Genomic DNA, 123,513 nt, shown 5'->3' with positions numbered 1-123,513 from the left:
ATAAAGGAAATGTACAATGAAAGAGTCTAGACTCACTCGCCCCCCGTTTTGAAATGATATTGAGTGCCTACCATACATTATAATGACCTATTCTAATCTTCATTGTTCATTTATTGCTGCCCACAATCTCTCCTCAGCCTTCCCAAGGGCAGTAAATGGTATTCTCTGCTTCCCACTAAGTATATGACTTATAGTCCAGGGGAGCTAATTATGAGTTACTGTAGCCTGCCCTCAGACTTTATTAGATCGGCAATACAGATCAGAAATGGTGGGCGAGCAACCATCATGGGAAATCTTGCACTTTCTAATCCGCTCCACTGTTAATGCCTGTGAATGTGTATGAGGTGCCACCTGTGTCGTTTGAACATTTCCTGTTTTCCGGCTCTATTTTATAATTACATAATTCTGAGCAGACATTGCTTGATGAAACGGGCGTGAAAGTGAGAGCAGAAGGAAATCTCCATTTTATTTTTTACACACAATCAATATGCTTTCGGCAATGAAATACACAGGTGATAAACAGACGAACACGAGAAAGAGAAAGAGATACATTTCCTCAGTTTTGATGTTATCTTTCTAGAGGTCTCCAGTCTCATATCCCCCCACTTCAATGCGTCTATTTTCAAACCTCCTGAGATGGAGCTCACAGCCGGGGCGTGACATACAGCCGTGATGTGTTTCCCTGAGACGGCTACCAACCTGATCCACATCGGTCATTTATTTTAATTAAATGTCTGAGGTTTGTATGTGCTTTATTAAACTCAAGGAGTCATCCATTGATTTGTTTTCATCCCCAGCACTCATCTCGACTGCTATCTGATCTTTCATCTGCTCCGGAGGTGCAGCAGGCTTAAATTAGACATTATAGATCTGAGGTTTTGTATGTGGAAAGTGTGTTTGTTGTTGCTTTTCTCAAGAGAGATTGAGGGTGAATTTGGTAACCACACAGGCAAGAAATAAATGTGTTGTGTACACGCTATTTTATCTGAATGATTATATTAGAGCTGAGATCAATAATTCATTGATTAGCCGATTGACAGGAAATTGTTTTGAGTAATTAGCAAAGCTAGGGCTAACATGCCCAGAATGAAAATGCTAACATGCTGATGTTTAGCAGTTATGTTTTTTCTTGTTCATCATCATTAACACTAAGCACAAATTACAAACAAGGGTTAAGAGGAATCAAACCATCTGAGAGGCCTACATTTTGACCTGATGATGAAAGTGTTAATGTATCGCCATCATCCTGAAGAGGAATATGACCATTTGTACAACATTTAAAGGCAATCAATTCAATAGCTGTTGAGAAAAACAACAAGTGGCAACGTCATTGTAGCGCTAGACGATAAAACATGATATAACCAAAGGAATAGGGATAAATGCTAACCATGAATTTCTGTCAAATAGTGAATGTCAATCCATTTAGTTGTTATTAAGATAATTAACTCTGGATCCAAGTGGTGGCCGATGGATTGTTCTAACATTTAAATATTGGTTTGACAAAACAAGGTCTTTATCCACTTAGATTCTGAGGAATGGTCGTGGGTATTGTTCACGATTTCCTGATATTAAATAGACCGTATTAGGTAATTCATACATTTTCAACAGATTAATCGATTATGAAATAACCTTAAATGGCAGTTCTGTGTGCATGTATGTGACAGGTTAAGTTAAAATCACCACCCAGTCTGATTTAATTTGCAGTAATTATGCCTCTGCAGGGAATGGCCGTCTCACTCTGATCTCGATTATACAGGAGTCTTATTTCTAATATCTGTGAAGGTCGTCCCTCTCGGAGCAGGTATTCTCCACAGAGGTGAGGAAACATTAAATGGCATAGAGGCACACTTAGACCTGCATAAGACTGGCGTAGAGATTGAAAATAAGTTCATCTGAATTCACAGCACGCTGATGCAAAATGTGGAAAAGTCTATCAGCGCAATATTAAATCTGATTAAAGGAAGTCCCCATTCAGTCGAAAAATACCAGCCAAGCTTTTGATTCATTTAAACATTTAGATGGCACACGTTGGTTTACAGGAAATGAATCTTCAGTATTGAATTCTAAACACAATTAGCTGCATAATAACACGAGGGGTTGCTGGCCAGTTCCTCCCTGTCCACAGGCTGTCATACATCATTAGACAGAGATCACCACAGGTGGAGCTCAATAAGGCTCGCTTACACACATGATGCACAACAGTAAATCTGCCAGGACAATATATGTACAGCACATAAACATAATTGCTGTTTTATATTGGTTTGAGCATCTGGTTACGCTTTGGATTACAGCCATCAAATAAAACATTCTGCAGATACGGAGCAGCATTGGGATACTTACTGGGTACAGTGGATACAGCAGAACAAGTACAGGGAATAAATGTGTCGATAAATCACAATGTGGTGGCGGTCCTGGAGAGAAATAAACCTTTGATTACATTTTAAATTACCCAGTATATAAGGGAATTACACGATACAGACAGCCAGCCAGCCAACAGATGTATTTGTTGAGGGAGGTGTGTGGTGCAGTGGGTTGTCCGTTGGTGTTCGGATCAGGGGCTCACAGGTTCAAACCTGTTGTGGAAATATTTTCCAAGGCCCATAACTTTGACCCAGTTTATCAGTTCAAACTGTCCTGACTGAGCACACGCACCTCGTAACCTTGGCTGCTGTGCTCTCAGTGTTCTGTCTCCCTGTTCCTGCCTGTTGGCGTCAGCTGATAGAGGTGTTATGATTCTATGTTCCTGCCTGTTGACGTCAGCTGATAGAGGTGTTATGATTCAATGTTCCTGCCTGTTGACGTCAGCTGATAGAGGTGTTATGATTCTATGTTCCTGCCTGTTGACGTCAGCTGATAGAGGTGTTATGATTCTATGTTCCTGCCTGTTGACGTCAGCTGATAGAGGTGTTATGATGTTATCTTGTTATGCAGCATGTTGATGATGCTCTCAGAACTAGCTAAATACAGGGGTCTGAGGTAGAGTTCTTTAGAATTGACGTGGCAATCCACCCGTGCAGTCAGACCGTGACTGCTGTGACATGTGATGTGAATCCTCCGGCCGTAACTCCAAATAAACCTCCAGTGTTTGACATCGAAGCTCCTGCTCTACCGTGTCTCCTTCCTGAGTCGGTGACTCCCACTGCATTGCTACACAGAAGTTTCATTTACAAAACCCTACTGCAGTCAGCATGTTGTTGTATCCCTGAGACACTTCACCTCAAATTGCTCCTGTGGGGATTGCCCACAGTATTCTGTATGTAAGTCGCTTTGGATAAAAGCGTCTAACAAGTGACATGTAATGTAATGTAATGTATTTCCTGTCATTGTACTAAAGTTGTGTCTTACTCTTAAAGTATGTGGCACATTCACTTAGGAGACAAATCTGTTTGAATACTTGATGTAAATATTATAGATTGGGTTCGTGGACCAGCTATTCTTGTTACTTTGTGCCCATAGAGTTGGTAAAGTAAAATGAATTGTTTTAGCACCTCAATTATTTATGGTCTAATGATTTGACAGTATAAAATTCCACTTCTATAATGTTGGTTTTGATTTAGGAAAAGATCCAACCTAGGATCCTAAAACTACATTACTGCTTACTTTTCACAGTATTTTATCATTATTTTATTAAATCATACACATACTGTAACTATTAGCTGATGTATCCTTTGCTTCTTTTTCTAAAATAATTATTTACTTTGGGAACTAAATTGCTTAAAAATAAATGAGACTTTTGAGACTGCAGTCTCATGCTTTATTCCTTACAAAATATAATGTACATAGGCTATACTGTATATATAATGTTAATCGTTTATTTTTAAGCAATTTAATTTCCCAAAGTAAATTCCTTTTTTTAAGTATATACTGTACATTTTACAGAAAATGTACCATAAACAGTTTAATTGCAATATTGTTACTGTTACTCTATTCTTTCTATCCCAGTAATAATGATACTGTTTATAAAAGAGGCACTCATTAAAGGGAATTTTTGCCCATTTTCAAACGGCTTTGTGTCGTTGCTCTGGCTTTTCTAACTAAAAAAAGAAAGAGTTACCCTCTCATCCCTTAGCTTCCCATCTTCTTTCTTCATAATGATTTGTATTCCTGCTATAGATACCAAGTAAGAGTTGTATTGGTTCCACAACTGTTGAATTGGCATCATCTGAAGCGTACCCAAACATCTTTTTACAGCACATTATACAACTAATAAGTGGATTATCCCTGTACGAAGAGCTGGAGAAGTACTGTGCTGCCAACAAGAGTGAGAGTTTAGTGCCTCGTGCCTCCAGGCGACTTAGAATCACATCGTAGAGAATCCTGTATTTGATAGACGGAGGCAATTTCTTCAGTCGATTTGGTCTCTTGACACCAATTTTCATTATAATTGACAATTTCTTAATGCACCATGATCGTTGGATGCTGCCTAAGTTCTTATGTCTCTGTGGGTAACAGACAGAAATAGGAGGTGTGTGTTTGAGTGTGAGAGATATTATGTCAGCATATTCAATTTGTTTGCCTTTCCGACTTCTTTATACATGCAGTAATTAGTCACAAAGGAGAAACCTGTCTCCCCCATTGGGGGTAACTGGCTTATTCAATTACACGTCTTGGTAGAAGATGTCACTTCCTCAGTGATTTGGCTCCTCAGCAGTCCCAGTCTCAATACATGGACGTTAACAGATGGGATACCTGTGATCACCAGGCAGCACATAGGGGACAATATTTCTCCTTCAATCAGGCCCCTACTGTAGGTAGCTGGACAAAAGCCACATTTCTCCAAACACCGCAGCTCCTGAAAGATGCTTTTAGTGCCAGACAAAAATGACGAAATACACACCACAGTCCAGGTGCACTTGGATAATGCATCTCACTTATTACTTTTCGTATGCTGAGAAGAACAAATGTTAAAAAATGTAATCCGAGCGAGCCAGCAGAAATAGAGGATAGTGACCGGATACGGAGAACACTCTTATCTCTTTCAAATACACCAATTACATGGAAGGAGGAGCAGAGACGGTCTGTTTCCGTCCGACTGGCGGCATATCACACGTTTTCCTGGCACTATATCCTGAGGCCTAACTCCTCTGTAGCCTCGGCCTCCTAGGTGTCTGCAGAACTTCAAGCACTTTCAGCTTCAACCTTTCATGTTTGTGGAAAATAAAACCCAGAATGTTCTCGAATAATAAAAAAGTAATAATTTAAACTAGTAGTGACGATATTATTTCAACTTTCTGCATGATTGAGCAATTAAATAGTGTAATGACAGCACACCTGAGTTTAGAACACAGTTTGAAGGCAGTGAGATGTCTAATTTGGATCCCAGGTTTCACATCTGATGATTGATGTCAGTTCCTCTGCCTGCTGTCTTGTTATGCCCTCTCATCTATTACACACGCATGAACTACAGTGACCTCTTTCTAATTTCTCTTGCACTAGTGTTACATCAACTTGGAACTTAATTCACACTGCAGAAAAGTATGTGATTCATCTTTTTTTCATCGTGTCCTTTTTTAGCCTCACTCTAACACCCTGCTCCTCCAGAGCCAAAGTGGAAACCTCACTTACTTTTATGCCGCAACACTTTCCTGGATCTTCAGCCATTCAAACCCAAAAAGCAACCTTCTGCTTCAAATATAACTGCATGGTTCTCAAGCTTTACTGTTTCAATTTATATATTCTGCATAAAATGTGGCTCTGTTTGGTAATGAGTATTTAACCTCAGCTAGAGACTGGATCTTTAATATTATGAAATAGGTATTATATTTCAACATTGAAAGCAAAATTATTTTCCTTTGTCTTTTTCAAAGAATAAAACCCATGTAAGCCCCCAGCATTACAACTGATTACATTCTCCAATCATATCAGAACACTGCAACAAATCACTACATGGGGTTTGGGTCTGCACAAACGCAACAACACTAACTGTGATTTAGGAGGCAAAAACTCAATGTTGATGTTTGCGGGAATTTGCCATCTGCTCTGATGTGAGCCCGTGTGTCGAGATGTTAACTACATATCATTAATGGAGACAGTGCCGTCGTTATCTCCATAGCAACTGTGGCCTCTCTTTGTCAGGAGCTTTCAGGTTGTGGAGGAAGCAGATAGACAAGACTGTTTGTGAGAGGAAGAGAGCAGCAGTAGAGAGAAGGAAGAGAATGAGAGGAAAACGGCTAATACAGAGGACTGACTTTTCCATTATCCCCTGTTAATCTGGTGCTAGTTATTCCTGGCTTGTTACCATGGGAACAGGAGGATGCTATCTAGGTTGCTCCTTTGCTAAGGGTTTGCATCATTACAACAATATAACAAAAAATGCACCTTTTCTATTCGACAGGGGAAAAAAGTGTGTGTAACCCACATGGGGCACACAGGGGGATATCATATCAAAGAGTACATTCACACTAAATGAAACGGGGCAGAAAACCGCTGCTGCACTGTATGGGTCCTAACTAACAAGTAAATGTACTGAGCATTAGTCACAGCACAAATTGATGTCCTGTTAGTAGTGATTTAATGCTTTGCTGGCTCCAAGTTAAGAAACTGAATCCGCGAGCACGGGTTAGTCTTAGCTTCTCCATCACATTCAGCTTTGATGTTAATGTCTCTATCCGAAATCCTCACTGACTTACACAATAATATGTTTACTGAAGAACCCATTTTCCTTCAGGCAAAACCAAATGGACGTTATGAGTTTTATTAAAAGATGTATTTCTGTATGTAGCGTGCTTTTGTGTACATTTTGGCTTGCACTCCTGTGTGCGGTCTGCATTGTAAATTCCCTGCAGAGTTGAATGGATGATAAAATGTGTGTCTCTTTAGCTGCTCTCTGAGGCCCTATGCAGATGTGGAAAACCAGGGCACACAGCGAAATTGCACAGGCTCTGGCAAAAGCTGATATTCCAGCACAGAGTTCACAAATACCAGAACCAACAGACAGAATAGATAAATAACACTGAATCTGTTTGCTATATATTGCATCTCCCCAGGCACAGATTACATGCAACCCTTTGTTGCAAACAACAACTGAAACTACATATTTTTACATTTTAAGTGTAGGTATTTTAATTGGATGATGAACACAATTATTTCCTTTGTCGATACAGCGGGCACCCTTCAGTTGTGGTTTATTAATACAAAGCCTTTTTATGGCCACATGTTTGTCTCTGAATATAATACAGATGAATGGTGATGTTAAAGGGCTTTCTGACTTCTCCCCCTCTGCTAGTCTTCAACTTGTATCCATTACCAGACATATATCCCTCACCTCACATAAAGAGTATTAAAGGACAGAGTGGAAGGAAGCATATACGGACAGGGGAAAGACCTGAGCTAAAAACACAAAAACAGGCGCCTGCTGTGGTACTTAAAGCGAGGATCTCTCATCCAAGCTGTTTCCAGCATGACTCATCTTGAATAATCATCCTGACTCATCTTGAATAATCATCCCTCTCTCACATGGATGAAGAAAGATCCAGACAAAATCCATATAGTTGTTTAGCACAGGTGGTAGAAGCTTAAAGATACAATAATGTATTTTCTCCTTGAAGAAAGAAATTGGATCCTACCCTCCTCCCTGTCAACTGGTCAAATCCAAATCCTCTGTCACTCAGCATAATGAGCCGAGCACTTTCAACCGCATCCTCTACTGAGAATCTGAGAATACTGAGAGTCAGGTTACGGCTTCCTGAAGAAGCAGCAGGCAGTAAATGCAGACAATTTGAAACAAACTGTGCAGCGTGGTTTACTGATGGCTTGAAATCACCAATGGTTGTGTCTGTGAGCTGATCGATAACAGCTGAAAGTGTCAGACTGAACTGCACATAAGCTTCAGGAAGACAACAAAAGATGTAGAGATAAAGAATCCAAAAACTGTTATTGTACGACCAATAGTACCCAAGTGATGAGTGGAATTGTTGTGATGTAGCAAACAACAGTGAAAAAACTGAGGAAACTTCTATCACCCAGCTTCCCATTGATGTCTCTTCACTGAGCTGTTTTAGCACTCAGCGTCAGCGCCTAAAGGTGCAATCAGTAATCAGTATTTGATGTGCTCTTCGCTCAAATTGACCATCATTTATCAGCAGCGGTTCCCAAGTGTTGCTCATCAGTGTCACTCATCTGTTAAGTGCCTTCTCTGATTTCCAGCTGCCGTAGCAAAAAGAGCTGTGCAGAGCTGTTGGTGTTACTGGGCGTCCTTTCTGTTGTATGCAGTGGCGTTTCTATATGTACAAAAGTGGTGGGGCACAAAAAACTTAGATGTATATATATAAGCTTCTGCAGTGAGGTTCATGGCTGGTGAGGCACTGGCACTGACTCTTCAGGTTTACAAATATTATATTTTGACCTAAATCAAAATATAATATTATTTTCAAAAGCCTCTTTAGTCTGATGCTTCAATTAATTTTAAACATACAGTTCAACAGAAGGATACCCAACATTTTTAATTTTATCATTTAAATATTTTATTGTTCTCTCTTAGTAAGATCCCATTTTCAATTAAATTGTGGTCTTACCTTGACTTGAAGATGAAGTCCATTTGCCTATCCTTCTGGACAAAAATCTCTATTACTTTTTTGTAAAAGTCCTCCTTATCTTCTTGTAGTTTCAAAAGTCTATCATAAATCTAAATGATGGATTTATGATTCGAAAATCATAAAAGTAGGGTAGACATGTGGATATTATCCGGCTGAACAAAACGTACATTTATCTAACAGCTACGTTTCCCACAGATCTTATTTTGAGCTATTTTCTAAAATCCTATGGAGAAATCTCATTGCTTTTTTGTGGAGGGAAGCCATGCGCAGCTTACTTCCTGGTTTTAGGACGCGTCTCTCTCCTCCTCTTCACCTGCTCTTCACACACCACACTTTTCGCGGCACACGTACTTACAGCCAAACAGCTCTGAATTATGTGAGATGACGTATGGTGGTGATGGCAGCACTTTGCCCCTATGGTCATTATTTTTTGCCACACACATTAAATAGGAAAATACTCTGAGCATGCGCAGTGTAGTTTTTACAGTCACCGTTCACTTAGACAGTGAGAGGGAGGGGCAGGATCGGGTTTTGTCCCACATGGCTCTAAACAAACAGCTCAATAGGCACACACTGTAGACACTAATTAGAAGAACACAGACTAAAACAGACGAATCAGATGATTAAACATGATCTTAAAATATATTTTATATATATTTTAATTTATTTTTTGCATTTTGTTGTAATCATTATTTTAATACTTTCTGCTGACACTAGGTGGGGCTGTGCCTCTTTTGTTTGTGCAGATTACATTCTTGCATAGATACATGTTATTGTTGAATTTAAAAGGGGCTTGTAGGTTTCCTTCTCATTATAGTCTTCACACCAGGCTAAGTTTACCGGCTGCATGCCGAGCTTTTGATTTATTCAACATTGGAAAACAACACTGCTATTTATTCCACAAATAAAATCTTCTAGTATTACATGTATAAACAAAAAAAGAACATTATATGTACTTGTATATTCTTACACATCACATATTTATATGAAAAACACAAAATACATTGTATATCTAATGACTAATTTAGAATGTCATACAAAATCAAGTTTAAACATTTTACAGACTGTGACGACCTCTGCCTTGCTATCGCCTGTTGTGTGTGTGGCCCTTTAAATATTCTCCCTTTTGCCTATCAGCATTGATTAAGGACACCTGGCTGCCGGTACCAGAGGTTTAAAAGGCCTGAGTCAGTCCCTGGAGCTCTCTCTCCCCCCAGAGGACCGGACCTCGGAGAGCAGCGTCGTTTATTCTTTTTTGCCTTGCCCTTTTGTTTGTTTTTGGCCACATTGAGTTTTGCCAAATAAATACTTTTTCTTATACATATTCTTGTCCTTCCCAGGCTTTTTGTTATGGCCAAGAGCCAGGCCATGACAGATGGGATCCCGGACGATCCCCCATCTGTCATGGCCTGGCTCTAAGTATTTATTTATCCGCATTCTGCTATATGCAGCAGATGTATTCAAACTTAGGGAGAAATGTAATGTAAAAACTGCATTCAATTGAAAGAACCAGACAAAGAGAGAGAGAGACACAGTTATCCATAAAAGAGAAGTACAGTCTGACCTTGCTGTACTTATTCAGCTTTTATCACTTTTTGTCTCTCTCTTTTCTTTCACTAACAGTTTATTTCACCTTTGCTGAAAGGCATGAAGGGACAGAAAATGGATCTGATGAATAGACGGATGCTTAAAAGTAGGTGATAAGGTACATGGAGAAGTAGTTGTGCCATAACACCACAGAGGGAATGTTGATGAAAAATGATGAATAGAAAGAGATGAATGGGAGAGTGGGGCAACATAAAGTACACAGCTGTTAGTACAAAGTTTGCCCAGCGGAGAGTGGTCAGACTCTTTGAACTGCAAATCCACAATCGGGGTTAGCAGTGCAGAGAGCTGCTCCAATAAGACCACGCTGAGAGACATAAAAACAAGATGGGAACCGAATATACAACTACACCTCTGCTTTAAAACACGCCCTTAGATGTTCCTGTTTTTATAAACAAGACAAGATTGAATTGATCAACTAAAGGTAGAGGAATGCAAAGGGTCTGTAAATCCCTTGAACAATTCCGGGTCAAGGGATGTTCGACTTAATGGGATATTGGGGAATTATGCAAAAAATGTTATAGAGGAAATTAGGAATAAAACGTGGAATTCACATGTGCAGCCAACACTATTGTCAACCCAGCTGCTCTGACAAAAATAGTTATATGCTTTGCTGTAATATATCGAAATATGTTTTGCAATATTTCAGGAAACCAGCAGATTTATAGTTGGTTTATACCTTAAACCCCAAGTTTGGTTATTTTCCACTCAACCAGCTGCGAACAGAATAGTTTGTAAGATATACTACTAAAATGTTACCAATATATTAGCATAGTAAACATCCAGTATTGTAAAGATAAGAATAGACAAATAAATGTATACATCTGTTTAATAACGAAAAATAACATCTCTTATTCGGTAAGGCTGCAACTAATACATATTTTCTCAATTTATCACATCCAAATATCTTGAACCAGACAATATTCTAATCGCTGCAGCGCTAATTGATAACAATAATAAATGTCAGAGTAATGTACTGCAAATGTAATGTATGTCTTTCATATTATTACAGTGTGCCATTAAACTGCTAAATGTACTTCTTTGTAAGTCAGTCAAAGCAGTCAGTAAGGCAGGGCAACGTCTCAAAGCCATAATTAACATCCATCACTCAACCTAAGGAACAGTACATTACTATAGAGGACATAACAGTGGCTGTAACAATGGCAAACATGGACATCTGCAGTACTACCACGGTGTAGAGTTCAGTGAGTTCAGGAGTGTGGTTCGCATTCAAAGCATTTCAGTCAAATATCATGCATCAGACCAGTGCTTATTGACTGAAGGACAATATGACTATCATTTTCACAGATCTCAACACAAGGACACAGAAGTGCACTTCCCCTGAGCTTGATACCAAAAGAAAAATATCAAATCCCAGTAAATGTCTGTTATTTATTCATAATATTAATGGAAAATAACTACTATACAGTCTTATTAGAGAAAAAGAAGACTTGGTAAGAATCAACAATACTAGTTGAACTTTACTTTAATGTTAAATGAATGTAATTTATATCGCATTGCTTTGCACAACATTAACCTAAGAACTGCCCGTCTTCAGGGATGTGAGATTTAGTCCCTTTTTATAATGGTTCTTTGATGTGAATATTTTCTCGTCTTCGGTTTTCATGGATCCAATCCTCTAGAAGGGAAGGCTATAGATTCAAAGATTACTCATAAAGTTTATAATGACTCATATTGGATTTTATATTCAGGAAGTCATCTTTTCAAACGACAGCTGTCTCATTTTGGAAGGCAAGTCTTACATTTAGAAAACCCATCCAAAGGTTCTGCTCATTTTCCCATCATTATAGCAGTAACGCCGTCATAGCCTCATGGTTAAGGAATTAAGTGGCACCGCACACATGCATGCATCAGGTGCATGATGAGCTTGTTTTTTCTGAATGTGTAATCATGTTTTCCTCACAGCAAGCTCTATCTCTGGCGATGTGTCCCACTGAGTGAGTGGCCTTTGCATTTTTTTCTTCTGGGCTGGCACGGCAATGCAGTGGAATCAGAAACACATCTAACAAATTCATGTCATCAGTAAAGGCGTGGAAAACACATCACGCTATTTGTATTTATTACTTTACTGAGAAGCGAACAATCACGCGTATGCGTATGCGTAATATTAGCTGATATGAAATTACTCCTTAATAATACAAAATATCCTTTTAATTTAATAACTTCTAAATCCATTATAGTGATACTTAAATCAATCCTAGCAAGAACACAAAGTCCACCGCAGCAGCAGCAGCAGCTCACTGAACCCATCACTGAGTTCTGCCTTTATCTAATAATCATATACTTTGATTGAGAAGATTGAGAGCTTCACGCTAAAGTAGAAAATTATAATAATCTTTACCGAGCGTATCATTTCCTTTGTCATGTCGATGTGTTATTTCTAGAATGGGAAGACTCGTTTGATTGACATGTTATTGAATTGTAATTCCTGTAAAGTTGAAATCACTCTGTTGCTTAGAAACAGAAAGCTGTGTGTGCCCTGAATGCCACATGAACTCCAGTGACTATGCACAATCGGAGAGATAATTCTACCAGTGTGAAAGGGAAAGGCTTTAAACTTAAATATGTTTAAAGAGTTGTGTCACAACTTATCACAAATTGAGTAAACCATGATGGGCAGAGTGTGACTTCCCTTAAATAATACAATTATTGCTAGTAAAATGAAAAAGATAAACACCTTTTTAAAGATAGCCTTCACCTGTGAGTAATTGCCACAGTCATTGACATAGTGTGGGTTTTCTTGTGGGTTCAAGGATTTGTTCATTACATCTCTACACAAACTCTGTCTCCTCAGGGCAGAAATACTGACAGACTGCCAGCATAATTAGACCAGAGACTGTCCACATTTGTGCTTTACAAAGAACGAAACTAAAACTGTCACTTAAAGCAAGCAAAACATCTTGCAATATACATACAGTATGCTGTTTCTCCCCTTCAGTTGAAAGACTGAGTTCATGCAATTAGTGGCTTATTGTTAAATAATGTGAATGTGGAGGAGAAAAGAGCAGGACAATCTAATTAGGTGTAAGCCTCAGGAAAGCGAGACCTGATTATTGTGTCCTCTTCACGGAGAAAGAAATCCAGCATGATTCTAAAGTGGTCACAGGTAATTTTGTACTGTGCATTACATTTCAGGGAAAGCTGTGAAAGGACTGAAATAGTCTGCAGATTTTCAGTGAAAGTTACACCCTATTAAAAGTTTGCTTCACCATGAGGCTTGTTTGATGTAAGGCAGCCATCTGTGAGAGTGTGTTCACAGTCATAGCGTTAGGATTCAAAGCGATTTTACACTGCACATTGCAAATACATCCCAAAACCAACCCGATATCACGGAAAGACGTGAACATGTTACGATTTACCATGCTGGGAGACGTGAAGATGTCACGATTTCATCCCTTCAAACGTGACAGTTACACGGTATTGTTAACCCATGTTAACCATTGGAGAAATAACCGGAAATGCCAAGCAAATGCTACCCCGACGGTCGGTTGTTATTGTCAATATTAATATAATAATGATTTATTTTTTAATAGTCACACTCGATTACGCCAATTTTCTTGTTACCCCAGCTGGTCGACACCTCTTTTAGCAGAAACAAAGGCTACATTAATGTAATAAATCGATGTTAATCCATGCGTGTAGATCTGGTGTGGATGTGGAATTAACGGACGTGACGTTGTGCGATTGAGTTGCCAGGCAACAGCTTCGGTTCATGTTAATTTACAAACTCTTCAACTACAACCGTAGTTATATTTAAAAACATGTTGGAAGGCCTCACGAAATACTTTAATGCAAATTAAAATGTAAATGTGAAGGAATGTGTGCACAATTCATGAGGAACATAATCCTAGGGGAGCAATGTGAAATAAACGTCTATATTCTTCACAGAAGTTCCTCCCGTTTTAGTACTTTTATGTTGTGAAAGTAGGCTGCAATAATAGCTTTTTTTTGTTTCACACAGTCTTAAAGCCTCTGGAGGGGCTCTTTGGGTTTATCCACTTGTATCTGTGCATTGGAAATGTGCACACATTTGCCAGTTTAAAATTGCTTTGGCTATACTTCTCCTCTTAAATGTGGAACACTAACCTCAGCTTATCCAATTTGTCATCATTAAGAGCAAGCCAGGGATGGATGACAATGCCAGAAGACTGTCCTGTCTTGGTTACCACAGTTTTACTTTCATTAGTATCAAAAACCCAGGAGAGAAATACTAACAACGATGGTAAACTTCCACTTATATTCCACTAGTTCAGCACTACTAAGAACGTTCTAGTGGGGTCTGCCCTCAGCTCTGCATGTCTGTGCTTTTGAAAATATCTCGCATTTCAGAGATTTCTAGTATCATGTGCCTCTCTTTTTCAGTTGGAAAGTATTAACTTAGTTGTATAAGTTGGAGAATACATGCAAATGACCATATAGCCTGTCAAAGCCAATGTTGTCAGTTCTCTGATCCATCAAAGTCTCATTTCTTATTTCAGCATGCCCCTATGTTAACACAATTTTTTAAAAAAGACCCCAGTACCAGCAGGGGATTTTCATTACTGTCAGGGGCCGAGGCTCTGGCCAAAGTCTTTGTCTGGAGCAACTGGCCCTCCTGATGCCCTCTGGGATAACTGTAAGGGCGATTGTCTGGGTGGTCACCTTGTGTCCATTGCTAGCTCTATCCCCAGCTGATTATTAGCGGCCATTTTGTTGGTGTCCTGCTGGGATCTGCAGATGGGAGGGATGGACACCTCCATCGGGCCCCCAGCCGTCCTTGACTGCAGCTCAGCATGTTGAACCGGCCCACCCTCCTATAAACGCTTCCCTAGCTCAACCTTCAAAGGCGTGGAGGTTTTATGTCAAAGATAGAAGGGCTAGTGTGAGGTGTCTCTCACCCTTTAATCTTCTGATGTTGATCAGTTACACGTCTTCAATTTATGCTGACAGCTTCATAGCAGGACGTGCAGTTATCAGGCTCGTCCTGCAAAGCCTTGCTATGGTAAAACCTGCGGATGTTTGCCTTCCATTAAATAGCTTTGCCTTTCATTTAAAATACACTAGTCAAACGCAGGAGGGACTTCTAGAGGTCATTCGTTCTACAAAGTGATCAATACTTTATAAAAAAAAATATTGAGTTAATAGTTGTATTGATGTTATTGTTGTAATAAGTACTTCGATTTGATTAGATTGTTGGGCTGCACTTAAGGCTTTTTAAGTCCAGACTGAAGTATGTTTACGACTATTGGATGGTTTGCCATAAAATGTGTTCAGTATTCATTCTAATAACTTTAGTGACTCCTTGATGTTTCCTCTGATGCCAAAAACAGTACAAATCCTGCCAGCAGCAAGCTCTTACAAAACTAAGGATAGTCCCATCAGCCTTTGCTGTACTTTGCATGCTTACACGCTAAACTAAGGTGGAGAGCATGGTCAATATTATAAGAAGAATCATAGCATTAGCATACATTTAGTATGAGCTGCTTTAGCCAAACTGTAGACTCTAGGCCTTGTTAGGGCCTGAGCACCGACAGAGTCGGAGCAGAGGACCTATTGTAATCACTAGAATCATTATTATTATTGGCGCTTTAAATATTTTGAAGGCCTTAACATTCAGCATTTTTTTGCATTTCTCAGGTGCCTTATTTCAACCAAATCCCCCTATAGCTGTAATCCGATCGAAATAAATCTGGTGCTATTTATTCCCCCTCTAGTTTAAGCAAACAAAAGCATTAACTCTGGGCTTATCAGGCAAAATATTCTAAACCTGGTGTTAAGGCTGCCCGATTGGGTACCGCCAAAATGACAATTCTGTTTGTTATTCCCTCGAGTAATAATAAGATTATATATGGATTATACAGTACGGTCTGTTTATATTGGCAGCCCCCAGATAAATATAGTATAATAAATGTATACAATTACATTAATGTATAATATCAACAATGACATTAATATATGAATCAACACGTTTAAGATCAGAAATGTTTTCACAATAGCACTCTTAACAATTCCATTGTGATTTGTATAGTGACTGAGGGGTTATTAATTTAAAGGGATTGACTCAGGATAACATCAAACTGTATTAAACATTTATAGACCATTAGATATTCCAGCAGTGCTTTAATGTTTTTCAAGAGGTACGAAGTTCCGCAATTCACAGCTCAAGCAGCTGCAGGTAAAATTAAAGCTTCTTCTCTAAATGAGTCTTGGGGTGCGGTCACACCGCACACGAAAGCTTTTTATAGTGCAGCTATCGACTGATGATGACATGCAATTTCCATAAAATCTTAATTGAAGTAATTGTAGAGACTTTGCTCATGTTGCAGTGTTTAATGAGTGTCGATAAGTGTGTTTATGGTGTTCTTGTTGTGGTATCTAATGATGTAAATAAATAACATACATCTTATTAATGCACAGTAATGAACTTGTTTTATGGTATTATATTTAGATTAGGTAACATTACCCATTACTACAGTAGACATTCTGGGCTCTGTGTCAAAGACTGACTTGATCCAACCAGTTTTAGCTTAGTCATTTTGCAATTTTCCATAATAGCACTCTTATCAATCTCATTGTGATTTATATAGTGTAATTTAGAAGAGTGTGTGCAGGTTAAAAAGTTATATAAATTAGTAGAGCCTTAAAGTTCTGAATTTATGAACAACTACTACTTTTCTAACTTATTATCTAAGGATCGTAATATGCACCTACTGAACAAAATCCTTTATTTTATATATCGGATAGTACAATACAGAATGTGAGACAGATGTAAAATCACTTTTATCTAGGAGTTTCAGAACAGCTCCTGATTCTTACAAATCTAACCTCACTTGAAGAATACTTAATACAACTAACAAGACTTTCTAAAAAAAAACGCTTCATCTCCCACGTGCATCCTTTTTATTCCAGAAATGTCGTCAGTATCGGCACATTTCCAATTGATGGACTTCACATAAATTATATCCATGTATTAGCAAAGGGCACACAGTGTATACCTCCTTATTCAAAGAGAGATAATTGGTCCCTCTGTGGCTGCACAGTCGTCCTATATATATACGCAGAGAGGAATCTGCAGTAGCCATGGTAACCAAGAGTTGCATTGAGACCCAATTGTATTTCACCAAACATCGATAAAACCATAAAGCTACTAGATCCCTCCGACTGTCTCGGTCTGCAACCCCCACTCCCCTGAACACTCGCCGACTCATCGTGTCCATATCTTTTCTCTTCGTCGTATGCTTTAAAAAACAAACAAACACGCGCTTTAGATGGTAGCATGTTTTGCAATTAGAAGATTTGAGATCACATCTGGATATGAATGATTTCACTTGATCTCTGCAGGTTGCACGGACTGTGAAGCTGAAGGTCACTGCTGAGAAGATTCCCTGAAGCCAAAGCAAGATGAAGCTCAGTGACAGCCCCGCTCACTGAGGGGATTAGAGAGACTGCACTTCATTTCAAAATGAAAAGGAAATGCGAAGTAAGAACACCAATTAATTGATGGTAATAATGATATGCAAATGGTGGCCACCGGTGAAATTAAAGGAGCAATCTTGCAGGGAATATTGTGATTAATGTTCGAGTTATTTTTCAATCTGCACAATGTTTGTAAAAGCAATCCAGTTCTTCCTGCTTGGTAATTCCACTGTTATTTATAACCACACAGCACGAGGCAACACTCTCAACTCAGGTGTTTATTCATGTGTGGGCCACCTGGAGGAACATCGAGCTGCTGTTTGATCCACTGTCACGGTGAGTAATGATAGTCTCATTTTAAACCAATTACAAGGAATATTAGTGGAAACCTGACACAGAGGAAGTTCTGACCTTTAACCTTGCTTACCCAGCATACATTACAGATTGTAGATTGAATATTATGCACATTATTCCTACAAAAGTGTAACGAATAAAAGAGGCAAGAAGGCTCTCTCCCACTCCCCAGCTTGTCTGTAGTGCTCAGAAACAAGCACATGTGTTTGTCCTAAAGATAAGGCTCCCGATAAATCTACTTCAAATAACTTCTTGAATAAAAGAAAAACTCAAATGAAGCTACGTCATTTCCTAAAACAGTCATTTTTACAAAAACAAAAATAATTTTCAGCTGCAGATTAATACATAAAGGGTTCACTTATGAGTACTATTAGCATCAGGGAGTTTATGTGCATATTAGTATAACATATTATAATATCTATAATGCATCATAAAAGTACTCATAGTGCTGAATAGTCATAAGCATTAAATATCATTAAATATTAAAATATCATAACGTTATATACAAAATATCATAACTTAGAATGTCATTGTACAGTATAATGAATATCATATTACTTCATTATTGCCGGTCACATACTGACTTTCTATGTACACATATTTGTTTACTTTACAAGTCACAGTGGATATTTATGATGACTTCAATGGGTTGTATCGGTCTACATCTCAAGAATATCATAAAACAGAGACACCCAATTAATACTTGAAGTTACTTATAATCATATTTGAATTCATTATAAAAGTAATACAACTGCATTTATAAAATGATGTGAATTCAAGTTATTGTAAAGCATCAAGATAGCGGACCTTATGTCATTAACACACACCTTATGACGTGTCAGTTAATTGTTATAGCAGGATGAATGTTGCATGCTTTTATATAAAAAACATAGCTATAAGCACATTGTAACTTAATGTATGTATGTTTATAATGCATTTTGACATGGGCGTCATAGAAGTGTTATAAAGTGTTATAAAAATAATAAACTCAACAATAGTATTTGAGACATGTCAATCATTTGTTTCTTGAAACAAATGCAAGAACATTCTGTGAAGGTCTTCTTAATTAGATTGTGAAAAGACAAAAGGTTACACCTCTTCTTTGTTTGAATCATAACCTTGTGCATGTACTGTAACTCTGAAGGACATTGTGAGAATTTAAGACGAACATTTATTCGATTTACGTGAAGATTCTTTTCAAGCATAAATCCTCTCCCTTTGTAAATTCAAGTGACAGTAAAGGACTCGCTGTCAAACCAGATCAGTACATATATGTGAGAAACGTGTGTTTTGTAAAGAACATGTATTGAGCAAGAATAAAACAGTGAGGAGCAGTGCAGTTGTACATCAGTACAACTTAACTTAAGCTTAACTAGTACGGATCCATTTAGGGCAAATAATGATTATAGAACTAAGTCCCTGGTTATTGTAATTGAATCGTTAATTAGCTATCAATAACCTGTAACATTTCCTTTCCCCTGGTGTGTAATTCAGTCTTTGTTGCTATGCCAGAAGAAATTAGATGCCTTTTGGCTTCATTTACAATATTGATAATAGTTTCATGTTTAAAATCGGTTATTTTACTCAGATAAAACGTCTAAAATGTATTTTACCTAGTTCGTAATTGAGTCAATCTTGTGGTCTTTGAACATCAGAGAGTCTTATTATTGGACACCTGATTTGAATCTAAATCTTTATTCAAATTGCTCAGCATGTAAGACTCAATTTCTCTTTCATAAGGTTAGATAGTCAGAATACTTTCACAGAATATTACATTTATTTTATGGAGTATAGTACACACATATATTCTATTCTTCAGTTGAAATGTTATTGCTGTTTGCTGATGTTGGAGAAACCATCCCTTAAATCTGCACGTCATTTGTGTGCGAGACATTTTAATAAATGAAGCCCTGGTGCACTTTATAGCTTGTGCAGACTAATGAAAACATTGTTAATCTCAGCCCTCCCACATGCATTCAGCCTGAACGCTGCTGGTGTGCAAACAAAACCAAAAAACAATCTGGCTTCTTTAGATTCTCATCACAGCATTATCATTTCCATCTCTGCCATAACATGTCTCTTAAGTGAATGTGCTGCGTGCGATCTCCTTATTGATATTCATGGTCCTGTTCAGACATATAAATGAACTATTACCAACTGTGCAAGACATCTAGACAGCTCATTTATCCACATTTCCCACAATTGTATCTACGCCTTCTGCAGTTTGCATTACTTAGTAGAGCATCTATTTGTTTTCTTTCCTCTGCACTCTGTTAGCAGATATATACGTCTTTGTAGCAGAAAATGTGTCCTCCATAATTACATTTGTACATATAAACACTTACATCCACACACACACACGTAGGCAAGGCAAGTTTATTTATACAGCACCTTTCAACACAGGGCAATTCAAGGTGCTTTACAAAAATGAAAGACATTCAGACAAAGGCATTTCAAAACAGTAAAACATACTCCAAACAAAACGTTTTTTTGTAGACCTAAAGGTTTTCTGATTCTGATATCTCACACACACACACACACACACACACACACACACACACACACACACACACACACACACACACACACACACACACACACACACACACACACACACACACACACACACATACCATATATACATCACTTCAGGGGACATTACATTGACTTACATGCATTTCCTGGAGACTTATCCTAACCATAACCATAACCAACACATGCCTAACCCTAACCCTAACCAAGTATTAACCCTAAAGTTAATGATTCCCCTTATGGGGACCTCCAATTTGTCCCCATAAGGGAGGCGAATCCCCACACGTGACTGTGTAAACAGATTTAGGTCCCCACAAGTATAGTAATGCTAGGACACACACACACACACACACACACACACACACACACACACACACACACACACACCTGCCTTACAACCTGAAAAGTGGTTAATCAATAAAAAGATGATTATACACGTAAATAAAGCATCTGAACACAAGGTCACTGAAATAACCAATGCACAGAACATGAAAGTGAAAAAGACAATCAAACAATTATCCCATCATTCATTTATTTCAAAGCCATGGGCACACATAAAACTGTTCTGTGGATCATCTGGCTATTCATTAGCAGTAACTCAACTAAAAGCACCAAACAGGTGGTCAAATTCAACCTGGAGTGTGGTTTGAATTATGCTCCTCTTTCAAAATCTTCCGTGAGAGTCAAACTTGTAATAGAACCAGCCTTTTCTTTTATGTTACCTCGTTAAACCTTTTGATATAGGTCCTTTTTGTCAGTGCAATAACCTCAACAGCATAAAAACAAGGCCTGGATCACAATATGTGACTTCTCGAAAACAGTATTACCTTAGGTTACCCTAGCAGTTCAATTTTCACCTGAACACACAGACATGTGGAGTGTGTCCTGAAAACATGACTGTGCACCCATCTGGCTGTGTCTCAGGTAAAAGATACGTATATGAAACACTGCAGCAGCTGGGAATATGGATCTATAAATTGTTGTTATACTCTGTTCGACCACTTGAGAGCACTATTGCATACACAAACAATGGATTTGTGTCAGTGCACTGATAAATGAAGGGAGTATTCTGCACATGTGCATTGAGTATAAGTATGTGAGTGTGCGTGCATGCACGTCAGTGAGCATGTGCATACACAAGTGTGTGTTATAGTGTGGTTTAATCATGTTGATTCCCGTAACCTCGTATCCAAAGCTTTCAGTGTGCAGCCGTGCAATTTGTGCCTTAAATGAAAAAGATGCAGCAACCCAGGGTTCTGCTCGAAAATGAAACTGAAAAAATATTGCCTGTCATAGCTGTCAGACTCCATATCCACGGTCAGACAGTGCTGCTGACATTTCGTATAAGTGTCTGTTTTATTGCCTTGGCATTTGGAGAGAAAGCTGTACGCGTCTCCCTGGCACATAGCTGGACTGAAAAAAAAGGTTTCCAGATCACAATCACTGTTTCCATGACAGCATCAATGTTGACAAGGGGGGTGGTGGAGGGGGACGGGGGAATTTTGCCATTTGTTTGAGTGCTCATTAATATAAGATAAAAAACCAGCATGCGGTTACTGAATGAAACGGGCTAACATTGCATTAAAGCTGAATGAGTGAAAGTTGCTACGCTCACAGTTGGCTTCAACAGCAGATATTGGGGGGGGGGGGGGGGGGGGGGGGGGGGGGGGGGGTCGTCTCATGCTGACTTGAGCAGACCGACATGCAAGTATTAATGCACGCAGACTGAAGCAGGAAGTGTGTTTGCAAAGGGAATGCTCACAGTGGTTCCTAATGCAGATTAGTGTGGAGCCATGTATACATACAACCCATGGCAAATAGCCTTCTCTTGATTTAAGCTTAAAAATGTACTTGTCAGTATTAAGAGCCAATAATCCCTGAGGGCAGAAAAACATTTTCTGACCCAATATATGTACAGAACAATGTGTGATTCAAAATAAGAAGAATTTACTTAAATACACAGCAAAAAACAAATAATAATCCTTGTGGTTTCAATGTGTTAGCAGGATGTCAAAGCGTATCTCTGAAGAGTTCATCAGGCAGATGCTTGAAGGGATGAAATGAGGCGTCTGATCTTTTTGTTTTAGTTGTGACGGCTTTGGGGAGTCTGAGCGTGGGCCTACACAGAAGATACATGAGTCAGCAGAGATCTTATTAGCAGGAAACAGTGTGCATTACTAAAAGAAATATCTGGGGGATGCTTAAATTGCTGCATCTGATTAAAGTATTATTATCCTGTCCCATTTGATTTTCAGTTTTGACAACAGAGCTTCTCTTTGGCAACTGAGGTTAAATGGATACAATGAAGGAAATACTGCGCCTTTTTTGATCAAATCAGTCATAACTGCAGTACAGACATGTGTAGTTGCTGACTTCAGACAATTTTCCTGATAGATAAAGAGTGGCTAACCAATAATTGTGTGGAGATGTAATCAGAGGATGACAAAAGCCTGACATCTATTGTCCATCCATCCATCCATCTTCTCCCGCTTATCCGTGGTCGGGTCGCGGGGGTAGCAGTTCCAGCAGAGAGCCCCAAACTTTCTTTTCCCTGGCGACATCAACCAGCTCTGACTGGGGGATCCCAAGGCGCTCCCAGGCCAGCGAAGAGATATAATCCCTCCACCTGGTCCTAGGTCTACCCCTTGGTCTCTTCCCAGCTGGACGTGCCTGGAACACCTCCCTAGGGAGGCGCCCAGGTGGCATCCTAACTAGGTGCCCGAACCACCTCAACTGGCTTCTTTCGACGCGAAGGAGGAGCGGCTCAACTCCGAGTCTCTCCCTGATGACCGAACTTCTCACCTTATCTCTAAGGGAGACACCAGCCACCCGGCGGAGGAAACCCATCTCGGCCGCTTGTATCCGCGATCTCGTTCTTTCGGTCATGACCCATCCTTCATGACCACAGGTGAGGGTAGGAACGAAAATGGCCCGGTAGACAGAGAGCTTTGCCTTCTGACTCAGCTCCCTTTTCGTCACAACGGTGCGGTAAAGCGACTGCAGTACCGCTCCCGCTGCTCCGATTCTCCGGCCCATCTCACGCTCCATTGTTCCCTCACTCGAAAACAAGACCCCGAGATACTTGAACTCCTTCACTTGGGGTAAGGACTCATTCCCTACTTGGAGTGGACAGTCCATCGATTTCCTGCTGAGAACCATGGCCTCAGATTTGGAGGTGCTGATCCTCATCCCAGCCGCTTCACACTCGGTTGCGAACCGATCCAGTGAGTGCTGAAGGTCGCAGACCGATGAAGCCATTAGAACCACATCATCTGCAAAAAGCAGTGGTGCAATCCTTAGTCCACCGAACTGCAGACCCCCTCCCCCACGACTACGCCTCGAAATCCGATCCATGTATATTACAAACAGGATTGGTGACAAAGCGCAGCCCTGGCGGAGGCCAACCCTCACCGGAAATGGGTCCGACTTACTGCCGAGGACCCGGACACAGCTCTCGCTTTGGGAGTACAGAGATTGGATGGCCCTGAGTAGAGACCCCCTCACCCCATACTCCCGCAGCACCTCCCACAGTACCTCCCTGGGAACCCGGTCATACGCCTTCTCCAAGTCTACAAAACACATGTAGACCGGATAAGCGTACTCCCAGGCCCCCTCCAGGATCCTTGCGAGAGTAAAAAGCTGATCCGTCGTTCCACGACCAGGACGGAATCCGCATTGTTCCTCCTCAATCTGAGGTTCGACAATCGGCCTGACCCTCCTTTCAAGTACCTTGGAGTAAACTTTCCCGGGGAGGCTGAGTAGTGTGATGCCTCTGTAATTGGCACACACCCTCTGATCCCCCTTTTTGAAAAGGGGGACCACCACCCCGGTCTGCCACTCCTTCGGTACTGTTTCCGACTTCCACGCAACGTTGATGAGACGTGTCAACCATGACAGTCCCTCAACACCCAGAGCCTTCAGCATTTCCGGGCGGATCTCATCCACCCCCGGAGCTTTGCCACTGTGGAGTTGTTTAACGACCTCAGTGACCTCCCACCGGGAGATTGGTGTTGATCCCCCGTCATACTCCAGCTCTGCCTCTAACATAGAGGGCGGAGTTGTCGGGTTCAGGAGTTCCTCAAAGTGTTCCTTCCAACGCCCCAACACTCCATCAGTTGAGGTCAACAACGTCCCATCCTTACTGTACACAGCTTGGATGGTTCCCTGCTTCCCCCTCCTGAGGTGTCGGACAGTTTTCCAGAACAACTTTGGTGCCGCCCGAAAGTCCTTCTCCATGTCTTCTCCAAACTTCTCCCACACCCGCTGCTTTGCCTCGGCCACGGATGAGGCTGCTGCCCTTCGGGCCTGTCGGTACCTTGCTACTGCCTCGGGAGTCCCCCGGGATAACAAATCCCTGAAGGCCTCCTTCTTCAGTCGGACGGCTTCCCTGACCACCGGTGTCCACCAGGAGGTTCGAGGGTTACCGCCCCTTGAGGCACCTAGGACCTTGAGACCACAGCTCCCCACCGCGGCTTTGGCAATAGAGGCTTTGAACACCGACCACTCTGGTTCAATGTCCCCAACCTCCACAGGAATGCCCGAAAAGCTCCGCCGGAGGTGCGAGTTGAAGGCCTCCTGAACTTGGGCCTCCTCCAGATGTTCCCAGTTCACCCGAACTACACGTTTGGGCTTACCAGGTCTATCCAGAGGCTTCCCCCGCCACTCGACCCAACTCACCACCAGATGGTGATCAGTTGACAACTCCGCCCCTCTTTACCCGAGTGTCCAAAACATATGGCCTCAGGTCCGATGATACGATAACGAAATCGATCATGGACCTTCTGCCTAGGGTGCTCTGGTACCACATACACTTATGAGCATCCTTATGTTCGAACATGGTGTTTGTTATGACCAATCCATGACTAGCACAGAAGTCCAGTAACAAACCACCACTCCGGTTCAGATCAGGGGGGCCGTTCCTCCCAATCACGCCCCTCCAAGTGTCTCCATCATTGCCCACATGTGCGTTGAAGTCTCCCAGCAAGACTAAGGAGTCCCCTTCAGGAGCCCCATACAGGACTCTTTCCAGGGTCTCCAAAAAGGCCGAATACTCTGAACTGCTGTTGGGTGCATAAGCACACACAACAGTCGGAGTTTTCCCCCCCATAACCCGCAGGCGTAGGGAGGCGACCCTCTCGTCCACTGGGGTAAACTCCAACAACGAAGCACCTAACCGGGGACTTGTGAGTATCCCCACACCCGCCCGGCGCCTCACACCTTGAGCAACTCCGGAGAAGAATAGAGTCCAACCCCTATCCAGAAGTAAGGTTCCAGAGCCGACGCTGTGCGTAGAGGTGAGCCCAACCAGATCCAACTGGTACCGCTCCACCTCCCGCACAAGCTCCGGCTCCTTCCCCCCCAGAGAGGTGACGTTCCACGTCCCCAAAGCCAGCTTCTGCCGCCCGGGTCTGGTCCGTCGAGACCCTCCGCTTTCACTGCCACCCTTCTGGCAGCGCACCCGACCCCATCGATGTTTCCCGTAGGTGGTGGGCCCGCGGGACGGAGAAGCGGAGGTGTTGCCCACGTTGCCTTTTCGGGCTGGGCCCGGCCGGGCTCCGTGGCAAGCCCGGCCACCAGACGCTCGCCGACGAGTCCTCCTTCTGGGCCTGGCTCCAGAAGGGGACCCCGGGCTTCCTCCGGGCCGGGTATCCTCACTTCCTGTGTCGTCTTTCATGAGGTCTTTTGAACCAATCTTAGTCTGGCCCCTTGCCTGAGACCAATTTGCCATGGGAGACCCTACCAGGAACACAAGGTTCCAGACAACACAGCCCCCAGGTTCATCAGGGCACACAAACCTCTCTACCACGGTAAGGTGCTGGTTCTTCAGAGGACATCTATTGTGTATTTCACAAACGTTAAAACAAAATGCAGAAGTATATATAAGAGTCTGCAGTCATGCTAACAGCTAAATGAGGCTGTATCTAAATGTGTTTATGTTAGGACCAAATATCTACAGAAATGTATGGCATTAAAGGAAATTCCCAGCAAAAGGAATGTCTTTACTAAATGCCACAAAATAATCTATCAAATGATTTTTGATGTATTTTAGTCGTGAACAAAGCGATGGCAGAAAAGCGTTGCTATTACTAGCTTGGCTTTATTTTCACCCCTTAGTAACTTGCATCCTAAAGAAAACTTTGATTACTTAGCAGAGTATAGACCCTTGAGAGTTAGTGTTTGTCAGCAAAATGGTCACAGGAACACATTTGAACATGTATCTTTTTAGCAACTTCATTTATATTATCCCACCAATTCAACAACCTTCTAGGGTTGAGTCCCAACGTAATCTAAACATATTTCCTCGACATTATCATTCTAGTTTGAGTGGGAAAAAAGGGTCTGTTTCTTTGTCTTAAAACCAATCACACTTGTCGAGGACTGTGTACTTCCAAAATAGATAGCGCAGATAGCTTAATGAAGTGGAGCATCTAACATTTGGACTTAAACTGTGTCTTCATCAGAGACATACAGCAAGAATTAATAAATAGTTCACCTCAATCTGTGGCTTTTCTGACTCTTGACATCCAGAGTGTGACCACATGTAGGCGCAAAGGTGCACCGTGACCTCTATCATTAGATTCTTAATGGAAAGAGCAGCATTTAAATCTAGCCAATTACATACATGCTAAAGGTTGAAGGTAGGAGCAATGGTTATTAGTATTTAGTATTAGTATATGTGAAGTATTTACTCATCAACATATTATTTTATAATATCAGTGAAGGGTTAACGGAATAAATATATTAGCTTGAGTCATTGAAACTGTAATTTGTTCATGTTTTTTTCATCCAAGACTCGAGGACAAGCTTTATGTTGAAACATTAGTTGCTCCTTACTTTGAGCATGTGCTCCAGATCTCTTGTAGTTTCCAACCTCTAAGGTTTACTTTGTTCTTCCCAGAGCTCTGTCTCTCCATCATTACTCTTTCCTTCAACATCCTTTTTACATTAGAGCTGTTGGAGGGTTGGGTTATTTTTTTAATATTTGTGAAATCTGCCATGTAGTGTAGCTTCACACTGTTCAACCACAGTGTGTCCGTCTTTCCTTTGTAGCAATCAGTCCTGCACAGTTTGTGAGAAATTGTACCAGCGGACACATGAAATAATGGAAAGCAGGTCAAATAATAAACCAATTTCTTACAGAATGTTCTCGTTATGTTCCCAAGCTACAAAATATAGAACAAAACTGAGAATGATTTGGTCAGGGAAACACTTATAATATATATTAAAAGGAATGGGTATACAGCCAGATATGTCTACAGAGAATGGATTCAAAAATGACTTCATTGTGAATAATGGAGTGGTAACAAATTGCAATTCACTCTGAATATATATACATTTACATTTTGGCTAAACACATCCCATTTAGATATATTCTAACAACTCAATTCAAATATCATTTTGAAGAATACAAATCTTATGCTTAACCTTTAGCATGTATTTAGTTGGTTAGATTGTATTGCTGATCTTTTCATTAGGACTATTAATAGAAGCCAGGTTTCACCTTTGTGCTAACAATGCAATTATCTGCTGTGGTTACGCAAGACTGGAGCACTGCTTTGGATGCTATTAATGTCCCACTGATAAAACCAAAATGTGGTTACACCGTGAACGTAAAGAATCAGAAAAGCCACAGATTCATTGTATTTGTCTCTTCTGCTCTCATAAAGACTTTAGTTTTCTTCCATCATTTTCTTTCATCTCTTCTTAATGTATAGTATACTGTACTTGCATTTCTAGATTTGTTTCTGAATGCTCTACAGGGTTTTGTTGGAGTTCAAAATATATCAACTGTGTTGTGCAAGACTTCAGGGACTGATGTGTTATCCTTTCAGCAGGAAATCTCATGTGTCTTAAAGGAGAAGGATTTTGAAAGGCCAAGTGTAAATTGTACGAGGGACAAATTATTGATATTAAGTGTGTCTTGAGGGATGACTTAAAGTTAATGAGCATACTAGTGTAAGTTCATTTCTGCCTCACAGCACAATAAACACAACTACACACTACTAAAAATACCATGTGTGACCAATCAATTTGTGGTCACACAGAGTAGATTTCCCGTGGTAACTGTGGTCAATATCGCTGACCTGGATATCTAGCTGCTTTCCGACACCATCCCTGTCGATACACAAATTCATTAGAGATGATGCCCAAAGACAAAGCTCTGGTGATGCAGTTGTTGATCTATAATGCTATTTTTAAAGGAGAAAGTTGAATTGACAGTGCCAATGAATGATAATGAAAGTAGGTTGGTTTACATCCAAAAGACTATCCGACTAGAACCTGTTTTGGATGTCATTGTGTACTAGGCCAGAGCAGGGAAAGTGTGTCACACTGCAACAGCTCTGTCGGTAGCTTGGACAATTAGGGCAGACAATTGGAATTGAGCAAAGCCAGGGGACGGAAAACCATTTGAAATCTGTTGTCCAGAGCCTGACATGGTTCACTTGTGTGTGACAATTTCAAACGATGGTCTCAGGCTTGAGTCTGTACAGCAAGGATCACCAAAGACTGTGCGAAGGAGGGGGAAGATAGTGATTGATATGGCTACTCTACAGCGCCAACCGAAATCAAGATCAGCAGCAACTCGGCAGGATCGTGACTCCTGCTCTTCCACCGCGTCTTGCCCGGTCTTCTCTGGACCATACAGTGACCAGGAGGAAGACCCACCGCTACATCGCCAATCCTCTCTTTTGTCACTAAAAGGTTCTCTCTCCAATCTACAAAGCTCCACCAATCAAAGCCACAAAGGCTCCCTTTCTAGCCTCCACAGGACTGTTCCCTGCCTCCAAGGATCATTGCCAAGCCTCCAAGGATCATTGCCAAGTCTTCAAGGATCTCTGTCAAGCTTTCGGGGCTCTTTATCCAGCCTGAGGGGTACGATCTCCCGGTTAAAGAGGAGGTCGCAGATTAGCCTGGACAACTCAAACGCCAGCGAGAGCTGTACCAGCCCCAGCCTACAGAGCGCCACTGGCAGCTCCAGTGATGATGATGGCAGCTGGGACACCAACAGCTGGAGCTCAGGGGCCACCTGCCTGTTACGGACTCCTGTTAAGAAAGATAACAATGAGGAGTCCAGTGGAAAGTCTTCCACTACTGACCATGGGTCTGCTGTTGACGAGGATGAGCCTGAAATAATTTATCAAAACCTTGTATATTCACGTCCTGTTTCTCAAACTGAAAGTGATGGAGATTGTGCTTCAGAAAGATCTTCCACAGCCTTGCGGAAAGACATGGAAACACAAAGTGTGTCATCGTCTAGCCTTAGTAACAAATCTTCTAAAGTCTCATACCATAAACGAGAAGAGAAGACCGAGCACAGGCGCAAGTTCTCGCAGTTTCTGAATGAGATGACCGGCAGGGTCTTGAAATCTAACCGCGATCCTCCTCAACAAGAGTTCAACCTTCAACATCGCTACTCATCCCCTCCACCACAGCCACCAACACCAACCCCCTCTCACAACTCTCTAACAACCCCCCAGCAATCAATGCCAACTAACCCACCACCACCAGAACGATCTACATCGGCAACAAACTTGTGGCAGAGCTTGACCAGTTCAAACCTTCAGACCATTAAGGAGTACGATATGAAGGACATTAACAGCTCCATCCACCAGTGGAGCAAGACATTACCCAGCTGTAAGATTTTGGAGCCCGGGGATGTTTTAAGTACAGTGAAAGGGGAGAGCCACTCATTCTCAGAGCTCAACCTGGAGCTATGTGCAAAGATTCAGGCACAGCCCTCCACTGGGAGACTTTATCTAGAGACAGACATTGACAGTGTGAGACGACTTGATGAACTGGCAGCCAATGGCACTCTCGGGAATGAAAGGAACGTTAAAACCCTGGGGAAGGTTATGGAGAAAGGGAAGGAGAGGGAAAACAGGATTACATGGGAATTAAATGGGGGATCGGGGATGGAGAGAGGGAAGGAGAGGGAAAAGAGAAAAGAAAACCCCTGGGGGAGGGACAGAGGAATAGACAAAAGGAAGGGAAAGGATAAGATTGGAGAGAGGCTTTGCTGGGAGAAAGACAGAAGGATGGAAAGAGGGAAGGAGAAAGAGAAGAACATGGTGTTTCCCAGTCATGAGCCCCCTCTCCCTCAATCAACTTCCAGTGGACGGAGTGTCCCCTGCCCTGTGTTCAGCTGGCCAGAGGGCTTTCCCAGAATGTCCTACAGAACTACCTCACTGCCCAGACCTACTAATATCACTGTGAGTACCAATACATCCAAGATAAGATTCCCCCTTTTTCAAAAAACATACATTTTTTGTTTTCCAGGACGTATTTCCAATGCAATTGACGTTAAATGGAAAACAATTTCGAGCACTCATAGCAAAACGTTTGACAGCAAGATTGCTTCTCATGGTTACAATCTTGGAAATAACTGTATTAAAATGGGTGACATAACGTTTCTTTCATCCAACATCATCCGCATATGGTGACTTTATCATGTTAAAGTTGGTAATATATTATGAAAACTGATCTTTAGAAGGTCACAAACATAAATCTCCTGCATGAAAACTGTGCTACATTCTTGTACCAAAAAAAAGTTGTACAATTTTAATGTCGTTTCTAAGAAAACTGGGATGCAGAACACCCTGGCACCAATTTCTGTTTGGTAGAATATCGTTCCTGTGGATATTTGGTTGTGTTTGACCAAGCTGTTTTTGCTTCCTAATGTATTTATTTTAACACTTCTCTTGGCAATGGAAAGGTGCAAACTACCATCTGCTATCATTTCTATTGATATATATTATACTGCCAGCTGCTTCTTCCTGCCGGATACCGGGAAATGTGGCCAAGTAAGTCTGAAACATGCTTGTTGGACCCTGTGACCCAAGATGGCGTAAACTAAGAATGCATCATAATTTCTTGTGTTGTTGAAAGTGATAATAAGAATTAACTTATTGTAAGTAAGTGTATTTCTAACTCAGGTAAGAAGCTGGTCTCGATCACCATTGGTTGGTTTCAAGAAGAGGACTGCTGATACAATTATACATTGAGGACAATGGCTATGATCATTCAAAAAAACATACCAGAGAGCAACATACACTGTGTTTCATCACCACGCAGTAAGAGTAGCAGAGATCACTGGAACTGAGGAGCCAAATGAATACAATTACACAAGCCTCTCATGATTCAACTCAATCTTTATTCAAGGCTTTGATTTACTGTATTGCATCACATTCCTCCCAGTTAGCTGAACATTACTCATCCAGACTCAGATTTGAATCATTTATGTTTGGTGCTTTGCTTAATTGGGTCTGACACATCACACACTTGCCATACAAAACTAAATCTGTAAAACGTGATTATTCATTAATGGGAGGTGAATAAGAAATGTGATTTATGTTGTGCTGTACATGAACAGAAATGTAGTACATCATTCACTCTTTTCGTACACAGTCTGGAAATGAAAGCATGACTTGCAGTTTGAATTAAAAATGTCTCACTGGATGTACATTTACATAGCCAGGATGTTCTCGAAGGATGGCTACAGAAAAAGGTCTATATTATTTCTCATTTAAATGGATTAGCATCTCTCTGCCCTCCAAACATCCAACAGAGATAGCAAAGGGAAAGTTTGGTTCCCCTTGGCATGTAATACTAAATATCCACCCTTATTTACTGCTTATTTACTGCTTATTTACTCAGAGCCTAGAGTATAAGAGAAACAGATAGCCTGGGTTTCAAACCCATTTTACTATCTTGCTTGGCAGCCTGTGTGAAGGTAGCTAACACATGAATAATTGAAACACTTTCCTATATTTGTAGGTGCCTTAGAGCAGGGGGGTCAAACTCAATTTCATCTCGGGCCACTTTAGCATCATGGTTGCATTCAAAGGGCCAGTTTTATATATAAGACTAAAATACATATATAAATATTTAATATATATAAAATAATGTATTATATTACATTATTGCCTCTGCATTAGATTATTATCGGATAGGGTAATAACTACGTCTGAAACTAGAATTCTAGTCTCTTCAATGCGCATGTCACAAAATGGTTTAAAAAGAAAAGCCAAATTCTGGAAAAAAGTCAAATTTGAGATGCATTGTGGGACATGTAGTTTATGGGCAACAAGCTTCTGTAAAGCATCATGTAACCGTATAATAAACATATTATATTCTTTCAGAGCTCTTGTGGGGCCGCATAAAGTGAAGTCACAGGCCGGATTTGGCCCCCGGGCCTTGAGTTTGACACCCCTGCCTTAGAGCCTCTGGCTTGTAAATGCCACTTGGTACCACATAGCTGCTAACACCTTGCAACACTGTTGTACTATTACTCTGCAGCAGTACAGTATGTGGTGAAGTATTACAAAAACACATACAGTATAATAAATGGCAACATTGAAGTACACAACAATTTCATCAACTGTTACCAGATGTGTACCCTGCACTGAAATGTGAAGGTATAAATAAGATGAAAGACCCAATCATTGTGAAGCAGAGGGCTTAGAGGATGCATTGCATCATGTTGTTTGAACGTCAACAATGTTAAACTCATGAATGAATGTTGTCTCCTGCTAAATGTGCTCTTGCACCAGCGTATGGGTTTTGCATTACACCCAGCACAGACATTGCAGGCATGTTTTCCTGTCCCATGCGTTTGTGTCAATGCAGAAAGAGGGAACCCAGCTTGTCACAATGAACTATTGACTATAGATAATTACATAATGCAAGCACATTGAAAGGCTGTATCACAAATAATTGTTGGCCATTAATAGTGTCAAAGCTGGGATATAGTATAATAAGAATCTTAGGAAATGTAACTGCAAGGACTTACTTAATAGCAGTTAGAAACAAACGGTGTGGTCTGCTCTGGTTGAACAAGCCCCGGTTGTGTTTGTTCAGAGGTATTGCACCTGTAAGAACAGCCATCAGCCGTGGTGTAACGGTGACTCACTCTTGAGAACACTTGTATCTCACTACAGCACGCTGGAGAGTTTGACCACTGCAGGTCAGCAAAAACAAGGATGTGTGTTGCTCTGTAACATTTAAAACTGTGCACAGTGTCGTATTTGAGAATACAGTAGGATCATGTTAATTGCAGTCTTCCCAACCTTTGCTGATGTAAATGAGCTATAATCATAATTTGGTGGTTGGTTCAAATAGTTTTCACTGATACTTTTGATTTAGCGACAGCATAATAAGGGCTAACACTTCAAATGTTCCCCCTAAAGAATGTACATCCATACTAGCTGCAGATTATCATTCAATGACGCCTTCCAGGAATGCCGACCCCCCCCCCCCCCCCTCCTCCTCCTCCTCCTCCTCCTGCCTGCCTCCCTCTCTCTCTCTCTCTCTCTCTCTCTCTCTCTCTCTGGGCTTGCCCTCCCTGCACAGAGGCATGCTGGGATGGAGGGATGGACAGAGGGGATTACCGAGCGTTGTCTCATTCAGTAGCTGTATGAGTCATCCTGCTGTATCACTCACACTGTTTGTACACACACGCACACGCAAACAAACACACACTGTTCTCTCACAACCGGTGTATTGAAGCTGTGTACCTGACACATTCATTACAGCTCACTGAATACAGACTATAAATCCTGAGCCTGGCTGCAACACAAGCACCGGCTGCAGCACACACACCCCTCACTAACGGTATCCTGAGCTCTAAAAGGTTCATGGTCGTGAGCATGAATCAGAGTGAGCGTTATCACCAGGGTTGCAGCTGACATGTTGATTTGTCTTCGTTTTGTTTTGGACCTTGCCTGCACATACAGTATATGTTCTGCCATGTCAACTCTGATCCAGGGGAGCATTGACTGATTGGTCCTGCATAAAGAATTAAGCCCAAGTGAACATGCAAACGGTAGATGGTCTTCTGAAAGCCATGTCATGCATAATTCATGGGCAACAAACCGCTTTCACATTCATCTCGATATGAGGTAGTAAAAATGTGATTATGCGTAACGGAGTGGGGTCTCACCTCTATCTTGTATGACATTTCAAATGTTTATGTGTTGAAGGGAGACATTTGTTTTTGGTGATATACATTTTCCTTTTTTTTTTTTTTAAGTTATGAGAATTGAGAACAATCTTCTCATCTATCTCTAAGCAACAAAGCCAAAAGTGTATTTTTTAAAGTGTATTCAACTATTCTTTTAAATTGACTCTCAAACTTCAAATTGTTCTATTTTGTTTAGCGTTTCCTGCTAGAACTTTATATGTCCTATCATTCGACTGTTGTGTTCTTCAGTATGTAAGTCTGCCTCTCACCCTCGGGCACTTTCTTTTCATTTCTGCAATACACAGCATTTTGCCGTTGCGCTTTTAATCTGTCATTTCTGGCTCGGGCTCTCTCCCTTCTCCCTCTGTCACTTAATACTCTCAATGCTGATATATATATTTATGGGAGAGAGAAATAACAGATATTTGTTTGGCTGCTCTGAGATGTCGTTAAACATCAGATAAGAGGCACTCCACAGCAGGCAGTGACAGCCGTGGCGCCAGATACATCTGCTTGATAAATAAATCATTTTACCCCTCTCTTCTTGTCTTCCCAACAGGAACCTGATGGAGAGATGCAGCATGACACGAGGTTAGCCACTTTCACTTTTACCCGCTCTCCTCCCGGTAGTGACACCACCACATCTCTCTTTCCTTCTTCTTCTTCTCTCCATCACTCCTAAAACCCCTCCTCTTTCCAAACACCTCCTTCTGCTCCATTCAATGCTCAGCCTCTCTCTCTCTCTCTCTCCTCTCTCTCTCTCTCTCTCTCTCTCTCTCTCTCTGCCTACCAGCCCGTCTCAGTCAGAATTAGAGGAGGCTTTCCTAAATGCATGGCGCTCTGAGGGGACGCAAAGGCACATGAACATTGTGATTGTATCTTCTGACAATGAGGCGAAAAGCATATCAACGGTAAGGCGCTAGAGAGGAGAAGTGCATGCCTGGTCTTATTAGCTGCTCTGAGATAAGTGTGTGTAGTTTCTTTGCCACACTTACAGTCTGAAGATAATGATTGTTGTGAGTAGCTGTCCATGTGTTCAACAGTGCAGTATGTTTGGAGAATGTGAATACATGCTGTGCAACGTGTTGGACCTTTTTGTCACTAATCTCTGCAGCAGATTAAGAGAGTCGGCTGAAGACTGTTTGCTTTAGTTGAAGGAAATCTGCGTTGTTTTTTTGGTCAGTGGATTCAGATATCATTGTGATTTTATTGGCAGGAGAATAATGAGGCGGCTAATGTTTTCACAGCCTTCAATGAACTCTTGTATCCGTTCTCTGGGCAGTATGATACCACAGAAAGGCAATTATGGATGAACAAGCGCATCACAAAAGAGCAAGTTGTTCTCATTAAAAGAAACCCTTAACTTTGTATAGATTAAGAGAAAGAGAGAAGGGTAAATCCATAGTGCTGCATTTTACCTGATGAGTTGATACGTTCATATATTTCAGTGAGTACATCATGAAGTCTTACATGTGTTGCCTTCAGGTGTCTTTACAATCTGCAGGTCAGCATAACATGATCATAACATCTAGAAGTTAATTACTTTCACCTGCAGCAAGCGAGGACTTCTGAGGAGATGATCTCTGCTTCCTGTTACATAATTAAAGCAAACGGCACTTCGAATAAGGTACTGTCCAGAGGGAAAGTTTAGGTCTTTAAGTGAGTGTCAAACTTCCTGTGCACTAGGAAGAGCTTTAATTAACCTGGGGGTGAAAACAATTTAAAATGATTGCTATCTTCTTCAGCACTTTAGTGTTTCCACGATATGTAAGTGTGTAGCACTACTTCAAGTACAATCAGGTGTCCTAAGCTTTGCTACTGTACTGCCATGAGGTACATTTAGGACATTCTTAGCATGATTTATTGCAGGTTTTCTGGTGATACAACCAAAACTACACATAAATACTTTGGCATACACAGCCAAACACTTAAATGAGATTCATATTACAATGAACAAGTCTTTAAGTTTGTCCAAATACATCATCTTTACTCGAGTTGAATTAGATTGATGTCAACTATGTACATTGAGATAATCTCGTACAGCACAAAGCAGAATGTAAAATTTGAGAAGCACAGGTAAGAAGGCCACATTAAGAGAAAATAAGCTTCAGTCTTTATGACATTTGCTATATTTAGATTTTACCCTTGTGTAATGTAGATAATTAAAACTTTGGGGGGAGTCGTATTTTCCATTTTCTGCTTCAAGTTTTCGATTACAGCCGATTGCTGTAATAGCCATTATTCTTACATTTTTTAGATTGTTAATTTCCCCTTTATGAGGTTATTTGCTGAACTTGTTCATTTGTACCAAATCTCACTGTCAAATGAAAATAAAATCCAAATGGTAATGCCCAAAAGGAGTATTATTATTACAAGTGTACATTGTGCGCTAAACATTCAAAGGTCCCTGCTGACTGACTGATGATGTTGCATCCACAAGTTCAACTTTCTGTAAGCAACAAAGAAATCTCACCGATCGTCAAAACATTTCAAAGTGTTTCCATGAGTCCAATAAGGTAGTGGAGGTTTCCTTACGTTAGTACTGTAGGAGCAGATATTATTACCAGTCATAGTTGCTATCGGACAGAAAAGCGAAGAATAAGAATGAACGGCATCTCATTCAAAAATCATTAAGAAAAAAATGATGTTAGCTTCACTTGACTTGCTGTGACTTTTAATGAGATCTTTACAAATGTTTCCCTTACCTTCATCAGCTGTATCTACCCATGATCCACGTTGACTCTTTCCCCAGGCCCTGTGAGAAATCTCAACCCCTCTGGGCTTTTCTCAGACTTTGAGGAAAATGCCCTTTGTTTGTTCACCGCTCTCGTATTTCCCTAAGCTACTGTAGGCATGCAGCATCCAATGGCAGATGCTATACTTATGAAGGCTCCCTTCAGGTTCGCCCGGAGCAGTTTACTACCTCCCCTCATTCTTCCGTCTAATTATTTCCATGAGGATGAGATCAGAGATTTATGCACGAGTCATTTTGTGAGGATGGACTTGTGGATGGATATGTTGCATCTAATAATAATAATAATTCCTTACATTTATTATTGCACAGCACACTGCGCCACACCCTCCATCTTCACGCCTCGAGATCATCGAGGCGCTTTTACAAGTACACATTAGTATCATACATGTACTGTGGTCAATACCCACAGGAGCAAATCCGGGTGAAGTGTCTTGCCCAAGGACACAACGGCCTGACGCAGTTCCCCAGCACTCCCCCTTGATCTGATGATCGGATGCACAGACCACTGCGCCACCCGTCCCCAATCATCTGGAGGTGGTTGATGCCTATGGCCTACCCAACGGGCTTGTTTCTGCATCTGTATTCTGCTTCGGACCCCTGTGCGTCACATGTCTAAGTCTTTAGACTCCCTCTCTTCTTTACTTCCCACCTCGCCACCCTCATCGCTCCCTGGACTATTGGAGATACGCCTGTCTGCCACACAGCATTTATAAGGCTCAGTCAAAGCCAACAGGACAGGGTCAGCGGAGCAACATAAGCGCCCATACAGTGGGCTTTAAGTGTCTTGTAAACAAACAGTCTATGTACTGTGTGTCAAAAGAGCAGGATGTGTGGCATTGTAATGTCTCGTACAGTAAAACATACAGCGAGCAGGGCTCTTCAGATGGGTTTTAACCTGATCCGACTGTCCTCTCACAGGCTGCTTCAGCTCGGATGAATTATTCCTTTCTTTGTGGCATGCATTAGCTTTAGTCCTGATCTTTCTTGTTCAGGGTCATGGTTCCTGCTCCTGTTACATCAAAATAATCTTTTGTGTGTCGGGCTACAAAAAAACATGTTGTTCCTCAGACAAGAGGTCTCACCAGCTCAAACAAACACACTTAGCCCTCTTATAAGCTCGATAAACACACGTATTATACACCCCTTACACCTCAGTAAATTCTTCATTGCACCCTGGGGGGCTGTGCATGCTGCTGTATGTTCAGCCTACATGCCAGACACAGCTCTCCTCCTGCAGTGTATTGCTTGGTGGATTTACAGATGTCACATCTGGGCAGTGATGATAAAGAGAAAACGCCTCGAAGGTGGAAAGCGCAACCTTTCTCCAAAGGCGAAATGATGTTGTCATGGCCCTTTCTACCTCTTTGTGCTCCCTGTATGCTGTGGAGGATCCTATAATCTGCAGTCTCTGAATTTAGATTTCAGGAGGTTATGAACAGTAATTTATTCAACCTTAGCAATGTTTGAACATAGTAAATATAGATTTGCAGAGGGATTGGAGTGCAATGTGTTTCTTAACTTGCTCTTCTGCAGTCACTGAAAATGTTAACATTGACCAAACGTGCCACATTAGTTCAAAAGGTCATTTGTTTTACTAAATATATAAATAAGGCTATTCTACCTTTTATTTTAAGCCATGAATAAGAACAATGTATTGATCCCACACAAAGAAGAGTTCAGATGTAGTACAAGTAAAACTGATGCTGATGGGAATGTCATGAGTTGGGCATTTGCTGATAAACCAAATAAATACATAAATAAATAAAGTATTGGACAAATTAAAATCATAAAGAAGTGAAATTATCATCAAAGTTATTAGAATTCATTCTGAGGGGGAAATGAAATTAAGAACTAAGTCTAATGGCAATCCATCCAATAGTTGTTCAGATATATTCAAACATTATAGCCTGGACCAAAATCACAAACACTATGCCAACAGGATGACTAAAAACTACAATACTACAGTATGAGCCTTTTTATAATAAATAAAGAATACACATCAAACTGAATACAACATGCCCACATATTAGGCAGTAAATCAGCAGCAGCAGTTTCCTTCTACACTTTGTCTTTTAAACCCCTCCATGTCTACATAGTGATGTATCTCTGTCTCTCAGGCGATTACTTCTCGTCGTCCGCCAGGCGGGGGACCACAGGTATGTCACGACTGTGTTGTTGTGGCAACCTGCAGTGAGGAGTGAACTCATTCAGTTTTAACAATGGAGAAATCTTAACACTGTGGTCTTTACACACGCACACACAACATACACATTGTACAAATCATTTTAATGATGATTTAATGACTGCCCCCTTCTTTTCTGTATCTGTCTATTGTTGCTTTTTGAAAGGTTGTGAAGGGGTTAAGAGCTCAATTAAATTCTGGCCTGCGGCTCTGTGTAGCTCTGGAGCCGAAATATTGTCTACTTATGTCCGGAAACACCAATAGAAAGAGAGATAGAGAAAACACTTTCTCGATACATACAGCAGGGCAATATGAAACATACGTCTTTATCCAATTTATTTATTCAACTCTTTTTTGTTATTATAGTTTTTACTGTCCAGGCAGTACAACATTGAGAATAATTTAAAGCAATCTCACATTTGTGCCGTGGGCTGAAAAATAAATTAAATGTAGTAGGAGTGAAGTTGTTTTTCTTGATGAAAAGGGAAACATAGGTAAAAGTAAAATTCAAAACAACCACGAGGTTCAGCTGTATATTGTCCACATTCTTTAGAAAGCTCTTTCTATCGGGCATGCTGCAGACTTTTTTTGTACATTGACATTATTGTGAGCAGCAGAGAAAGAGGAAGATAGTGTTCTCACTCAAGGTCTCTTGCTGATGGAATTATCCCAGTATACACCGAGACTAGAGTTCTTCACAGGGAGCAGAGCCAAGACCCGGCTGAGGCTGCTTCATTTAAAACACAACCCGTGGTCTAAAGCTATACTCAACTTCATCCATTACAGTCTGGGACTTCTTATTTTCCCATTGGATATCCTATTCTGTGCTATCTACTGGCAAACAGTGAAATGCCTTGACATATGATCAGCTAATGATTGAATGCTGTATGCACTGTAAAGCCCCCTAAGGCCCCCCTTGAATCTGATTGATTCAAACCTTTATCAGGACCTTTGTAACATTAAAGCTATCTTAAAAAACAAAGAAACAAAGACATGTGCCTAAACTAATGTTCACCAAGTTCTTCTCAATATATTGACCTTTTATTAAAGAGAATTTGATATCCCTGTTTACATTGCTGTTTAAATTACATTACATTTAATTTCACAACTTGAGTATTATCATCCAAAATACTGCCAGAAAGTTGGGAAGAACAGATTTATTTAAAGATAACTCAAATCCATGAAATTGGGTTGCAAGAGGCAGATTAGAAGACTTCACATTTTGTGACGACTTTACTTTTAATAGACCATCCCGTCTTAGTCAATAACCGTTTATTAAACAGGCGTTAAAAGTTATGAGACTTCTCAAAGCACCCTCCAGAGCCACAATAGACGTTCCCTGGTCTGATAAATGGACATATATAACCAGCCTAAAGTTGCCAAATAAACCTGATGTTAATCCTCTGTCGGTATTGACCAGTCTGGCGAAGTCCTTATGTTGTGCTGTAACAGATGGAGATCCAGTCAGTGCAAAGATGCATTGCACTGAGCGGCACACTAAAGCAGGTTTGAATTGGACTGTGGTGGGCTGAGGTTTGGCAGCAGTAAATTACAGATGGGACTTTAATTTACTCCCATTTCATATGCAGTACGTTTCACTCATTCTGCCAATGAAAGCTTCTCCATTGGGGCAAAATGGCTTTTATGTCAATAAGATTAGAAACGCCTTCTGTGGTAACAAAAGTATTGACATGCTTATTGGGGATGGAGTGAAATGAATTCACTTATCAGGTGGTTGTGTTATTGGTGAATCTCAAGTCTGTCTTCAGGTATATAGAAGCTCAGCTAAAGCCAATATGAGGAACATCAGTCAAATAGAGAAAACACCAGCCCTGAACTGCACAACACACACAACACAGCACAATGTTTGAGCGCTCCCCTGTGAAGACTGCTGCTGCTGCGATCTGATCTGATCAGGAACAGAATGAAATATGCCAACAAATTGCCAAAATGGATTGAACGCTTGCGGTTTCCTCTGATGCTTGTTACACATACGCAACCGCGCTTCTCTACACAAATACAACTTTATTGCTATGACTGATGTGATGTTCAAAGGGCCAAGGAGACATGAAGGAGCTGGGGGGAGGTTGATGAGCGGCGTCGCAGCAGGGTGAAATATTCATCGTTTAATTTATCCCCGGGAGGCTTTTGTGTTATAAAACAGCATTATGGTAACAAGCCTGACAGTGAATGCAAGCATATTTGCTGAGTTGCCCTGAACTGCGTTTGACATTACCTGCAATGCATGGTGAGGGGCGATGCTTTTATTATGTTACTGTAAATCAAGTTCCTGTTTTATTACCTTATAACAACCAACGGTCATTAATGTAAATGTAATCAATGACATTTTAAGATGATTTGATGCGGCCTCAATTATAAATTGATACTTCAGTCGTTCTTTTTAAGAAGTTAGAGGGCTTTAAAACGTGTATCACTTTCAAGGCCAACACATTTTTCCTACCCACTTAAGGTTTAGTTTCTTTTGATATGTAGATAGAAATTAAAACAGATAAACAGTGTGGGGGAAGCGCCTCAGTTGCAATTATTGACTTCAAGCAGCAAACTGTGTTGACTAGTCATCATCATTGCTCTGGTGACTTAATCCACAGAGCTGTTTTTTCTGGCCGCTGGTAGTGAAGAGACACAAGAGACTGTGGTATTTCTGGAGTCTTGCATCAGAAGAAACACACAACTCATGGCTCTTAAGTAAAGCCTCTGCGGTAGATTATACCATGGGAAAGAAAAGTAAAGTCTAATTATCTCCAACTCTGCTCATGTTTGATCCCTTTTGGCTTTTAGGCTGTTTGAGTCTTAGGCTTTTGTCTCAGACCGTTAATAATAATAATACTTTTCTTTTTAATCTGGTTTATTACAACCCAGGTCTAAGTTTTGTTTTTTGGTCCATTATTCCTACTGCAATACTTGCAGATATTTGGATAATTGCTAAGGTCTGGGAAGGCACTGATACTGCAAAGATAGAGGCACTACAGTACATTCATAGTCAATATGGAAGCACTGGCAACTACCTTTTTGTTGTGTGGATGACTTGTTGAAAGTGGTTTAGTGGTTGTTTACCATTAGCTCTTATCTTTTCTTGCCCCATCGGACTTCTCTGCTCCCACATCTCACTATAACGTTGGTTATTATCATTGGAGATAATGGCCACAACAACATAAATAACACCTACTGAGATATCCTCTAAACTGGAACAGGAAGGTTTACTGTTCAAATTAGATATGGTGATTGTGTCTCTGTTAGCTCCTCACTTAATAGCAGACTTCAGGAGGGATGGCACAGCGGCCATTAAAGTGTAATCTCCTCATTTGGTCATTGTGAATATTTGATCTGGCAAGCAGTGACTACCTGCTCACCTCCTGTAGCGTAGCACTACTAAATCAACCTGCGGGCACCATAAAGAGGCTCCCCATTGTAGATCCAAAATGGACGCTGTCTAGTATTGACCGTTAGAAGGTTTCACATTAAGGCTTTCTTTTCTAAATTAAACTGGAGTCACTTGCTGTGGGAGCCATGGAGGAGAAAACATATACGGGCCGAGTGGGAGGCGGAAACTGCCTAAAGTAGGTTATATTCTGAAGCAGTGCCCAAGCTTTGTTGTACTCCCTGTGGGGTGCGTTGTCTGATCCTCTTGACAGGATGTAACACATGGGGAAAGTTTTTAGGGAGACAGGGTTTACTCATTTTTGCATCCCCACTACAGCCTCCTCTTAACACTTTGAGGGGACTCTGTAGAACAGAAAGTGTGCTTAATTTACATACCTTTTGTTTTTTAGAGTTTTTCTGGCAGTGTTGGAACAGCAGCGGGCCTATCATGAGGTTCTCTGAGGACTCAGACATTTTCCTTCATGTGGAAAGTGGGCTTACTTTGCCAAACAACACCTGAGGCACTGAGATCTCATGTTTACTGTATCTCTCTGTGGGAGGTGTTAGGACACAGTGAGGCTACAGTGCTTCCTGTGCACTGCAGGAAGGACTGTGTTTATGTCTGAGCATGTGAGGGCGGACTCTATAGTAGCACACTTACTTACCAATTCAGCAGCTACTTCTGTCGTCTTTCGCTCTCTCCCCCTCTGTGACTTGCAGATAAGAAACTGCAACCATATTAACAATGTTTGCACAAACTGCCATTGTTTCCTGAGCCACTGTTGAAGAGAGATTACAAATAATAAGTGGTGGTGCCTTTAAAAATGGCAGCGGGCGACAAAACATTCATTCCAGTTTGCCGTTGAACTGCTAACCTGACACTCTGCGGGAGGTGATAGAAGTTGTGCCGCTGGTCTGCATTTATTCATTTATGCTTACTTGGCTCTTCCGGACAAGACACCATGTTTAAAAGGCAAATATGTTATATCTCAAATGTTTGCACCCCAGTTAGATTATGGTGGTAATTTGACCGTTTGCCAAGCCCCACCACTCTTTAGTAACTGTTGCCATGCCTTTCAAGCTTTTCCTCTTCATTCAGCATATAATAACGTTTACAGTCCTAATGGTGGCAGATGCAGCATACTCATTAAAAGTATTTTAATATTTAAAACTGGTTTTCAATTTTAAACGAAGCAGGCTTCACAATTTCAGCCATTGACTTTAGATGACGGAAAAGAACACTCTTGGTCTAAGGTTTTATCAGGATCAGTTAGCTAACATCTAAACACATGCTAACCCATCTCTTCTCCTTGGGAAAGATACAAATTCCCAAATTGCTCCTGAAGGTATAACCAAGATGCTGGCTAGTTCAACATGTGCAGAAATCAATAGCCTAGCAGACCATGCTCAGGGGCAATTGTTTTGCTCTTAAAGTAATAGTAGAAGTAATATAGTAATACTCACCCGTTCATTTTCTCTTAAAACCTTCTACTGCAAACACTTATAAACAGTAGTCGCATCAACAAGTAGCGTGGCTGCACGAGCTTGAGTTTATGCGGCTGTTTCATGCTTGCTAATGGTTATTAGGCTCTGACCGTGCAGTCGACCGGAGTTCAAGCCCTAGCGCCGCAGAGAGATGGTGAACGATGGAAATGGAAACAAACACGCATTCATCACAACACTGATTGATTGAGGAATAACCTCTATGGTCAGCTGGTCAATACTTCTCTATTCCGTAGGGTGTTGCAGTTTGTGGTGACTGCATTCAATTGCTCACAACAAGAGAGATATGTGAGATAAGTACACGATAAAAAAGGAGGCTAAAGCAATACAACATATGAATCCCTCAACATTCGATGTTGTAGATTGCTTTAACAGTGTTAGGGTTGGTTATATTGTAGAACTTACATGTAAAAGTTATATATGAAAAATATCTGTGCATTAATCTTTGGTGTGATCATTTAAAAAATATTGCACGCCAGGTTTTTTCACTGAATTCATCTCATTAATTATTACGTTTCATCATGACCAAATGTCTCGTTTTCTGAATGCACCCTAAATCTGTGTTTTTCTCTGGAGTCAACATAACTAAATGTGCCTCTAAATCTTTGGGACTTCAAAGCTGTTTTTCTCTGCTCTCTTGCCAGGGTCATCACAGATAGCCAACTCCTATCTGCCTCCCCAGGCAAGACTTAGAGCTTTGACTGTTGGTTTGTGGTTAGAGTTCAAACTTGGCTTCAACATTCAGGCGACCAGCAGCAGCCGAGGCAACATCTATACACACATGACAGCCGAGGCAGAGAGAAAAATATGAAAAAGATATATATTGGCAAAACTGCCCTGAAAACACAGAGAAATGGTTGCAAGCATCAGAAAAGAAGGTAAGATGAGTGAGTCTGGGGACTGTGTTAATCTCTAAACATCAGCCTCATATATGGGGATCCATTTAATTCATTGTGTCTAATGGAAATGGATTCTCATTGCGTGGACATGACCATTAAAAAACCATTAAAAAAGAATGAGGCATCTAGTCATTCCCATCATTCATCTTCATTTCTCCTGTCATGTATCAACTAACATCTACATCAAACCGCTGTGCTGCAACAACAGTCTATACATCTGAAAAATAAAACAAAATGTTATACCATAAAAAAGAAAAATCAATGGCTCTGTGCTCAGACCTAATTAAACTGGCATTACATAGTGATAAGAGCTCCGGGGCAATTTTCAAATACTGTAGCTCCCTGGCTTTTTGCCGTCTGATTTTACAACACCGCGAGCAGCTGTCAGGCAGCGGAGAGGTGTAAAGATTTCATTCTCTTGTAGCATCAGGCAAGCACAGTGGTTTGAATACAGCAGCATGATTGATACATAAACTCTTCAATGACTCAACTATCTGTCTGTCAAATATGAACAGTTCAACATATACAGTATATACTCACGAGGTCTTGTAAATACTCTTACTTGCTTTGTATACAGGAGTATGATTGATGACAATTGTCAAACTTTGCTATTTAAAAGATGATGGTAACAACTCACTACATCCTTTAAACATGTGTTGCTGTTTTAACATCCACACGTTTATTCACTATATAACCTCAGGGTCCACGTTTATAGACATCTTTTTTCTTGTCTCCTTATTATCTGACTTACGGCTGGATGAAGGCTTAATTAGTGGAGATCTGCCACCAAGTACACAGACATTAAAAGGTAGTCGATCCCTCGTGTCGACAGAAAACAGTCTATAAGTCTTTCTGTGGACACGACTTTCTCCTGCTTTGCTGCCAGCTTTCTAATTGAGGCTGTGGGTCGAGGTGGTCTTGGAGGTCCACTCTGCTGCTGGTTGGCAGCGCTGAGCCTTTGAACTTCTCTGTGAGCCAACGATCCATCAGTGTGGCAAAATGCTAAATCCCCCAGCGCGCACACAGACCATGCTCCCCATCTCCAGCCTTTCATTATCCCCATCCATTCCCTAAGTCCCCGTCCCAGTCGCTATGTTTCCCCACATTCAGACACTCTTCGAGTGTCTGTAATATTGCTCCCTGTCTGGTCTGTTGTTGCTGTTGATGTTGTTGATACAGTGCTGTTGTTGTGTCTCGCTGCTCTCTGATGCTCGTAATGTCTCTTCCACCCTCTTTTAAAGCTCACACACACAAAGCTGCAGTCCATTCTATATTGTCTTCTATGAATCACCCATGCTCTGTGTCTGGGGGCGAGAAATCCTTTCCTATTCTTTCAGGGGCTGTGTAATGGAATTCACCATTACACCAATGGGAGCTCTTTTCCCAGCCTCACGTGAATGGGAAATGATTTGTATTCTTCCTCCATCCATCTGCTCCTCCCCATCTGCCTCACTGCGTTCCCCCTACCTGGGACCTCTCTCACACTCTGGCTACACTTCATCCTTTTCCCTCCTTCTTACACACTTTACTTTTTAGACCATTGCCTTTCTCTCTGTCTGTTTTCTTCCCCCTCTGTCAGACTCAATGCATCTGACACACTTTGACAGCAATGAAAGTACATCAGTGTTGTGACCGTGTCTCTGAACTCTCCCTGCTGCATGTTCAGCTCCTTACACGACCACAAGGACGACCTCCGTAAGCGCCTGTCGTACACCACCCACAAACTAGAGATGGTGGAGACGGAGTTCGACTCCACTCGGCAGTACCTGGAGACAGAGCTGCGCCGGGCCCAGGAGGAACTAGAGAAGTTTACAGAGAAACTACGCAGGTTTGTGTGCATGACTTTGTAGATTGCCTTCTTGTGTATGCATGGGTTGTAATTTTCCCTCCAGGAAGAAACTGGTGATGAATTTATTATGTTGTAAAAGGCTGTAACATGTCATTAAGAGCCATGACAGTGGTACTCGCCTCATTTTCAGCCCTGTATCCCAAGTGATCAAGTTCATATTGGATGACTTCACACCTCCAACTAATGTCGACATAGGAAGTAGTGTGCACCCTTCAGTGCATCTCACCAAAGGTCAGCAGACCACAATGTATGCCTTGTTGCACTCCTAAAATAAACATATGTATTCAAACGTATTTAATGTGACCCTAATCTCTCCCTAACCTTAAAGGTGAGGTAGGTAAGTTTGAGAAACCGGCTCGAGATACACTTTTGTTATATTCCATAGAATGCTCTTAACATCCCGATAGCAATTAATATCTGAAGTGCTTTGACAAAAAATCCATAAAAAAATGTCATCTGTGGAAGCCGTAGAACTGTCAAAAGCACCACCAATAATTTTAGCCGGCCCGGCTAAAGTAACAGGATGGCCTACCTGCCTGTCAGCCTTCCATCTGTGCACACACTTATCTCGTGCCCTCATTGGTCATGTGCGCGTTCGTGTGTGTTGGAGGAGGGGCTCTGTAAGGAAGTGTATTTTCAAATTCTAGCGCACTCGAGCTGGTTTCTCCAAAATGACCTACCCCACCTTTAACTGTAACTTTGTACTTTGCCTGAATTACCCTCTTCCTTTAATCTTAACCATTGTAGTTAACATGTGCTGATATTGTAAATATCGATTATTTTTTGGCAATTTTGTTAGAAGCCCCAAATCCCCTTCTTTCTCTGGTCCTCTGATTTAATACTAAATGTACAACTATTGGTAATTTGCTTTAAAAACATAATTTAAACTCTTTGTGGAATTTTGGAAAACAGACAGAATGGCCGTCTGGCCGATGGGGCATTTGGTAATTTTTTGCAATGATACTAATCTTTATAGACTATTCACAGATTCCATATTTGTTTGTTATGATTGGCACAAGCCAAACTCTACACCCTACTGTACGTCATATTTCAACCCTTCTTGAGCTTGGTGAAGACAGAGTTCTGCCTTTCAGACTCATCTCAAAGCTTATCTGAAATGAGTGATGGGGCTCGATGTTGTTGCTAATGTGCCGGTTTTGTTTGCTCTAAATCAATCGGGGAACCACTCTCTTTCAGTGCCCCTCCTTCATTTTCATTTACGCTTTGTCAGAGTCTTCTCACATCTCTTTCAGGTCTTCATTTAATGATTTATTTTTGCTCTTTGTCTCCACTGCTCACACTCTCCATATCTGTCTGGTTAATAGAGCCATAAATGCTGGTTTATCAACACTCTCTGAGGCCCCAGAGCTAATGTGAAAATGTGATACTGAACCGAGAGGTGACATGATAAAAACACCAGGAACAAGTTAACAAATAGAGTGTCGAGGACCTGTTTCATTAAGATCACTTATGTGCTGGAAGTCTCCCAAAGAGCAACAGTGATGAATGAATTCAAAGGAGAAATACAAGAGAGAAATAAACATGTCTTCAGCCTTAGAGCTAAGCGTTTGATTATGTATGTTTACTAATTTCCTACCTTAACATATTTATATATAAACATATTTTTATTAAATAGCATCATCAAACCTTTTTACTTTGTTTTGGATTGGCAGATTTTATCTTGAGTGACCTCCAAATCTGAGTCAGTACTTCAAATATCCTTTAAATCCCATCTGAGGTTTGTTTGTGATGTGGTTATGTATGCATGTCTCTGTCTAAAGTGGAGATTATTGAGCTGTGTGAACAGTACAATACTCTTCAGTCATCATGTGTGTGGATTGTATTTAAAACAGACGTTGTTATTGTTCTCTATTCTTTCAGGATCCAGAGCAGCTATGCAGCTCTTCAGAGGATCAACCAGGATTTGGAGGACAAGATGCACAGGACGGTAAGAGACTGATGCCGGGTGTTTGTATTTTTAAATCTGCAACGCTATAATCATCATATCAGTCACAAAATGAACCAAAATCACATCTTTGTTTGTAAAAAGCAGTTGCAAAAAAACATTTAAAGGTCCCATGTCATGCTTTTATGGTTATTACCCGTCCCCTTGTGTGTTATGTAGCTTTTTCTGCATGTAAACGGTCTGCAGAGTCACTCACCCTCAAAGTACACCCTGTAGCGAGTACAACTCTAACACAGAAAAGACCTGTCTGTGTTGCCCCAGAACGCCTCGTTGGGGATTTCTCTTTTTCCATTGTTTACTTCTTGGGTATGGTGACGTATTTCGGGTACAGTGACGTGTCGTTACGTCCACGGAGCCGTTACACACACACACACACACACACACACACACACGGCGGGACGTTGCGAGGTTCGCTGCTGCGAGGAGCGGGACACTGTGAGCTGGCTCACTGGTGTGGGCTCGGCGAGACAGCGAGACACCGTGGAACTCAGCCTGGGCACACACACAAACTCCCAGCCAGGCTGCGGGTGTGTGTGTGTTTCGGGCTGGGTTTCGCTGTGTCTCGCTGTCTCGCAGGCGGCCACTGGGCTCACAGGGAGGGGGGGGCAGGAGCTCCAACAAGCCGTTTAGAACAGAGAGTGAATACACATACTATACAGAGATGCTGAATGAGAAACCAATGTGAGTTTGGAAAATTGCACAATATAAATGTATTTTAGTAGACCTCAACAATGGAATTATGATCAGTAGAAATGGCCATGACATGGGACCTTTACTTAAGGTTCATCAAATATCAAAATATTCCGTTCCAACCAGTCTTCTTCTTTTGCTGCCTTTCTGTCCTGTATTATTTGTAAATGTAGCCTACCTTTATCAAAGTGTCATTCATTTGATGTCATTAAAATATATTAGTAAAACAATGCTGCATTGATTCATTGGGTCACATGACATGAAAACGATTGATAAAATAAAAAAGCACCATATTTATAAAATATATGAATAACATAAAATACACTAAAATCAAGTAAAAAGAGGTGAGTGTTCTATTTGTCCTGTGTTGCAAATATATATTGTGTTCATTTGGAGTCACTGGGTCACATGACATTGGGTTTGTGTGTTTCAAACGGTAATGTATTGACGGTCCCTAAGTGAAATCCTGTGGTAAAGAGCGAGCGCTCGGATGTGAGCTAACCGTCCTCTGACTGCTGACATTTAGTAAGAAGATCAGTGAATGTCTGTCCAATATACTCCCTAAAACTAATCTCAACACTTTCTTTTTTTAAATAATATAGCACGACTTTTATGACAATCTTAATGACACACGACACATCACACCATTTTTTATGGTTTATTTTTATGGCATAGCATTTATTTTTTAAACTTGTCTAGAATGGCATGTTTAATGGCACACTTCACAATACTTTTTTTTTTTTTGTTGATAGCATACTATATGATATGATTCTGTTATACTATGTGATACTTTGTTTTATAAATTACTTATTTTTTTCATGACTTATTTGATGGCATTGTATTTCAGATTCTTGTTATGGCACATGTCTTTAGCTGACAGCACTTGCATTGATGAATATCCTCAGGCACTTGCGAGGTACCACTCGTTAACCAGTAGATTTCTACAAGTTATTCTAGTATTCCTAACCTGACAGACGTTTGTTGGGGCGGGGGGGTGATGCTGTTGCTGAGAAGTATATTGGAAGTTAACAGTTGAAATGTACTGCAAATGATTGTAATTTAATGAATGCATTCAGTGGCTAAACTAAATATATTTTGAGGGGGCTCATCTGGTCGCACATCTGGTCAAGTGGGCGACCATGTGCTGCTGTTGCTGCTAAAATATGCATACATTATTCTCTGTTCTGCCACACACTCAAACATAAATGAAAGATTGTATAAACGAGTGTTTGCTGAGAAGCCTTAGGCCCTTTTAAAAAGGAATGTCCCTGGAAAAGGGCCAAACCGAAGTTTAATGTCAAAGAAGACAAATTGACGATAAACACACAAGCTTCACATCCTGACATACAGTGATAAATGACGTAATGATAAACTATAGTCTAACACAAACCGTTAATGTGAGAGTGATGGCGACCTTTATTCTCTCAGCTCTCCCTCTCTGAACTGCGAAATGAGAAATCCACAATAATCGACCTGAACACCTGTTTAGCTGCAGAACCTCTATCATCTCTCTCAAAGCAATTACATGATCAGAGACAGGGAGCGCAATCAATGTCCAAAGTAATTGGTCTTACCTGACATGCAACCTCTATTAAAACTATTACAGATAACTGCGATCTGGTCACCTCAGCAGCAGCAGCAGCTGTCCAATCACATCAGGTTGAGAGGACCCCTTATTTACCAGCCAGAATCAGAGCAGGAGAAGAGGCTCAACACCAAAATCCTTTCTTATGAAATACAGTATCTTTATTCAAGAGGATTTTAATCTCATCAGAAGTTTGATCCGTAGGGTTTGTCTGTCCAGCACACACACTAATGGAAGAGCACTGAGTGAAGGTATTGAACCAGCAGCAAGTGGCTAGAATATTTATAGCAAGCTTCAGCGAATTGTTGTATAAAAAGGCTTCAGATGACTTTTGCTGTACCCTCCTGTCCATTTCTATAACAAAAACGGCAAATGAGGAATATTTTTCCATTTCAGTATATTTTCGTATTCACCTTGATGTTAATAGATGGATGAGAAGATCATTGCCACTCATATATTTGTCAAAATGTATTTGAATTTGCAAGGAGATAGTTTGTTTAGCTCAGCAAAGTCCATATATAATATGGGCCTTGCCTTTTGAATCTAATCACCAGTAAAACTATTCATTTATATTCAGACCAATATGTTATTTTCAGAATGCTGTCTGAATATGTATAAAATGCACATGCCAAACAATGTACAGTAGCCTACGTTTAATAAGCATTTACATTTTTAGGAATAGGCAAAACGTTAGGGGGTAAAAAAGTAGATCAGGTACGTGTCCTATTGTCAATTTATTATTGCATAAAGATACCAAAATTCATTTGTAATGTAGGGTGACGCCATTCGGAACGGCTACATTTGGACTTGCGGTCGAGATTTGTTGGATGAATTTCTCTGCATGTTAAAAACCAGTGAGGCGTGATCATTTTCATAAATCTACTCAGACATGAAACAGCCTCTGTCATGCTGAAATGTAATCTGTCTTGCTTTTTATATCGTATACACAATGAGAGCCTAAAATGCCTTCCCATCATGGATCATTTCTCTTATACAGAACACACACACACACACAAACTTTGAGACCGTAAATACGGTGTTCACCCCGTGAGGGTTGACGCCAACTTTACATGGACGCTGCCGTCAATAGAAATGAATAGGGGAAAGACGTATACTGTATACACGTTCTCCTGGCGAGACCTCAAATCATCTTCGTAATCTCTATCAAACTATAGATCCTACACATCCACTGGACCTGGATTCTAAAAGTACAATCATCAAAAAGCATTTTAATGGCCAAACTATTCTACAATTTAGGATTTTCCAGAGAGAGTTATTTGTGAATATACGACCCTCCGGAGCATTTGCAATCAACGGGAGCATCCGCCCATATGCCGCAAATTGTTGTTGCTTACACGACCACTAGAGGTGCTAAACTTTAAAACGTGACTATAGGTCGTAATACGCTGCTGAACAATCTACCCATTTGGTCGTTTTATGGAGGAGGACAGGCTGTTTCACTCACTCACACACACACACACACACACACACACACACACACACACACACACACACACACACACACACACACACACACACTCATTGTATTCAAGTCATGTGAAAATTATTTTGAAAACGGTTGGCCTTCAAAGTGATTGTCTATCTCGCAGAGAGCAAATCGGTCTCCATGGCAGAAGACAGTATATGAATCGTTTTTTTGAGGCAGGCTCATTGGGATTGCCACTTCTTTTGATGTCATGTCATGCGATGGCATTTCAAGGGGAACATATGTTCCTTTGTAGAAGACAGGCAGGCAGACAGTGACGAGGGGAGCTCAAATGAAATCAGACATGTTATTAAATAATTTCTGAAAGCCCTGAACTGACAAGGTCACTGGAAAACAGCAAAGAATGAAACTATTTCCTAGAAAGCAGAGCATGAGATTAGCACCTGGAAGAAGTGATGGACGCACGTCGAGATGACATTGTAGTAACTTGACGCTTTTTTATCAGTAGATAAACGGTGCTGCAGATGAAGCTGTTTGTGTAGACGGAATATTAGGACTACAAGAAAACGTATTGCTTTAATTTATTTGTTGGCAATGTCAGTGACAGACTAGCTACAGCTTGGTGCCTGTGAGACAGTTTTAAAAGAGTTTAAATTAAACTTTGTGCCACTTTTCAGACAGTGCTGCTGAAGTTGAAAGGACATATTTAAACAATTTCCATCTCTGTTGGCCAAAGTATACACACTGCATTTAAATAGATGACATTTTGAAGACCAGACGGTAATAAAGTACAAGTAATAAAACTCCTACTTATACTTGAAGTTGTATAATAGGCTTTTGTTTATGATATGGGATGCGATTCTGCCACTAGATGTGGGACTGTGGTGCTGGAGGAGCTGTCCGAGGTGCTGGAAGACATTGTTTCTCCGTGAGTCTTTGGCAGGGTCAGCTGACTAACAGCCGCCCAGAATCTGGCAGGAATCCAAGGTCCCACTCAACGACTGCCCTGCTAATAAGGCTAATGGACACTGTGGTGCTGTGAACTTATAAACATTCATGAAATCCTGTCCCCGTTATAATATAATAAAACATCTGAAGAAGCAGAACTTTAGCAATTATTGATCATATTAGAGATCCTCTGGTCTCAAGCAGAAACGGATGCAACAATCATTCGTTTTTTAATTATACTAATATGTTATATGTTTTCTAAACTTTCCAAAAATTATAAATGTTGGGACTTGAAGTGTTATTGTAAATGGTTTATTTTAAGCCAGTTATAAACATGTATATCTTTTAATTACTTGAGTATTTTTTACCCTTTATTGTATGGTACAGCTTACGATGAAGAGAGAGGATGACATGCATAGAACAATAAAACAATCAATAATGAGAAATGATTAAGGGTTGCTATTCGAAGCATCCTCCAAAGGGCTGCACGAAGAATATTTCTATTGAGGAATATGAATCTATCGACTGTCATCCCAATTCTCTTTGTGTTTATTAGAGGCTCAGTCTAATCTCTGGGGTTTCTGATCGGTGCTCTTTTGGCCAAGCCTCTATGAATAAACTCAATACAATTTGATTCAGGATCGATGCATTTAAGCTGCATAGTTAATGTCTCATGAATACATTACGCCATTAATTGTTTGTGCTGCTGGCACCTTGAACAGTGAAGTATATGCTTGTGCAATGCATATAGACACCTCTAGATTTATAGGAACAATTCATATCTTTGGTTCAATAAGAACAGTAAGGATGGTGAACCGACTATATCAACCTGAGGCAGAGAAGCTTTCACTGGTGTGTTCAAAGATGTCCTTAAGATGGGCCAAATAGCAAATAACGTCTTGTTTTATGTTTACCTGTGTGAAAGGTGTTGGAGGGATCATATCCTTGTTGCTGAGTGAGGAACATGTGACGAAGCCTGTCTTTTAGTATGAATGTGTTTTATTTCTCTCTGTTCTACACTGAGGCCACTGCTGCAACAATTACACTCTTAAATGAAAAGACCAAAATACACAAAGGACAGTATCACCATAGTGACCGCATGCAGATGTGATGCACATACAAAAAATTGTGTCTCTCTGCAGCAGAAAAGCAGGGAATAATTAGCAGATGTGAACATTAATTATAGTGCAAAACCATTGGGACTAATTAAATTACTTGTTGTTATCATGCATGCATATACTGTATTTTTTCATTACATAACAGTGTTTCTGCACATGTTATAAACATGCAGGGACATGGCATTTCTAGGAGTCGACTTTAAATTCATCCCTAGCCAGTTACGTTTACTTTTTTATAACATAATGTAGTTGCAAGCAGGAAATATTTGGACATGAGAAAGGTTTATTGATTTGTTAAAGTTAACTATTTTCAGAGTCCATCTCTTTTGCCTCTATGGTGTCAACTGAGTGTGTTTCCCTGGTTTCTGAAAAAAGCTTTACCCACAATATTTATATTCTGCTTTGTTCAGGAATGTATCTGATCTTTGGTATCTCCATTTGAAGATCCTCTCTAATGAGTTTAGAAAATATCATTTGTTTCTTTGTTTTCCCCCACAAAATAGGATTGCGTTTAACTGAAGTGGAGTTTTCTGCTCGCCTGCATGAGCCGCAGTCTTCAGTAATTGCATCTCAAGGGATTTAGGCTTCATTTGTTGTCCAGTGAAGAGAGAGAATCTCCAGTAGAATATGTAAAACAAATTGGGGGAAAGTGGGGTTTTTATACAATGTGTGCACTCAATTCAAGAAATCTTCCTGATCAATAATTGAAAAAAGCTCAAAGTTTTGTTTTCTTGTCTGCAATATAGAGCAGAGAACTGTCTCATTGGTTAGCTGAGTCAGTATATTTATCTTCAACATCATGTAATTGCTGAGGAATGAGAAGAAACTTGCTTTCATTGATCGAAAGACAAAGAGGAGGTGAAGTGAGCCCCAAACTGTCTTGTGTTTGGATATAACACCCCTCTCCTCCTCCTCCTCCTCCTCCTCCTCCTCCTCCTCCTCCTCCTCCTCCTCCTCCTCCTCCTCCTCCTCCTCCACTGGGTCAATCTCCTTAAGATATGATCCACATTTGCATATTAATGTATCGTGTTGCTGTGCTCCTATATGTGTGGCACCAACTGATAACACAGTCTTTGGTGACAGCCTATGTATCTAACTCAGTGTGACTGGAGGAGATAACAAAATGCAGCGTGCACAGCTGTGATTCTTCCGCTGGCCATAACGCTGTAAAATTACTCTTCCTCCCACTCTCCAAAGTACAGTACAAGATCATGTTCATCAAATTAAGCCAATCAAGATTGCTCTCTGTGTCCTTTTTTAATCTATAGGTAGACTCTGTTTCAAAGACTGCCTGTAATCACGGCAAGTGGAGCATCAGCATGTTGGAAGATCTAAGAGATTACCAAAAAGTTTTCAAAGTCTGTTGAAAAATGATTTTACTTCAAATGTGCACCACAGTTTTGCCTTAATACTGTAATATAAGAATTGTTTTCTTATATTTCACTCTTGTATTATCCTTTGCATAAGACCAAAGTATTACAGTACAAGCATATGAGTGAGAAATTATCCAATAAAACATATTGTAACAAAAACGGAGGCTGTGGCTCAGTGGGTAGTGTGCTGGACTTCAAATTAGGGGATAGCAAGTCGAGTCCCACTGCAGTCAGCATGTCGTTGTGTCCCTGGGCAAGACCCTTCACCCCAAATTGCTCCTGTGGGGATTGTCCACAGTACTGATTGTATGTAAGTCGCTTTGGATAAAAGCGCCTAACAAATGACATGTAATGTAAAAGACCGAGCATGGAGCAATTACATATCTGAGCATTAAAGTGCACTAATGTCCGGACTGCATGGACATCCTCGCAGATAATGAAATACTCCGCAAACGCCGTCCTCCACACAGAGGCTCTGGTCGTAAGTTTGTATTTCATTCCACGTCTCTACACTCCATCCCGTCCATTCGGTCCTGTCACACGCCCACACTACGCCATCACAACAAACAACACGTGAATCTGACCAATCTCCTTCCACTCCCCCGGTCCACACAACCCCCCCCAATGCAACGTCACCTCAGAGCAGCCCTGCTCAACACACGCTCCATCCAAAATAAAAGCCACATTCTTTCTGTATCTGACCGAAACATGGCAAAAACCCCTGGACTATTTTTCTTTAAATCAAATCACCCCAGCAGGATTCACATACATTGAAAAACCTCGCCCACGGGGCGGGGTGGTGGTATAGCTGCTATTATCAGAAAGGAAATAAAAGCTACCATAATCCCCATCCCTGATGTTTCTTCATTTGAACACCTGCTCTTTAAACTCTCTGGTCTCACTTCCCTGGTCACAGCCATCATCTACCGTCCCCCGAAGCCAAACCCCTCCTTTCTCTCCGACCTCTCTGACATTCTCACTCAGCTTTCTGCCATATCCCCATCTGTTCTCCTCTTAGGTGATTTTAACATTCATGTTGACGACCCGACCTACAAATATGCCTCTGAATTTAAGGAAACCCTTCACTGCTGCAACTTCTCTCAACACATCAACTTCCAAACACAGCCGTGGTCACATCCTGGGCTTGGTCTGCTCCACTGGTCTCACCATTCATCATCGGTCCAGCCTCAATCTCCACATCTCTGATCACCTGGCCATCATCATGGACATCAACATCCCCATCCCCGCCCAAAAGCAAAAATGCACAATAACCTACAGAAATCTCAAATCCATCTCACCTTCAGCAATCACTGCCTCCATTACCTGCAAGATGTCTGTCTCCCCCCCCCCACTTTCTGAAAACCCATCTGAACTTGTGGACTATTATAACAGCACCCTCTCCTTCTGTCTCAATGAACTGGCCCCCACAAAAACAAAAAATGTCCATCTTCAAATCTACAAAGACTATCTCCAGCAGTACAGTAACGCACTCAAAGCAGCCCGGTCTAATTACTACTCACAACTCATTCAGTCTGGCTCCAGCAACCCCAAGCGTCTCTTCTCCACCATCAGCAAACTTCTTAAACCCTGTGACAACGCCACCTCATCCTTCACCACCGAACGGTGCAACTCCTTCCTCTCGTTTTTCCAAACCAAAATCAGCAACATTTACAGCAATCTGACACCCTCATCACCACCTCCCCTCCTGGATCCCCCCCTTCACCTCACAGCCCCTGTCCCACTTCTCCCCTGTGACCCCCATGCAACTGTCCGACTTCATGACTGGAATTAACTCCACCTGCACACTTGACACAATGCCCTCCAAATGTGTTAAAGAGAGCCTCCCTGCCATCTCCCAACTCATCGCCACCATCATTAACTCCTCCCTCAGATCTGGATCAGTTCCCCCCTCTCTCAAACTGGCTGCTGTCACACCCATTCTCAAAAGACCTGGACTCACACCTGACATCATGTCCAACTTCCGGCCCATCTCAAATCTCCCCTTTATGTCAAAAATACTTGAACGTGTCGTTGCCTCACAACTTAAAGCCCACCTCAGCTCCAATGATCTCTTTGAGCCATTTCAATCCGGTTTCCGATCAAAACACAGCACCGACCTCCTCCTCTCCTCTGACTCCGGCAACCTTAACATCCTCATCCTCCTCGACCTCACCGCAGCATTCGACACCATCAACCACACCATCCTGCTGTCCCTCCTCAAATCATCACTGCACTCTCCTGGCTGAAATCACCTCACCGACAGACATCAGTTTATCAACATCAACAACTGCACCTCATCCACTGCTCCTCTGTCCCAAGGCGTCCCCCAGGGTTCGGTGCTTGGCCCCCTCCTCTTCATCCTCTACATGCTCCCCCTTGGCAAAATAATTAGTCGCCACAACCTTCAATTTCACTGCTACGCCGATGACATCCAACTTTATATCTCAACAAAAAACATCACCCCCACAACACACTCCACTCTCACCAACTGTCTCTCAGAAATAAAAGCATGGATGCAAACAAACTATCTCCAACTGAACAGTGCCAAATCAGACATCATCATCATCGGCCCCCCATCCCGTATCAAAGACATCCACTTCACCATTGACAGCCACACTCTATCTCCCCCCTCACATCCGCAACCTCGGAGTCATCTTCGACAGTCAGCTCAAATTCAACCACCACATAAATCACATTACCAGGACCGCCTTTTTCCACCTCAAAAACATTGCCCGTCTCCGCCCATCACTCTCCTCCTCTGCTGCTGAAACCCTGATTCATGCATTCATCACTTCACGACTCGACTACTGCAATAGCATCCTCTACGGCATACCATCCAACCTAATCAATAAACTCCAACATATCCAGAACTCTGCTGCCTGCCTCCTTACCCATACCCGCTCCCGAGACCACATCACTCCCGTCCTCCAGAACCTCCACTGGCTCCCCGTCCGTCAAAGAATCAACTTCAAAGTCCTCCTCATTACTCACAAAGCCCTCAACAATCAGACCCCCCCTACCTCACAGACCTGCTGCACCACCACGCCCCTTCCCGCTGCCTCCGCTCATCAGAAGCCAACCTCCTATCCATCCCCAGCCGCACCAATCACCGGACCTGGGGGGACAGAGCCTTCTCCGCCGCTGCGCCCTCCCTCTGGAACTCACTCCCCCAACCCATCAGAGACTGCACTGACCTCACCACCTTCAAAAAACTCACAAAAACTCACCTCTTCAATCTGGCTTTTAATGTGTGATTGTTTTTGTATTATTTGACTTTAACTTTAACTATATATTTATTTGTTGTTCCTTCCTTTTGTTTTCCCTTCACTATATCTGTAAAGCGTCTTTGAGCACCTGTAAAAGCGCTAACAAATTAAATCTATTATTATTATTATTTATTATTATTAATGTGGTCGTACGCACGGTCAGCTCCAGAAAACACAGATAGCAATCCAGAGTAATGAGAGAGAGAGAGAGAGAGAGAGAGAGAGAGAGAGAGAGAGAGAGAGAGGAGAGAGAGAGGAGAAGAGAAAGAGAGAGCGAGAGAGAGAGAGAGAGAGAGAGAGATAGAGAGGAGAGAGAGAGAGAGAGAGAGAGAGAGAGAGAGAGAGAGGAGAGAGAGAGAGAGAAAGAGAGAGAGAGAGAGAGAGAGAGCCAGGAAGCTGCGTGTCTCGTTAGCTGATTAATGAGATCCTTGCAGAATTGGATTTGAATATCAATCCTGGCCTTTCGCTTAAACTGACATTAATTGCCACCTATTAGATTGGCTCTGCACCTCGCTATTTCCAAACAATCACTCTCATCGAGAGATTAGAGGAGATAACGATGGAAGGCCAGGCGAGTGCTCAGAGCTGTATCATCTAACAGCTGTGTGTGTGTTTTTTTTTTTATTTGAGTGTTTTATCTGATCCGGATGGTTACTAATTCCATTTCTTTATGGCGGTCACCGGGAACACCATGGGTGTTACAAAGTTGACTAAATCATCCAAAATTCAATGAACGTGGTGATCAGCAATTGTATATGTTCAAATGTCTTAAAAACCTGTTGGGCCCTAAGCCTGTTTTTCAGGTTTCAGGCTTGAAAATGATATTCCCAGAACAAATGACCATTATCTTCCCTTCTAAAATGGTTAAATTAATAATCTTTTTTATCAAAGTAATGATAAACCTGTGAGTTGGATATAGAAAAGTCAGAATCAATATAGATGTTTTTTATTTTAAAGAAAATTCAGATTGAACATGGTAAAAAACTGTAAATGATAGTGTCCGTCCAATAAATATGTTGTACTTATAGTGAAAACTAACCTTGGATGATGGGTTAGTAGACTAAAAGCTTTAGGAATCCAAAGTACAACAGATAATAAGTACCCTGTATCAAGATTGATGCAAAACAAGTGATATTTGACCTTTATAGACAGATTTAGCAAACAAAACCTCTTCTGGGGCCATTTGGGTGGATTTTCCATATCTCTGGCCCCTCTTCTTCGATTTTGACATGTGATATCTCTTCCTGACCGTTAGAGCCAATAGAATCGAAGGGAAATCGTCCCATATACTCATGTTAAAATATTTTCTCATGCAAGCTTTCTGATATCTTGAAAACGGAAAAGCAGTTATTGTTTATGGATTATCAGAACATTTCAAAGGGGACACAGTCACATTGGATATTAACCTATGGATTAACTACAGCATCGTTGTTATCGTTTTAATGCCATTGAAGACCAGTTTTGACCAGACGAAGACAAGGTAAGCCATGTTAGCGTTTTTGGCTACCTAGCGTGACATGTTTTGATGTAGGTTTTTGTTATTCTCTCCGCAAATTTGTAATCTTTGAGTGTTGAGGTGGGTACCAATAGATTCTGTGTCTCCTTACGATCATAAACGATGTGTTGGATGTGCACCTAGGATAAGTAATAAGGGTGCTAGGAGTGATCTTCGGTGCAGTAATAGGTTAGCATTTTTCGCTCGGGGCTAATTCAGAGGGAAATTTAAGTTTAAAAAAAAAAAACATCAGTTAAATGAGTTTTTTTTCCCGTTAAATGGATATTAAATATGAAGGTTCCTTAGACGTTGTTTCCTGCAAATGACGCGATTTCGGCCCCGGATACGGGACCGTGGGGCTTAAGAGGTTTGTAATTGAATGTAAAACAAAAAAGTTATGATTGATGAAAGTAGTAAATCAGTCAGATTTGACCCGAAGACAACAGGAGGGTTAATATTTAAATGTTTTTATCAAATATAACATATTCAACAAAAAAATGCAATAACGTCCTTTAACCACTAGGGGTTATAAAAAAACTGTCAAGTTTACAGTGTTAACACAATAAATGCTACTTTCCAGTATAATTTCCAGTTTAGTTTATGATGTATTTATTTGTATTATTAGTTAGACACTTATGTATGTATAAAATCAAGAGGTCGCGTTAACCGAATATTTTCCGTCTATGACGGATTTTTTTTAACAATGACGGACAGATCTGAAAGCAGTCCTTCATTTTGACAGATTAGAACAAACTCGGAACAGCGCCAAAGTTTCTCCGCAGCGTGGCTTCGGTGTTATGCTGTGTTATGCATACCCTCCAAAAAGGAAATCATACCATTTCCAAACCTAACTGTGCCGTACAACTCATTGAAATGTCTGTGAGTTTTGGCTTTACACTGTGCACACTCCCGCGAGGTGCAGCAGCCATGCATAACATGGCGCATGTGAACCGTCTCCCCCTCCCCCTTGACAGTTCACGAGCATGCTTCCCCCCATTAATATGTAATGCAGCTGAACCGTGTATTACAATGCCGTTATGTGATGACTTCCAAAGAGAAAAGCAAGAACACGCGGAATAAAGAATTATTCTTATTTATTTTTTGAAATGTTTTCGGATTTCACATCGCATAAACACCATATCCCAACCTGCATTGCGGCTAAAACATCCAATCACCGAGCTTCAACGATATCTGAGGATTATGAATTAAGATTAGGATTAAGACGTTCACGTTCTCCTGGCGAGACCTCAAATAATCTTCGTAATATCTATCAAACTATAAATCCTACACATCTACTGGACGTAGATTTTAAAAGTGCAATATACACTTCTCGCTAGAAATGTAATCAAAAAGCATTTTAATGGCCAAACTATCCTACAATTTAGGATTTTCCAGAGAGGGTTATTTTTTAATATAAAACCCACCGGAGTGTTTGCAGTCAACGGGAGCACTAGAGGTTGAAAACATTCAAACGTGATTATAGGTCGTAATAAGCGCTTGAACAATCGACCTATTTGGTCGTATGAGTTGGAGGACTTGTTGAAATAAAAATAGTTTATCTCCTAGGGAACATGGATCTCAGCTGAGGCCCTGACAGTGTGTTCATTATGGATTAAAGAGGCCCTATTATGATTTTTTGGGTTTTCTCTTTCGTTTGGTGTGTTTGTATAGGTTGTTGTGTAAGTAAATGGTCAGCAAAAGCTAAAATCACAAAGTTCACCCCAGGGGGAGTTTCTCTCTCCTACGCTCCCTGCCTGAAACGCCTCAATCGGACTTCTTTGTTTACTTATGTAACATAGTGACATCACTATGTAACACGTGTTACGTGTACATTATAGACCGATCACAAAATAGTTGGCCAGCTAACCAATCAGAGTAGACTGGGCTCTGGTTTCAGACAGAGGGTGAAAAGAGGTGGTATGAGAACAATAAATACCTTTTTAATATTTAGTGCCCAAGAGTTCAAAGCTTTTAATCTCAATCAGATCCGATCAGATTTTGAAATCTCATTTTTTGTGATCCAGGATCAGACAAGTCGGCCAAATTATGTCCCTGGAGTTCAAAGCAATTCAGGATAGGATCACCCTGATCCAGATTACGACTTTTCAAAATGACTAGATCCTGAATATCAGTGCTTTAATCCTACCGATCGCCATCTAGTGGATATGAAAAATAATACAAGGAAGACAAGAGACCACATTGCAGAGACATCTATTGTCCGCAATTATTTTTGAAAGGTGATGATGACATATGATTGTTGCGACCTGGCTCAAAAGGCCACAACAAAAAGGAGACACAACATGTCAACGGGTAGGTAAAGGTGTTTATTTGCACCACACTGTTCAAGTCAACTCATGGTTTATACTCATCAGAGCCGGGTGCCTGCAGGAAAAAGCAGAGAGAGGGAACAGACAGGAGCAGAGAGGCTTTAAAATAGCTGTAGAGCACCAGACCCAGGTGCCCTGAGTTACTGCAATCAGTGCGATCAATGCAGCCAAGACAGGACAGCCACACCCTCTCCACTGATGAACCCACAGGGGCATCACAGCCCCCCCCCTTAAGACGGAGGCCCCAAAGGGATCCCCGAAACAACACCAAATATCCAGAGCCAGAGAGACTCCCTACCCCACCTGGGCACGAGAGAGAGCATCCGCCACAACGTTGTCCTTGCCCTTAATGTGCCGAATGTCCAAACTATAGGACTGCAGGAACAGGGCCCACCTCATCAGCCGCCGGTTTGGACAGTTAAGTGAACAGAGAAAGGTAAGGGGATTATGGTCGGTATAAACTACAACTGGGCTACTCCCAAAACCCACATACACCTCAGAGTGCTGGAGGGCCCATATTAAGGCCAATGCCTCCTTTTCGATTGTTGAGTAATTGAGTTGGTACGAATTAAACTTCTTTGAGAAGTAACAAACTGACCTATCAATACCCTCAACCTCTGAACGGCTCATCGAGGCGCGGCGCAGCGAGAACCGGAGCACAGCACAACAGGGTCCTCACATTCTCAAACGCTACCTGACACTGCTCAGACTAAATGAACTTGACTGTACCCTTCAGCAAATCAGTCAGGCACGCACGCAACCACTGTGGAGAAGTTCTTACAAAAGGTGCGATAGTACCCGACCAGACCTAGGAACCGCATGAGTTCCTTCTTAGTAGTGGGCACAGGAAACTGCAAAACGCTCTCATCTGGCTCCCCAGATGCCACCGGCCTGGAAACCACCACAGGCGGTGGCACACCAGCCCACACAGCTGCGAGATCGTTGCCCAAAATCATATGTATCCCATCAAGTGGCAACGCTGGACGCACGCCGATACACAACTCCCCGCACCAGCTCGCAATCCAGCACTATTGTATGCCGTGGCACAGGGATCAAGCCCATCTCCATGCCCCTCATCAGCACAAAATCCCCCGTTTCTGTCTCTGACGAAAAAGGCAACACTGACTCAACAATGAATGAGTATCTAGCCGCTGTATCACGCAACACCTTAATCGGCACATATTTGTCACTACCGACTACTGATACAACAGCTTCAGTGATGAACGGCTCAAAACCAGAACCCGCATCCGGGTCGGCACAAACCGGCTTCTTATCAGGCACCATGCCCGAGCCTACACCCAACGGTTTTTTTATCCAACACGGCAGAACAACACATGGCTGGAGCATGTGGTGACAAACGAGGCTTCCCCTTAGTTTCCAGCAACGGACACTGCTCCTTCCAATGACCCCCTCCTCTGCAATAATGACATAGGTCCACTTTGGCCCCCTCGGGTTGCCCTGTACCTACAAATCTACGGGAGGAGCCTGGTGAAAACTTTGCACCACCGCGGGCATAGCCAACTCATGGTTTATACTCATCAGAGCCGGGTGCCTGCAGAGAGAGAGAGAACAGACAGGAGCAGAGAGGCTTTAAAATAGCTGCAGAGCACCAGACCCAGGTGCCCTGAGTTACAGCAATCAGTGCGATCAATGCAGCCAAGACAGGACAGCCACACCCTCTCCACTGATGAACCCACAGGGGCATCACAATGATGGACTTTTTTTTTGTTGAAGATATTTTTAATTGAATCTAAATTACATTTGTAATTGACAATCTTTGTTGTGATACTTTTATGAGCATAAACATTTATGTCATCAACATTTGGTTGAAAACAAAATAGGCCACCACAAACGTGAGCAAAAAATGGAAAAATAAAATGTATTTCCCATGAAGGCTAAAAATTGTGTATTATTTCAGTTAACAAACTTTGCCATCTAATTTAAATTGAAACATATTTTAAAATAAATTGTACAGTACATTTTGCTCTGGTAATCCACTGGAAATCCACCCCTCTGGTGGGATCAGGATAATCCAGTTTTTTGGGATCAAATTGATCCCAATCCTGTGATCCAGATTAAAGCTTGGATTGGATTTCCTGATCTGATCGGATATCAAAGTGGTCCTAATCCTGTTTTTTGGTTTTGAACTCCCCAAAATCCAAATCTAATCTGATCAGATAGGGATTAAAAGTTTTGAACTCCTGGGCCCTGGGCACCATGAATGTCCGGGCCAGATAACAAACAGTAGTGGAGATTAAAATGGGCCAACAGAAAGACAGACCAGAAAACCAGAAGACATCATCAACAGGCGACGCTGGCACAAGGGATGAAATGTCACATCACCAGGGTCATTTGGAATTTTAAAAGTAAAAGTTATGTGTCTTTATTACTCTATCCTTTATTTGTTCTTTTCCTTTTTCTCTCCCCCTCTTGTTCTCTTTTTCCCAGAGTAATTGATATGATATGAGCACTGGCAAGTGTAATCTTCTTTTAATTAAGACCTGCTGCTGGTATCGGCTTCCGCCTGATAGTGACTCACGGCCCTCTTGCTCTCATTTCTCTTCTTCTCTTCCATCATCAATTTTTTTTTCTATTGCTCCTCCAACTTTGGCTCCCTCATCTTTCTCCCGCTATCTCAACACTCAACTTGTAAGCCCCTTCTTATCATCTTCTCTGTCTATTTCCAACATCCTTTTTTCTCCTTTTTTCCACCCTTTTTCTCTTACACTGCAGTCCCAGCACCATGAAGAGGAAAAGAGAGCCCTCAGCAGGGAAATCATCCTCCTCAACAACCACCTCATGGAGGCGAAGATCACCATCAATAAACTCAGAGAGGACAACGTGAGTACAGAGAGCTTCAGTACATCATGTTATATTGGCTCCTGCTGACATCTCTGTCAGTGTTGTGCCTGAACGCTCACGTGTACAAAACTTGAACCTTTTGTGTGACTTCAGTTGAGGACATGACCAAAATATATTTCACCTTCAAGCCCACAAATTCAGCAGCAGCCAGAGGCATTAAGGACCTTAAAGGGCGGTTGCTGTCCTTTGCCGGTCTTTAGAGCCTTTATAGCACTTCTTCAACTCGGAGAACTCTTCCAAAAGCTGTTTCTCCTGATGGAAACACTTTGGCAGCCTTCCCCGCTAACCCACAATGTCTCTTATCCACTGTCTTCCTGCAAGTATGTGTGCTTCAAGGAGCCACAGCAGGAATTAACTATAAGCTACTGGGTGTTTTATAGTGATTATACTGAAATCAATGGGCACCCTCGGGCTGCTGAGTTTGGAGCCGGTGCTGTGGATCTGAGCTCTGGGGCATCTGGCTATCTGGTACCTCATTTTCTTTGAAGTGATTTAAGTGCTATTTCTACTAGGGGCTCTAGGTCAGGTTAGATTTCTCACTATGGTATATGGCAGTTTTTAGAATTTCTGAGCTATATAGTCTTTTGACAATCCCCCCGCATTGGTCCAGATTGATTTGAGTCACGGTTCATTCAGAATTTGTCGCATCAGAGACGGCAGCAGGGAAGGCATTTTCTCAAGAGAGCATGCTTTAAATTAACTGCGTATGCCATGAAATAAAACAAATCACATTTCTAATGTGACATGCCTGATATGATAAAAACAACAGAAACTCAACTCACGTTTCCTAAAACAACACTAACGTCTCAAAGGATTATTTTGCATCTCCACAGCAAATACTCTACACCAAACGTCCCCTGGTGGCACACAAAAAGCAGTTACTGTTAACTGGTTTGGGAGTTGAAACTGACAGAGAGGAGGCTCTGATGCTCGGGGAGGTATTGTCAGGGCCGGGGTGTGATGGAGGCACCGGGGAGCTACACTGCACCAAGAAGTGACCTTTAAAGGACGAAGGATTTCAGAGAGGAGGGAGTAGAATAGAAAGAGAGCCAAACAGCTAACCACCCACACAGCTTTCATTCAGAAAAACTGAAAACAATTCAACTGAGCATCACCAATGGATCATCCTCGCTCTGATCTAACATTTAAGTAAATATCTGACAACCATCCATAATAGAGAGAAACTATAGAGAATAAATAATGCTGCTCTATCTTCCTCGGCTGGAGCCTGCAGATAAGTGAATGCATTATAAAATTCGACTGAATTGGGCAGATATATTACAAATGAAAAAGTTCAGTGGAGTTAATAAGATCCTGTAATCCCCTGATGTCAACCTAGTGAAATAATAAAGCCAAGGTGAAAAATAACAGCTCACTAATTAAGCTCCACCAGCTCTAATGGATGATTTTCTTCCTTTAATTCGACGGTTCACTAAATCAGTAAATTGGCTAATCCAGCGGGCTTCATGTCCTATTTTTCAATGGCATACAGCCCATTATGTCTGCTGCATATTATACACTTTGCTATATTGTGTCAGAATTAAAACCATACATTCCAGGGTTCTTGTCTTGTTTCCCCCTTACCCATTATTAATGTATACATAAATACCTCATTAATAGTAAATTGATACATTTATTTTTAGATTTGCTGTTGTAATTGTATCACGGTTCATTACCATAATGCCCCTGGCTGTAATCTCTTACACAATTCCGCCAAAAGCTTATTGAACCATCCGGCAACCATAATGATAAAGATTTTTAAGGCATCATTTGGTGATTATATAATCTGTCTGCGTCTTCCAGGATCTGTACAGGAAGGACTGCAACCTGGCCGCCCAGCTGCTGCAGTGCTCCAAGTCTCACTACCGCGCTCACAAGATGTCTGAGGTGAGCGCCACTGCATCAAAGTGTCCACTCAATCTGTTCTGCAATAAAAAGCAGAACTGTTTGGGAATTGAAATTCGTTTTTTTAACCATTTAGGCTTTCATTGCCAAGATTTTACATTTGGTTGAGTAACATTTTAAATAATACTTATTTATTTGTGTCTTGGTCTATATTAAGCAGCTCAAACACTAAGGTCATAGCATCTGTATTTATTATGGGAGTGCTACGTCTTTAAATAACATGGGGGGAGTTAAAACATTTCTCCAAGTAGGGAATGAGTCCTAACCCCAAGTGAAGGAGTTCAAGTATCTCGGGGTCTTTTTCTCGAGTGAGGGAACAATGGAGTGTGAGATGGGCCGGAGAATTGGAGCAGCGGGAGCGGTACTGCAGTCGCTTTACCGCACCGTTGTGACGAGAAGGGAGCTGAGCCAGAAGGCAAAGCTCTCTGTCTACCGGGCCATTTTCGTTCCTACCCTCACCTATGGTCATGAAGGATGGGTAACGACCGAAAGAACGAGATCGCGGATACAAGCGGCCAAGATGGGTTTTCTCCGCCGGGTGGCTGGCGTCTCTCTTAGGGATAAGGTGAGAAGTTCAGTCATCCGGGAGGGACTCGGAGTTGAACCGCTCCTCCTTCGCGTCGAAAGGAGCCAGTTGAGGTGGTTCGGGCACCTAGTTAGGATGCCACCTGGGCGCCTCCCTAGGGTGGTGTTCCAGGCACGTCAAGCTGGGAAAAGACCAAGGGTAGACCTAGGACCAGGTGGAGGGACATCATCCATCATATATATATATCATTATATATGCATCAGTTATCATTTGTGAGGATACACGTATACAGTATATGAAAGGGGATTCTACTTCATAAACCTGTAAAAAGATGGTTTCTGTTTTTATTATCATTCTATTGTACTTAAATATACATAGTGGTGGACAAGAAGGCAAGATGGAGGTAAATGGTAGAGGAAGTCTATGTATCTACTGCAGAAAACGGGCACAGTGGTCACAAGCGACCAATATTGGCTAACAGTAAATGCTAAACACATTACAGACCCATTGGACCCATTGGACCCATTGCCTAAGTGTTATTTGTAAGCATTCACTGCTAAGGAGAGGCTCTGAAAAAGGGAGAGGTTGTGCTTAATTGCTTACAACTGACACTTCTCGTTTTAAAAAGACTGTTTTCTGGTATTATAAACTATCACTTCCACAAAAATAATTTACCCCTGGAAATGTAAGATCTCGTCAAAATGTGAAGCGTTTTGAAGAAATAGCTTCCACAGAATGGCTGCAAACTGCTAGTGGCTAATAAGTTCATCTTTCATTTCCTCAGATAGCAGCTAACGCTGAGCTAGCTCACACTGTATATCATTGTGTGCTTCCCCCCACAGCCTCACCTATTTTCCATCTGTATTCCCTCAGAGAGAGGCAGTGGCTGCTAAAAATAGCTCAGACTTAAAAGATGCAGGCTATTTTATGCCGCGGCGAGCTTCTATTTCTTAACAAAGCCAAGTCAGTATTTTATCTTTTTTTCATTTAATTCCCAGCTGGAGACCCGGAGCACTGGTTTAATTTGAATCTAAGCCGGTCCCTGTGGAACTGATATGTGTTTGATGGTAGACAGAAGAAAGACAGAACGAGAGAGAGAGAGGGAATGAGGGCCTTTCAGTCGCGAAGGCAGTGAGCATAAGGAGAAAGATGAAAGGAGAAAAAATGGGAGGAGAAAAGAGAAAACTCATAGTGACCCGGACCAGCTCTAATAGGCACAAAGAAACATGTCTGTAATTGACAAGAACAGTTTTCTACAACATGAGCCAATCAAAGTGTGTGTGTGTGTGTGTGTGTGTGTGTGTGTGTGTGTGTGTGTGTGTGTGTGTGTGTGTGTGTGTGTGTGTGTGTGTGTGTGTGTGTGTGTGTGTGTGTGTGTGTGTGTGTGTGTGTGTGTGTGTGTGTGTGTGTGTGTGTGTGTGTGTGTGTGTGTGTGTGTGTGTGTGTGTGTGTGTGTGTGTGTGTGTGTGTGTGTGTGTGTGTGTGTGTGTGTCATACAGCTAGAGCGGAGGAAAGAACTAGGTGTCCACAAAACATTTATTTTTCTTTCTTCACTTTTTGACAAAGTTATTGTAAGAAAACGGAACAAAATTGATATAAGGATTGTGTAGGGAGAAAAGGGAAGCTACAGATAAATGCAGATTGTGATCGGAGGTTTTCTGACATTTTCATTATAGGGGCCAAGTTGCACAATTCCTTTGAGATAGACAAACTAATCAGGACTGTGTGAGCTTTGCGAGAATGAATTATTTTCTACACCAGGACTATATATTTAAATCACTGAGGAATAACTTTAACCACACGTTCAGTGCACACACAGATAGCATTGAATATGTTTAATGAACAGATCAAGGTTGATTGTATAAATAATTAAGAAAGTTGGGGATTGTTTTTTGAAATATTTTCTGGCTAAATCTCTTTTCCATTTGTTTTTCTTAGCTACCAGTGAATCTGCAGGAACGCATCAGTTCCCACATGGAGGAACATAATCAAGGCAGTGGAGCAACCATTGCAATGTTCTCCTCCAATTACTCTGACGCCGTGCCCACATCTCTGATTGCCAAGGTCCTTGAAAAGCCTGAACCAGGCAGCAGTTGCCCGGTAACGCGCTCACCCAGCCCACAGCCACAAGATGGAGACTTTCTGACAGCAACAGGAATCACTGACCACCTGAACCGCCGTATTTCCTATAAAACATCTGACCTGTACTGCAGCGATACGGCCCTCTACTGCCCTGAGCGATGGCAAAATGCCGAGCGCAGGCAGAGCGTCGACCTCCACGGCACCGCGCTGTTCCAGCTTCAGGCCCAGAACTCCACGGACAGCAACCCGGATGAAGAGGCCTACCACTCTGGAAGTTTCTCCCACCATGAGCCCCAATCCCCCTTCGACCAACAGGACGACTTCGGCACTGGCAGCCTCCCGGCCTCCAGCTCCTACTCCAGCTTCAGCCTCGCATCAGACGAGAAGGGAGGGGTTATTGGTGGTGGTGGGCACAACACCAGCAGCACCTTGTCCTCCTCCCACCAGGGTCTCTATATGGACTGGAGAGATGGTGGCAGCGGGGATTATGAGCGCAAAAGCATGTCCTCTTACGATAAAGACAGCCTAAGCTTCCCCAAGTCCCTCAGCATCCAGCACATGGCGATCCCAAGGAGCCCGCAGAAGGGCACCTCACCGGGGTACAGCAGGACGGCGTCATGCTTCAGTGAGCCGTACCACTCCAGCACCCCTCGCCTGGCCTCCTCTCACAGCATGGGGTCCACAACCGGACTGGGCCAGGCTCGTGGAGGAGCTCTGGACAACAGAGGGGACGTCCCGGTCCCAGAGGACGACCTGAGCAGCCTCTGGAGGCAGCTCAGCGTGGAGGACATCAACACGGTCTCCTCTTCCTACCGCAACGTCGCAGGGCGGGCCTCTCCCTTCAGTTCCTCCGAGCGCCACTTCGCCATGGGCCCCTCCAGTAAGGTCAAGGGGTCTCTCTACAGCAGCTTCCAGGAAGGAGACGACGTCTTCCACAGTCGCGTGCCGGACCAGTGTTTCACTGTGGCCCCCCTTTCGCCCAGCCGCAGCCCAAAACCCATGGAGCATCGTAAGCAGGAGAAAACAAAGCTGTACCGAGCCAAGGAGGACAGTCAAGACTCCGAGGGCAGCTTGTTCCTCTCAGGGAGAACCAAGGAGAAGGAGAGCGGTGGGGGAGCGAAGGCGGCAAGCAGCGCCAAGAAGGACTACGTCAACCTGAGCGCAGACAGCACAGCAGTGTCCCTACACCAAAGCTCCCTGGAAGCCTCCAGTCTTCAGCACTACCCCTCCCCCCGGCCCAGTGTCCGGCCTCGCCCCAGCTCCAGCTCCGCCCTCAGCGTCGGCCCCACACTCCCAAAGAAGACCTCTCCAAGATACCAAAAATTTGGCAGCACGGGACTGACGAGGAAGGACAGTTTGACCAAGGCCCAGCTGTACGGTACACTACTGAACTGAGGGGAGATGTTCCTTTTATGCATGATGATGATGATGATGATGATTCCTCACTTACTGTACTGTATGTCTCACAAGTTCCCTGCAGCAAACACATGCTGGGTGTGATGGGGAATTAGGTTGTTGGTGTTTTATGTAACTCTTAGCCAAGGCACGTTTCATTCAGTCTGCAACACTTTTTCTATCGTATGTGATGATAGCGACCTGAAACCAGCTTTTTTCTGTTTCATGACAATACCGATAATTAGAGTGACTGGGGATTTCTGCAACACAGCCCAGGCAACAATAACGTACTGTGCGATTGGCTTTTAAATGTTTTGGTGTTAAGAACTGTTAGTAAAACCAGCAAAAGACCATTAAATTCCTGCTCTAATATAATACAGTATAGATAATGGACTAAAGCGTGTGCAATGGGGTGACTTGATTACACATGTTTTGAGAAGGAAGGTTATTCATTATGTATTGTGGACCCTGCTGACTTCAGGCTGTTAAACAAAAAACGTTTTCATTCTCTATTTCAAACAAAATGCATGCTGTATTATGCATATAAATAAGATAAGAAACACTCATTTCCAGCTTAATTGTTTCTCATGGGGACATTATCTGCAAACTCCACTTATTCAGTGATAAGGAAGATGTGTTACTATTTCCAAATGAGCTAAACAAGAGATATTAGAAAAACTAAAGTATTGTATGCAAAAGCCATTTAATGTTAATAGCAAGACACTCAATTTAGATTGCAAGAGATTATGATGCAAAATGTGTCACTTCTTTATATGGAAATGTAGCATACAAATAGTCAAAAAATAAATATTGTTTAAGGTACAAGTACAATTGTTTGCCAGGTGAACAACAAAATAAATGATAAAGCAGAACTGTGAGATTTTCAGCTTGATTTTTCAGATTTTTTTATAAAAATTAGTAGTTGCCCTCATAACAGGACACTTGTGAAATTACCTTAATCCTGTTCAATGGACAGCACGGTTTCCTTTACAATAACTGTGTACATACTGTATAATCTGCTTTATTGTTAATGTACGTATACTCTACTGTTACAGCGTCTGTTCTTCCTGTCATAACACACTTAAAGGTAAGGGAGGTAAGAATGGAGAAACCAGCTCGAGTGCGCTAGAATTTGAAAATACACAACCGAAAAAAATCTGCCCCTTCCTTCAGACTTCCTCACAGAGCCCCTCCTCCAACACACATGGACGCGCACATGACCAATGAGGGCACGAGATAAGTTTGTGCACAGATGGAAGGCTGACAGGCAGGTAGGCCATCCAGTTATTTTAGCCGGGCCGGCTCAGATGATTGGTCGTGCTTTTTACAGTACTACGGCTTCCACAGATGAAATATTTGTATATATTTATTGTCAAAGCATTTAATTTATGCATTGCTATCGGAATGTTAAGAGCATTCCATGGAATATAACAAAGTGTTTCTGAAGTGATTGACCTACCCTACCTGTAAGTTTTCTTGGAAAGTCCATTATTAGATTAAGGATAATTCTTCAGTGGAGATATTCATTGACATTTGTTTTTAGTCAAAGACAATTAAGCTTAAACTCTTTCGGAGAGTTGAGAACACGCAGCCACATTTTTACCCTGGAAATTCTTAAAGGTTACTATTATGCAAAATACCCTTTTATGTCTTTAATACATAAAGAAGTGTCCCCTCTGTGTTAAAGGATTTGGAAAGTTTCAGGAAAAGATATTCTCTCTCTTTTTGTCCTGATCCATCTATATAAAAACCTGTCTGAAAATGAGCCATTAGCCAATAACCAACCAAGGTAACACCCCCCCACCTTATCACCTGAATTTCCTCCAAGAGCACCATTGTGTTTTTTTTTTTTAACCAAACATCTCGCAGAGGGGCGTGGCCAGCAGCAGCTCATTAGCATTTAAAGCCACAGATGCAGAATCAGCACTTTTCTGGCTGAATCAGAGGGGTTTACGGCATGCTACAATGGGTGATCTGTTGGGTATTTCGAGCCAAACACTTCAGACCCATGTTTTGTATATCAGAGACTTATAATATATTGTTGAAAAAGAGTATAATAGGGGACCTTTAAACACACATTTAGCACTAGTTGCACAAACCAAAAGTCTTCGTGTTTACAGGACGGATTAATGAAATATTCCCAAGGCATGTTCTCAAAAAAAAAAAGGTTTATAGAAAGTGAAAAGAAAGGAATGATTAAAGACAGAAATGTATAGTCACTGTTGTTTTTAAACCAGCATGCTCAATTTCGAGAAAACACTGTGAAAATAGAAAGTGTATATACATAGAAAGTGGCAAGTCCTGTTGGTGAATTAAAAAGATGTACAGGATGTAAGATACAGAGCTGCAGAGAGCCTCAACAATCATGCTCCCATCTGTGTCAGTATAGAAGGAAAAAAGGTTCCAACATCTGTGCGCCCTGTGGCATGTTACATCTTCAAGGTGTTCCTCCTGCCTGCGTAGCTCTATAGATCTGAGAGGAATGGCGACAGGGATAAGCTAAATATTCAGAACCTAGCTTTGCCCTGCACTAGTAACGTATACATTTGTCTGGAAGGCCTCTTCCACGCCCATCCCCACAGATCTGGGAACTGGCTTAATGCTGTTTTTTTTTAAGATTTCAAAACTGCATCTCTTCTTTTCAACCTTTGGCATGTTATGAAGGTGAAACTGTGCCACATATGGGTTAAGAGGTTTTTGATTTCATGTAACCAATGTACAGAGGGATTGAGAGGATACATGGTATTTTTTTTGTGATGTATACAAAGACATATAGATACTACATACACAATTGTGATTACACTATGACTATTTTTTATCCAGTTTCAGTTGATGTTATATTTATTGAATGTTTTGACCCTGAATGAAGAGGCTGCCTGTTCTACCTCCAGCCCTGTTCCAGGAACAACAGGCCAGCTGTCTAAATGTCCACATATGTGTCTGTCTGATGCATGGTTATATATTTTTGCTGTAAGTTTATTTACATAATAAAGACGGCTGTTGGAAAATACGTCATGGACTTCCAAGGGTATTATTTCACATTACTTCTTTTACAAACTTTAAATCCTACAGAGTGGAGCAATGTCTTGATCTGCAGGTTCAGAGGGCGGGACAGTTCTCAAAATCCTTAAAGCATTTGTTGCGATTCCATTTGACTTCCTCAAGTTATTGTAGCAAGTTTAGACAACCGCAAAAATGCTTCCCATTCCCAAAATTCCATGAAAATTAGAAATATGTCAATTTCCACCTCCTTGGCTGCTTTTGCAATGGTTAGCTTTAGGCAGGGAGCAGAGGTTCACTGGAGAAGGAGTTACATTTAGGTTTTTATTTTTGAAGTTTGCTGTGTCTGTCTTTTGCCATTTCCTAAATCTTTGTGAACATTTCTTGATAATTTTATTGATTGTAAGGGTTTAGAAAGCTGGTAACAGGAATTGTTATGAAAATTGCCAGACTCACAGATGTGTAGGTGATTTTGGCATTGAATTTGCCCTAAATATTTCTTCAAACTACCTTGAATACTTATGTGACAGTTTTCACACCAACACAGACATAGATATCACTTTAATTGTTTAATTTTAAACAGAAAGATGTGTATGTGTTAGTATAAGCTTGGTTACTTACCTGTTGAATATCAAAGAGGCAGCAGAAGACGTCTCCTTCAAGGCTCTCCAACATTTACCCTGATTTTTTTTTAACTTTATTCTTTGGTCTTTTGAAGCTTTATTGTTTCATCTTTTTTTAAATTGTTTTAACGTTAATTACCACTAGCCAGCAAAAATACAAAGAAGGACCGCAGTACTGCAAAAGGCAGAAGCTATTTATGTAAATTATAATTTGGCTTCACAATTTCCCTGTTGGTCCTTTAAGACAATAATGTCAGTTGAACTTTTAATAAGTACAGTATAAACAACTGCAGGGGAAATACACACAAACCAGCACATTGTATTTTAAGGCTTGTTCTCCAGATACTGAATAAAGATCACAGGCATCTGTCTGCACTTCACTGATCTGTTGTTGGCAGGATTTTGGAAGAACCGGCAATGTTTTAAAGATGTATTTTCTTTAGTTGTCTGGTTGTCTTTCTGTGATGCTTTAAGCCGTCAGTGTGAAAACGACATGTCATACCAAAGCAGGGAGAACAAAAAGGTACAGAGAAAAGTGATGTGTCTGCACAATGTGGATTGAAAAACACTTCTGATTAGAAAAAGGCCTTAAGAGATCTTTTTAAGAACATGATGATGAAGTTCCTAGCTTTTTTGGAAGTAGAAAAACTGATTATAAAAGCATTCAGATAGTGAGTGTGTGTGTGTGTGTGTGTGTGTGTGTGTGTGTGTGTGTGTGTGTGTGTGTGTGTGTGTGTGTGTGTGTGTGTGTGTGTGTGTGTGTGTGTGTGTTTCGCCCAGACTGCTTTAACACCGCCTACCACTGCAGACATATCTCTCACGCAAGTAACTTTCTTTTATCTCAAGCAGTGTCTATCCCAGATTTTCAGTTGAATCAATGCAAACAAAATGCCAAAGATGCAAAACAATCGTATTGCTTACAAAACATTTACACAAAAGATCAGTTCAAATCAATGACAATAAAGATGTGGGTGGTTTTGAATTGTTTTCAGAGCATCGTAAGACAACAAATAAACCGTTTTCAAAGCGTCAGTAGATCTGCTGACTCCAAGATCTTATCATTTTATGCCAAGGGATTATAGGAGATAAAGTCGCGGATGCTAGTCTTCTCTTGGCCTACTTTAGTCCATATTTACTTGTTCATTCTCAGTCTTTACTGCCAGACCTTGATCTCTCCGGCCCAGTCGCAGGTGGCTGCAGTCGCCGGCAGAACGGGATGCTGGGCAACGCACAGGCAGGGCTGGCTGTGGGCGCGGAGAGTGTGCAGCATGTGAGCGTTGTGGTAATCGTAGAAGTGGGCGGAGCCAGTGGAGCTTCCTGAGGCCAGGATACTTCCATCCAGAGAAAACTCACACTGCACTGCATATCCCTCCACCTGCAACAAGAATATATGAGTCAATCACGCTGCAATAAACTTCCTCAAAGAGGCATTTTACCGTCTGAGTAATTCCAGGTTCGGGATCCAGTTTCTAACACACTTGGGCAGCCTAAATGTTAGAATAGCGTGCATGTGTTCTTACAATACACAGCTTAAAGCCAACAATGACAATAGTTAAAGAGTAGGATGACTCAAAATGGCCCTGACCATGAGATAAGGTATTATTAATAAGAAGGCAGGTTTTGTTTAGTTTTTCTGCTTCATTGAGTTTTATTTTCTCTCAATCTCTTATTTTTTGTTTATACTGAATACGTTGTGCTTGATCTTAATGGCACAAACATGATTCCATACGTCTTGGGCTTTTATTGAGATAGGTAAGAAGAGATGGGGTTTTGCTGTAGTATATAAATAAATGACCAAACATTTTGTTTTATTTATTAAGATATTTTATTATAGGCACAAGTGCTATTCTCTTCCTCTGCCGTATATATCGACTCCTCTTTAAAAGCGAGTTTGCAGGGAACCATTATAAACGCAGATGGTGTCATTATTCTGCAGCCATTAAATGATGCAATTGAAATATACCTCATAACGACACAAAAAAGGAAAAATGCTGTCTATTGCCAAGTTGAGTTATACCTAAAAACTTTACTTTATTTGTAGGTATTTATGTCACTAAAGTCTTAAGGCTCTAGTAACGTATTATAATAACGATAAAGGTTGTGTGATGCGCTGACAGGTTGCTTACACATTTACTCTTTTAGAAATGCTACAAAAGACTCTCTAATAAAGTACATAAGAAAGAAAGTGGGAAAAAGGTTCAGACATTAAATTACTTTGTGTTTTCTGAAATGTTCCATTTTCTTTCGGTTTGAAAGGTTGTGTTTTGCACCTCAGGGCCACCAACAAAAAAAACCTGGAATGTGAGATACCAATTTGTTTTCTGTCCATCTCTGGATTTGTCTTGAATCAATAAACCAGACGCCACGGAAGCAGCTCAACGTGCTCTCAGTAATATTTGCCAGCCATATTCTGCTCTGTTTGCCCGCCTCAGTGGAAATATTGCTTTGTACTTAGTGTGTTTGTTTTAGGAGAGGGGGGCTGAGGAGGAAACAGGGTATGGATCTACGCTGCATGTCGACTGTTTTGTGTCGGTTACCATGGGCGTTTCATCTGTGTGTGTATGGGTTTGTTTCAGTGACTTTGAACAGTTTGGTGTGCGTGTGTGAAGCTGCTGAAGTTGTTAGTGTGCGTGTTCATTCTGTATTGATGAGGCCCACCCCGAGGCCACAGTCGTTCCTGACCTTGTGTCCTTCGAATCGCCGCCTCTTGTTCATTCTGAAGGGCCGCTGGGAGGAGAACGCCGCCATGTAGTCCCCGTTAGTCTGGGCAACAAAGGACTCCTCGAGTGGGTGGAGAGCCAGGCTCGGGCACGTGAATCGCTCCTGGAGGCCAAATGCATGCAGGGAAAAAACAGAGAGTGAATGATTTCATTATTTTACCTTTTTGTTGCTGTTGCTAACCATGACGTTAGCTGCATGTCAACTATAACTTATATGAAAACATTTTATATTCAGAAGAGGAGTGGGAGGACAAATTAGTGTATACCCTGTATAATGCTGCAATTCATCCACTGAGGTCATATGAGGCCATGGCTTGTATTGGATTGTATGAATATGGTATATTACACTGTTACTATATCCACCCACGTTTCAATAGCAGTGTGAAGAATTTACACAATCCTGGAGACTTCCTCTACTATACAATACATGTTCAATTCAACTGCAGAAACACTGAGTTCAAGGACACACACACACACACACGCACACACACACACACACACACACACACACACACACACACACACACACACACACACACACACACACACACTATCTGAATGCTTTTATAGTCAGTTTTTCTACTTCCAAAAAAGCTAGGAACTTCATCATCATGTTCTTAAAAAGATCTCTTAAGGCCTTTTTCTAATCAGAAGTGTTTTTCAATCCACATTGTGCAGACACATCACTTTTCTCTGTACCTTTTTGTTCTCCCTGCTTTGGTATGACATGTCGTTTTCACACTGACAGCTTAAAGCATCACAGAAAGACAACCAGACAACTAAAGAAAATACATCTTTAAAACATTGCCGATTCTTCCAAAATCCTGCCAACAACAGATCAGTGAAGTGCAGACAGATGCCTGTGATCTTTATTCAGTATCTGGAGAACAAGACTTAAAATACAATGTGCTGGTTTGTGTGTATGTCCCCTGCAGTTGTTTATACTGTACTTATTAAAAGTTCAACTGACATTATTGTCTTAAAGGACCAACAGGGTAATTGTGAAGCCAAATTATAATTTACATAAATAACTTCTGCCGACTTCCTCTACTATACAATAAATGTTCAATTCAACTGCAGAAACACTGAGTTCAAGGACACACACACACACACACACACACACACACACACACACACACACACACACACACACACACACACACACACACACACACACACACACACACACACACACACACACACACACACACACACACACACACACACACACACACACACACACACACACACACACACACACACACACACACACACACAGGTTTATTCAGTAGAACACACACTTCCTTCAGCACTATGTAAATGTCAAAATATGCCAGCTCCACATGCCTCATCACAAACTTGTCAGGGAGTTCAAACTATTCAGAAATGCACCTTAACTGTGAAATATACTGAGGCTGTTAAATTCAAGCTGCTTCTTAGCCTTTTTAGCTGATGACTTTTGAAATCATGTGCCAATCAGAACAGGAACCCTTTTTTCTCTTAACACTTTATTTTGGAATTGTATTTGGAAAGTTTCTCCACAAATAGTTTGTAAAATTACAACAGCTTATTAGCTAACATTTAACAATTATACTGTTTTGCTTTGCCTGTACAGTATATGTTGAAAAGATTATGTCTGGAGTTTTTATGACAATTCATGAACATACATATAATCAGAACAACCTATGATCATTTATGTAGCAAGGGTTGTGTGATCAGTTCATATAAACACATAATTATATGTAGGTATTGTGGGGGAAACTTCTGTAGCAATGGAGAGTCAGGACTCAGAGAGGCACGAGGAGAGCTGGAGCTTTGGTGGCAAACACTGACGGTGTATTTGGAGTTACGGCCGGAGAATTGACAAGACAGGTGGTGTGTCACGAGTTGACACAGCGGTTGCCAAACCAATTCTGAAGAACTCTTTCTGCAGCTCGATGTTTTAACTAGTTCGGAGTGTAATAATCAACATTCTTCATCAGTGAGACCAAACAATTATGGACCCTGAATCTAACTAGAGCTCTCGTCCATAGAAAAGAATGTGCGCTAGGGAACCTTCGTCCCTGAACAGTAAACTACCTCATGGCGGCTTGTGCTCTGTCATAGACTGGCAACAACAATGCGCCCAAGCTGCTCCTCCTTAAGAGAGATAGCAGCAATACCCAAGGCCGTAGACCTATGCCATGGGAAAGGAGACAGTAAAGAGAGAACACGATGAACTGGGTCGAAGGTTGAATACCAAGCAAATTATTCCCTAACAAGTATGTTCATAAATTCTCACATTTACTCTATGTCTAACATATTGAATATCTACTGACAAATCAAAACAAACAAAAAAACCTCAATTGTTGAATCTTAACCAACAAGCTGTTGAAATGCTACAGATACTCTATACACTACTGTATGTAGGCAGAATATCAACATGGAGTGTAAACATGTTCCTCTTCCACATAGAGACTTCCTGACCTGGTAGATCTGGTTGGAGAGCCTGGCGGTGGTCTGGTAGTCCCAGGCGATGAGCGTGCGGTCGGCCGAGTCTCTGCTCACACAGTCAGAGCTCGATATGAAGTCCACACCACCTCTCAGAAACAGGATGTCCAAGGTCTGCTGGACCCCGGCTTTGTACACTTTCTCCACCTGGAAACACACATAAATATTAAACCTCATAGTAAAACATTCCATATATGATATAGCGGGAAGTGTCTCTGTTTGACACTTCTCAAACTTAAGTAGTTATTTAAACGACATTTTAATTTAGTTAGAATTGAGCCACCCACGAGGCTGTTTTAGCACAGTATACTTCTTGCTTTAATACACAATGTTAATGGCTCTCAGGAACAGGAAGGAGGGAAACATCTGGACCTCTGCGTTTAAGGCGGGATGACAAGATAATTACTTCAGTTCAGTCAGACAACTCACGTGTTCCTTTAACATGTTTATTAGAAGCAGCATATAGTTGAGTTTGGCGTCTAGGCTCGGGCATCATCACTCCATAGATATACATAGCACAATGAGTGATGATTAAATAACTAACCCCCGAGCCTACTGGGGAAGCTGGGGTGGTGGTGGGGCAGCAAGCAGCAGCGACGTAGAGGTAGCTGCAGCAATAGCAGCATGGAGAGAGATCTGGCAGGTTAAATAGAGCGGCATATTACGGAGACTCTGATTGGTTGGTTGTAGAGTGGCAAGGGGCGTTATGTATAAATGCAGCATAAGTGCTCGAGTTGACTGAACTAGCTCGCAGGCTTCGCCCCATTAGAGTTGTAAGCTGTGTTTGCCTAAAAACACTTGCACAATTACCTTGTTCTTATGCACACACACCAGCATGTAAGTTCATCACAGTGTTGCACTGAGGTTATAGTATAAACACAGGGAGTGAAGCCACCATCGGGCCGTCATAAAAGCATTTATATTTCATATTTACTAACCCTAACAAAAAAGCATCAAAATCAAGTGTTAAAGCGGCCCTTTCAGGTCAACTTGAATAAACTCACTCAACCATTTTCAGTTGATCTCAGTGAAAAATGCTGAAATGACATTAGTCTTTGTCTCAATGTGGAGGGACACAAATTGATCTGTGTGAAGGCCACAGCTTTCTTTTTTACAAATCAGATGACTTATCTTCAGAGGTGCTACACTATAAGGCACAATGTAACATTCAACTGTAGAATAGCTGCCTCTACTAGGATGGGTTAAATGCAGAGAACACATTTCACTGTGTGTGCTGTGGGCTCTGCATGTGTGACCATTAAAGAGGCTTTCATCCCTCCCAATCTATCTATCTATCTATCTATCTATCTATCTATCTATCTATCTATCCCTTAACTACAACTTAAACTGTTCTCCTTTGCTTTGTAACATGAACCACATTTTAATCAGTGAGGTTTAACAAACAACAGTAGAGCAGTTTGAGGCAGCCGGCTCGACCTCAGCAGTCCCATTGGAGGACTTCAGCCTAATAGTTTAATGTTGTGCCTGTGAGAATTGGACCTTTTATCTAGTTGGGTAATTTCAGCCCAAAGAAGGGATAACGCAGCCCAGGACTAAGACTGACAGGCAGCCCCGGATCTACAGCATTAACAAGACCGGTCTACGCTCACATCAACACACCAGCTGAAGCAATCCCTGCTCTATTTAATTAAAAAACCCTGCAGGGAAACGATTCAGCCGTAGGGAAAAAAGACATGTGAGCGTTCAGATTGTGAGGAGGTGAATAGTATTATCATATAAAACAGTCCATTAAGCGTAATAGAAAAGCAAGGCTGCAGCTTCATGGGAACAATTTATGAGTCGTAAATGAAATAAAAATGTGCTCTGAACAATTAGTGTGAGAACCTGCGGTGCTGCTTCGATGCATACGGCTTTACTGCCCTTTGAGTGAAGTGCATCATGGGTGCGCGGCCAAATAGACACCCTGTTTGTAGTGGTGTGTAACTGAGTGTGTAGGAGGGAGCGAATGTTCAAAGCCGACCTGCCTCAGATTTATAAGTTAAAAAAAAACGTATGTGAGGCGAAGTCAATAAAAATGATAATTCTACGATAGGGAGGTTAATAAGTTTGACCTTGCAGCTGCGGGAGTCCCAGGCCTTCACCATTGAACTGTAACCACCGCACAGGAACACGTGGGGGTCGCTGGGATGCAGGACGGCGCACATCACTTTGAACTGGTTGTCCAATTTCACCAGCTGCTGCCCTACAGACAGGAAGACATGAGAGAGAGAGAGAGAGAGAGAGAGAGAGAGAGAGAGAGAGAGAGAGAGAGAGAGAGAGAGAGAGAGAGAGAGAGAGAGAGAGAGAGAGAGAGAGAGAGAGAGAGAGAGAGAGAGAGAGAGAGAGAGAGAGAGAGAGAGAGAGAGAGAGAGAGAAAAGGTAGAGAGAAAACAAATCCATCATTTGTTGTCGCTCCAGCTCACTGGGTTTACATACTGTCAAAACAAAACATGAAGGAAACGGGAATAAAGCTCACATTTGCAACATGGCTCTCACAAACGTACATCCTAAAATATAGCATTAAAGATATGTTTGAGATCCATGAAACAAGGCTATTTTGACATTTCTACAATTTAAGTCTTGAATATAACGTATTTTATGTTGAATGGAAGCACTGCTTTGATATGTAATGCTAGAAAGGTGATGCTTCTATGTATTTCTTTGTTGTGAAATGACAAGACTAAACCAAATAAGAAAATCATTTAAATTACATTTCATTTGAGATGCAAATCCTCCTGAAACTTCTCTTTGGTGTATTAATTGAGCACGGTTCCCATTAGATTCTGTGCAGTAAACAGTGTGTGTAATTCAATGGTGCCGGCGCCTTTGCTTATAAACAGAGTGATTGGAAAACAAGCTCACTGATAAAAGATACAGTAAATCTGGATGTAAGTTGCTGCCAAAGAGAAAAGTGTTCCCAACTCAGTGTACCTTCTGAAATTCAGGAATAATTAATGTTACATTAAATGGCAAAACGTTTTCTGTGGTCATTTTAAGGCCAGCAGAGCTCAACAGGCTAAATTACACAAAGTGTGTTTTGATAACATACAACTATTAAGTTATCATCGGATGCCCCAGAGCAGTTTAACAAATCAATTGCCTGTCTCAATTGCACAGCTTTGGTGTGCAGGTTAGTATCTAAAAAGCTTAAATATAATCTAAACTAACAAAGACGTTCAGAAGAGAATTATGAAACACTGTTTTGGCTGGAGGCGGCTTTATCTAATATCAGTTTAAAAATGTCATATTTAGAAACAAAACAAAAACACTGAGGGGATTAAATATAATTAGGCCTGTCAGGGTGCGACCAAAAATACATTTCCTGGGAAAACGTTAAAAAAACAACTACACAAGGAACTTAAGCAGACTACAGTATAAGCTAGCTGCTCTGTCAAAGGCTATGCAAAGTGGAACAGCTCAGGGTTCACCGGCTCCTCATTAATTCAACAACAAAACCCCATCCAAACAGCCTTAGCCCCACAACAAAAACGCACTTCATTACACACTAGTCCTAGGAAGTTCTTTGTAGAAGGGGCAATGAGTCACAGCTCGTAAACTGCTGCAAACATTGACCTTTTTTCACTTAATGGCAGACTAGCTCGCTTTTAAATTCGACTGCATTGATCCAAAGTTTTAAAAAGGCAATTTTGTCAGGTTCAGACTTCCTGTTTAATTGGCTCAACCACAGAGATCTTTCATTGAGATTTAAAAATGATGTTTGGTAAGGCGATGACAAATCAACACTGTTCTTATAATAAATGGGGCATCGTCATGTTTTTAATTAAGCAAGATTAATTAGTTTGCTTTAGGGGGGAGATAAGGAAAGTCTGCAGTGATCTGTCCCTCCACTCATGATAGTTTACTTTAGTCCTAAAAAGATCTGTGATCATGCTGTGGAGTGACACACACAGCGGATAACTACAGAGCAGGGGACATTAGGAACGATTGGAGCCAGTGAGCAGTGGGAAGCTAGCATGAAATGGATATTATGCCTCATTAACGGCTCCACCAAAGCGGGGTGCTGCCACCGCTACATACACAAAGGTTAGAAAAACATTGCTGGGTTTTGACAGTCCAAATACATGTTTTGGTAAACAAGCCATATGTGTAACTGGTTTCAAATATGTACAGTGACCTCCAGCTACATTTAGGAGTTGTTGGAAATGAAAGCTTATATATGCTTTACTGGTCATGTGTTTAATTAGCACGCTCACATTGATAACCAAGCTTAAAAGGAGAGAACAACGTCTGCATAATGGATTTTTGTGAAAGCACAAGTGAGCAGCACTTATCGCTCATGTGAGGAGGGTTGCTGATGACACGAGGGTGGCAAATTATACTTAATATTTAAGATATTCACTTCAAGGGCAGAAGACCTTAATTGTCTGAAGGGAACAGGAAGAAAGTACCCTTGAGTATTAAAATGTATTCAAGTGTCAAGCTACTCCAAAAAAAAGATTGACTTCAAGAAACGCACGCCACTTGATGTCAGATGCTTTGAAATGACATAATCACATTAGCATATTCTATATATTTAAAAATAGACCAATGTTTCTATGTTTACAACATGTGCATCTGAGCAGGTTATAAATGAGACAGTCACCACAGTGAATAACAATCAAGTAGATAGTCCGAGCAGGTTACTACGGTAACTTTAAAGTAGGTCAAAATGCACATATGCTTGCCGGTGGCATTTGGAGTAAATGCTTCTGAGTGTGCTGCTGCATGCATTGTCTCCTGAGGAGCACTGCTTAAAGTTCCCGAGCGAATACCGCCTCAGTGTACGAGTTACCTCTTGAATGTGCGAAGGAGGCATCAAGAACATAATATGAAATTGTAAACAAAATGAAATACAGAAAAACTCCAAAATGATAACAATAATATGTAAACTTTATATTGGACCAGTCTCACGATTGCCATTATCTAGGTTATCATTATATAAAGGATAATGTTTTCTTATAATAAATATAAAATGTTACAAAGAAAATAGCCTGGAGCCACTGTTAGAAACATTACAATCTATTTATTTCTGAAATCAAAAGTATGTCTTTATATATCTTTATTGTTAAGTTCCTGCTGTGTAAATGTGTAAGACTAAAATATGTTTTTATTTATAAAAACAAAAGATGTACCTGAAGTAGCTGCAGCCAAAATGCTGTCCAACGTCTAAATATCAGGACAGATTTATAGTCTGGACAGGATTTAGTCATCAGTTATAGGATTGGCTTGGAGGTATACTGACATTTTGTATCAAACTATTTTCTGTGGGATGACCCAAAGTGTCAAACCCCATTGTGACTTATTATGTTGCCCTTGCTCCTCGGGCACAAGTACTTTTTATCTCATTCTCAACTAACGCATTGCAATGATGTGAAACTCCATCTCACAGATAAACTATTAATGAACGCTTCTGCTCATCGAAATATGATTCTGCTAAACCAAGGGGAGCTGGAAGGGCATCTCACTCGCTCACTCCAGCACTGGCAAAATCTTCATGTATATTTGTTTCATTTTTTTGAAAGCAAGGACACTCTCCTCTCTGCCAGTGCCTGAAGGCATCAGCACAGACAACTCAAGTTGTGCATACACATGAACTAACTGACATTTCAACCTGTGGCAGCCTGAGGGGAGATGAGCATATTTTCCCACACCGCCCTCTGCCAATCAGCTTTTCCAAGGACAGCCGAGGAAGCTCTGGACAACAGCTGCCACCTCAGACTAATGCCCTCCAGAAGAAATGCATTTGATTCCACTCCCCAACTCCTGCTTTTCTGAATGTATTCTGCCTTTTCTGATTTCTTTCTCTCGCATTCTTCCACTGCCCTCTCTTTCTCATTCCGCATTATGCCTCCTAACCTGCGCTCCCTCTTTATATCCTCCTCTCCCGCCTCTTTTGCTATTCAGCTGTGACAGCATGCCTGTGGCCTGCTGGGAGTGGATATAAAGATTCTACAAATTCAATTGGACACAGGAACAACTGCAAAGACAGCCAGAGAAAATGGGCCCACACACCATTCTGAATGCTTAGACTTCTTTTATATGTCTCTTATAAATACCAATTGGAGCAGCATTTGGAGTCTGTTGTAAAATACGGGTCAGGTGTCTTATAAAACCCCCTCATTAAAGAGCCTGCAGACGAAGAGAGCTCAATTGAACAGAATAGGCCCAGCTGTCTTCCTTGTTAGTAAAGTACTCAGCATTACTGTGAAGAGCTAAAGATCACATTCACCCTGATTACAGTCTGATGTGGCAAACACTCGGCTTCCTCAGCGTCCACTCACTACTTGTAGAATTAGTGTTATTTTTTTTTAAAAATATGAATCTGTAATGGTGCCAGGACCTTTTTATAGCCCTACGAGTGTGCCATTTGCATGATCTCCTGCAAAGATGGGAGCAAACAATGTCGTGTTAAGAACCACAGTCATTTGAAATGATGCAGCTTGGCCTCTATGCTATTTTCACTGCTCGAAAAATAATTGGTTCCAAAGTGTCAGTGCCGAGGTTGTTACGAGCACATAATAAAATGCACTACAATTGAGCAGAAACTAGGCAGGAATTCCCAACTCCCATGTTAATATGCAACTTAATTACATTTTCTTCATCTTGTGATGCCAAAAGAATTGCTGTGCAGAACCAGCACACTTCTTAAGCCTCACCTTCAAAAAGGAATTTGGTTTGTTGAATTTTGTAAACAAATAAATCATAAGAAAATAAAAAGGATTAGAAAATATCATAAAAAATGAGATTTTCCACATTATTGCCGAGAAAACTGATTATGTTTAGCTTGAAGAAGGCCCTATAAACAATGTGTGGAGGACGTGATGACACCTCAAATGTGTACAACTTAATCCACCATCCTCTTCCGGAAGATTCTGTAAAGGTCCCTTTCTTTTTTAATTTGGAAACAAATTCCCGTCTGCTAGTGCAGCCCTATCATTAATCCTAACCATATTCCCTCTCTTTTTCATCTTACTTTCATTTCATTTAAATGTAATTATAACTCATCTGGAAAATGTCCATAAATAAAGTAGAATAATACAAACTAAGAACTACATACAAATAAAACAATATGTTTAACCTCAACAAGTTCAAAGTTGAAGTTTTGGCCATAAATGTGAGGACAGTTTAGCCCTTTTTTTTCACTTGAGGGTCTTTCATCTTTTTACTGATTCAGGTTGGAGGAGGTCATTACGTTTCTACATACAATAGTAAACAGTGACGATAACCAATTCCTTGACTATGGCCAAACGGAAAAAAAGAAAAAGTGGTGCAGGATTGTTGGGCGACGGCTCTTTGGATGTCTGACATCACTTCAAAGTTGTACGTTTGACCTCACTAGGACATCCCACGGTGCTGAGCAAGGCAGCGGTGTAAGACCAATGTTCTATTTATGGTGGTTGTTTGTGACGTTACAGCGTAAGGTCATGGTTGCTGCTCCTGCGGTGATGTATCCATTATTGATCCCCTTCCTGGAGCTGCCTGTGTGTTTACTGGGCTGGCCACGCTATTATCCCTCGGCTCTATTGACAGTATTGACAGACATGCTGCGAGGGGAAGTGCAAACGGCAGCAAGGCATCATAGCAATGTGTTGACCCTAGAGCTGTAGATGCTACAGGGGCTTTAAAACTACGAGGATCGTATGTTGGCTCATTGTGTTAAGCCCCTCCGAGTCTATGATACCACAGCCATTTAAATGTCGGGGAAAGGACGATGGGACAAATGGGGGGTTTTATTTCAGCTGTGTGGAAATTCATGATTTGTTACCAAATGATTGATCAGTTGTAAATGTCACCTTGAATGGTATGTATGGTCACCAAAGAAATAAGACGTAGGAAATCCAATGAGCCAGCAGATTTAGTTCAAGGTTAATTTTGTTAAAGGTTAATACAAATATTGGAAATGTACAGAAAGTAATAATGATCAATGTCTTTGTATATGTAGGTTTGTGTGTGATATGAAGAGAGGGAGAATAAAGCAAGAGCGATGCCTCATTTTAGGAAGGTGCAGACATAAGTTTCAATGTTACAGTTTCAATTCAACAACTTCATTCCTCCTCTCTAAATGAGACTACAGCTTCACGGCAGGTTTTCCAGAATACATTCTCAAATACCAGAAGGCAGCAATCCTTGAGTTACTTGGAGGAGTCTTTGCAATGGAATCATTTACTAACCTTAAATTTGGACTAGAACAAAAAAAATAAAAATTAGCAAGAGGTACAATGGCCAAGAAGTAGTTTTCCTACAATTCGAGCAATACGTTTAGAGACATTTGAATCCAAAAAGCAGCTCAAACTACATTTAAATTAAATAAATGTAAAGCTGACTGGCTCTGACTTCTTCAGTTTTTAAGAAAACACAAAAAGCTTCACCAAAGTTATTGCACTTTCCTGGCCTGTAGTCAAATGCAAAATCGTTGTTATGCGACATTGTGTTCATCAGAGCCTGGAGAAAGCTGTTGCTTCTCACCTGTCTCAACGTCTGTGATCACAGCCGTGTTGTCAAAGGATCCGGTGAGGAGGCGTCGTCCGCAGGGGGTCCAACAGGCATCCCGCACGGCTCCCGAATGGCAGGTGTAGACCCTCAGGCATCGCCCGCTCTCCGCGCCGTCCCACACCTGCCAGATATGAGCACATCGCATCAAGCCAAAGCCACAAACACACCGAGACTGCAGAAACACGGTCGCTGGAGGGGAGAGTGTTCAGCTTGAAAAACAAAGTGCATATAGAACAACTTCAATTGGCGGGAAGTGATTGAAGAGTTTAACAAAATGGTCAAATCCAGTCATTTGTGCTCAGCCTAAGTTTGCTTGAAAAGGGTAATGTAGGTGTGCTAACAGGCTAAACGTTTGAACTGACACACACAGCTTTTCTTCAAACAAACGGGAGGAGGAATCCGCATGCTTTCGACGACGCTTCAAAGCACTGACAGTCAAATAGTCTCGCTTTTCTTTGGCAGCACCCACACCGAAGAAAAACAAACTGACATCTCTCTGCCATGCCTTTGCAGACGATGCATTGAAAGTGAAAGGGATATAATCGTTTCATTCCTGCCCTTAATTCTATTGTAATGACACAAAATGGATTGGATCGGTAAAGTGTGGCTGGATAAATTGGTAAAATATATAAACAAATCAGGCTTATTTGCTGGATTTAAAAGCAAGGACAACCTTACTAATGAATGAATCAAAGTAATGACCTTTGAGAGTGCCAGTAAATCAATTCCCTGCAGAGTGTAAAGGCTGTAATGGTTTGTATTAGAGGTTTCTCTGATTATAGTGAGAGCACAAGAGAAAAGCCCCCAGCTGCCATGTGTTAGTTGGGACTGCCAACTAACAAGGGTTGGAAATGTAATAGGATGTAAATAAATAGCAATAGTCCTTGAAAAGCAGACAGTGATTTATGAATAAGGGTTTAATCTACCAGGTTGTTGATTGTGACAGTCCTTGTTGTGGTGTTGTTGCACTGTACTTCAAAAAGATCACTTGTGATGCTGGTCACTATTGCAATGACATGCTTTTCTATCAGATGTACAGATTAAATATAGAGAGATATAGATTTTATGTCACATATGTCAACGGACAAAAGCTCCTCAGTGGTCCGGTCGCGTGCCCACTGAGCTATATGACACTAATGATGAAGTATGTTTTGCTTCCCCAGCATTGCCAGGGCCACAGAGGGACTTTAAAGATCTGTGGGGCCCAGCAGCCTCTCCCTGTGTTTCATTATTAACGCTGAATTCTCCATAAAGCATAATAAAGTAAAAAAACACAGAAGTTCTGTACTGGGACAGATGGGGGGTAACGAGATGGGGGAGGCTGACATATCCATCCAGCAGGCAGCTGTTTGACAAACAGAATGGCAGCGATGCCTTCAGGGCGGGAAAAAAGTGACAGAGAGACAGAGAGTAACACTTCTAATAGCAAGAAGCTTAATACTGGAGTGACGGCTCTATTAGGAATATTTCCGTTCATTGTCCACACAGGAGGCCACTTCTTTTATATGATCCTAGGTTTAGGGAAACACTTCCATCTCAAGATAACAGGAAATCGGTTAAACAACAACTGATGATAGCATCTTCAGTCACAAAAGCTTCAAAATGTTCAACTAAACATACTTATTTAGAACAAATCTGCATGTTGCTTAAGCCCGGACTCCAGTGAGTGACGGCATTAATGATTTCTCCAAAAATGCACCATACAATGCACACACAATTGCAACAATCCCATACAATGTGGGCACGGGTTGTAAATAAGCACTCATTCATTTGAATCCACTTTAATTTACCCGGCCACTTAACAGACACGCAGAGCGGATCCTGGTAAATGACTCTGTGTTATTAAAACTAAATTGGTATTCCTGTTATCAACTTAAAAACTGCTGCTTTACACCTGCCGTAGCCATGGTGACAACGGCTGCCAACTGGCTGGAGTAATGATAGTGTCTCGGAAGGTGGTGGCGAAGTCCATAGGGACTTGGCTTGGCAACTGGAAGGTCACCAGTTCCGGAAAGACCAAGTGCTACCGAGGTGTCCCTGAGCAAGGCACCGTTCCCTGCACTGCTCCCCGGGCGCCGTACATAATGGCAGCACACTGCTCCTAACACTAGGATGGGTCAAATGCAGAGAAACCGTTTTGTTACATAGTACCTGTACTACGTAATGACAATAAGTTCAATCTTCTTCTAAGGAACTGATACACAGGATGGGGGAAGACTAAAGGAGAGACTCTGTCTTCAGCCAAAGAGAGAGGTAAAGAATCAGTCAGTACTGAAGACATAATCAATAGAGCGGGCAGTATGTCAATAAGTAAGAAGTGTATGACAAGCTGCCTCAATACAAGAAGATGAACAATGCCACGTATGCCACGTATGTCATTTTCTAAACAGTGTTATTGTACTCTTACTGTAGCACTTTCAAAAGTTACAATGACATGCAATAGATGTCAAAGGAAATTGCAGTTATGGGTAATGCACCTTTTCCAGCAGGATACTATGCTGCCTCTGTCCAACTTTTCTAACAATTGATACATCACTCCGATTTTTTTTCAAGGAACAACTCCTTCTTCTAAATTTACATTTGTGTTAGGAGTTTCTTCTTCTGTCTTACATAACAGTATATGAATATCTTTAAAGACCCGTTTTAACATTCATATTTGTATTCTGTGCCTTTACCGAGACAATGTACATGCGTAAAAACCTTTATAAGTATGCGTTTGTAATCAGTTAAAACCAAAGCAAGGTGCTATTAATGAGAGTAAACATTTAAGTGTGAAACTCAAGTATTGTTGCTATGGTTACATGCAGTTTATTGTATTGCAGTTTGTATAGGCATATCATTTAATGAACACCTGCCAAATGATTTCTGTTGCCATAAAAACATCTACAATTATAACATGGTGGGGAAATGACAACTGCTTGTGACTGTGAAGAGGAGCACCTTCTTTTCTCTGCTCCAAACTCATTAATAAACACAATGAGAGTTTTCAATTGAAATATCTGCTTTCTTAAATATAATTTGTATTGTGTTTAAAATAATATCTCTTAGAGTTTTACAATTTTTACATTTAGCATCTTCTTAAATCAATGAATTATTGTATGTTTCTTCTTGTTTCATCATACATCATTTATTTTTCACCTCATAATCCTGCAATACGGAATCATTATTGCTTCCAGTTGAAGTATGCACTACCAGTTACTGTAAATGACTGTGTGTCCTCTCTGAAGTCGGGACAAACATTTGGAGAAAAAAAGAGACCTGTTGAAAATCCTCCACTGAAATCGAGCAAAATGACCCACGGATAAATGATAGTATTTCATATGCTCTCTATCTAATGGTGTCACAGAAAACAGCTGGTTGTCTGAGATAGAGGAAAAGAGACATCCTTGCATACAAACACACAAGTCTTATCCTCCCCTTACCTTCCCATCCCCACCATCTGCTCCAAACCTTCTTTCCAGGAGAAATAGAAGAGGTGGACTCCATACTGCTGCACTTGTATGATTATGCAAATGATCACATGCATATTCAAATCATTAATTATTCAGAGTCCTCTCAGGATATAGGTGGGGTTTGTAGTTTAGTGCTGGGATAGAAATATTTATCTGGCTGGCAAGCACCTGCATGATTTGACCTTTACAGTAGGGAAATGAAGGATTGTTTTCATGGTGTGAATGAAAAGGAGGAAGAGGAGAGGGAATTGGAAAAAGGGAAAGAGAGAGAGAGAGATAGGAAGCCCCAGGGGTCCTGACATACATTTAGCTGACAGTGACAGATATGATTCTGAAGACAGTGGTTTGTGGTACATTTATAAATTGAAGCAGAAGGACTGATATCTCTGTGCCAATTACACTGCATGTCAGGTAAGTGAGTATCTCCTTAGACCTCCTCTGTGAACTTGGCACCTTCCTGAAAGTATACTGATAAATGGGTTTTTGTGTTATAAAGAAATAACACTGGAAAGACAAGGGTTCCCTATCACTGTGTATGGAGTCGTCAACCTGAGCTAGAAGGACTATCGTATGATTCAATCTTGAATTACAAGATAGACCAAATACCTCAATATTACAATGATATTGTAGGGTTGACATTGGTGCTATCACCACATAGTTATCAAGTTAGATTGTTGATAGATAAGCATCAATATTGTGAAAAAAGTGATAAACAAACAACAGAGTGGTAAATTAAGAAGATAAGACGCATGCAATATTACGATATCAAAATCTAGGAATAAATCCATACGATATCAATATATTGCTTAGCCCTACAATTAGGGTTGAATACAAAGCCTACATTATAGCACGACAGAAGCATTGAATCCCTTCCCATCATCGTCATACTATAGGTTCAAGGGCTAAGTATCAATGATCCTCTGATCTGAATTCAATGAGTTTTATTTTAGCACATTACCTTGAAAGTCTTGTCCATGGAGGCAGACAACAGCAGATGGCTGAGCTGAGGCACAGGACACCACTGCACTGTGTTGACGGGCCCCTGGTGGCCCCCCAGCCTCATCAGGAGCCTACGCGGTACCCCTGCAGCACCAGCCTTGTGGGCGAGATACGGCTTTACTCTGGGCGACACTTCTGAAAGAATTTGGCTTTCCCTGGTCTGATTCCCTGAGGCTTGTACTCCTGGGTGTTTTTGGTCCGTTATCTCCACCGAGGGGCCCAGTCTCTGTCTCTTGGGGATGTACGGTCTCACACCAGGCTGGACAGTGTGATGTCTTTTTGCTGAGTTCAACCCATCGCTAAAACTTTGTGGCATATGAGGAAGAGTCTGCATTGGTGAGATAATTCTCGGAGACACAGGTAAACTCAGAGGAGCAGCAGTATCTCTAAAATGTTGTTCTGGTGCCGTCCTGTCACTGCAATATTTTCCATCCCAACTCTGAGGTTGTGAATGTGGGTGTAGGGAAGACATGCTTCTTTCCGAGGCATTTTCATGATAGTCCAACACTGAACTGTCAGGGTCAAGTGTGAAACTGTGAGGGCACGGTGTTATCTTTGGGGAATGACACATCTTGACATCTTGGTTTTGTTTAAAAGATCCAGTTTGGAGAGAAGCTGTGAATCCCTCCTCTGTTCGATCATGATCATCATCTTCAGACTCTGAATCCTCGTAGGCCACTAATGATGACATGTTCACATGAGGACAACCTGTGTGAAAATAACCCAGAGGGGAAAAAGGGAAAACAGATGAGATGTCAATCCATTGGAGGCCCAAGGGTGACATCTAGTGGTTGCTTGTATTGCTCCCCTGTTACTTTTAGATGTGTTACAGCCATATGTAAACAACAGCAACCCTGATCCAGATCCAGATCCTTTTAGGGAGGTCCATCATTTCAATTTGTGCATTTTAGCCTTTAGTTTAGCTTTCGTCACATGTTTGAGGTCCTTCCATCAGTCAACACAAAGCCAACACTTAGTAATGCTAGCTAAATTCAGAAACCTTGGATAGAACAAATCACCTATATATAATTCCTTACGTTAGTTAAGAAACACAAGGTACATTAAAGACAGGACGCCGTCGTATTACGTTGATATTACGAAAACGCAATTGTTACATTCTAAAGTTAGATTATGTGTTGATTTATATACAGTCTATGGTTGAATGCCATGGAGCAAAATTAGCTAATGTTGGACGTTTGCATTTATGACTAAAAGTCTAATAAAGCTTACAAAGTAGAGCTAACGCTACCCGATTCATCTGCATTAAATTGTCGTACCTGAAACTTGGTTGAACAAGTAATATCCGACTTCTGAGCGTTAAATCAGTCATACATCAGGTTCAACATCCCGCAAAATCAGTAGAGATTATGCAGTTTCAGATTAAAACAAATATCTCGATTTGTCCACTCGTGTAACACTACGCGCACGTTTGTATGCTTTTATTTTGAAAGCATCCGGTAGAGGCAGACCAGAAGTGGTTGTCACACTGATACTAGTCCTACGATGTATACGTATTTACAATTAGTTTAACTTGAGGATTTTCAATTAATTTAACATGAACACAAATTAAACACTTCTGCATATTACATTTACTAAAAATAGCTTTTTATTATTGGTCTTTCTCCTTATTAATGTATAACGGAACCTTTGAAGGAGCCTGTTTCCCTGGGAATTATGTTGTCCAAACACCACCTCACTCAGGTTGAAGCTGATGCAAGTTGTATGAGTGAGCTGTCAACTGTGTGAAGAATATTATAAGGTATGCCGGCTAGGCGCTTAACTAATAGATGGATACACTAAAATGACATACTACATTATTTAATGTATGTTATATGTTTAATTATATGAAATACCGTAGCGTAAGGTTATTAATCTACAGGCGTTATACGATTAGCTAGTTCGCTGTGGTCGGTTCACATGGGATAATCCCAACTGCTGAGATACAGTATTGCTAAAGCAGATACACTCAGTAATTCTGTTAACCTCATACTAAAACATTTTTCTTTCATTAATGTTGTGTATTGGTCTGTAATATACTTTACATGTATATTACCTGTCCTGTATATGTTGAAGGATGGCAGAGTGTCAAGGAGACGGGGAAGGAGCCACGAGTCCAATGGAGCTCTACGAGACACTGACAGCACAAGGAGAACAAGTCAGGGCCTTGAAAACAGCTAAAGCGACTAAAGTAAGTGTTTATAAACTACAATGGAAAACAGTGATGTTACTCTCTGGGATATAACTTGTCTCACCAACTGTGACTAGCCTTGCAGGTAGTTTTGGTTTTTATTGTTTTGACATGTCTGCAACAAACCCATTATGATAATATAATGTGATGAATGCAATTTCGTTTGAGCACTGTTGGAAATAAGAAGGATTACATTTGTATATGAGTTTTGCATCAGTGTGATACTTTGTTGTTATTCCAATCCTAGAGTAGTCATTGTTTTCTAATTATTTCCCAATCATTCTAGTAAGTTATCAGTCGATTTACTAGAAAATGTATTATTCAATCATATGTATATCAATATTGCGATTTAAAGTTACATACACCGTAACTACCATAGCTGAAAGCAGTGAAAAGAGACATTTTAAACTATTCAAAAGCAACATATTTCTTCCATAAACCGGGCCTATTTCCTCTGTAAAACCCACAGAACATGCTGTAAAAGTTTTCACAGTAACCATTTCTCAATTTGTAGAAAGTGGTTCCATTGAAAAGTTGTTAGTTTGGATTTTCCAATGTAGCCGGGACATTTATTTCTGAAACAACATGACTATCTAATCACTTTAGTCTTTTGTGAAGCACACCCACTAAGCACCACAGTACCACTTGAATCTGTTGGGATTTGGTTGCTTTTTTCTGTGTGAGTCATCTGACGGTGGTGTTTGGCTCCCTGTAGGCTGATGTTGATGCTGCTGTCCAGCTGCTGATAAAGTTGAAAACAGACTACAAACAGATGACAGGTCAGGACTACAAAGCAGGCTGTCCACCTTCAGAGAACTATGTTGCCCCCGACAACGGGGCAGCAGCAGGTGGCGCTGATGAGGAAGACACAGTCGACCCGTGGAACGTTTCCACGAACAACGCCAAGGGAGTGGATTATGAAAAACTCATATGTAAGATTCAAATTAACTTCACTTATTGCCTTCAATAAAGAACTTCATGTTTTTTTTACAACAGTTACAATAATTTAGTTTTCTCCAAAATGTACTTTGAACTATGAGGTAATTTAAGCTACACAGCATTGACATCTGAGTTGTGTCTGGTCTTTCCTTAGTGAGGTTTGGCAGCAGTAAAGTTGACAAGGAGCTGGTGGACAGAATAGAAAAGGTCTCGGGAAAGAAGCCTCATCGCTTTCTAAGAAGAGGAATCTTCTTCTCACACAGGTCAGCCTTTAAGGAACTGAAAATATTTCATCATTGTGTTCTTTTCCTCATTTCTGACTTTTAGTGTGTCGGTATTTCACAACCACTTTTGCAATTTATCATCTCATAAAAGAGTGTCATATATAAAAATATCCACTCTGAACCTTTTCCAACAAAGACACATCAATATATTTATTTTCTCTTATTGCTGTTTCTGGTAGGGATATGCATCAAGTACTGGATGCGTATGAGAAGCAGAAGTCCTTCTACCTTTACACTGGCAGAGGTCCGTCGTCTGAGGCCATGCACGTTGGTCACCTCATCCCCTTCATCTTCACCAAGTGAGTTCTCCCTCTTTAATGTTTTAATACCAAAGTGCTGTTAATTAATCAGCAGGGCACCATCTAGAATGAAGCTAGTTACACTTATGTCCTTCTTTGCAGGTGGTTGCAGGATGTATTCGACATTCCCCTCGTGGTCCAGTTGACTGACGATGAGAAGTACCTGTGGAAGGATCTATCACTAGAAGACTGCCACCGCTTTGCTGTGGAAAACGCCAAAGACATCATTGCCTGTGGCTTTGATGTCAACAAAACCTTCATCTTCTCTGACCTCGACTACATGGGGTAATTATGACAAAAAGTATCTTTGTATTTCCTCCAGACAAACCTTACTGCTAAGGCCTGTGAGGATGCATATAAGCCCTGCCATAGGGACAATTCTGCTTTTAAAGTATCTGTTAATGGAATGGAATTTTAGTTAAGAGTTGTTTCTAAATGTGTTCATTCCATGTTATTGTCTGCAGTGCATCCCCTGAATTCTACAGAAATGTGGTAAAGGTCCAGAAGCATGTGACGTTCAACCAGGTCAAAGGAATATTTGGCTTTACCGACAGTGACTGCATTGGTAAGACAACTAAAAACTGGATAAAATAGACTAGTCATTCTTTGAGCAATCAATTCTCCTTCTCCTTTTTAAAAGAACAAAATGACAAATTGCTCTTGTTTTCATATGCCTGTTGTGTCATCCTGGGTTTGTGGTTTTGTTACATCATCTCCTGGTCCTGAATTGAAATCATGTGAATACCATGTTGGTGACTGAGCGTGTCTTATTTTCTCCATCCATCCAGGAAAGATCAGTTTCCCAGCCATCCAGGCAGCGCCGTCCTTCAGTAGCTCTTTCCCACAGATCTTCAAAGGCAGAAAGGACATTCAGTGTCTCATCCCCTGCGCCATAGACCAGGTCAGGACACCATCGCATTAAAGGTCACTTATTATGCAAAATCCACCTATTATGCAAAATCCACTTTTTCAAGTCTGTTATACATAAACATGTGTCCCCTCTGTGTAAAGAGACTCTGAAAGTTTCAGGAAAAAAATATTCGCTCACTTTTTGTCCTGATCCATTTATATAAAAACCTGTCTGAAAATGAGCTGATCAAATTTTGGCCACTTTATGATGTCATAACGATTTTTTGGCTTCTGTAACCATTAGCCAATAACCAACCAAGGCCCCCCCCCACCTTATCACCTGAATCTCCCCCTAGAGCACCATTGTGTTCTTTTTAACCAAATATCTCTGAGGGGCGTGGCGAGGGGCTCCTTATTTTCATCTAAAGCAGGGGTGCCATCGCGAGATGTGTCTAAAAATAGAACAACAATATTCTGTTTTATCGTTAATGTCCTGTAACATAATCTTCCTGTGCCAGAATAATGCACTTGAACGCATCAAAGCTTTGTGATTGGCCGGCGTGACCCCATGTGTCGGGGCGTGGCTGGTGAGCAGTGGGCAGTGCACTAGTTCGCTAACGTTGTCCGTGTCAACAGGAGTGACAGTCCGCACACACACAAGACCGCAATTATGGCAGAAGCAAAACATATATAATTTTCACTCCGAGTGGGAGGATGATTATTTTTGTACCTATTCCAATTCAAAACCCATCTGTCTCATCTGCAATGCGAGCGTGGCTTTATCGAAGAAGGGTAATTTAGGAGCGGCTTTTCAAAACGGTGCACAAACGCTACGAGACGGAATTCCCTCCTACTGCCCTACGCTCCAAAAGGGGAGGGGCCTGAAAGGACAGCTAAATGCACAGCAGTCCATTTTCACCAGGCCCAACAACAAGAGCAAGGCTGCTACCATAGCATCTTATCGTGTCAGTCACGTTCTTGCGAAACACATGAAGTCTTTCAAAGACGGTGAAGTTGTGAAAGAAGCATTCCTGGAGGCTGTCGATGCGTAATAAAAATAACGGTAGCATTTCAACAGGTTTTTGATGTGATAAAACTCAAGTTAGATACCGTTATTAATCAGCTGTAAGTTTGAGTTTGTTTGAACTTATTCATTATAATTATTGTACAAAATGGTATAAGAATGCAAACTTAAATTGATTATAGTCTATTATCAATTCAGGTTAAGAAACCAGTGTTGCTTGCATCCTATTTTAAAGGCATTTCTTTTTATAATCTACTAAAATGCAACAAAAAAAGGGTTTGATTCTATTAATTTTGTCTTTTTTATTGCACTGTTGCAGCAGTTTCCTGTGTAGCTTCAGATCTGAGTTGTCTTATTTGTAAGCCTAATTTATACTTTTGTAGCAACACTATTTTTATATAATGGCAAAGAGAGGGTTCAGAGTCTTTTCTTTTTTCCCTGTGTCATATGTGGCAGCACTGTTCAATGTTTCTTGAAAACATTACCCACTGTAGTATGTGACGTGTGAATAAACTCCAACTCTGTATCAACAACACTGTTGTGTAACTTCAGTTAAATACTTGTATGTGTGTAGATTAGAAAGAGGTAAGATAAAGGATCTGCAGTATTTTATGAAGTATTAATCGTACAAAGGTCAGTTTTATACAAGTAGAAGTGTGTATTTACCTGGTAGTAGGCTGTCAGTAATGGCTACGCCTCTCTATTTGGACTGGTAGATCTCGGCAGACTGGCAACTTTAAAAGTAGCTCTCGGTTCAAAAAAGGTTGGGCACCCCTGATCTAAAGTAACAGACAGAGAATCAGCACTTTTGAAACAGGGCTGAAACAGAGGGGATTATGGGATGCTACAATGCACAATCTGTTTGGTGTTTGGAGACATGTTTTGTATATATTGGTGAAAAACAGTATAATAGGGGACCTTTAATAGTCTACAACACCACATACTAATATTGCACAGTCACATGTATTGATATTTATTTTCTTACTCCCCCAGGACCCCTACTTCAGGATGACCCGTGATGTAGCTCCAAGGATCGGCTATCCCAAACCAGCCCTGCTGCACTCCACCTTCTTCCCCGCCCTGCAGGGGGCGCAGACCAAGATGAGCGCCAGTGACGCCAACACCTCCATCTTCCTCACTGACACACCCAAGCAGATCAAAAACAAGGTGCTGCGCATACTAGTTATTTCTCTGAATAGTTATCAGTCCGTTTCATATCGCTTATGATTGCTTAATGACCTGTGTATCCACGTCTCACAGGTCAACAAACATGCGTTTTCGGGAGGAAAGGACACAGTGGAAGAGCACAGAAAGTATGGAGGAAACCCAGACGTCGACGTTGCCTTCATGTACTTGACATTCTTCCTGGAGGATGATGAACAGCTGGAAAAGATCCGACAGGTGAGAGTTTGGAGAAAAGAGGAAATATATCATATGTTATTTTGCTTATCAGACCCTTTTCTCTATTTTGTTTTCCTTCTTCTTACGATAAATGGAACTCTTGTTTTGCTTTCTCCATCCACCCTTGAACGCTTTATCTTGGTTTTTGTTTTCCATTCCTCTTGGCTCCCTGATCGTCCTCTTCAACTTCCTTTTTTCACATTCCTCACATCCACTCTTTCTATCTTTTCTCTACAGGATTACGCAAGTGGAGCTCTCTTAACAGGAGAACTGAAGAAGCTTTTGATCGAGACTCTGCAGCCAATGATTGAGCAGCATCAGCAGCGACGCAAACAAGTCACAGAGGAGGAGGTCAAGCAGTTCATGACTCCCAGACCTCTACATTTTAACTTCTAGCATGCTTGATGAGATGTCAAGCTTCATCATGTCACTAAACTTTATTCACGAGGAAATAAGTATCTTTCTCCATTCCACATTATTAGGAATACAAACGTTTTCTCTTTCAGTTTGCATCAGACCTGGAGAAAGTTAAACTAAACTAAGCATGGCATTGCCTTTGACGTCATGCAACTTGTTGGCTTCACTCTGCACCAAATGTACACATCCATCTCCATGAAGTGTTTGTGTTGTGTTACTCTCAGCCCTGAATCCAGATCAGGTTGAATGAAAATTAAATCGAAGTATAAGGGAACATTGTGGCAATTTCTTACTATAACACATTTACACATCCAGTTTGAATGAAAAGTATTCTACTTTGGAGAAAAAGCATTTGAACAGTCACTTCCACTGTGTTCTACATGGTGTTGAGAGATAGTGTCAGTATGGTAATAGGAGATATATTATGGGAAGTTAATCTCTGAAGAGTCAGAGCATATATAACAGGAAGTGGGATATCAGTGTTTACTCAAAGGAATGAAAGCAACTCTATTTTTATCAGCAAACGGGAATGACTCAAGGCAACTTCTTTTTTTTGGAAGATAAATAGTTTAATTTGGTTCAAGTACAGTTTAATTGTTAGTCTAAGCAGAGTTTCACTTCTGTCCAGAATAAAGATTCAGTCGGGAAAAGGATTTCACTCCTGCCCAGATCAAAAATGCAACAAAACAAAACGTATCGTTATAGAAACAATGTTTCCATATTCAGACAAACAGTTTTTATATTTTTTCATGATGCTCCTTCACCACGTAAGCTTGGCACTCTAGTCAAACCTGAGTTCGGTGTAGGCATCTGTTCTCAATGCTTTAAAGCAACATTATGGCTGCTTGAGCCATAATGTTATTGTTCCCATTCTGTGACCGGTCAACACTAGGTCACAGATGGTCTGTTGTTGTGGGTGCACTGGGACACTTCCTTCTTTGTTGTTTGTGGACTCCAAGGTATGACATCTTCGAGGCCATAAGTGACGGACGCAAGTGACTCAGTGTGCCCAACTGGTTCAACTATCTTATCAAAATATGTTGATTACTCTCTGTGAAACCAGTTAAATGGGCTAACGAGAGAGAGGTTCTCCAGAATTGACGTGGCAATCCACCCGTGCAGTCAGACCGTGACTGCTGTGACTTGTGATGTGAATCCTCCGGCCGTAACTCCAAATAAACCTCCAGTGTTTGACATCGAAGCTCCTGCTCTACCGTGTCTCCTTCCTGAGTCGGTGACTCCCACTGCATTGCTACACGGAAGTTTCCCTTACAGTTGTTATTTCCTATTTTGTTGTGTTGTAGACTACAGACACAGTTAATAATAATTGTAATATTCCAGTTATAAACGACATGAATCAAAGATGTGTTGCTGTATTTTAGTGGTAAAAAAATATGCATTCATCATCATAATTATTCTATAATTTACAGTGCCTGTAAACCGGAGGAGAACGCTGGCATATTCTCCTACTTGAAAGACGGTGGTGGGGGTGAGGAGAAGGAGCCGGTTTTGGGTGCACCCCCTCAACCAGCAAAGCAGACAACAAAGTGATTTTCATCACTTCCTGCCTGCGCTGCGCCGCGTCAAAAATAGGATTCATCCTATATTTTAGAAATCCCTTGCGGCGAGGAGCTTCTGGGACGCTTCAAGCCGCGGCACAGCAGGTCTGGTGGAATAGCACCCATTGACTAAAGTGGCCGCGATCGTCATCGTCATGGGGTCATCCCCATTCAAAGTCAATGGGCAGAGAAGCGGTGGAAGATTCTTCTGAAGCTGCTGTGTGGACGTAACGTACGTCCACACACAACCCTGTCTCCTAAAAATTACGTTCCCACAGAACTAAACTGCATTCTCAATTACGTTTAGCTAGAAACGTATTTACTCCCACGTTACGTTTGTTATGAACGTATCTCAAATACGTTTATTTTCTACATATCTTCTAGAAACATGTTTTCTCCCAGGTTACGTTCCTTATGAACGTATCTGAAATACGTTTATTTTCTACATATCTTTGCCATTTATTGTCTTGCTTATAATAATGATAATAGTCATTTATAAATATCATTTTAGAGCACACCTTTGAAATCGACAATCGGGCTCGATATATGGTTAAATTAAAATCAGTAGGCGAGGCTGTAATTTCGCCAGCTGTTACTCTCATGTGCGAGGCAGAACATAATAGTTTTAACATGCCAAAAAGCTGCTGTGTCGTTCATTGCACCTCAAACATTAAAACAAATCCAGAGTTACGTGTTTCTGTACTTCCTCTAAGAAGAAAGGACAGTAACGGCCCGTCTACACTACAGCGTCGAAAGCTCCAAGCTGCTCCAAGCTGCCCATTCACTTTCAATGGGGTGACGTCACGTAGCCGCGCTTTTTCGCCGAACTGAATTGTGGGTAGCAGAGCGAGGCGTCTCAGGCGTCCCAGGCGACCAGAAGTTGAACATTGTTCAACTTCTGGTCGCCTGGACGCCGGAGTAGCCAGCGCCAGCCAATCAAATCCCGTTTCCCAAAATCTGACAGCTGAAGCCGTAGCCAATCAAACCGCGTCTAAGCTGGGAGAGATATCCCGCCGTTCATTTCTATATTTCAAAAAAAGTCGGAGGAGAAACTAACTTTCGCCGTAGCGAATCACCTGGTTTTGTATGACCAGACCCTCTTCACCTACCGGGATACAAACCGGAGGAACCAGGCATGGAGGGAGGTGCAGAGACAGTGGGGGAAACTGGTAGGTTTTCGCCTGTTTGGGGAGTTTATATATATATTGCTCGCATAAAATCCCCGGGGGTTTTTGCTTTGTATGTCGGGGGCGGGAGATTCATGTGATTGGTTGTTGGCCGTGTTGCTTGAATAAAATCCCCAAGCTCCAGACACGCCCAGCTCCAAGCTATTTTTGGAGCTGTAGTGTGGACGCTCTGTAACGGAGCGTCCACACTACAGCTTTTATTCAAGCAACACGGCCAACAACCAATCACATGAATCTCCCGCCCCCGACATACAAAGCAAAAACCCCCGGGGATTTTATGCGAGCAATATATATATATAAACTCCCCAAACAGGCGAAAACCTACCAGTTTCCCCCACTGTCTCTGCCACCTCCCTCCATGCCTGGTTCCTCCGGTTTGTATCCCGGGAGGTGAAGAGGGTCTGGTCATACAAAACCGGGTGATTCGCTACGGCGATAGTTAGTTTCTCCTCCGACTTTTTTTGAAATATAGAAATGAACGGCGGGATATCTCTCCCAGTTTAGACGCGGTTTGATTGGCTAGCGCTTCAGCTGTCAGATTTTGGGAAACGGGATTTGATTGGCTGGCGCTGGCTACTCCGGCGTCCAGGCGACCAGAAGTTGAACAATGTTCAACTTCTGGTCGCCTGGGTCGCCTGAGACGCCTCGCTCTGCTACCCACAATTCAGTTCGGCGAAAAAGCGCGGCTACGTGACGTCACCCCATTGAAAGTGAATGGGCAGCTTGGAGCAGCTTGGAGCTTTCGACGCTGTAGTGTAGACGGGCCGTAACGGAGCGTCCACACTACAGCTCCAAAAATAGCTTGGAGCTGGGCGTGTCTGGAGCTTGGGGATTTTATTCAAGCAACACGGCCAACAACCAATCACATGAATCTCCCGCCCCCGACATACAAAGCAAAAACCCCCGGGGATTTTATGCGAGCAATATATATATAAACTCCCCAAACAGGCGAAAACCTACCAGTTTCCCCCACTGTCTCTGCCACCTCCCTCCATGCCTGGTTCCTCCGGTTTGTATCCCGGGAGGTGAAGAGGGTCTGGTCATTCAGCTGTCAGATTTTGGGAAACGGGATTTGATTGGCTGGCGCTGGCTACTCCGGCGTCCAGGCGACCAGAAGTTGAACAATGTTCAACTTCTGGTCGCCTGGGTCGCCTGAGACGCCTCGCTCTGCTACCCACAATTCAGTTCGGCGAAAAAGCGCGGCTATGTGACGTCACCCCATTGAAAGTGAATGGGCAGCTTGGAGCAGCTTGGAGCTTTCGACGCTGTAGTGTAGACGGGCCGTAACAGAAGAGCTCTGTGGCTTCAGGCTTGATCGCCGTTCAAATGACAGCGTTGGTTTCCCCAAAAGTGGGCGGGGCTGTAAAGTGAAGTAGATTTTACTGTCATCTATTATTCAAAACCATTCTATTTATTCTAACGTATTACATGCCAGTGTTTTATCTTTTTATTTATTTGTTTTTATTTTAAATCGTATAATGTCGGACTTTTTTTGTCGTCTTTGAGGAAAAGAAATGGGGTTTAGAGATTCAAAATACTGAAATCTGTATTTTTTAAAATCTCTTCCTTCTAATTTGTTATTCTTTTCTAAATAACACACTGTTATTTACTCAACAATAGCACACAATTATCCTTGTTTTTATTTATTCGTTTAATTCTATAATCTTGGGCATTTTAGCATGCTTTTTAGCCGTAAATAAAGTCACCAGAAACAGACGGGACATTTTCGAGATTTAGGATGGCCCAAGACACTACACTACCCATAATCCCCAGCTATCGTTTGGGACTACAGTCCCGTTGACAAACCCCGTGATGTTGCGCCAAGGTTACGCCGAGCGTCAAGCTCTTTGAAATGGAACGAAACCACGGCAGACTATTCAAAACTGGACTCGAACGCCCCACCAGAACTACACATGCTGGCTATTGTGTTTCGCAACATGTTCTCTATGGCACGTCTCTACTGGGAATTGTAGTTTTAAACGACGTTTTTCCCAAATGTAGAAGTTGACAGTATTAAACTGTGTACAGCCCTGGAGGTTTAGGCGATAGGAAACACATTGGTGTGTACACATTTAAAACATTTAATTACTAAATGGGTGAAAATCGCTTGTATCCATAATGGGCAGCATTAATATATACCCACACGACAGCTCATTGTTACTTTGTTATTCTACTCCACTACAATTCAGAGGTTAACCTGGTATTTTTACTCCACTACATTTAGTTTAGTTACTTTGCAGATTCTGATTAATGATGTGGAATATAAACAACCCTTAAAGCAGACTTTAGTTACACCTGAATACAATTCAGGGAAGGTGATTGTCAAGTGCCAACAATCAGGAGAGATATTTGATAGTTGGTGCTTGAGAAGACTAAACATTTATCTGCTGATCTTTATAAAGTATATTCATTACTCGTTATTCTCTACTAATAGTTAATTAAAAACTGTATAATGGCTATTTTGCATATCCCTTTCAAGATTTCAAGGTTTTCTAAGGTGTATTGATCTTATACACAACTTGGGTCGCAGGTTCCTCAACAGACATCTATCAATATGTGTGTACTGTATACCTCCACCATTAAACTGTCATATTCTGCACATTTCTTATTCTATCTACATACATAAGAGTATAATTAATGTGTATAATATCATTTAAAATAAGTGTTTCAACATAGTTAACATTGCAGGAAAGCAATATTTTAGACGTTAAGTACTTTGTCAGGCTTAATATTCATCTGTAGATAGATACCCCCAGAGCTTTTTTCTTGTTTAAAAGAAGACCTTAACCTAAAGTATTTTTTAATGTGTTAATAAAGGTTAATTCGTTTTTCTGTTTTGCACATCCTCCTATTAATATCTTTGTACATCCAGCACTAAACTGTTTTATTGTAGAGATCACTTAGTATCTTCTTGACTTTTTATATTCTATATTTCTATCATTGACCTTCTACTTTCCCCCTATGAAAGTATGTACTCTTAATATTGTTTTGATCAAATAAGATTATTCAACAAAAATAATTCAATAACATGCTTTAACCACTAGGCGGTGCACACAAGGTACACACAGCATACTAATAATAATAATAACTTTGTATTATTAGTGTAGACACTTATGTATAACATCTGAAGATGTGTAGTTTTATTCATGTTTTTACATAATTTTACAGGATATTGCTATACTATTTCTCTTGTTTTACTTCTACACATTAATATCTGATTTGTAAAACATCACAGACAGAAAGGCATAGGCTATCCGTCATTTAATAGTAGGCTATTGAAATTGTGATTCCATAGATGTGTCTCCCATCACCCAAATCCCCTGACTATTCTCTCAACTCAGTATTTAGATTCTTATATTCAAAGAAAATCAGTAATATCTTTAAAAACTACAAGTCCTTTTCTATCAGCTGTGCACCGTTATGGTGTAAATATAACCTATATACCAATTGGAATCAAATATAAAAGTCAGCCGAATTACTATTGATACTGCAAGGAGACGTATTTTGTGAAAAGAAATTGAAGATGTTGTTTAATTGTTGATATATTTATGATCCACGTCAAGTATTCAGTTTTGGCAGCAGTTCTCCTGTTTGTCTCTCTCTATAAATAAAGAATTACGGCAGATGTGTAATATTTAATGCAGCTGAACCGTGTATTACAATGCCGTTATGTGATGACTTCCAAAGAGAAAAGCGAGCACACTCTGAATTAGGTATTATTTTATTTTTCGTTGTCGGATATCATATCTCCATATCATATCAACACCATATCCCAGCGTGCATTGCGGCTAAAACATCCAATCAAAAAGCTTCAAGCTGAGGATCTTGGGTAATCAGTTTAGTGGCTTTGTGGTGTGTATCGCTCAAAATGTCCCGTCTGTTTCCGGTGACTTTATTTACGGCTAAAAAGCCCAAGATTATAGAATTAAATGAATAAATAAAAACAAGGATAATTGTGTGTTATTGTTGAGTAAATAACAGTGTGTTATTTAGAAAAGAATAATAAATTAGAAGGAAAAGATTTTAAAAAATACAGATTTCAGTATTTTGAGGCTCTGAGCCCCATTTCTTTTCCTCACAGACGGAAAAAAAGTCAGACATTATACGATTTAAAATAAAAACAAATAAATAAAAGATAAAACACTGGCATGTAATTTACGTTAGAATAAATAGAATGGTTTTGAATAATAGAGAGTAAATCTACTTCACTTTACAGCCCCGCCCACTTTTGGGGAAACCAGCGCTGTCATTTGAACGGCGATCAAGCCTGAAGTCACAGAGCTCTTCTGATACTGTCCTTTCTTCTTAGAGGAAGTACAGAAACACGTAACTCTGGATTTGTTTTAATGTTTGAGGTGCAATAAACGACACAGCAGCTTTTTGGCATGTTAAAACTATTATGTTCTGCCTCGCACATGAGAGTAACAGCTGGCGAAATTACAGCCTCGCCTACTGATTTTAATTTAACCATATATCGAGCCCGATTGTCGATTTCAAAGGTGTGCTCTAAAATGATATTTATAAATAACTAATTATCATTATTATAAGCAAGACAATAAATGGCAAAGATATGTAGAAAATAAACGTATTTGAGATACGTTCATAACAAACGTAACGTGGGAGAAAATACGTTTCTAGAAGATATGTAGAAAATAAACGTATTTGAGATACGTTCATAACTAACGTAACGTGGGAGAAAATACGTTTCTAGCTAAACGTAATTGAGAATGCAGTTTAGTTCTGTGGGAACGTAATTTTTAGGAGACAGGGTTGCCACACAGCAGCTTTTCAAAAATCTTGAAAATCTTGGAGCTGGGCGTGTCTGACAGCTTGGGGATTTTTCAATAGAGTCTGGCTGCAGACCGCAGCAAGGAGGCGTTTCCTATAGGGGCGTTTCCTATAGGGGCGTTTCCTATAGTGAACGACGGGAGCCGGCTCTCGCCCGCGAACGAGCCGTTTTTGTGTTTTGTTTTTGCGGAGGGATCTAGATCGGCATGAAGGCACATTATGCAATGTGCAATGTGGACATTATCCCGCTTATTACACATGGCCACATTCTCAACAAAGTAACGACATGACTCCCAATAATAATTGAAATGCTTTTATGGATTTAGAAAAATATTTTATTGATTTAAAAAATAGTTGTATGTATTGATTTAAATTGACATGCATCCGCTAAGAAAAGTAGTCCGTTGTTACTGTTTGAACTAACGTAACAACGGCAGGAACTGCTTCTATAGTGTTTTTGAGGAGCTTTTTGATTACAGATTTGAAAACATCGTTGCTTGCTTTAAAATTCATTATGTCAAACCTTGAAAGATATCCCTGCCCTAATGCCAAAAGTAACTGGCAACTGAATATATGTCGCCGTAGCTATGATGTCTATTCTTTCACACACACATACGGGTTTTGGGCCGAGGGCGAGGGCGACACCGTACTTCCGGTATGCGCCATGCGCGAGGTGCAAGCAGAATATCATAGTCTATTGCCTTAATCAATATCTAGTCAACTCTAAAATACCACATATATGCATTGGCATGATAATATTATTTTGACAAGTGGGGTATTCACCTGGTGTTTCCAGAATATAGACGTAGATGCTGCCAAAATCGACGAAGGCCACTTTCGAGGGTCGTTTTTCCATACATCTGCAGGCAGTCTGTAAGGGCAATCGGACAACCCACACAGCTCTAGTTTACGCTGGTAACGACCTAGAGAACACCCCTCAAGTCCAGAGATGTAATCCGAAGACATGCAGCGATTTCTTCGGTTGTTAATTCAGAAAAAAAACCTAGTGCGCTCTGCCTGGCTACGTTAGCTAGCTGTTTACATTAGCACCTCCAGGATATTAGCACCTCCAGGAAAATGGCGGATTTATATATATATATCTATGGCGCGCGTTGCATTGTGGGTAGCTCGTGACGTCACTGTGTGTGAAAGAATGTCTGGACCGCTGCGTAAAAAGGAGGGTTTCTGACCCATTACTTCTCTTCTTACTTCTATAAGAATAAAACACGGAGGACGGAGATCTATTTTTGTCCCCCTCTTCTCCCCGCTGCAGCCTAGCAGTTGATCTCAAAGCACGCTCCCCTCTCCTGCAAGGAGACAAACTATATTTATATACTTTATATAGGTTGATACAGTAGCCCCTTTTTAAAATAGTTTGTATAGGTGTTTCCATTTGTTTTGTGTAGCGTGGTTCTACAAGCAAGTCAATGCATTAATTGGGTGGTATCAGAGAGTTACACAGGTCTGTAAATGCAATGAAAACAATTGGCCACAGCAAATAATTTATATTAAACATGTAATTTTTACTTTTGAATACTTTAGTACAAAGGATGTCTTGAATAATTCAAGTGATATGTGTACACATATACATCATTAGTCAAAACAGGGCTACATTTGATTTAATTAAAAGGTATAATATGTGGTAAACTGAAGAGCCCTTTGGGAGCCGAAAGAGCCGGCTCTTCTTGGTGAGCCAAATGATCCGGCTCAGCAAGAAGAGCCGGAATTCCCATCACTAGAACAATGACTTCTTCTGCGAGGATTTATAAAAGCAGCTGGAATCCCTTAAGTTGCTATTGGATAAAAAAAGTTAGGAAACGCCCCTATAGGAAACGCCTCCTTGCTGCGGTCTGCAGCCAGACCCATCTCGGATTTTTTGGGAGCAATGCGACCAACAACCAATCACATGAATCTCCCGCCCCCAACATACAAAGCAAAAAAAACCCGGGGATTTTATGCGAGCAATATATATATATATATATATATATATATATATATATAAACTCCCCAAAAACAGGCGAAAACCTACCAGTTTCACCCACTGTCTCTGCCACCTCCCTCCATGCCTGGTTCCTCCGGTTTGTATCCCGTTAATATTTCTGGTCGTAAAGAACCGGGTGATTTGCTACTGTAATTTCTCGTTTGGAATATGAGGAAATGAACTGCGGTCTGGCTCTCCCTGCTTACACATAGTTTGATTGGCTAGCGCTTCTACTGTCAGATTTGCATAAACGTGTTTGATTGGCTGGCGCTTCCAGCTCAGCTTCAAAAGTTGAACATTGCTCAACTTTTGAATCCTGGACATCCTGGAAATCTGAGATGGGTCTGGCTGCAGACCGCAGCAAGGAGGTGTTTCCTATAGGGGCGTTTCCTAACTTTTTTTATCCAATAGCAACTTAAGGGATTCCAGCTGCTTTTATAAATCCTCGCAGAAGAAGTCATTAGGCTTGTTTGAGACAAGCAAGACCTGCGCAGACCTGCGCAGTTGCGATCAACGTCTTGCTAGTGCGTTGCATGATGGTTAGTCATTTTGTCTGACTTGCTCTGGAGGCCCGCCCACATGAGACTTTGAAATATCGCGGGACAAAGACGCCCGCAGCCTTGAGAGCGAGGCGAGTTGGCACAGTTGCTCTCCACGAGCTGCGGAAGCGAAATGCTTGATGGGAAACGGCTCGCTGGTATCTCGAGCTGAGCGCTCATTGGTGGTTTTTACCACGTGCTGCTGATGAAACTCTCCAATTGGCTGGCAAAAGTTTGTTGTTTTGTGTCAGTTTTACGTCGCCACATCCATTCCCGTTTGTCATCATTGTTCCACAATGTTTATCATCATGAAATTAATATCTATATATTTTATACTATACTGCTTACCGTTTTCATACTTTATATATCTTAGCATATTCATACACACTGTTCATACTGCTCACAGGCTGATATCTAGTGTATTCATACCCCACTGTTTATTCATCATTCAATTCATTCTATATTTTATTCTGTAGATTGTGTACATTACTTTCCACTTCACTGCTTGTTGCACCTGAGAAGCTAAACTGAATTTCGTTCTCTCAGTACCTGTAATATGTGCAATAACAATAAAGTTGAATCTAATATTGAGCAGGAACAAATGTATTTACTTAGTACATATCTGACATTAACGATTAAACACATTTGTGCATTCTTTATAAATGCAAACCGAGTCAAGCCGACTCCGGAGGTGGCGGTATGCACCTTAAAGTTGTTTGCAATCCGCCAAAAAACCGAGAGAAGAAGAAGAAGATGAAGAAGCCGCCTCCGAGCTGTCCGACTTCAGGCGAGCTTTTTGAGACCTCCCCCGGCTGCGATCGGCTACTCTCGTCTACTTTCGAGGCGAGCCGCTGTCTCAAACAAGCCTATTTTGTCCGACTTGCTCTGGCGGCTCGCCCACATGAGACTTTGAAATCTCGCGGGACAAAGACGCCCGCAGCCTTGAGAGCAAGGCGAGGCGAGTTGGCGCAGTTGCTCTCCACGAGCTGCGGAAGCGAAATGCTTGATGGGAAACGGCTCGCTGGTATCTCGAGCTGAGCGCTCATTGGTGGTTTTTACCACGTGCTGCTGATGAAACTCTCCAATTGGCTGGCAAAAGTTTGTTGTTGTTTTGTGTCAGTTTTACGTCGCCACATCCATTCCCATTTGTCATCATTGTTCCACAATATTTATCATCATGAAATTAATATCTATATATTTTATACTATACTGCTTACCGTTTTCATACTTTATATATCTTAGCATATTCATACACACTGTTCATACTGCTCACAGGCTGATATCTAGTGTATTCATACCCCACTGTTTATTCATTATTCAATTCATTCTATATGTTATTCTGTAGATTGTGTACATTACTTTCCACTTCACTGCTTGTTGCACCTGAGAAGCTAAACTGCATTTCGTTCTCTCAGTACCTGTAATATGTGCAATAACAATAAAGTTGAATCTAATCTTGAGCAGGAACAAATATATTTACTTAGTACATATCTGACATTAACGATTAAACACATTTGTGCATTCTTTATAAATGCAAACCGAGTCAAGCCGACTCCGGAGGTGGCGCTGGCGGTACTCTCGTCTACTTTCGAGGCGAGCCGCAATGTGTCTCAAACAAGCCTATTGTTCTAGTGATGGGAATTCCGGCTCTTCTTGCTGAGCCGGATCATTTGGCTCACCAAGAAGAGCCGGCGCTTTCGGCTCCCAAAGGGCTCTTCAGTTTACCACATATTATACCTTTTAATTAAATCAAATGTAGCCCTGTTTTGACTAATGATTTATATGTGTACACATATATCACTTACATTATTCAAGACATCCTTTGTACTAAAGTATTCAAAAGTAAAAATTACATGTTTAATATAAACTATTTGCTGTGGCCAATTGTTTTCATTGCATTTACAGACCTGTGTAACTCTCTGATACCACCCAATGAATGCATTGACTTGCTTGTAGAACCACGCTACACAAAACAAATGGCAACACCAACACCTGATCTGCCGGATTTTGAAGCCCCTCTTTAGTTTTTCACCTGCAAGGCCCAGAGTAAAATGCTTTGGTGAGCATAAACTAGAGGGGAACAGGCAACACCAGTGTGATTTTGGTGACATTGTGACTTTCCTGGCCAAAATTACAGGGGGCGCTTCAAAATCCGGCACACAAACTCATTTTGCAGACCCTATCCCTCCGTAGTCGTTCAAGTAGGAGGAGAAATGCCAGCGTTCTCCTCCGGTTTACAGGCACTGTGTAAATTATATATATAGAATAATTATGATGATTTTACCACTAAAATACAGCAACACATCTTTGATTCATGTCGTTTATAACTGGGATATTACAATTATTATTAACTTTGTCTGTACAAAGTAGTCCAGGAAATATGCTCAAATCAACTGAAACTGCGAGCCGGCAGGCAAGACGCTTCTGAAACGCGCCCGGTAGGGTATGACCCTATAGGCCCTGGCTGCGGAACGCGGAATGGGGCGGGGTCGGATGTGGGCGGGGCTGGACGTCCGATGGGCGGGGTGTATGGATATCCTAATGACACAAATAGCATCATCTGCTGGACAACTACAATAAGTACAGACACAAATCTGCACTGACTAAATATAATTAATCTGCACTCGACTAAATATAATTTAAAAACTAAATATACAAACTTCATACTAATTAAATGCATGAATGTATTTAAATATGTGGTATAAAAAGTCATATATTCTATATTAGTGTATTTAAGTTCATTATTTAATATTTGTTTTAGATGATAGTGTATTTAAGTATATTATTTAATATTTGTTTTAATTGATTATTCATTTAGTCAGTTCTGTGCATACTCATATCGTCCATATATTTCAAATGATACATTGCACTGCATTTAATAGGATAGAAAAAGCATTTATTATTTACAACATTTATCATATAACAGAACAATCATTAAGATAACAGAACCGAAAAAGCAAATACAGTAAATATAAAAACCAAACCAAGTATACAAACAAAAAATCTATACAACAGTGAAAGGCTTTGCTGATGTAAACATTCAACCGCGCTCTTCAAAACAGGCATGAACCTTAAGGTTTTCTTTATCAATGCTCAAAAAACATTAAATAGTCCGACTCAAATTTCAACCTGAACATAAATGCTGTGCTGCCTGGGGATGCTTCAAGCGCTCAGAGAAAGGAGTATGAATGTAAGGTTTCCCCACTGACATAGAGAGGAGGAAAGAATGGCTGGCTCAAGTCAGCAGGAGCAATGTAACTATCACAAAAGACAACAACAGCAACAACATATGTGATGTAATCATATTTTTCACAAAACGAAGACCACACCATTGGGAAGCTTAACGTCTGTTTAATAAAAATAACAGGGAGAGGCTTGCAAAGCTCTGGGAGTTGAGACTCAGGTGCGGGGTGAGGGTCTCATTGCAGGTCTTTAGGCTCCAGAATCCCCCTGGGGTTCTGGTGCTGAAAGAGGGAGACAGGAGAAAGGGTTAGATACATCTAGCAACCAGAGGATGGGAAATTGCCGACCTATTTTAAAACGTACCTTGTGTTTTCACTCTCACTTAAGTCCCTCTCCCTTTGCATCAGCTGAGCTGCAACATAATACAGAACGGTAATAATCAACAGAATCACAAAGACATAATATGACTCTGCTAAAAACACTCACCCATAAATTACGTTTTTGTTTACTGTTTGGAAGTCTCAAATATCCACTCTAAATCCATATCGATAGCGATGTATCACAAAAATAGCTCTCTTCCTTATTATTGTGTAACGTTAACTATATTATACTAGCTTGAACTCCAAAATGGATATCCTCATTTCACCACCTCCACCCACTACAATCACACGCCCCAACTCCCTCCACCCGGATAAAAGCACGTTAAGAAGCCCCTTTTCTCTAATTCCACAACGTTGGAGGAAATAACATTAGGAGAACGGATTAATAGGCTGTTCGTGGTTAACGTGTGTTGCTAACGTTATCCGGCATTCTAGCCTAATCTAATCTGTTATCTGTAAACGTCAAATATACTGATTGAAGGGATAATCCACTAACATCCTTTAATACACATGTGTAGTTAATTTGATTCAGATGTTCTGATAATATCCGCAATATAAATCTTTAAACGTCTTCTTACCTTTAAAAGTCCATCACGAACGGTCGGGTCTATTATGCTGCAACCATAGACTGCTAGCCGCAGATCCTCTCAATAGTTTCCCGGAAGTGCTCCGCGATCCGTCATTGCTGTAAAAAACTGGTCCATTGGAGTGAACGGAGATGTCGGAACTCTTCTCTGGGCGGGGTCGGACATCCAACCCCGCCTTTTATCCGACCCCGCCCCATTCCGCGTTCCGCAGCGAGGACCTTCTCGTATGACCCGGAGGAGGCCGGACCAAAACCGCGGCGCAGCCGTTACGCGACGCAGACGGACCCGGGCCCTTTCTCATTTCATCAAATCCCCCTCCTCGACTCCTCTGTCCTCCGGTAGTGACCCGGAAATGAATTTTAGCGCGCCATGTTGAAGGACATCCCATTTCTCTAAATGCACGTCGAGGACCGAGCATCGAGGAGGCTCTCTGGAGGAGCTCTAACCGAGGATACACTGATGGGTCCTCCACGGCTCCTTCGCGGATGCATTTCCGGGAACAGAGATGTTTCAAAGAGTCGTGACGCACGGCCGGACTTATCTCAGCCAATGACAGCTCTGCATGCATCCCCTGGATATTATTTTAGAAACTGCTTTCATCGCGACGCGATGTTTACAGAGAGAACAGCTGTGAGGTCCTTGCAGAAAGCAGAGCAGTGTGTATAATATATATCGCTCAGTATAACAGGCCTACTCTCTTTATTTGCTTTAGTTTAGTAGTAGATATCTACAAACAAAGAGTCGATATTTTTCTAAAACCATTCAGTGCTTCACAATAAAATACACAACGGCTGTAGCCTGTTTTAGGAGCTGTATGTGCGTGCGTGTGTGTGCGTGTGGTACAGTGTGTAGGTGTGTGTGGTACAGTGTGTGCGTAGATGCAGCGGACAGACAGGTCTGTTGGTTTGGTGTCCTCTGCTTACTTTTAATACTTGTAAATACAACTTTTGGCCCGTAATTTATTTTCCTCATTGTAGCGACCAAAGGGGAGAGGGGGGGGATATATCCAGTCTCTGATAGTGTTACGTTATTATGAGAGTGCTCCGTTTGATTCTGAAATTGTATTTATTTATATAAATATATACACATATATATATGTGTGTGTGCGTGTCCGCATCTGTAGCCTGTTATTGTCTCATTATACCGCACTGGGAATGAATCAAAGTAAATATATAAGTCATCATGAACACATCTGTCCATCAGACAGAGGCTGCTGTGCCTCCTGTCATCATTAATGGACGTCTCTTTAAAATGACCGCTCAGAGGAGAGGAGTTCTCATTTCTCTAACCGCCTGCTGCTTCCCCTCCTCTCTCCTCGGTTCCACTCCTCGGCTCCTCCGCTCGCATCTCCTGTGGGCGGGACTAAGTATCGAGGATAGGAGTCGAGGAGGGGAGTCGAGGAGGGGAGTTCGAGAAATGAGAAAGGGCCCCGGTGGAAACTAGGGGTCACTGTTGATTTTTTGACGCTATGGAGTAGGCTTGTTTGAGACACATTGCGGCTCGCCTCGAAAGTAGACGAGAGTAGCCGATCGCAGCCGGGGGAGGTCTCAAAAAGCTCGCCTGAAGTCGGACAGCTCGGAGACGGCTTCTTCTTCTTCTTCTTCTCTCGGTTTTTTGGCGGATTGCAAACAACTTTAAGGTGCATACCGCCACCTCCGGAGTCGGCTTGACTCGGTTTGCATTTATAAAGAATGCACAAATGTGTTTAATCGTTAATGTCAGATATGTACTAAGTAAATACATTTGTTCCTGCTCAATATTAGATTAAACTTTATTGTTATTGCACATATTACAGGTACTGAGAGAACGAAATGCAGTTTAGCTTCTAACCAGGTGCAACAAGCAGTGAAGTGGAAAGTAATGTACACAATCTACAGAATAACATATAGAATTAAAACTGCGGTCACAGACGTGCACGCAGTTGTGGGCGGGCCTTCGCGTCGGAGCGCCTGTCGGGGAGGGTCGCCGGTCGTCCCGGCGTCCTGCAGGCGTGCTGGAGTCGTGGTAAATGAGCTGCGTGTGATCTGACCAGGAGGTATTAGGCTTGTGTGTTAGTGGTTCTGGCTGTGTAAGCAGGGTGTTGATTTGTGGTTGATGTTATAGTTGTTGAATGGAGGTATAGTTAAGAGTTTTTTGAGTTTTTACGGGATATATTTGGCGTGTTAAAGAAATGTGTGCAGTCCAACAATAGTTCAAGCCACTACAGGGATTTGAACCCTGTCTCATATGAGAGTCCATACCAGTGGTGTTTGCTTGTTGTGGCTGTGTGTATTGATCAAAAAGCAAACCTGCAATACAGTTGTTAATGTGATGTTGTCAATGGCACAACAATGATGTGTGAAGCTGTGTGTTGGGTAATAGTGATGTATGACTAGATATGTAGTTGGAACATATGTATTGCACTGTATTGCAGGATAAAATTGATCTGACGTAATTGGGAACAGCATGCTATGTAATGTTAAATGTCCTGTTAGCAGGGCAGTGGGGTTTGCTATAAGCATGAAAGACCTCTCCATTCCCTGTGTAGTAAGACATGTAGGTGATTAGGTGTGGTATGGGAGAGAAGAAAAAGTAAAACAGTTTGTGAACTGGAATGGAAATAGTGAAATGTTGGTGTGATTTATTTAGTGTATGTAATTAAACAGAGTGATTGGTGTTGTGTGAGAAGTGATATGTGTAGATGTGGGAATGTGGATGGATTATGCAGAGACGTTTTTGCAGAAAGTGGAACAACCTGTGGAAATGACTGTAAAGTAATGCACAGTAGGGTTGGTTACAAGTGCAAGATGACACAGAATTAGTTGGGGTTTGTTGTGAACAATGTTATGCCTGAATATGTGATGGGAATCTTGGCTCCCACACACGACTTGTGATATGGCTCTGAAAAAGCAGTTGCCATCAGCGACAATGTCGTCAGTTGAGCACGGGGCACCGAGGGCGGCATACAATCCACCGGGGGGTGCCCCATTGTCCGTGTAGTGCACCTGTAACTGATTACTCAAAGTGTGTGCCACGTCTTTGGACAACACATAGAACTGATATGCTGGCATTGTCGTTACACCAATGATTGTAACATCTTCGTTGTCCATACTGTGTGTGGCGCCTACCAGCTGAACAGGACTTGGGGCAAGTATGTCCAGATTCACTTCACAATCAGGCTTGGCAAGTATGTCTGTACACTGGCGCAGTAGGTGTTGCTGTGTGTGTACTGCATCAGCATCAATATCAGGAGGTTCTGAGGTGGGCGGCGTAGCACTGACATCAGAAGAAGTGCGGCGGCTTGAAATCATCACTGTGCTGTTCAGAGTAACTCCTGTTATCTCAAAGTTGGCTCCGAATGTGGATTGTGTGTAGCCACTGCAAAGACGAATGTGAACACATATGTCGTCCACAGTCCTGTAGCATAGCAGTAAGCTTTTTCCTGTTGAACTGGGCTTGCCTTTGACGTCACGTGCATGCGAGTCAACAACAACATACTGTCCGTCCTGATGGAATATAGCACAAGTAGTTGTTGCAACAGTGAGGAAGCATTGATTGTATGTGGCAAAGATCTTGTTAAGACTGGCCTTTAAAGGGAATGCAAGCCCAAGACGGTAGAGCTCACCGGTGTCCTTAAACAGATCTCCACTGACGGGGCTGCTGCAGTCCAACGTGTATGTGTAAGGTGGTAAAGTGACAGTGGGTGGCAAATCAGCAATCAGAAGATGTTTTGGCCGGACAGATCAGATATGCAATGGCTTCTAGCCAGGAAAGAGTACAGCTTGTTCCCAGCATTGAGAACCTCATCAAGTTGTAGTCTGTTCCAAGTCATGACCGATTTCCCCTTGTGACAAGCCATAGCGGCCAAAGACATGGCAACACATTGACGTCCTGCATGTGCACGTTATTTGGGGTGGGCTTGATGGAAATGCCCTTGAACATATCTGACATGTTCAGGGGGCGCTGTACAATGACTGGGACTCAGTACTTCAGGCACAGTGTGACTTGGCAGTAAGTGTTTGCCGTCATTTCCGTTTGGGCACCACTTGTTAAGGGGCACAAAGCACTTTGTCAATACAACACCTTTGGCTGTTGACAATGGGCGGCTGTCATTGGGAGATGTGCTACTGAAGGTCACTTCGGAAGATGTAGTGTGCACCTTATACATCTTCTGTGCTTCCATCTGAACGGAGTCCAGCACTGAACCCTTCCATGTGCAGACACATGAAAGTGTGTGTCGTATCAATGCAGCAAGAGCACGCAACTTGGCCCTTGGTTGTCCTTTAATAGGCAATGTAAACCACCTGTTACCAACTGTCGTTGGCTGGATAATAACAGAGGAAGGCAATGTAGCACATGTGCATTGAATGGATTCATGGCACTGACCTGTGTTGTGAGGAGGAACTGCTTTTCGAGTGAAGTGACTCATCTTTTGCCTCTTCAGCCTTGGCATCCTCACATATATCTGAAACGTACAGAAAAACACTGTTACACATCATGGGCAGACGTCATTGGTCATGTAACGACTGCTCATGTGTTAATTGACAATCATGTCAGTTATGTAGCATGACAGTAACTACTTCATAAGCAATATGGCATGACACGTAACATTCCGTGATGTAGAGGGTGCACAGCATATTACCTCATGATATGACCATTTGCTTGGGGACATTAAGCAACACAGATTATATAGTGTGAACGAGCAACTCAGAAATGGTGGTTGTTGGAGAGCAGATATGGTAGACTACCGTCTGAAATGTGTGACAAGGACGTTCCACAAACTTCTCAGTTCCTGATTGGCAGTAGTTTGGTAATGGATTGGCATTACCCAAGCTTGGCTGCTGACAGCTGTTATGGAAATCTAGGGCCCAACACAGCGCTGGAGAGTACAAGTCAAATGAACAATACAAATAAATGGTGAATCAAGCAAAGCTGTCTTTACTTTCACTATATTTTTATAATACTTTTCTACTTTTACTTGAAGAACATTTTGAATGCAGGACTTTTACTGTAACACTCTGGTATTTCTACTTTTACTCAAGTACAAGATCTGAGTACTTATTCCTTTACTCAAGTACAATATCTGAGTACTTCTAATTTCACTACAATATCTGAGTACTTATTCCACTTCTGGTAGTGTATTAGTCTGAATTGTAGCTACAAAATCACACAGAGCTGCATAAAAATAGAATAATATGTACACGTGTGTACAATGATTTGTAGGTAATTTTGACTACTCAAGACACCTCACTTATACATCTTCAAAGTATTGGCTTTCAGAATATTAAACTTGTTTCGGCAAATTCAGATGATAAATACAACTTTGAAGCTTGTAACGGCATAATTACAAGCAGAGAACGGACTAATGTAACGTCACAGCAAGCATAACAACAGCCGTGTGTTATGAACACATACGCAAGAATGACATCATCTGTTGCTTAGTGACTTTTTTAACATTTAGTCTTAACACAAACGTGTGAATGTGTAAGGTTTACCATTATATTCAAATGTGAACAAAAATTGACTGTCTTTGTGTACCGGAACACTGGAAAAAAAAACATTTGAGACATCTATGGCAGTAAATATGTTGCACAGGCTGGAACTTGGGAAATAATCAGATAAGAATTCCGGACGAGCGTGCATGCACAGCTGCATTTACATCGTAAATCCTGGACAAATCTCCACTCGTCAGGAGGTTTGTCTCTGATCTTTTTGACAGGAAACACTGGAATCGTTACACGGAATAATGACCCCTTGTTTAAGCAGAGAGGTAAACACTGGCCATCAACAGCTTCACGTTTCAATGGGTACGGTACGTGAACGTGGACATTAACCCTACGTCATATCTGTGAGCTGCCCAGAGTGAGTATGGCACATCTGAAAGCGCGGCAGGAAGCTCAGAGATATGAGAATTACCTTATCCTCAACCAACAGCAATGTGCGCAGAACGGCTACGTTCGTGCGCATTTTCCTTTGATACACGTCACGTGACATAGAGTACATGACATATTCTGTGTGTGTAGGTGTCTAATCAGTGACTGACTCCCAAACTTTAACGATTGGACCCAAATCCCTCCATCTATCAGTGGGGCCCCCTGGCTAGTGAAATGTGTGGACCGCCCCTGGGATTTGACACAGCTGGTTGTGTCTTGTGTGTGTGTGAGTCTTAACAGAGATAGCGCTACCCAGCGAATTCCAATACATTTTTAAATATGAGCTCATCATTCACACATTCTAACAGTAAACCTCTCATCATAGCATTTACACGGATCTTTCAACCACGTTAGCAGTACAATGCAAAATGAGAAGTTTCCACACAGCAGGTGGAAAACCACGTTGACCAGTCAAACGCAACAACTCCTGAAAATCAGGATATGTCAGCAGCCCATTGATACATCACAGTTCACCAAGAATTTTGAACCATCGTAGGAGATGGCTGTCGGACTTTAAGACCCTCATTTGTGGAAAAATGAGGTCCAAGCCGAACCGGAGAACCAGATCTCTGCCCAGTAGATGTGTTGGGCAGACAGATGATAAAATAACTGTTTTTTACTGATGTGGGAAATGGATTACTGTCAACACCATTATCTCCACTCTGAAGTGGTACAGAAACTTCTCCTTTTCATAAACCCAGCATATGAATAAATCTATCACTAAATTTGCATTCAGGCAAATCTACCCTTTTTTTTTACCACAGAATGTGTAGCCCCAGAATCAACCAAAAATGTGTGGGACATTTCTTAACGCAAACATTCACTGTCATATTTCAAATATGTACCCTTTTTAATTACAGACATGTCCTCTAATTCTTCTAATTTCTCAATAGCATGTATGATGCGTGTGTGTGTGTGTGTGTGTGTGTGTGTGTGTGTGTGTGTGTGTGTGTGTGTGTGTCACTTCCCTGGTTAGATGCTGCTTGGCATGGGGTCCGTCTCCCCCGACCGAATTCCTTCCTCCTCCACTCCCTCCCTCGACTGTTAGTTTGAAGAATTGTCTTTGTTGTGGTCCGATTTATCCGATCAAAAGTTCTTTTTCTTCTTCTCGTGTGGGCATTCAGCGAACCGATGACCCGTCTGTCCGCAGTTAAAACAGCGATTGTAGTTATTGCTCCGGCCTCGGAAACCCCCTTGTCTGCCCCGGCCATCACTTTGGGTCCAGGTGGTTGTAATAGCCTGGACCATGGTCAGCTGGCCAGGGAAAGCAGGGCATGTAGTTATTCCTTTTTGGAGGTGTTCTTTTCTGTAGAGTTCAGCTTTCTTCGCGTCTCTTTTCTTTTTCTTTCTCTTGTCATGGATCTTTTTCAGTCCTGCTTCTTCTTCTTCATTTTCTTTTCTCTGTCTCTCTTCGTCTCTGCTCCCTGTCTGTGTGTCTTGCTGCGCAGCTGCTCCAGCGGCGGCTGGTATGTTGACCTCTGGTCCAGCAGCAGCCCCTCCAGGAGCCTCCACAGCAGGTAGCAGACGGGGGGAGGAAGGGGGGAATGGGGAACTTAGGTGAGGGAGAGGGTCCCGCACGCCTGAAACCAGAGGATAGAGGGAAGCATCATGTGGTTTATATTGTGGAGGAAACACAAAACACTTTTTCTCTTCCTTTGCACTTTTATCCTCAGCCTGTATCTTTTTTATTGCCGCGGCCAATTGCCTTCTTTCACGGCACTCTGCTTCATCCTCCCAGTATTTTAAACACTTTCTATGAGTGTCCAGTTTCTCTAAGTCTTTTACTTTAATTTTACTCTTCTTCTTCATTCCATCTTCTCACTCTTGTAATTTATCCCTTAGGTTTTTGATTTTTTAATTTACTCAAAGAACCTCTCTTAGGAAATCCGAACATTTCCGTCAATATATTTAATTTAGACAGACTTTCTTCATCATATTTTGCTCGCATGACATCAACTATCGGACCCTCAGGAGGCTGTACATACCCCCTCGCCTGCTTTGCCCCCATAGCAAAGTCTTTTAAAGTGTCACCAAAACACTCCGTGTCACCAAAACACTATTAAAGTGTCACCAAAACACTCCGTGTCACCAAAACACTATTTTTCATCCGTCGATGCTAGATATGCCAAATATCTCTGTTTTCGAGCAGTCCCTCTCCTGATGTCATGGAGTTTTAATTACGTTTAACTTTAAACAATTTAGACTTTGCACATCTCACCGAGTATTGAAAGCCCTTTGAGTTCGTTGGATCTCGTGAAGTCAAT

The 123,513-nt window shown here is 41.4% G+C and overlaps 3 protein-coding genes and 1 long non-coding RNA gene across 5 annotated transcripts; 2 read left to right on the top strand and 2 right to left on the bottom strand.

Annotated features, from left to right (window-relative positions):
• The first annotated feature begins 35,227 nt into the window (after positions 1 to 35,227).
• LOC117467923 (brain-enriched guanylate kinase-associated protein) lies at positions 35,228 to 74,947 on the top strand. Of its 2 annotated transcripts, XM_034111853.2 has the most exons (7): positions 35,228 to 35,312; positions 44,867 to 45,100; positions 46,788 to 46,949; positions 48,852 to 48,918; positions 65,919 to 66,026; positions 67,851 to 67,934; positions 70,417 to 74,947. In XM_034111853.2, the coding sequence occupies exons 2-7, from the start codon at positions 45,030 to 45,032 to the stop codon at positions 71,953 to 71,955; spliced, it is 2,031 nt and encodes a 676-aa protein (XP_033967744.1). In that variant the 5' UTR covers positions 35,228 to 35,312; positions 44,867 to 45,029; the 3' UTR covers positions 71,956 to 74,947. The 2 variants fall into 2 exon arrangements, with proteins under 2 accessions (XP_033967744.1, XP_033967745.1); XM_034111854.2 differs by lacking the exon at positions 44,867 to 45,100 and having other exon boundaries at positions 35,237 to 35,312.
• Positions 74,948 to 76,398: 1,451 nt separating this feature from the next.
• wdr25 (WD repeat domain 25) lies at positions 76,399 to 95,097 on the bottom strand. Its single transcript, XM_034111677.1, has 7 exons — positions 95,010 to 95,097; positions 93,692 to 94,440; positions 89,255 to 89,402; positions 82,861 to 82,991; positions 80,765 to 80,935; positions 78,261 to 78,401; positions 76,399 to 76,953 (listed from the first exon to the last, which is right to left on the bottom strand). Exons 2-7 carry the CDS (start codon positions 94,421 to 94,423, stop codon positions 76,732 to 76,734), a joined length of 1,545 nt encoding a protein of 514 aa, XP_033967568.1. The 5' UTR covers positions 94,424 to 94,440; positions 95,010 to 95,097; the 3' UTR covers positions 76,399 to 76,731.
• A 291-nt stretch (positions 95,098 to 95,388) lies between these two features.
• wars1 (tryptophanyl-tRNA synthetase 1) lies at positions 95,389 to 101,407 on the top strand. Its single transcript, XM_034111389.2, has 11 exons — positions 95,389 to 95,491; positions 95,806 to 95,920; positions 96,636 to 96,852; positions 97,014 to 97,122; positions 97,323 to 97,442; positions 97,545 to 97,727; positions 97,907 to 98,007; positions 98,231 to 98,343; positions 100,309 to 100,482; positions 100,576 to 100,716; positions 100,954 to 101,407. The coding sequence occupies exons 2-11, from the start codon at positions 95,807 to 95,809 to the stop codon at positions 101,110 to 101,112; spliced, it is 1,431 nt and encodes a 476-aa protein (XP_033967280.1). The 5' UTR covers positions 95,389 to 95,491; position 95,806; the 3' UTR covers positions 101,113 to 101,407.
• Positions 101,408 to 114,567: 13,160 nt separating this feature from the next.
• LOC139436086 (uncharacterized) lies at positions 114,568 to 115,536 on the bottom strand. The gene is made up of 3 exons (XR_011645298.1): positions 115,329 to 115,536; positions 114,734 to 114,782; positions 114,568 to 114,651 (listed from the first exon to the last, which is right to left on the bottom strand). It is a non-coding gene; the product is annotated as an uncharacterized lncRNA (long non-coding RNA).
• Between the last annotated feature and the right edge of the window lie 7,977 nt (positions 115,537 to 123,513).

The sequence above is a fragment of the Pseudochaenichthys georgianus genome, chromosome 22 (assembly GCF_902827115.2).
Source record: "Pseudochaenichthys georgianus chromosome 22, fPseGeo1.2, whole genome shotgun sequence".
In the NCBI taxonomy this organism is placed as follows: Eukaryota; Metazoa; Chordata; class Actinopteri; order Perciformes; family Channichthyidae; genus Pseudochaenichthys; species Pseudochaenichthys georgianus.
This window is presented reverse-complemented; position numbering and strand designations above follow the sequence as displayed.

What these genes read in the sequence shown, in the direction of transcription:
- LOC117467923 (XM_034111853.2), top strand. Translation starts at nt 45,030, where the DNA reads ATGAAAAAGATATATATTGGCAAAACTGCCCTGAAAACACAGAGAAAT. An exon ending in AGGACAAGATGCACAGGACG is followed by an intron (nt 48,919 to 65,918) that starts GTAAGAGACTGA and finishes CTTACACTGCAG; the next exon opens with TCCCAGCACCATGAAGAGGA. An exon ending in ATAAACTCAGAGAGGACAAC is followed by an intron (nt 66,027 to 67,850) that starts GTGAGTACAGAG and finishes TGCGTCTTCCAG; the next exon opens with GATCTGTACAGGAAGGACTG.
- wdr25 (XM_034111677.1), bottom strand. Translation starts at nt 94,423, where the DNA reads ATGTCATCATTAGTGGCCTACGAGGATTCAGAGTCTGAAGATGATGAT. An exon ending in GATCACAGACGTTGAGACAG is followed by an intron (nt 82,992 to 89,254) that starts GTGAGAAGCAAC and finishes TCCTGTCTGTAG; the next exon opens with GGCAGCAGCTGGTGAAATTG. An exon ending in GGGACTCCCGCAGCTGCAAG is followed by an intron (nt 80,936 to 82,860) that starts GTCAAACTTATT and finishes GTGTGTTTCCAG; the next exon opens with GTGGAGAAAGTGTACAAAGC.
- wars1 (XM_034111389.2), top strand. Translation starts at nt 95,807, where the DNA reads ATGGCAGAGTGTCAAGGAGACGGGGAAGGAGCCACGAGTCCAATGGAG. An exon ending in TCTGACCTCGACTACATGGG is followed by an intron (nt 97,728 to 97,906) that starts GTAATTATGACA and finishes TATTGTCTGCAG; the next exon opens with TGCATCCCCTGAATTCTACA. An exon ending in AGCTGGAAAAGATCCGACAG is followed by an intron (nt 100,717 to 100,953) that starts GTGAGAGTTTGG and finishes TTTTCTCTACAG; the next exon opens with GATTACGCAAGTGGAGCTCT.